General features: G+C 43.6%; 2 protein-coding genes and 2 pseudogenes across 6 annotated transcripts; 2 read left to right on the plus strand and 2 right to left on the minus strand.

The window, feature by feature from the left end:
- The first annotated feature begins 24,683 nt into the window (after nt 1–24,683).
- Nucleotides 24,684–97,043, plus strand: SCAF4 (SR-related CTD associated factor 4). 5 transcript variants are annotated; one of them, XM_066370359.1, is made up of 20 exons: nt 24,684–25,059; nt 48,302–48,385; nt 49,895–49,939; nt 51,924–52,085; nt 55,117–55,252; nt 55,566–55,705; nt 56,308–56,460; nt 62,214–62,368; nt 62,923–63,031; nt 66,384–66,548; nt 67,054–67,139; nt 67,939–68,129; nt 68,863–68,963; nt 69,795–69,908; nt 70,613–70,769; nt 71,689–71,846; nt 74,420–74,585; nt 74,671–74,757; nt 74,906–75,097; nt 93,768–97,043. In XM_066370359.1, exons 1-20 carry the CDS (start codon nt 25,030–25,032, stop codon nt 94,673–94,675), a joined length of 3,339 nt encoding a protein of 1,112 aa, XP_066226456.1. In that variant the 5' UTR covers nt 24,684–25,029; the 3' UTR covers nt 94,676–97,043. The 5 variants fall into 5 exon arrangements, with proteins under 5 accessions (XP_066226456.1, XP_066226459.1, XP_066226458.1 ...); XM_066370362.1 differs by having other exon boundaries at nt 74,972–75,097; XM_066370361.1 differs by having other exon boundaries at nt 67,054–67,127.
- A 142-nt stretch (nt 97,044–97,185) lies between these two features.
- On the minus strand, nt 97,186–104,013 carry SOD1 (superoxide dismutase 1). The gene is made up of 5 exons (XM_066370364.1): nt 103,856–104,013; nt 100,948–101,041; nt 99,177–99,246; nt 98,408–98,525; nt 97,186–97,387 (listed from the first exon to the last, which is right to left on the minus strand). Exons 1-5 carry the CDS (start codon nt 103,925–103,927, stop codon nt 97,280–97,282), a joined length of 462 nt encoding a protein of 153 aa, XP_066226461.1. The 5' UTR covers nt 103,928–104,013; the 3' UTR covers nt 97,186–97,279.
- Nucleotides 104,014–115,929: 11,916 nt separating this feature from the next.
- LOC136393323 (large ribosomal subunit protein uL22 pseudogene) lies at nt 115,930–116,462 on the plus strand (annotated as a pseudogene).
- Nucleotides 116,463–118,565: 2,103 nt separating this feature from the next.
- Nucleotides 118,566–121,221, minus strand: LOC136391850 (homeodomain-interacting protein kinase 2 pseudogene; annotated as a pseudogene).
- Between the last annotated feature and the right edge of the window lie 22,958 nt (nt 121,222–144,179).

The raw sequence follows: 144,179 nt of genomic DNA on the forward strand, positions 1-144,179 counted from the left end.
TGTATTTTACGGGGACACAACCATTCAGACCATAGCATTGACTGAGACACTTCTGGTCCCCTAGCTCTTGAAGATTCAAATTAATAAACAGACATTCCCTTCTGCTTCCTCTGTACACCTGCAAAGTCATCTCCAAGTAAGTGAGTATCCAATGTAAGCAGAGAAAATAATTTAAGCCCTTAGTGATTCCAGTCACTGCTGCTCACATTCCATTGCTGAGAACTAATCACATGACAGTATTTGTATGTGGGAAAGTTTGACTGGACAGTCACTTTTCACACCGGGGGTGTGGTACGAATAATTATAACCCTTAATGATAACAGCACAGAAAAGTCAAATATAAAGATGTGGAAAGATAGAAAAAAGCAAGCCAGGTACATGTTAACTTTTTTTTTTTTTTTTAGTGGGAGAGACAGAGACAGAGGGAGAGACAGGGAGAGGGACAGACAGGAACAGACAGACAGGAAGGGAGAGAGATGAGAGGCATCAATTCTTCACCGTGGCACCTTAGTTGTTCATTGATTGCTTTCTCATATGTGCCTTGACTGGGGGGCTTCAGCCGAGCCAGTGACCCCTTGCTCAAGCCCGTGACTTTGAGCTTCAAGCCAGCAACCTCTGAGCTCAAGCCAGGACCATGGGGTCATGTCTATGATCCCACACTCAAGCTGGTGAGCCTGTGCTAAAACCTGTGAGTCCACACTCAAGCCTGCGACCTCTGGGTTTCGAACCTGGGTCCTCTGCATCCCAGGTTGATACTCTATGCACTGTGCCACCACCTGCTCAGGCTCAATATTCATTTTGCACAAAATAAAATTCTAAAGGAACAGTAACTGCTCTCTCACTGTCTCTCTGTCTCTCTTTTGTCTCTCTCTGTCTCTCTGTCTGAGTCTCTCTCTGGAGCATGATCCCACACCTTTCCCCTTCTTCCCTCAAGGGATGTACCTTTGCACTCTTTCTCCCTCTCCTAGTTCCAGGGGCTCTTCTGCCTCTGTGACCTGTTTCCTGAGCCCATGTAGCCCAGCTGGCTCACTTCTGCTAATTCTTTCTAAATAAACTTTCACTTATATTTGAGGGAAAAATGAACAGCACTAGAAGGAATATATCATAATTATAAAATTACCACCTATCTAATATGTCCTAAGTCTTACGTACCTAAAAACTTAACCTCAAAACATATAAAGCAAACCCTGACAAAAATGCAAGGAGACGCTGACACATTCTTATAATGAATGACTTTACACACATCTCTTAGAAAATGGCTGATGAAATGCCACAAAAACAAATGAGGCTCAAGATGTCCTGGCTAGTAATATTAACAATTCTAATCCAATAGATACATGGAGAGAAATAATAACTTTTAGCCAACAAAGATTACACATTCTTTTCAAACTCTCTTTAGCTATTCTTCAAATGTAGCAGGTCACAAAGGAAACTCCAACACCCCCCCCCCCCCCCAACAGAGACTCTGACACTACATACTTGTGAGCCAGAACAGAATAAAATTAAAAAACAATAACAGGAATATAACCAACCAAAATCTATCTTCTTGGATATTTTGTAGCACATTGCTAAGAAATGTCCTAGGTTTGAAAGGAAATAAAACTGGAAATTCCAAGGTATTTGGAACCATAAAAGCGCTACATACATAGCTAAGCTCACAGGCTACGGGCTATCCCGAGGCAGCCTTAACTGCACATGGTAGGAATCCAGAAAGGTTGGAAATAATAAATCAACCAAGCTTTCTTTCTTTATTTTTATTTATTATTATTATTATTTTTTTAAGTGAGAAGCGGGGAGGCAGAGTGACAAGCTGCTGTATACACCCCAACCGGGATCCACCCAGCAAGCCCTCTATGGGCAATGCTCTGTTCATCTGTGGCCGTTGTTCCATTGCTATTTAGCACCTGAGGCAGAGGCCATGAAGCCATCCTTAGCACCCATGGCCAACTTGCTCCAATGGGGCCATGGCTGTGGGAGGAGGAGAGAACAAGGGAGAAAGAAGAGGGGGAGGGGTGGGAAAGTAGATGGTTGCTTCTCCTGTGTGCCCTGACTGGGAATTGAACCTGGAACATACACCAGGCCAACACTCTACCACTGAGCCAACTGGCCAGGCCTACTAAGCTTTCAACTCAAGAAGCTGAGTGGGGGGCAGAGACAAAGTTGAGGGGGAGACAAGGTTGGAGGGGAGATTAGGGAGGAGAAAATCAATCCAAAGAAAGTTGAATGAAAGAATTAAAGAAAATAAAGGTAGAAAACAAAGACAATGGAATTGATGAATTAAACTGAATCTTTGAAAGAACTAACGGGAAGACAAACCTGTGGTGTACTGGTCAAAAGAAAGAAAAAAAGACAGAATTATAAGTCAAAAATTGTGAGAATGTATACCTTTATGGCAAGCATTTTTTAAAATTTATTTATTGATTTTATTTTATTATTATTTTTTTTAGAGAGAGAGAGACGAAACATCAATCTGTTCCTATAGATTGCCCAGGGATCAAACCAGCAACCTCTGCACACCAGGAGGATGCACTAACCAACTGAGTCATCTGGCCAGGACTATGGTAAGCATTTTAAAAATTACTAGAGGAAGTGACTAATTTCCTAAAAAAATATTCATTTTAAACATCCATTCGAGGAAAAGTAAGAAAATTGAATAGACTCTTAGACATAAAAGAAATTGAAGAGATACTCAAAGATCTACCCCTAAAACAGGCACCAAGTTCAGAGGGCTTTTCAGGTAGATTCTACCAAAGCTTTAGAGAAGAGATCATTCTCTATAAACTGTCTCAGAGCCTAGGAAAAATGCAGGAAGCCTCCCCAACCCATTTTATAGGCACCTGTAGTGCTGCAATGAATAAAGCCTCGACCTGGAATGCTGAGGTCGCTGGTTCAAGGTCTTGGGCTTGCCCGGTCAAGACACATACAAGAGCTCTGGCTGGTTGGCTTAGTGTTAGAGCGTTGGCCCAGCATGTGGAAGTCCCAGGTTCGATTCCCAGCCAGGGCACACAGGAGAAGTGTCCATCTGCTTCTCCACCCTTCCCCCTCTTCTTTCTCTCGATTTCTCTCTTCCCCTCCTGCAGCCAAGGCTCCATTGGAACAAAGTTGGCCCAAGTGCTGAGGACGGCTCCATGTCCTCCACCTCAAGTGCTAGAATGGCCCCAGTTGCAATGAAGCAATGCTCTGGATGGGCAGAGCATTACACGCTGGTGGGCATGCTGGGTGGATCCTGGTCAGGCGCATGTGGGAGTCTGTCTCTCTGCCTCCCTGCTTCTCACTTCAGAAAAACAAACAAAAGGACACAGATAAGAAGCAACTACAAGTTGCTTCCTGCTTCTTCCCCCCTTTTCTCTCTCTCTCTCCCTCCCTCTTCTCTCTCTAGAAATCAATAAATAAAATCTTTTAAAAATATCCTTATCTATCTCATATATGTATAGTTATCATTTAAAAACAAAGACATAATATTCCATATCCAGTACATATTTAAAGGAATAACACAAAATGGTCATTCTAGAAATGTAAAAATGCTTCATTATTAAGAATCTATTAAAGAGATGAAGACAAACCATATGATTGTATTAACATATTTTAGAAGCATTTGCTAAAAATTCAACACTCGCTCATGACAGCAAACAGGAAAAGAATGATCAAGAGTATTAGTAACCTAAGGAAGCACCATTTTCTGGGTCAAATACCATAAATCCTTCCCATAAAAGTCATTGCTAAGATGAGATTCCAATTCAACATTATATGTCAGGGATAGATAATACATTCAGACCAGGGAAAACGAACACTTTTCATACTATTCATCAAGTCTTTTTTGGGGGGAGGGGGCGTTGATGGAAACAATCTTATACATCTTCTTGCATGTTGCATGTTTCAGTTTACAAATTCCACAAACACTATCTCCTATGTCCCTCACAATGACCAGGTAAGATAAAGACAAGCATTGTCACCCCAACTCTGAGGATGAGGAACCCAAAGGTCATAGAATTTTTAGATTTCCCTAAAGACCCCTTGCTGGTAAGCAATGATGGAGGCATAAACCCCAGGTTTTCTTATTCATAACCAAATTTTCTTTCTATGCCAGAGCCTTGCTTAAAACACAGTCCACCACATTGCTACCAGCAACTGACACTGTGGCCAGGCCACTGTCCCTTGCAACAAGTTAAGTCAGAGCCCCAGGAGCTCGCTGGGGTGATAGATGGCATGGACACAGTGACTAAGACAGAAGCAAGAAAGAGCACAGAAGACAATGTTCTTGGGGCCACGGCATAGATTCAACAATCAGGCTGCACCTGCGATGGCCCAGGTATGCTCTGAAGCACCCATGTCAACTCATTTAATTCTCATAAAAACTCTTACGAGGTGGGCATTATTAATACTACCCCAGTGCCCAAAGAACAAAGCTGAGTAACACACCCCAATTCACTGATTGAGTGAGGGATGGCACCAGGATTTGAACCCAGGCAGTCTGGCTCCACAGTCTTTGTTCATGATCATTACACTATGGTGTCTTCAAACCAATACCCTAATTCTGGGTGAAGGAGCAGAAACCATCCTGCCACGTGTGTGCTTTAGATAGCAAAACAATATGACTGAAAGAAAAAAGCATCCTTTTTCATATATATATTACATGAAGCTAAGAGAAAGGAAACATTCACACACACACACACACACACACACACACACGATCTGTTTAGGAACATCCGTTTTTATCAAGTGTCTGTTTTGCTGCTTCCTAAAATTAGACCTTACCCACAGAAAGAAAGGAAGCAGTGCTCTTCTTGGCTTCATTTTTTCTGTTTGCAGACATGTATACAACAAGTCTCACTCAATAGAACCATAGAATATAATCAGAAAAAAAGTAATGAGTGTCCAGCCAGCCAGGAGCCTACATAGGCACTACAGTTGACCCTGAACAACACGAGTTTGAACTGCATGAGTCCACTTACAGATTTTTTTTTCAATAAATACTCTATATTTTCTCTCTACAAGTTATCTATAACTTGTAGATAACTCTTACAAGTTATCTAAGAACATTTTTTTTTCTCTAACTTACTTTGCTATAAGAATATGGTAGATAATATATGTAACATACAAAATACTTGTTAATCGACTGTGTTATCAGAAGGCTCCTGGTCAATGGAAGGCTCTTAGTAGTTAAGTGTTTGGGGAGTCAAAAGTTACACGTGGATTTTCGATTGCACAAGGGTTAGCACCCCTAACCTCCACGCTGCTCAAGGGTCAACTGTATATGAGTCATTTTAAACAGTTACTAACATAATTATAATTCACTATGCCAAACTTCTTAGCAATCTGCTCCTTATACTCATGTCTTGCATCAGAGGTCCTTGATTTCTTTCCCATACTCCCAACCTGCTTCTAGACCTTATTCCATCTCCCAGAGAAAGCCCATTAGCACTTTGGTTTAATCTGGTTTTTCCCTAAGCACAGACATTCATGAGTATGTTCACATGGACCTGATGGAGATTACCCAAACAATTACTTTACTGTGCACATGTTCCTTCATCCTGGAATACCTTTCTCAAATAGGCAACATCCTATGCTTCTTTTAAGACCTAGTTCGCCTCTTCCAGGAAGCCTGCCCCCCATACCATCAGGAGTGTTCCAGTAAAACTCGTAGAACTGACCCAGAACAGAAGCTCCTCAGCACTTCCCACACTGCTTTTTTTTTTTTTTTAACTTATCAGACTTTCATCTGAAATTGGAAACTCCATGAGGTCAGGGACTCTACCCTATTCATAGCTGTACTTCAGATTAAGAAATAAATTAGTATTTCAAGTTTAAGAATTTGTCATGAAAATTGAAGATCGATGTTTTCAAAGGCATTAAAAATATATTATCGCCTGACCTGTGGTGGTGCAGTGGATAAAGTGTTGACTTGGAATGCTGAGGTTGCCGGTTCGAAACCCTGGGCTTGTCTGGTCAAGGCACATATAGGAGCTGATGCTTCCTGGTTCTCCTACCTTCTCTCTGTCCCTCTCTCTCTTTTCTCTCTCTGAAAAATGAATAAAAAAATATATATATAAAGAAAAATATATATATTATTGTCATTTCTTTTTAGATTTTATTTATTGATTCTAGAGAGAGGAGAGAGAGAGAATGGGCGGAAGGAGTGAGTAGTATCAACACACAGTTGCCTCTCATATGTGCCTTGACTGGGCAAGCCCGGGATTTCAAACCACTGACCTCAACACTTCAGGTTGAGGCTTTATCCACTGCATCACCACGGTTCAGGCTAATATAGCTTTTTTATAAATAGGCTTTGAAGTTTTATTTCCATAAATATTAAACTTGAGATAGAGGCACTTTAGAAATAATTTATAATGTTTCTAATAGAGACATAATAAATAATGTTTACAAGGATATATAAAACAACAGATCTTTACCATTAGCAATATATTTGGACACTTTCTTAGGAATTTGGTATAACAACAAGCCCAGAAACTACAGTATTTCAGTAAATCAGAATGCAGACAGAGATTGACCCACTACTATCCTTTAGGTAATGATATTTCATTTTTTCCATATATTTATTTATCTATCTATTTATTGACTTTGAGAAAGAGAGAGAGAGAAACATTGATTTGTTGTTCCACTTATTTCTGCATTCATTGGTTGATTCTTGTATGTGCCCTGACTCAGGATGGAACCTGCAACCTTGGTGTATCAGGACAACGCTGTAACCAAATGAACTCTCTGGCCAGGGCCATACATGATGATATTTCATTGCCAAAGTTATGATTAGAGAAAAGTAACCAAGAAAAGATGGTTAAAAAGGAAAAGTCTTTGAATTTATGTTTTGAATAGGGGGTGGGGGAAAAAAGGGAGTTATGAATGATTATGATAAATGGATGGAGGAAAGATTAGGAATTAAATCTTGCCCAGGCTGAGATGGCAGTAATATCACTTTGCAAAGAAGTCAATGAAAATGTCACAGGTAATAAGTACAAAATCTGTCAATGTGAATAGTAATATACATTAAAGATTTAGAAGCTGTGATGTTGCATTACAGAATGACAAGAACTGTGTTTAGGGGAGACAGATCCATAGAGTGGCAGACATTGTAACAGAATGCTAGGATAGTTTTAAGAAGCTTAAAAGACAGATTGCCAAAAACTATCTATCTGTGACAAGCAGTTTTACTGAAAAAACTAGATGTGTGGTAACCTTCACACAACTCCTAATAGACCATGACAAAACATCAAACGTTGAAACATTAAAACTATGTAATGTTAGGGTCACACGCTATTTATTGAAACTGAGTCTGTTTACACGAGTCACAAGTGTCCTGTACCCTGAACTATTTTCCCAGGGAGGGAATCAGAATAGACTTGCCCTGATCCATCCCATTCCGTCTCCTTGCATCTTGTATCATCAGCACAGATTTAGAAAATGAATATCCAAGATTAAGGGAGTGACTCGCAATCAGGAAAAAGTGGGATGTTGACTGGTATAACCCAGGATCAAACTTGGAAACCACTCTGATCCAGGAAGTATCTGTGGGGTTGGGGGTGGGGACGGCACAAGACCCAGGCCCCCACTCGGACTTTGATCTGATCTGAGGGGAAATGAATCATTCCTTTGATCTTAAGGGAGCGTCTCTGATCATGAGACATGTCTGAGGTGGGAAATGAGAGGAGCTGAATCCACAGCGTTTCGGCAAGCATGGGCTAGGCAGTGACGATCCGCACCTGATGTAATATACTGATAATAACGGACTAGTAATAATAATGACAATAACCCCTTATCTGTGATGTAGGAAAGGTGGGTGAACAGTTTGGAAGAAATCGTTTATCTTTTTAATCCAATAAAAACAAGAAGAAAATATTTATCTTTTTAATATAAAAAGTGTGAGATTTTCTCCCTCTTTAAGACCCTAAAGCTCCAAATATGTCTCTAAAGTCATGTAACTAGAACAGGAATCAGCCACGTTTTGTGTAAAAGGGCAGATAAATAATTTCAGGCCCTGGCTGGGTAGGTCAGTTGGTTAGAGCATTGTCCTAATACACCAAGGTTGTGGGTTCAATCCCTGGTCAGGGCACATGCAAGAGTCAACCAATGAATGCATAAATAAATGGAACAAATCAATGTTTCTCTCTTTCTCTCTCTCCCTTCCTCTTTCTCTCTAAAATCAATTTTTAAAAGTATTAAATAAATAATTTCAAGCATTGTCTGCCCTGACACCACAACTCTGCTATGGTAGCATGAGAGCAGCCATAAGAGTATGCAAATGAGTGGGCGTGGCTATGTTCCACTAAAACTTTATTTATGGAAACAGGCAGTGGGCCAGAATTGGCCCATAGTTTGCCAACACCTGATCTAAAACACTGTACGGAAAAGTAACAAATAATGCAATTTCATGTAAAACATTTTTTCATGAATAGTGAGTAAAAAAAGAAAAACTTGAAATTGAGAATTAACTACGGTGGTGGTAGTAACAGAGGAAGAAAAGATGAATATACTTATTTATTATTTAACAAACAATTATATAGTGCTTACTAAGTTCCAGGCTCTAATCCAAACACTTTGTGAATACTAGCTCATTCAATTCCCAAAACAACCCATCATAAAAAACTATTATTATCCCATCTTACAGATAAGGAAAGTTAAGACATGAAGAGACTAAGTCACAAGGCCACAAAGCTAGTAGTCAGGGAGGACAAGGATGTCAAATTAGGAGAGACTCTCAGAGAAATATTATTAGGAGACAGGATTAAAATTCTCCTTCCATCACTAACTAGCCAGACAAACTTCTCTAAGTACCAATTTTCTCCTTGGAAAGCTGCAGTTGTAATGTTGCCCTCCCTCCCACTGCACAGAGTTCCTGAGTCTCAAATGTAATTACGTGAATAAAAGTAACAATGTGCTTTGTTACTTCTATTCGCTTTGACAAAAGATTAGTTATATTCAATACTGAGTTATTGAACAAAAGTATATGTATATAGAATACCAATTATGAAGTACTGGGATGCAAAGATACACACCAATAGATATATCATTTTCAAATACAAAAGTCAGCAATCAAAAAGGCAAAGGATATGATGAGGCATAAGGTAGTTTATTATTTCACATGTACAAGTATTTTCTAAAGGCTTACTAGTGCTTCATTTATTCATATTACCTGGACTTGATCTGTCAATACATTTAAAATATTTGGTAACTAAAGTGCATCTCTTTCTTCATAACAACTACATGTTTCAATCTGTTTAGTTCCATCAATATTTATTTCCTTTCATCACACTAGCCACATTTGCCACATTGCCATCTTTGTTCAGACTCCAGCCACCCCCATCTCCCAGACAGCAGAGATTATCATAGAGGGACACCAATTCTGAAAGATGCCATTAGGAGTTGTACATCAAGAAGGTTCCAGATTGAATTAATTAGGATATTTTCAGTCACCAACAGCAGAAAACCCAACTCAAACACCCTCCACCATTAAGAAAATGTATTGGCTTTCATAACCCCAGGAGGGAGAACAGGCTTCTGGGTGGTTTCATCCAGCAGCTCAAAAATTCCCTTGGCTCTGCTCACAGTCATGTGGTTGGTATCATGATAGTTGCAGGCAGCCCCTGTGGAAGATATTACTGTCTTTCTTTCTGTAGCTCTCTGGAACATGAATAACTTTCCCCTAGAATGCCCCAGAACATGTCACTTTGCATCTCATTAGACCAGAATGTTTCAGGTGCCTATTCCTAAACCAGCCTTTGAGGTCAGAGGGATGCCCTATGCTAAGTGGCTTAGGTCTGAGTCTCTGAAGGGATCACTAGCAAGGGATGGAAGGGGGATGGGAAGGATTACATTATTAAACTTGGCTAGGATAAAGCACAGGCTATCTTGGGAGGTGGGACTCATCTGCTAAACCTCATAGTTGTTAGACTAAAGAGGGCTGCAATGGATCAGGGAAAGGGTTTGTTATTGTTTTGCTAAAAAACATCTGAATCTTCTTTTATATTTGGGATAAAATTTTGGATTTATTTCCCCCAAATATCAATCTTGGTAGAAAGTAGACTGTACTTCCTACGATTGAAACTGAAAAAAATATGCATGACTCCCCAGCTAGGGTGTAGGCAAGTGACCTAGACCTCACCAAATGCAAACCCTCACCCCAAAACCCTTACATCTTTTTTCTTTTTAAATTTATTTCTTTTAGAAAGAAACAGAAACATTGTTCCTGTATGTGTCCTGACCAGGGATTGAACCCTTAACTTCCACGTTTTGGGATAACATTCTAACCCAGTGGTTCTCAAAGTGTGTGCCAGAGTGCTCTGGTGCACCCTAGAAGATTTCCAGGTGCGCCCTATGGTATTCCAGAGAAATATGTGCCTGTTGGGGACCAAAAAACCAACAAGATATTTGGAGTTTAGATTTTTTGGGGACAAAGGTGTGGGGATTTGGCTGTAAACTGACAGTCTGCCCAACCCCCCACCTCACTTGCCTGATTAGGTTGCAAAAGGCTGTTAAACTGTGGTGCTGGATTGTTTACACTACCCCCATGTTCCCAGAAAGGCTGGAGGCAAGTTTCTTCTATCCTTTGTTTGGTATAAAGTTAAGATTATATGTATGGTAGGGGTTTTCTGCACTTGGTAAAATTCTTGGGTTGCCTTAGAAACATAATCAAAGATCTCATTGATTTGCTAATGGCCCACTTTGCCCTATAAATAAAGCAATATGTGGTTTTTGGGCTAGCTTTGTTCTTGCCAGCAGCAATTACAGGGCTCTCTCGATCCCGTATTTTCTTAATTCCACACCATTCCCACTTGGGACCTGGAATTACTAGCTGAGCTGGTTCGTGGCATGTGCCCAGATATAAAAATAAATATAGTTACTCTATTATACCATTTCATTATGGAAATACCACTCTTTTTGTTAATATATCGTTATTCTATTTATTATTAACACATTATTATATTATTTTTAGATAAATACACCCAAATAAAATGGATAGATATCTCAAAAAGAAGCATGATATTGCCTGACCAGGCGGTGGTGCAATGGATAGAGTGTCGAACTGGGATGCAGAGGACCCAGGTTCGAGACCCTGAGGTCGCCAGCTTGAGCGCGGGCTCATCTGGTCTGAGCAAAAGCCCACCAGCTTGAACCCAAGGTTGCTGGCTCCAGCAAGGGGTTACTCAGTCTGCTGAAGGCCCACAGTCAAGGCATATATGAGAAAGCAATCAATGAACAACTAAGGTGTTGCAACGCGCAATGAAAAACTAATGATTGATGCTTCTCATCTCTCTCCGTTCCTGTCTGTCCTTGTCTATCCCTCTCTCTGACTCACTCTCTGTCTCTGTAAAAAAATAAATAAATAAAAATAAATAAATAAAATTAAAAAAAAAGCATGATAGTGAATCCGATCTGGAAGTGAGCAAAAGTTAAGTGTAAATAAAATAGGACTTGAAGGCTGATGGGCAGAATTTATAGCATTTTCCATCATTTAACACTGAACAATACCGTTGGATTAGAAATCCATTCATGGGAGCTTTAAGTGATTTTGATTTAACATTAACAGAAGAAGAACTGGCAGCTATATCCACTGATCGTGGATTGATGATTAAACACAAGGAATTGTCTCTTGAAGCCTTTTGGATTTCTATAAAAGAAGAATATGTGGCAATATCTTTAAAAAGCTTTGAACATTTTACTACAATTTTCAACTTCCTATTTATGTGAATTAGGATTTTCTATCCTCAACACAATCAAGAGTAAAAAGAGAGGAATTCTTCAATATATTGACGAGGAAATGAGAGTTTCTCTTTCAAATATATGCCCAAACATTGAAGAAATCGCTAAGACATATCAGGCTCATGTTTCTCATAAACACAAGAATGAATAAACTCAACACAGTTGCGCCGGGACCTGCTGAATTTACTAAATCTTACTAAGAATGTATCTATATACCGTATATAAAAAGATAATGTTTTTGTCATTTTAAAATTTTTTAACACCTCTTTTTTACAAATTCTAAAAAGCATAACTCAAAAAATGTAACATAAAAATGTTTTTTAATGTCAGAATAAATTTAATTTTGTCGTATTTATTTCGTTTAGTTACCATAAAAGCACGCTTGGGCTTTATTTTTTTTTCTTTAATATTTTACTTAATTATTATAACATATTTCTCAGAAGTTTGTATATAGTGTGCCTACAATTATTTGTAGGATTTTAAATGTGCCCCAACTTCAAAAAGTTTGAGAACCACTGCTCTAACCAATTGAGCTATCTGGCCAGGGCTACGCCGCTTTCTTTCTTTTTTTCTTTTTTTTAAGATATATTTTTTTGGTTTTACAGGGGTGTGGGGGGCTCGTGAGAAGTATCACCTCATAGCTGCTTCATGTTAGTTGTTCATTGCTTGCTTGTTGTATGTGCCTTGACCAGGGAAGTCCAGGGTTTCGAACCAGCAACCTTGGCATTCCAGGCCGAAGGTTTATCCACTGCGCCACCACAGGCCAGGCTACACCATTTTTTTTTTTAATAAGAAAAGTTTATTTAGAAAGTCACAGAGGTAGAGAAGCCACAGAAGAAATGGATTCAGGGCAAAAATTACAGAGGCTAAAGAAGGGCCCTTGGAGCTTAGGAGAAAAGAGAAAGGTAAAGATAACACACCTGGGGGGAAGGATAAGAGGAGAGGAAAAGCATGGGGTGCTCCCGGGAGGGAGAGCACAACACTTAGACCATTTAAATAAAATAGAAAACTGGAAAATATATAGAAAAAGATTTTCAGACATTGGACAAAAGGCAAATTACTGACAGAGGAACAAACACAGAATCATGAGGATTTCTCATGAGAAACTACACAAGCCAAGAAACAACAACACATTTAGTGCTGGGGAAGCCTGTGAATTTAGTATTCTATACCCACTGAAAATATCTGTCAAGAATAAAGCTGAAATATAGACTTCTTCAGATAAACAAAAACAGGGGTTTTACTGACAGTGGACTTGCACTATAAGAATATTAAAGGGGCACTGGCCAGTTAGCTCAGTGGATAGTGTTGGCCCAGCATGTGGACATCCTAGATTCAACCCCAGTCAGAGCACACAGGAGAAATGACCATCTGCTTCTCTTCCTCTCCCCCTTTTCTCCTTATTCTCCTTTCGTAGACAGTGGCTCAACTGTTTTAAGTGTCAACCCGAGCACTGAGGAGAGCTTGGCTGGTCCAAGTATTGGCCTCCAGGGTTGCCAGGTGGATCCCAGTCAGGGTGCATGCAGGATTCTGTCATCTACTCCCCTCCTCTCACTTAAAAAAAAAAGAATATTAAAGAAACATCCTCAAGGAAAAGGAAATTGACACCACATGGAAAATTGGATCTATACAAAGGAATCAAGAGCTCTGGAAATGTGAACTATGTAGGAAAATATAAAAAGCATCATCTTGGTGTTTTGGGGTTTTTAAAATTCATTTTAGAGAGAAGAGAGAGACAGACAGAGAGGGAAGTGGGGGAGGAGCAGGAAGCATCAACTCCCATCATGTGGCCTTTACCGGGCAAGCCCAGGGTTTCAAACCTGCGACCTCAGCATTTCAGGTTGACACTTTATCCACTGTGCTACTGCAGGCCAGACTATCTTGTTTTATAAAATGTCTTTTTGAAAAAAAATGATTATATAAAGCCAAAACAGTCCTAGCCAGGTAGCTCAGTTCGTTAGAGCATTGTCTGGATATGCAAAGGTTGCAGGTTCAATCCCTGGTCAGGACACATACAAGAATCAATCAATGTATGTATAAATAAATGGAACAACAAATCAATGTTTTGTGTTCTCTCTCTCTCTCTCTCTAAGTCAATAAATAAAAATTTAAAAATAAAATAAAGCAAAAATGATACTAATGAAGTATGGACTTATAAAACATGTAGAAATGAAATACAGGACAACAATAAGCACAAGAATTGGAGAGGACACAGACAGGTTAAAAGTGAAAGGATGGAAAACTAGATCATGCAAAAACTAAACATAAGAATATCAGACTAGCCTGAGCAGGCGATGGCACAGTGGATAGAGCATTGGACTGGGACATGGAGGACCCAGGTTCGAGACCCCGAGGTCACCAGCCGGAGTGCGGGCTCATTGGGTTTGAGCAAGGCTCACTAGCTTGAGCCCAAGGTTCCTGGCTCGAGCAAGGGGTTACTCAGTCTGCTGTAGCTCCCCGGTCAAGGCACATATGAGAAATCAATCAATGGACAACTAAGGAACTGCAATGAAGAATTGATGTTTCGCCTGACCAGGTGGTGGCGCAGTGGATAGAGCGTCTGACTGGGATGTGGAAGGACCCAGGTTCGAGACCCCAGGGTTGCCAGCTTGAGCGCGGGCTCATCTGGCTTGAGCAAAAAGCTCACTGGCATGGACCCAAAGGTCACTGGCTCGAGTGGGGGGTTACTCAGTCTGCTGAAGGCCCGCGTTCATGGCACATATGAGAAAGCAATAAATGAACAACTACGATGTTGCAATGAAAAACTGATGATTGATGCTTCTCATCTCTCTCCGTTCCTGTCTGTCTGTCTATATCTATCCCTCTATCTGACTCTCTGTCTGTCCCTATCTGTCCCTCTCTCTGACTCTCTCTGTCTCTGCCATAAAAAAAATATATATCAGACTAAACCGATTTCAGGACAAGGGATAGTAACAGAGGTGAAAAGAAAATTTTCCTCATGGTAATGGTATCAATTCATCAAAGAGAAATAATAATCCTAATTTTTTTTTTAATAATCCTAATTTTTATGCATCCAATAACAATTCAGAATACAAGAAGCAACTATAGGCCCTTGCCAGGTAGTTCAGTTGGTTAAAGCATCGCCCCTAGTACACTAAGGTTGCAGGTTCCATCCCTGGTCAGGGCACATACAAGAATCATCCAATGGTCTGGCCAATAGTGGCACAGTGGCTAGAACTTCAACCCAGAATGCTAAGGTCACAGGTTTGAAACCCAAGGTCTCTGGCTTGAGTGTGGGTCATGGGATCAACATGATCCTGAGGTCTCTGACTTGAGCCCAAGGTCACCAGCTTGAGCAAGCTGGCTCAGCTTAAGCCCAAGGTCACTGGTCACCCTGGTCAAGGCACATAGGAAAAGCAATCAATGCATAACTAAGAGGAACAATGAGTTGATGCTTCTCTCTCCCTCCCTATCTCTCTCTTCCTGTCTCTCTCTCTCTTAAAAAAAAAATCAGCCAATGAATGCATAAATAAATGGAACAACAAATTGATGTTTCTGTTTCTCTCTCTCCCTCCCTCCCTGACTTGAATAAATAGATAAATGATCAAAATATATGAAGTAACTACTGAAGGAACTGAAAGGATAAACAGATGAGTCCACAATCACAGCAGAAGAAGTCTAATCTCTCTGAGTAATTGACAGAATAAGTAGACAGAAAATGAGGAAAGCACGGGAAGGCTTCATACGATCAACCGACCTGACATAGCTGATGTTTACAGAACTTTCCATCGAACAACAGCAAAATAAACAAACATTATCTTCCAGTGCATATGGAGCAATCATCCAGAAAGACGACAGGCTGAGCCATAAAACAAGTCTCAATAAACTTAAAATAACTGAAACCGTACAAAATATAATATCTGACCATGGTGAAATTAAGTTGTGAATTGTAAGGTCGGTGGATAATGGGGGATGGTCACGAGGAGAACCCAGACCCGCTAACTTTGGCTAGAACCGCCCACAACCAAGTGCGCCAAAAGAGGCTTCACAGGAACCCTTTGGAAAAAAGCAACCGTCTGCCAGCCAGTGAGATTTCACCACGTCATATTAGCTCAACTTCCCTAGAGGGACCCTTTAAATAACTCCCACGCGGTTTAATCCTTGCGATTTCCCTGGCCTCCATCTCCTCCATCTTTCTTTCTCCCTTTCTTTCTCCCTTTCTTTCCTCCTTCCTTCCTTCCTTCCTTCCTTCCTTCCTTCCTTCCTTCCTTCCTTCCTTCCTTCGGGGCCAGGGAACCTTGCCGGGCGGGATGCGCTGTACTCAATAAAGCCTTTTATTATTCCACACTTGGTGGCTCTGGCCCCTTCCTTCCCTCTCGGCTAGGAAAAATACCTTACATGAATCAACAGAAAGACATCTGAGAAATTTCCAAGCAGTTGAAATTTAGTAATGCATTTCTATGTAACTTACGAGGAACTGTAGAGATCACAGGAAAGTGATGAAATATCTTAAACTAAATGGAAATGGAAACACAACATATCAACATTTCAAGGGGGAAACAACGTTTGAAATGTTTATATTACAAAAGGAAAAATAAGTCTCAGATCAATGCAATGATAAGCTTCCATTTCTAAAAAAACTAGAAATTGAATAGCAAATTAAATACAAAGCAAGCAGAAGAAAGGAAATAATAAAGATAAGAGTGAAAATCAATGAGCCAGAAAGTACACAAACAATAGAGTTCATCAATGAAACCAAAAACTGTTTCTTTGGAAAGATCAGCAGAGTAGATGAACCTCTAACCATGCTGCCGTACAAGAAAATTGTAAAAAGGAATACCAATTACCAACATCAGGAGCAAAATAGGAGATATCACTAACAGGCATTAAAAGAATAATAAGAGAATATTATGAAAAACTTTGTCAATAACTCATTAACCTTTACATACACAAACTTCTCAAAAATAAAGATGACCAAAGTGGGCTCAGTGAGAAGATGTGATGACTGCAAAAGCAAGAAGTTGGAGTGGTGGGCAAAAGGACAGGCACCCAGGAATGCAGGTGGGCTCCTGAAGCTAGAAATGCCAGGGGGCGGACTCCCCCGGAAGACTCCGAGAGTGACGCCGCCCTGCCAACCCCTTGGTTTTGGACATCTGACTGCCAGACCTATGAGAGAATAAATTTATGTTGTTGGAAAAAAAAAAAAACTGACTCAGGAAATAAAATACCAGAAGAGCCTACTATACTTTTTTTGTTTGTTTTTTTTTGTGACAGAGACAGAGAGAGAGTCAGAGAGAGGGACAGATAGGGACAGACAGACAAGAAGGGAGAGAGATGATAAGCATCAATTCTTCATTGCGGCACCTTAGTTGTTCATTGATTGCTTTCTCACATGTGCCTTGACGGGGGGGGGGGGGCTCAAGCTGGTAAGCCTTGCTCAAACCAGGTGAGCCCACGCTCAAGCTGGCAACCTTGGGGTTTTGAACCTGGGTCCTCTGTGTCCCAGTCCAACATTCCATCCACTGCGCCACCACCTGGTCAGGCCCTCTATACATTTTTAAAATTGAATTATTAAAACCTTCCTATAAAGCAAACTTTAGGCCCATGTGGCTCCCCTGGTGAATTCTAACATCTAAAAAAGACATATCAATGCTACATAAACACCTTCAGAAAATGGAGAAGGAAATGTTTCTCAACCCAGTCGATGAGGACAGACGACTTGACTAGGTCATCAAAACCATTTCAAGAAAAGGAAGCAACAACCAATATCACTCGTGAGCAGAGGAGGAAATTGTCTTAACAAAATCTTTTTGCAAATGAATCCAGCAGTCTGTAAAAAGGGTAATAGTCTGTGACCAGCTGGATTTGTTTAGGAAGGCTGGGTTGGTTTAACATTCGAAAAGCAATCAATGTAATTTACCATATTAACAGAACAGAAAGGGAGAATCAGATGAGCAGCTCAATAGACATGGAAACAGAGCTGACCAAGTTCAACACCTGTCCATGATTTACAGAAATAAAAACAAACTCTCAAGAAATGAATGGAAGGAGACTTTTTGACCTGTTATGGGGCATCCATGAAAAACCTGTAGCTAACAACCTGAGCAATGGTGGAAGAATGTCTGCCCCTGTGATAACACACAAGATAAAGATATCCACTCTCACTACTTTCATTTAACATTGTACTGGAGCACTTGTCCGTGCAGATAAGAAAGGCATACACAGTGACTAGCAAAAAGTAAAACTGTCTTTCTTCAAATAAGACATGATCAGCCCTGGCCGGATAGGTCGGTTGGTTAAGAGCATCATCCCGAAGCACAGAGGTTGCCGGTTCAATCCCATTAGGGCACAAACAAGTACAAATCAACATTCCTCTTTCTCTCTCTCCCTTCATCTCTCTTTAAAAATCAATAAAATAAACATAAAAAATAAGACATAATCATGTACCAATGTATGTGAAAAAATGCTCAATGTCAGGGCAGATGTTGGCCTCTGAAGGAGTTCCATGAGGAAGTAAGTGTTTTTGCTTACCATGATCTCCTAAATACCTAGCACAGTGTCAGTCCTTAGTAGACACCCATATTTATTTTGTGATCGAACGGATGTTAGATTGGGTTGGTTCAGTCTTGGAAAGTGGCACGTCACTTCAGTCAAGACTTGATTTTCATACTTCCAGTTCTGGGAAAAGAATCTTGGATTCCCTAAGATGGGGAAAGGCTGAGAGAAACTATTTTCCTTTATTAGCAACCTGCAATAATTAATTTTACAGCCAGCTTGAATGGGCCATAGAATGCACAGAGTAAACATTCCTTCTAGGTGTGTCTGTGAGGGTGTTTCTGGATGAGCTCAGTATTTGAATTGGCAGACTCAGTAGACGGCCATCTCCAGTGCCATGGGCTTCACCTAGTCCACTGAGGGCTTGAATAGGACAGGTGGAAAAGCAGGCGATTAACTCCCTTTTTCCTGCCTCACTGGTTGTGGGACATTGCATCTCATCTTCTGCTGTCCTATGATGGGCTTTCCACCATCAGCTTCCCTGGTCCTCAGGCCTTCTGCTTGGGACTGGCCACCAGAATTCCTGATTCTCCAACTTGCAGGTGGCAGGTCTTAGGTATATACAGGGGGTCCTTGAGTTATGACAGTCTTGATATACAACATTTCAAGTTTACAACATTCACTCCCATTAAAACTTAAAAAAAATTGAGACGTGTGTTTCGGCTTACGCAGTTAACGTTGTACATACGGACTACATGGGTGAACTAGTTTGGTTGTGCATGGCAGAGAATATGCAATAACATGGAATAAGAGTGAGGGAGTTGGCATCCCCCAGTACGTTTACCTGGCGCCATTTTGGACTGTTAAAAGCACAAGTGTTCCCTTTATGTTAGGCTAGGGTGTGTTTTGACTTAACAAAATTTGGGTTATGTCACTGCCACGGAAACGGAACTGTGTCATAACCTGAGGACCCCCTTTATAAATTTCCATACATATAACTATGTACGAGGATAATATATATATGTATGTATATATTCTAATGGTTCTGTTTCTCTGGAGAGCCCTAAGACAGTTTTCACATGCGTGCTCATATACATACTGTTTTCGTAGCTAAGATATCTATCCAAAGCATCTGAAGTTTGCCCCCCATTTATCTGTATGATTTCTTTCTTTCTTTTTTCAGGAGCTTACTCTTTCTGATTACAAGAGTAACACATACCTTCTTTAGGGAGTCTAGAAAATGCTGAAAAATTAAAAAGAAAATGAAAACTCCCTAAAATCCCATCACTGCCATTACCACGTTGCTCCATCCAGTTCCTGTTTCCCTCAGAGTCTGTGCCACTATTTCGACCCCAGCAGCATAAAGGGCAGAAAGATAGAGGCTGCACAAGAAGGAACCAGGGGGGTCCTACAGGGACAGAGGGAGACATCCACGTGGGATTTTCCACAGGGCAGTTGAAAATGCACTTGTACCCCAGGAGAGATTTCAGAGGCCTAAGTGGGCAGGCAGAGGATCACACAGGTGTCAGGTGACCTCTCAGAGAAGGTGGAGCCTAGACAGGAAAGGAAAGCAGACCAAGAAGAAAAGAGGAATTTTGTACAATATAATGAGTTTATACTTGCCCCAGGAAGTATACAGGATAAAGCAAAAGAAGGCACCTATCTTTGCCCTGGCCAGATAGGTCTGTTAAGAGTGTCATCCCTATATGCCTAGCTCATAGCTAAGATAATGCTGAATCCCGGGTCAAGGCACATAGAAGAATCAACCAATGAATGCATAAATAAGTGGAACATCAGATTGAGGTTTCTCTCTCTCTCCCCCTTCCTCTCTCTCTAAAATCAATAAATAAAAATTTTTTTTAAAAACAACTATCTTCTCTTTACTTCTCTATAATGTTTTTTTGGGCTCTTCAGGGCTGAAATGTCGTCTCTCTGTAATTCTCTACATCTGTTGATTGTAGCCAGCATTCCTTTCAAGAGAATGAGTTGACGTGTGAAAAGAACAGAATTAACAAGAATATTACTTCCTGAATGCTATATTTTCTTCCATCTGAAAATTGATTTCATCTACTCTTTTTAAAAACCTGAGTTTGTTTGGAATGGCTTTTCAAAACTATTTTCACACCCATATTATGAACGCACGAGTCGGTTTAAATCTATGCTCTTTGAGAGAAGGCAAGTTTGCAACTGGTGAGAATGCCTTGCCGATTTTTATCAGTCATATGCATTTATGACCCTCTAGCCATCTTTTTTAATAGGGTGCATTCCTACAGCTCCCAGGTCTGCTCACAAAGCACAGCCCTCATGAGTTTTTGTCATTTGTCCCAAATTTCCTATTGGGGGATGTGACTTGTCTGCCTGCAGAGACAGACGTAGTCCAGCAGTAACTATGCAGGTGACCACCAGATGTCCCAAAGCAGATAGAGGTGCTGCCATTTCCTGAATGGAAAAATGGTAGAAAACATTGCCAAGGTACCCAAAGTCCAGCTCCTAGCACGTATTCCCCAATTTGTTTTTTAATTTTATTTATTTATTTTTACAGGGACAGAGAGAGAGAGTCAGAGAGAGGGATAGATAGGGACAGACAGACAGGAATGGAGAGAGATAAGAAGCATCAATCATCAGTTTTTCGTTGCGACACCTCAGTTGTTCATTGATTGCTTTCTCTTATGTGCCTTGACCGCGGGCCTTCAGCAAACCGAGTAACCCCTTGCTCTAGCCAGCGACCTTGGGTCCAAGCTGGTGAGCCTTGCTCAAGCCAGGTGAGCCCACGCTCAAGCTGGCGACCTTGGAGTCTCGAACCTGGGTCCTTGGCATCCCAGTACGGCACTCTATCCACTGCGCTGCCTGGTCAGGCTCCCCAATTTGTTTTAAAAACCCCCAAAGCACTATCAATATAAAAACAAAACAACCCTATCCAGAAAAGGACCTCTAAAATGACTGCAAACAAGGATCTTAGAAGTTAAATCTTGTTCCTTGTATGTTCAAATCTCAATAGGATGGTACACAATGTTTTCCTTCTGGCCACCATTCACTAAATGGCTGATACAGAGCCCAACAGCTATAAAGCATTGAGTCCCAAATGCAAACTGTCTGAAGGTGAACTCACCACCTTCCCCACAAGCCTCCCTCCCTCCCTGGGCTCAAGATTTCAACCTTCCTAGCCAAATCCATTTCCCTGGCTGAAGGGATGGACGGAAGAAGACTGCTTATGACTTAAAGGAGAAGAATCCCCTTAGACTTTGAACACCCATTTTTAAATTTTACTACTGCTCACAGAAATAAGTAGGTCAGGGGGCAGAGCATGTTAGAGTCAGGCAGAATTTATTTCAGATAACTGCAACACAAGATAAGGTGTACTAGGGTAGGGCTGAGGAAGCACATAGCAGATGTTGAGTCTGGCTGGGAGCAGAGTGGGCAGCTTTGCAGCACTGTGCCTGACACAGAGCAAGTGCTGGACAAGTGACAAATTATTGAAAGGTGATATCTGAACATCAAAATGGGCTTGCCTATACGGAAGAGCAGAAAGGGACTGTCCATGAAAGTAAAGCCAGATCTCTGCCAGTTCCCAGACACGTCTAGGGAATGACAAGACTTGGATGGTGTCCTAGCAAGAGGCTGGAAACATGGTGTGGAATCTCGGACTGTATTTGGTAGACAATAAATAATCCAGAAAGCCAAGGCCCACTAACTATTGCATTTTCAAATGCAATGTGGGTGGTCCAATAGATGACAACTTTTTTTTAATGAAAGTTGTTTTTAATTTTTATTGATTTTTTTTAAGATAAAGGGGAGAGAGAATGGGGGGACAAGCGGGAAGTATCAACTTGTAGTAAGTAGTTGCTTCCTTTAAGTGCCTTGACCGTGCAAGCCTAGGTTTTCAAACTTGCAACCTCAGCATTCCAGGTCGACACTTGATCCACTGTGCCACCACAGGTCAGGCAGATGACAACTCTTAACAGAAGCAAAATGGGTTTTAGGAACATGAGCCTTGGTTGGGTAGTTCAGTTGGTTAGAGGCTAGTTCGGATACACTAAAGTTGCAGGTTTGATCCCCGGTCAGGGCATATACAAGAATGAATATATAAATAAGTAAAACAACAAACTGATGTATCTCTGTGTCTCTCTCTTCCTCTTTAAAATCAATAATTAAAAAAAATTAAAACAATGATGGCTGAGAGATAAAAAGGTAGTGATATGAAATAGATGATGAGTGGGTCTGGAAAGAGTATCTGGGATCTACTTTGCTTCTTCAACAAGTAGGTTTGGGGCCCTCGGTTGGTAATATTGACACACCAAGGTTGCAGGTTCAATCCCTTCTCAGGGCGCATACAAGGAGCAACCAATGAATGCATAAATAAGTGGAACAACATATCGGTTTCTTTCTCTCTCTCCTTTCCTCTCTCTAAAATCAATCAGTAACAAAAATTTAATGAAAGAGTGTTTGTGTCTAAGACACAAACACGCCCTTTATCCTGTTTACTGTGCCTTTACACGTTGCCTTCACAGCCAAGTTTCTGTAACATACCTCCTGCTGCCTCTCCCTTTTTTTTCTTTTTAAAGATTTTACATAGAGAGGAGGTGGGGGAGTAACAGGAAGTATCAACTTATAGTTACTTCATTTTAGTTGTTCATTGATTGCTTTGACCAGGCAAGGCCAGGGTTTCCAACCTGTGACCTCAGCGTTCAGGTCCACATGCCACCACAGGTCAGGCTTGCCTTTCTCTCTTGAGAGCACATCAGTTTGGCTTCTGCCCTCATCACTCCAGACAGCTGAGGTCCTAGATGCTATCAGGTACCTTCCTTCCAGTCCTTACCTTGCTAACTTCTACCTTGAGCCTGGGAGGCGCTGACTGCTTCTTGTTTTTCTGCCTCCTTACTTCAACTTTTTACCCCTCACATAGTTCAGTTCCCGGTCTATTTCCGCTCCCAAACCAGCTGTGCATTAATCACTCCCAGATCTCTACCTCCTGTCAGCCTTTTCTCCGCCTCCACCTGTGTTTATCCAACTGCCTCCTAGACATCTTCTCTTATTTGCCCCAGGGGCACCTCAAACTCCACAGGTCCCAGAAGGAAGTAATTTAATTCACTTTAGTTAACCGAATGGGGCCTCACTTCCTCAAATGTAACTCAGGGGTATTACTATTAGCCACTTCATACAGAAGCCTGTTATGGAGATTAAATAACACAGAATAGCATGTCAGACAGACCTGGCACTTGTGAATAATCTACAAGTGTTAACTATTATCCTGCCTTCACTCAAACCCATTCCTTCCTCCCCATATATTCCCTACACTGACTTATAAACCCAGCCACTCACATGGTTCAAGCCAGAATCTTGACTATCTCTCTTGACACCTCCCTCTCCCATAACCACACAGCCTCTCAATTCCACTTCTTAAATATGACTGTCTCTCCTTCTTGCTCCAGAAGCTTAAGCCCTCAGTGTCCCCTGGGAGTAGGGCTAATCTTTCCCTCGCTACTCCAGGCTTCTTCTAAAAGAGCACATTGCATAGCACCACCCCGTTATCATCTTTGTGGCTCCCCACTACTTTGGAGACAAACTCCAAACTGCTTGGAATGGCACACTCCTCAGGACCTGGTTTCAACCACTTCTCCTGGGTCCACCTCACTGCCCCAGCTCCAGCTCTGGGTCCTCCTTGGGGGTAAGTTGATGCCACATTACTCAACAAACTCAGGCTGGAATGTCTCTTCCAAACGCTGCTGCTTCTTCCAGATGCAGCTCAGGTGCCACTTCCTCCGAGAAGCCTTACTGGACTTCCAGTCGGGTATCTTTCTTCTTTGTTGCCCAGGATCTCTGCCCTAACACCTATCATACTTTAGTTATTATCTGCTCATTTGCCTGTCCGCCCCACTAACCTGAGTGGTCTGAAGGCAGAAAAATGTTTTCTTCCCATATGCCCAGAACCCAGCCCGGTGCCTGTAAGACAATAGGTACTCAGGGAAAGTGAATCAGGGCAGAGTCTTTCCCCCAAAACAGAAACGAGGTGGCCTGGGGAGTCGATGTCAAGATTTGGCGAGTCCACCACTCCCGCGGGGCCAAGGCTGTCGCCGGGACTCCTTTAGGCAAGCGTATCCTCCTCGGCGACTCCTCTCGCACAGACCGGCCCGCGCCATTGCAGCAGACACGGGGCCGCACGACAGAGGCCGCAAGGGAGCCCCCAAGTGTCCGCCCGGCGGCCTGGGGTTAAGTCTCGAGCCCTTTGTTCCGGGCTGCGCGCCCGCACAACCGGCCGGCAAAGGGCCTCCTCCGGCCCCACGGCTCTCAGCACCACCCCGGGGGCGCCGCGGCCAGGAGCCGCTCGCCTCCGGCGCTGCGAACTCGCTCTCACCAGCCCTGCCCCAAAGCAGTCCACCCCTGCCCGCGGCCGCCGCGGGCGGGAAAGTGCCCTGCGTCCTAGCGTCACGCGCAGCAGCCGGCGCGCGAGGGGCGGGACCGGCGCGGGGGAGGGGCCAGCGCGGCGCCGGAAGCGCCGGGAGACCCGAGCCGTCCCAGGGTGCCTCGCGCGGCGTGGACTCGGGCCGCTGCCGCCATCCCGCTGGCGAGAGGCTGAGGGAGGCCGCCCGCTTGCCGGCCGGGCCCGTGTGGGCCTGAGCGTGAGGGCGCGAGGCCGTGTCAGCGAGACGCAGAGCGCAGCCGCCGCCGCGAACGGACATGTTGGGGCCCGGCGCCGCCGCCGCTGCCCGCTCCTCAGCCTCCGCACGGCGCTGAGAGGGGCCCGCCGCCCGCCCGCCGCCCCGCTTCCTGCCCGGCCCCCGGCCCCGCCGCCGCCCGCTCCGCCTCCGCCCAGCGCGAGGTCTATGTGACCGGCGGGCTCGGAGCAGCCGCCGCAGCGCGAACATGGACGCCGTCAACGCCTTCAACCAGGAGGTGAGGGGGCGCGGGCCGGGCGCCGGCTCTCCCGCCGCGGCGGATTCGGAGCTGCGCTCGGGCGGGGACGCTTCCTGCTCCTGCGGTGGGCCGCGCGCACGGCCCGCGGCCCCGACCTGCCCCCGGCCCGGCGCGACCTCGCTCGGCCCCGGCGCGCGGCGCTCGCTGCCCGCGGCGGCCCGGTCGCTTGCGCGTGGGGGCGGGGCGGGGCACGCCGGTGCCGGCTCCCGGGCTCGGGAGCTGGACTCTGATCCCGGGCGGGAGGAGCTGCGGCGGCGCTCAGCCTTCCCCGGGGCGCACGCACGTGGGGGACGGGCGCTCCTTGTGCCCGCACTCTCGGGGGCTTGTGGCGACACCTGAGAACCGTGCGGCCACACGAGCCCGGAGACAGCCGCCCGCGGCGGCTGAACCTTGGCTCTTTTTCGTTCTCCGGTGGCATTCACGTGCGGAAATCTCCCAAAGCGGCCACCTTGGCGCTGCGCTCGTGGCTCGGGTCTCCCGGGGCGGCAGGGCCGCTCAGCCCAGTGCCGCGCAGGAGCGCAGACTGGCCGTGCGTCTCCTCAGATCGGCGTCCTTTCGCAGCCGAGAGCAGACCCGGTGTAGCGGTTATTTAAGGGTGCCCCGCGACTCAGTTAAGTACTCGCCGCTTTCCGCGGAACGCTGCAGGGTCCCCAGGTTTACACGCACGTTATGCTAACTTTCCGCGTGCGGTGGCCTGCGTCGCCCACGCCGCGGGGAGGTCGTCCATTGGCCTGCAGGGGCGTCCCAGCAATGGTTGGTCTTCAGCTCACAGGTGCATGGGATGCAACTGGTGTGGGACGTGTCTTGCAAAGTTCAGTGGTGATGGTTTTCAAAATGACGAAATAGTTCCCCCTTTAAGACTTTATTATTATTATTTTTTTTAACAAAAGTTGACATCGAGTATTACCCTAGTTGTGGGTATGTAGCACAGTGACTAGACCCGTGTCTGACTTGGGAGTCCGGTGCAGCGTTGTTGGCCGGGACGGTTTTCTGATACCGTTGCTGGCGGTCCGGTCCGTAGCGGGTGCTCGTCGATGGCTCGGACTCTCACCCTGGCGGGAGTTTGTCCTTCCCGCCGCGCACTGTGGCAGGTGTGGGCGAGTGTTTGCTGTTGAGTGATCAGAATTTATACCCTTGGCACAGCAGTTCCTTAAAGTTTGTGGCTACATACATTTCTTTCCCGAGATAACTTACTGAATATTTTTAATCGCAATTTTTATTGTATTTCGATCAGAAACATTTAATTGTGATTTAGGCATTATGGTAGTTGTTATAAAGCACATTATTAAGTAAAGGATTTCACGTTAATTCTGGAGAAGTTGTGATGAGTAGTTTTTACTTTGAAAAATCAAAATTAGGAATGGTGGTAACTACTTGAAAAGGGGGAATGATATTGTAACCTTTATAATTGTACAAAATGATAATTTGATTTATTGCTCATTTTCCTCAATAACTTTCATTCCTCCCTAATCTTACTTTATGAACTTCAAACTGCTCTGAAGTTCCATTCCAACTCTGCTCTGAAGGGAACTGTGTCTGATTGTGAATTCCACCTCGTGCGTGCTTCTCACTTCTCCCCCTAACGAAGTGATCCTGGTTAGTTCTCTGTAACCTCAGCTCTCCCAAATCTCACCTTCACTTGGCAAACATTTAGCCTGCGAAGGTAGCTGCAGGGCTGCCCTGACCACAGCGGCACCAAGGGGCATCCGAGGAGTGCAGTCTGATAGAAGACCTGTGGTAGCGCTTCCATTGGGGCCTTTGGAAAGCACTGACTACTTGGGAAGGAAGAAGCTGTAGGAAATAGTGATTAAAGGGTTGTGTGCTGAGAAATAAGCCATGCACGTTTGACTAGAGCCTCCCGGACAGTAGGATATTAGGTAGTGTCTAATGTGTGTGAATTCCATTTGTAGGCTGTGGATAAAGTGGAGACTATAAGTTGAGGAGTGATATAATCGAGGTGCTTGATTTGTAGTGTGTATTGCGGAAGGCAGAGAGATTTGGGGATTGAGGTAAGAGAAGCAAATAGTCTCAACTTAGCACGTCCGTAGGGGCAATGGAGAGAAAGGGAAAGACATTGGCCAGAGGAACCCATGCACCTTGGCATATGACAGGCTTATTAAGCACCTTTTGCCCCCACATTCATAGCAGGGAGATTGGTGATGCTGTAAACATAGTCAAGCAGTCATCAAAAGCATGTTAAGTGGAGGGGGATTTGTTTGGTTTTTGAGCAGTTTGAGTTTGAGTGAAAGCCATGTGGAAATTTTCAGCATCCAGTTGGATGGGTAGGACTCAAACTTGAAAGCAACCAAAATACAGTGTGTCCATAAAGTCATGGTGCACTTTTGACCGGTCACAGGAAAGCAACAAAAGATGATAGAAATGTGAAATCTGCACCAAATAAAAGGAAGATCCTCCCAGTTTCTGTAGGATGATGTGGCAGCATGTGTGCATGCGCAGATGATGACATGACACCATGTATACAGCGGAGCAGCCCATGGCCATGCCAGTTGAGATGTGGACGGTACAGAGGAAAGTTCAGCGTGTTCTTTGGCTTGCTAAATTCGAATCCGTGACCAAAGTGCAACGTGAATATTGGCGCGTTTATAACGAAGCACCACCACATAGGAATAACATTACTCGGTGGGATAAGCAGTTGAAAGAAACCGGCAGTTTGGTGGAGAACCCCCGTTCTGGTTGGCCATCAGTCAGTGACGAGTCTGTAGAGCAGGGGTCCCCAAACTTTTTACACAGGGGGCCAGTTCACTGTCCCTCAGACCATTGGAGGGCCGGACTATAAAAAAAACTATGAACAAATCCCTATGCACACGGCACATAATCTTATTTTAAAGTAAAAAAACAAAACGGAAACAAATACAATATTTAAAATAAAGAACAAGTAAATTTAAATCAACAAACTGACCAGTATTTCAATGGGAACTATGCTCCTCTCACTGACCACCAGTGAAAGAGGTGCCCCTTCTGGAAGTGTGGCGGGGGCGGATAAATGGCCTCAGGGGGCCAGCCGCATGCGGCCGCGGGCCGACCGCTGCTGTAGAGGCTATACGGGATAGCTACCTAAGGAGCCCTAAAAAATCTGTGCATGAGCCCACATCGAACTACACTGAATAGGTATGAAACTGGGAGAGTTTTCCTTTTATTTGGTGCAGATTTCACATTTCTATTGTCTTTTGTTGCTTTACTGTGACTGGTCAAAAGTGCACCATGACTTTACAGACACACTGTATATAGAGGGACACATCTAGGAGTCACTCTCACATGTGATTGGGGTGGGGTAGGGTTAAAAAAGGAATTATTATTTAATAAATGTCCATGGCATGTCAGGCACTTTATGTGTACATATCTAATTTAACATTTCTACTACAGTACCTAGACATCCATTTACAGATGAGGAAACAGGTTTTTAAAGAGGTAGTGGCCTGACCTGTGGTGGCGCAGTGGATAAAGCATCGACCTGGAAATGCTGAGGTCGCCGGTTGGAAACCCTGGGCTTGCCTGGTCAAAGCACATACGGGGTTTGATGCTTCCAGCTCCTCCCCCACCTCTGTCTCTCCTCCCTCTCTCTCTCTCTCTCTCTCTCTCTCTCTCTTCTGTCTCCCCCCTCCTCTCTAAAATGAATAAATTAAAAAAAAAAAGTAGTGATTTGCCCAACTGCTTACTGCTAATAATACTAATGGCAAAATGGGATTTGAATGCAGATCTTCCTCCTTAATTGTTGCCTGAAGATATTTTGTGTAGTATCATAATGGTCAAAGGTTAAGACTTAAAAAGCTGTCTAGAAGTTTTGAGGGTGATGGGATTTTTTCAACCAATGAATGCATAAATAAGTGGAACAGCAAATCGATGTTTCTGTTTCTCTCTCTCTCTCTCTCTCTCTCTCTCTCTCTCTCTCTCTCAATCCAATTTTAAAAAGGGAAAAGTTGCTTCAAGGGAAGGAAGAGCAATTAAGCATTGCTAGGCACTGGTATGTGGTATAAATCAGGTTTGTGTTTAGTGACTGGTGTTCCAGCCCTGGTCTGTATTACATGGGTGCAGAAGCTTGAGCATGTCAGAGGAGGGGAAGTATAGAAAAGCATAGTTTAAAGCAGGCGTGCCCAAACTAAGGCCCGCGGGCTGCATGCAACCCCCTGAGGCCATTTATTCAGCGCCACTCCCCTGCACTTCTTGAAGGGGCACCTCTTTCATTGGTGGTCAGTGAGAGGAGCATTGTATGTGGTGGCCCTCCAACGGTCTGAGGGACAGTGAACTGGCCCCCTGTGTAAAAAGTTTGGGGACCCCTGGACTTTAAAGCAACAAAAGGGGGTGGGTAACTTAGAGCAAAGTTATGCCTAAGGAAGGAGATGGGAAGCACATGTAAAACAGGTCAGTTTCTCTGATTCAGAAAGGAAGAAGAAAAAGACATTATAGACACCCATTTAATAGCACTTTTTGGCAGACACTGTGTTGAGTGTTGTAAAAGATGAAATGATGAGTGGGGAAAAAAATCAGTGATGAATTGTGGCCAATTCCTAGTTGCTATATTTATACACTCCTTATATGAAGAGTGACATTTGGTAACTTTGTTGAATAAAGTTGAGCCTGACCAGGTGGTAGCGGTAGCACAGTGGATAGATCTCTAGACTGGGACACAGAGGACTCAGGGTCAAAACCCTGAGGTTGAGAGCTTGAGCACAGGCTCACCAGTGGGATCGCTGGCTTGAGCCCAAGGTCACTGGCTGGCTTGAGCAAGGGGTCACTTGCTCTGTTTAACACCCCCCCACCCCCCACCCCACCCCCCGTCAAGGCACATATGATAAAGCAATCAGTGAACAACTAAGGTGCCACAATGAAGAATTGATGCTTCTCATCTCCCTTCCTGTGTGTCTGTCCCTATCTGTCCCTCTCTGACACACACACTCTCTTTCTCTCTCTCTCTCTCTCTCTCTCTCTGTCAAAAAAAAAAAAAAAAAAAAAGCTAAACCCATTACATGGTAACATAAATTAGATTTGAATTTTAAAAATTTTTAATTAAAAATATAGTTTGCCTCCTTCACTTATGTTTTAACTTTTTTTAATTGATATTTTAGAGAGAAGGGGGGGCAGAGAGAGAAACATTGATTTGTTACTCCACTTATTTATGCATTCATTGGTTGATTGCTGTGTGTACCCTGACGGGATTGAACCTGTAACCTTGGTGTATCAGGACGATGTTCTAAACCAACTCAGCTATCCAGTCAGGGCCGATAACATTTTTAATGAAAAATGTTTTCAAAACAAAAAATTAGAGTGGGTGACATTGTTTTACATTTTGCAAACCTCATTTAAACTTTGGTTTAATAAAAGCTGGATTCTTATCTGCATCTTCATTTTCTTGCATTACACACCTCACATAGCTTCTGGAAAACTGCTGTGCACTTGTGCAAAAATGAATGAAAAGGGCAAGGTCTTAGTATTAATGTGAAAAGAGTTTTTACTTCACAAATCAATGAAAGGAACTCAGACCTCAGTTTTTCAAACCTGCAGCACTGAGGAGGTATGTGCATCATGCTGCTGCTTTGAAGTGCAGGAGGAAAACAGGCACTTTCATTCCATCCATTATATCTTTGAAGTCAGAGAGAGGAAGCTTTATGAATACTTAATGTATGAATTGATGTTGGTGCATTTACCTACACAGGCCGTCTTTCTTGAGCCGCCGTGTTGTCCTGAAGGAAGACTTGAGTCCCAGTTTATTCCCACTGGAAATTTTTCTGTGTGGCCTATTGTACCGACTGATTTACTGGGCGTGATTGTTTTTCTACAATTTAGATTATGTGATGAGGACACCTTATTAAGTTTTCTTTTAACCTGTACTGTTACTCTTTGGTTGTTTTGAATGTCTTTTCTCTGAGGTCTATTTAAAGAAACGTGAAGATGTGTAACAGGTTTACTGTGCACAGGAAGAGAGGGAGAAGATCAGGGCAAGTGTAGGGACACGGAGTGTTCCTCTTGCCTCACTTGGTCATGTTATGCTGTCATCACAAGGAATTTGGGTTACTAACAGTTGTGTTTTAGTCCTCTGCTCTGACTACAGTAGAGGTCTGGCTTTGTGTAGAGTGGAATAGAGCTGGCGCTTTACAGATTTCAGGAGCAGGATTTATTCTCACCTATCATTTCATAAAGTACTTTGTTTCAGAAAAAATTACCTGGGCATGTGATAAGGAACTGATTCAGAGAAAAAATGGGATGCTAGGAAAAGTTGGCTTATAAAATGTTGTGAAACAGTTCAGGAGATAAAACTACCTGATAGTTGACGGAATGGTAGTTGGTTTTGTGTGCGCGTGCGCGTGTGTGTATGTGTGTGTTTACCAGATATACCATATTTCCCCATGTATAGATGCTCCCATGTATAAAACACACCTTAATTTTGGGGCCTGAAATTTGGGGGGAAAATGTATTACATAAAGTTATTGAACTCAAGTTTTATCATGAAATTCATACAATTCAAGTGGAAAATGCACATAAAAATTCTACAACCACTGCTAAGACACACCCAATTTTAGACGCCAAATTTTTCAAAATAGGGTGCGTCTTATACATGGGGAAATACGGCGCTTTGTAGGTTGTTCTCTGCCATGCAGCACAGGTGAATACAATTTACTTTAGAATTCCAGGTAACTGCCCTGGCCGGTTGGGTCAGTGGTAGAGCGTCGGCCTGGTGTGCAGAAGTCCTGGGTTCGATTCCTGGCCAGGGCACACAGGAGAAGCGCCCATCTGCTTCTCCACCCCTCCCCCTCTCCTTCCTCTCTGTCTCTCTCTTCCCCTCCCGCAGCTGAGGCTCCACTGGAGCAAAGATGGCCCGGGCTCTGGGGATGGCTCCTCGGCCTCTGCCCCAGGCGCTAGAGTGGTTCTGGTCGCAACAGAGCGACGCCCCAGAGAGGCAGAGCATCGCCCCCTGGTGGGTAGAGCGTCACCCCCTGGTGGGCGTGCCAGGTGGATCCCGGTCGGGCGCATGCGGGAGTCTGTCTCCCCGTTTCCCGCTTCAGAAAAATACAGGAAAAAAAAAAAAAAAGAATTCCAGGTAACTTTTCTATAAGTAACTGCATACATTCAAGTCTCATTTTAAATACACCCTAATAATGTGGTACAAAGAGAACATTGTTACATAAAAGGTGAAGCTTTAGTGTTATAACATTTGTTGAGATGGTATGCTGAATTGTTTTTTTTTATATACACTTCAAAGTAGTAGCATACAACTTTAGTGATGAGCTACAAACAAGCTATGTTATTAGGTATATAGAATAAGCAGCTTGCTTGTTAACAGTTCAAATTTTGGTAACATTGGTTGGTTAATAATATTCTGTTCCTATGGAACCACAGAAAAGGTAGAGAATGAATAATTATTAAATTTGCATTGAGATTTGACCTGACCAAGATCTGTTGAGAGCTTAGACTAAAAGAGACAGCTCTACATTTGTTATTATTAAGTGTAATTAAGTGTACTGTTAATGGTTTTTTGTTTTTTTGAGAACTAGAGGATTTCACAAACAGTATTATAATTTATTATACCCTGTTCACATTCGTGTTCAATATTTGCATGGCTTACTGACTACATTTCATTGCATTCTATAGGTGCAGGTCTTTATTGATGTGTGAAAGCAAAAATATATAGAAGCCTTGATATTTCAGGAAAGTGTTGGACAGAAATCATGGAGAATTCAGCAAGATATCCCAGTATAACTCTGGAGTAAGGTTAAGAATTAGAAGCCACGGGTTGTTTTTTGTTGTTTTTAGTGAAAGGAGGGGAGGCAGAGACAGACATCTGCATGCGCCCCAACCAGGATCCACCCGGCAAAGCCCACTAGGGTGCAGTGCTCTGCCCATCCGCCCTTGCTCCGTTGCAACCAGAACCATTTTAGCGCCTGACGTGGAGGCCGTGGTGCCATCCTCAGAACCCGGGGCCAACTTGGTCTAATTGAGCCTTGTAGAAGCCATAGTTATGATGGGGGAAAAAATAAAACAGGGCCACTAGGGCTCCCCCCGCTGACCTTGAGGAGGACCATCCAAGTACGTTTTGAAAGTTATAATTTGGCCCTGGGTTGTTGGCTCAGTGGATAGAGCGTCAGCCCATGTGCAGATGTTCGGGTTCAATATCCGGTCAGGGCACACAGAAGAAGTGACCATCTGCTTACTTTCCCTCACTCTCTCCCTTCTCTCCCTCTTCCATTCTCGTAGCCAGTGGCTAGGTTGATTCCAGCATCAGCCCCAGATGGGGGTGGCCAGGTGGATTCCAGATGGGGCGCCTGTGGGAGACTGTCTCAGTATCTCCCCTCCTCTCGTTTAAAAAAAGTTATAGTTTGTGTTTGAATGATTGGTGATATTTGATATAAATCCATGTGGGTCAGTAAAGCCGAGTAGGAAGAGACCGTGTAAAGCAGTGATGTACCTACCATGTTTGACATCTGGAGCAGAACTTTTTTTCTTTTTTAAAAAACCTCTTTTACAGCAAACTTATTTTCAGACATGGTCATGGACTCAGCGAGCAATTAACTTAAGCGTCACACTAATTACAAATAACTCACAGTGAAAAAGAGCTGATTAATATTTAATTAAATTGCATTAGTACTTTTTTGGAAAAAGTAGAACTTATCTACATATTGGTCTGTCACAATAATTAATAATATTCCAGTTTCTTTTCAAGCCTTAACTTCTGCATATTTTCCAATGACCAAGTTGGGGTTCACATGTTTGTGTTCAGTAGATAGTTACAGCTAGATTTATCTATCTTCACCCATAATTGAAGAACACTCATTGTTAATTTTAATTACAAAAAGTTGCAGCAGATACACAAATAGTTGGGAAGTCAGCCCTGGTGCAGTAGCTCAGTTGGTTAGACTAGAGCGTTGTCCCTATACGCCAAGGTTGTGGGTTCAGTTGGTACGCATAACAGAATCAACCAATGAATGCATACATGAGTGAGTGAAACAACAAATTGAGGCTTCTCTCCCTTTCTCTCTCTCTCTCTCTCTCAAAAACAAACACCATTACCAGAAATAAATGCAATAATGCAGTAAATATGTATTTTTAAATTGTTGGGAAGTCTTAAACATAAGGTTTCTTTGGCAGAAATTTTTGTAAATCCTAGAAATCACAATACTATCCACGCATTTTTTTTTGGCATTGATGCTGGTGACTTTCAAATGTCTCAAAAATTTCACTGAGCCCTGGCTATTTGGCTCAGTGGTAGAATGTCAGCCCAGCATGTAGATGTCCCAGGTTCAATTCCCAGTCAGAGCACATAGGAGAAGCAACCACCTGCTTCTCCACCCCCCACCCCGTTTCGCAGCCATGGCTCAATTGGTTCGAGGGCATCTGGACTCAGACCCTAAGGATGGCTCCATGGAGGGCCCCCCTCCCCCGTAAGCGCTAAAAATAGCTCATTTGCAAGCATGGCCCCAGATGAGCAGAGCATGAGCTCTGGGGTTGCCAGGTCAATCTGGATCCCAGTCAGGTTGCATGTGGGAGTCTGTCTATTTCCCTTCCTCTCACTTGGGAAAGAAGAAAAAAATTTCACTGAAATATTTTCACCCCAAAAAATCAGTATAAATTACTGTTACATTTGGTAAGCATTTTTGAAATTATGTGTACATGTTCACTTCCTTACATTTTTTTGCATAGTAATGCATTCTCTATAATTTTGTGTTCATGGATCTTCATGCTTTGTGTTCCCTTACCTTTGTTCCAAGCTGATTCTGCCAATTTGTGAACATTTATACCAGAAGAAAAGATATTTCCAGAATGAATCACATGCAGTTATATTTTGGATGTACTGTTTAAACACAGGAATGTATGTATGTATGTCCATCCGTCCACAGAATTGGAGACACAAACTGAGCTTGAGAACACTGCGGACTGTCCTGAACCTCTTTGTAGTGACTCCAAATGAACAGGTGTAGTGATAGTGAATCTGCATGTTTTGGGCACTGACCATGTGATGAGAGGATTTCCTAATTGAACTTGCACTGAGAATAGACTGTTTCTTAAAGTATATGTAATAAAAATGTACATATTTGGTGCTTATGTATTGTTAAAACTTAACATTAACTACAGCAATGTAGTTTAAAACTACAGTCAGCAATATTTCAGAGGAAGGAATATTTTATCCTTGGTATTACTTAGAATTGCTGTGCTTGGCATTAATAAAACGATTTTCAGTCCGTCTTATTGTTTTTAGAGTCTTTATAGAGACAGTTCACCCACTTACTACCTGACCCTCTGTGGACTTCTCCCATTGCCTCACTCTAGATGTGCTATTACCTATGAGAGCAATAGTTGACCAGACCTCTAGTCTGAATCTCCCTTTGCAGTATCCCCAATATATCTATGCACTGTATCCTGAGTATTTCACTTTATTCCTCCTTTTAAGTTCATCAGAGCTGAATTTTAGCAGAAGTAGAATTATAATATCCTGCTTAAAGGAAACCTCTAATATGGAAATTTACGGTAATATACCTTTTAAGCCTTTAGGAAACAGATAAGAATATTCTTTAAACTTTAATAGTCATGTATCATCTAGTTCACCTTAAGATCCTGAATGATAAATCACTTTAAAAAGGATAGCCAAATTTGGGGTTCAGTTGGAGGTATGTTCAAATCTTTATAAAGGTCTTTACCATTGTTTAATAAATGGAAATAAATACATATTTACAAAGTTAGGTTTTAAAATTGTATGAAATATCCAAATTAGACAAATACATAGAGTCAGAAAGTATGTAGATTATTGGTTGGGGGCAAGGAAAAATGAGTGACTGCAGTTGGGTATTAAATATCTTTCGGGGATGATAATAATATTCTAAAATTAAGTAGTGTTGATGGTTGCAGAACTCTTAACATAGTAAAAACCACTGAATTGTACTTCTTTTGAGAGAGAGAGAGACAGGAAGGGAAAGAGATGAGAAGCATCAACTCCTTGTAGTTGCATTATTTTAGTTGTTTATTGATTGCTCCTCATATGTACCTTGATGGTGGGTGGGGAGTTGCTCAAGCCGAGCCAGTGACCCCTACTCAAGCCAGCAACTTTGGGACTCAAACCAGTGTCTTCTGAACTCAAGCTGCTGAGCCTGCACTCAAGGCAGATAAGCCAGCACTCAAGCTGGAGACCCTAGGGGCTTTGAACCTGGAACTCAGCATCCAGGTCAGTGCTCTATCCATTGCATCAGCACCAGTCAGGCTGAATTGTACATTTTAAAGGGGTGAGTTTTACAGCATATGAAGCATATCTCAAAGGTATTTAAAGAGAAGTACAGTACAAAACAATTACTATATTTCCCCAAGTATGATATAAGACAATCCCATTAGTAAGACGATCCCATGAATAAGACGCACCTTAATTTTGGGGCCCGAAATTTGAAAAAAAAACACTATTACATAAAGTTATTGAACTCAAGTTTTATTCATCATAAAATTCATACAACTCCTCATCTCTGTCAAAACTCCCATCCATCAGCTTGTCTTTGTCTGTGTCTGATGACAAATCACTGTCTTCAACAATGAGTGCAAAAACAAACGTGAAAAAGCTGGGAATGCAAGTAAAAAAATCTACAGCTACTGTATAAGATACACCCAGTTTTTAGACCCCAAATTTTTTGAAAAAAGTATGTCTTACACTGTATATGGGAAAATACGGTAGGTTTTAACACACTTTAATTGTTTTGTTGCTTCATCCAATTTTGTATCAGGTTAAAACAATACGTACTAGCTACTACTGCTTGGCTCTGTAAATTATTTTGTTGATCATGAATTGTAAGTTTGTTCAAAGGATATTGTTAGATTTTTAAAATTTAATTTAATTATATTTTTTATTGATTGATTTGAGGAAGAGAGAGAAAGGAAGGAAAGGAGAGAGAGTGAGAGAAACACCGGGCATAGTTTTTATTTTCTTCTAATCAAATGAGTATATATCCTGGAACCAATTTTCATTTCTTCTGTTGAGGTCTTAGTGGGGGAAATAATTCACAAAAATGTTTTGTAGTCAACTTTGGGGGTATACAAAATTCACTGGTGAAGCACAGCAAAAGTGATTTTGAAATCTGGCGTTTGTGCTAGTAAAATAGAGTGATCATATGAATGAAACATTTGACATTTTCTAAAATCATCTCCTGGCATTTTTCTTGAGTGAGTGAAATGGAAGGATTTGACAGTTGACTGCAGTTCAGTGAACCAGTGGGGAGGTCGGTACTGGAAAACCACCTATTCCCGGAACTGAACAGGTTTAAGGCAGGGGTCGGGAACCTTTTTGGCTGAGAGAGCCATGAACGCCACATATTTTAAAATGTAGTTCCGTGAGAGCCATACAACGACCCATGTATGTTACACATTATCCAATAAATATTTGGTGTTGTCCCGGAGGACAGCTGTGATCAGCTCCAGCCACCTGCAACCATGAACATGAGCGGTAGGAAATGAATGAATTGTAACATGAAAATGTTTTATATTTTTAACACTATTTTTTTTATTAAAGATTTGTCTGCGAGCCAGATGCAGCCATCAAAAGAACCACATCTGGCTTGCGAGCCATAGGTTCCCAACCCCTGGGTTAAAGCCTTGCCAAGGGAGTGAGGGAGGGAGGTAAGAAGAGATGAAGGGAGGGAAGATGGCAGCTGGGATTCTCCAATGAAAGATTTGAGTGATGGACCCATGGAAACAATAGAGAAATTGTCTTACAGGAAAAATAAATTAGAGTATACTTTATAGAGTGAGTCATCAGAAATTAACTATTCAGAAAATTAGTTCTGCCTGACCAGGCATTGGCACAGTGGATTGAGCATCTGCCTAGGACACTGAGGACCCAGAATCAAAACACCAAGGTTGCCAGCTTGAGCCCAAAGGTCACTGGCTTGACTGGAGCCCCCCTGGTCAAGGCGTTTATGAGAAAGCAATCAGTGAACAGCTAAGGTGTCACAACTATGAGTTGATGCTTCTCATCTCTCTCCCTTCCTGTTTGATTGTCCCTGTGTGGCCCCCCCCCTAAAAAATGTGGTTCTAAAAAGAATTGTTTGAGGGATTTAAAAGTTTTTTAAAAATTACTTATACTAAGTATAATACATAGTCTTTTAATTCTTTTCATTCCTCTGCCAGTTCTAAGTTTCTTATGAATTTTTAGAAATTTCTAGTCACTAGAAACCAGAACAGGTTCACTCACTCACAATTTATAGTAGACCAAATTAAATGTCTTTGTTTATGCAATGTGTCTAATGAGGATTATAAACCAAATATTTCAGAATGATACTTGTTGGGATTTCATCATGAGTAATTTTTTTTTTATGTCAGTAGGAGAGTGTGTTAAGTGAATTTTAGCTAATGACAGTGTCCAAAGAATATCAGATAAGGTCATCCTTCAAGTAGGTCCTTATCCTTTAAATTTTTAAAAAACCACCCTGACCAGGTAGCTCAGTTGGTTAGAATGTCATCCTGATACACTAAGGTTGTAGGTTCGATTGTCAGCCAGGGCACATACAAGAGTCAACCAGTGAGTTCATAAATAAGTGGAACAAAACATGTTTCTCATTTTCTCTCTCAGTCCATTCCTTTCCCCCTTTCCTGCCTCTCCCCTCTTCCCCTTTCTTCCTCTTCTCCTTCCCTCCCTTTCTCTTTTCCTTCATCTCAAATCAATAAATGAAAAAACTAAAAATCATTGAGATGGAGGAAGGCCTATAAAGCAGGTTTGTAAAATATACAGGCGGATTGGAAGAGCTGCTACATCAAGTAGCAAAAATGACACAGGCGAATTGGAAGAGCTGCTACATCAAATAGCAAAAATGCCTTTTAAACTGTCAGAAATCAACGTAAAGCCATTATGAATATCTAGGTATGGTAGAGATTCTATTGAAAACAGTCTGAGGGTTTCAGCTGATTATAGATGTAAAAAACAGTGAATTAAGCACTGTTTTTAAAAATAGTAATAATAAATAATGCTTCACGCACCCCTAGATGTCCATATTCTGCCTGTGAATATGTTTGTTACCTGACATGGCAGAAGACAATTTGCAGATTTGATTAAGTTAATGATCCTACATTATCCGGATGAGCCCAGTGTAATCCCAAGGGTCCTTCTATGAGAGAGGCAGGAGAGTCAGAGTGATGTGACACTAGAAGCAGAGGTCAGGAAGCAGAGAAGACTACACTACTGGCTTTGAAGATGAATGAAGAAGCCATGAACCAAAGGAGTGTAGTTGCCCGTAGAAGCTGAAAAACACAAAAAATAGATTTTGTTCCCGAGTCTCCAGGAGTGCAGCCCTGCCAGCAACACCTTGTTTTTAGACTGGCCTCCAAAACTAACATCATACATTTCTGTTGTTTTCTGTTTGTTTTAAGCTGCAGAGTTTATTGTAACCTGTTACTGAAGAAATGGGAAACTCATACAAAGACAATTGATTACATGGTGTGTACATAGGAATGCATCTGGAGGGAAGGTGTCAGAGGGGAGATTTGGGGTCAGTAGTGAGAAGACTGCTGTAAGCATCGAAGCTGATGAAGTTATTAAACCCAGGTCACTAGCTGGAATCTGCCAGGGATATTGTAAAAGTGGTAACAAATTTGGCGAGTACTCGCGGTGCTGAACAGCTTTAAAAGTCTTTGATACTGCGATGTATTCACTATAGAGGATTTCTCTAAATGTGTCATTTGGATAGTAGGTGTAACACAGAAAAGATATGGTAAGCCATAACAAAGATCCCACCCAGGGCAGTATATATATAGCTCACTTTACTGGGCCAGTGATTTGTCAGATACACTGGGTTTGGATTTATATACGTTATCTCATTCAGTCCTAACAACATTCTGATGTGAAGTGAGTGCTGTTACCCTTTTCAGATTTAAAAAATCCTTGGCCCTGGCCGGTTGGCTCAGCGGTAGAGCGTCAGCCTGGCTTGCGGGGGACCCAGGTTCGATTCCCGGCCAGGGCACATAGGAGAAGCGCCCATTTGCTTCTCCACCCCCCCCCTTCCTCTCCATCTCTCTCTTCCCCTCCCGCAGCCAAGGCTCCATTGGAGCAAAGATGGCCCGGGCGCTGGGGTTGGCTCCTTGGCCTCTGCCCCAGGCGCTAGAGTGGCTCTGGTGGTGGCAGAGCTTCGCCCCTGGTGGGCTTGCCGGGTGGATCCTGGTCGGGCGCATGCAGGAGTCTGTCTGACTGTCTCTCCCCGTTTCCAGCTTTGGAAAAAAGAAAAAAAAAAATCCTTGAAGTTTAGAAAGGTTAACTAAACTTGTCAAAGTTCATACCATTAGTAAATAGAGTATCATGTTACTTTGACTGCAGGTGTCACAGGCCAAACATTCTCATTCCTTATCATCTCTTGAAACTAATGGTATAAGGGATTATGATGGATGATTCTTCATAATTTTTAGAATACTTTGCATATCAGGCTTCTGTGTGTTGTGCAGGACAGTAGATTTTCTTGTCATTCAGCTGGTGACAAAGCAAAAGTCAAACTTGTGTGCTGCTGGCAAGTATGTCTTTACTGCTATACTTAGGCTGTCTAAATGATTTTTGTACTTTTTGGGGTCTCCTATTATTATTCTGTATAAGAGAATTGCATGGCTTTCTCTGATTGCTTTGACACGTTTGTTTTTGTTGACAAGTGGCATTCATTGTGAGTGCAGGCTGTGGAGAGAGTGCTGCCCCAGTGACATTTATTGAGCACGCACCCTCTTGCAGGTGATATACTGGCCATTCCTTCCATATGCAAAAACTATTTTCTCATGATTCCTGTGAAGTAGAAAACAGCATGTCCTTTTGACATGTGAAGACACTGGGGCTTAAAGAGGTTAGGTAGTTTGCCAAGTTTCAAACGGGGTCTGTCTGACCTGCTCTTAATACCACAGTGTCTGTTTTGTTTGTTTACTTGTTTGTTTTTTTGTTTTTCATTAGTAGAGCTTGTTGGAATATTAAGTTTTATCGTTTTTAAGCTTTATATATAAAACTGATGGGTCTTTTTCTTAGTTTTTTGGCTGAGATTGGAGATTGATCAGAACATACTAGAGCCTGAATTATCTTGACCCGTTTGTATTTTGTATGTACTACTATGTGTAGTTTAAATGTCACTGAAAAATAGAAAAATTGTTTTCTAATTTGGCAATGCTGCTTTTCCTCTCAGTTTGTCTGTAGGAAATGGATTAATGGTTTAAGGCCTCTACACTTTATTGAAGGGTGACTTGTCATTTTGGGCTTTGTTTTTCCTCATTTCTGAAACAAAAGAATTTTTCTGAATAATTAATTGCCTTTGTACTTTTTACCATGACCACACAGTAAGAGCTCTGTTTTACTTTGAGACTTGGGTGCAGTGCTATTATAACTTTCTTTATTCTGCTGAAAGTTCTGTCACAACCACTAAAGTCATTTTTATAATTTAGTGTGTGTCTGTGCACTAATGCATGTTCATGCAGTTTGAAAACACTGCTCTGGGATTCTTCCCCTTTTTTTGAAAGATGCAGGGAGAGAGACAGGACAAGCAGTTCCTCTATGTGCCCTGAGCAGCCTCCACGCTCCCGGATGATGCTCCAGCCAACCAAGCTACCTGGCCAAGGTTCAATTTTTGGGTGGGTGGTAGGGGGAAGGGAAGCATTCATTTGTTTTTCCACTCAGTTGTGCATTTATTGGTTGTTTCCTCATGTGTGCTCTGACAGGGAATCAGGACAATGCTCTTAACCAACTGAGCTAATTTGCCAGGGCTGATTCTTCCTTTTTCAAAAAAAAAAAAAAAAAATGTGTGTTAATAGTAATAACAGCTGACATCTATTGTGTACTTACTCTGTGCCAGGTGCTACATTGAGTGCTTTTATATACATTGTTTGAATTCTTAAACTTCTCTAAATAAGTCAGGGATGTTATCCTCATTTTACAGATGAAGAAACAACTTTTCATCGCTAGCAAGTGGTAGAGCTAAGATTTGCCAGACAATTGATTATAGAGCCTGTATTCTGATTGTTACTCTTAACAGAAACTTATTTTCAGAAATTCAGTAACCATAATCTAAATCTTAGATCACCACAAGGTTGTATGCTTCTGAGAGATTTCTTAGCCTACATAGGTAGCCGTGACAATTAACACTTTTTATTAAAATTATTAAACTGCAGCTTTGCTCTAGATTCAAGTAAGGACTCAGTACATCTTCTCTAAATTGTTGCTGGATTGGACACATCATTTTATCTCTGTGCCACTTATTTTTTGTTATTAAAAAAAATCTTTGGATCCACCCCCTTATAAAATAATTATACAGTATTTTAGTACTTACTGCCTTTTCATTGGGTCTAAATGCATATATTTTTTCTTACTTTGCTTTATAATTTTTATCATCTTTAATATCGACTATTCACCTGTGCTATTGTATTAGAATATTAAATAATTTCCTTACCAGATATTTATTAGGAGGAATTTGAGCTTTGGGAAATGGTAGGCTGCAGTTTGAATTTACTGTTAATTTTAGCTTTATGGCTTTGAGCAGATTATAATACCTACCTCACCATAAAGGCTGTTAGTTTGTCTTTTTCTTTTTTAAATATTTTTTCTTTTGATTTTAGAGAAGGGAGAGAAACATCATTTTGTTGCTGCACCCATCCATGCACTCATTGGTTGATTCTTATGTTTGTCCTGACCAGGGGTAGAACCTACAACCTTGGCATTTTGGGAGGACACTAACCAACTGAGCTACCCAGCCAGGGCTATTAATTTTTCCAACCAAATAAGTAGTGTCACTAGGTATATAGTTACTGTATATATATATCAATTTCAGCATCACTGTATCTAATGAAGACATTGATTTAAATATGGGGGTATCCGTGTGATGAATTTGTGTCTCGAAGAAATCAATGAAAATATTAGTAACATTTACTGAGCTTTAAAAGGTAGTTTTTTAAATCTCCGATTCTGAAACCTCTGCTTGTTGGTGTTTTTCTTCATAAATTATATCAAATACAGGTTTAAGATTTAAGAAAGACATTGGTATAGGAAAGTAAATAGCACCTAAAAAGAAACTTAACTGTCATGGAAGCCTTATAATGCTAACAAGCAAGAGCAATTTTAAGGATGGTCATCTGTAAAGAATCAAAAGATGACTGTTCTGCGTTATTGGCCACACATTAAGCTTACAAATATCAAGCCACTTACTAAGCTCTCAAATACTTGTTGAATGAAAAATGATCCAATATTGCATTTCTGCTTTCTCACCTGCTGCTTACTCTTAAACCAATTGGACTTTGAATTCACTTTAAAAAGCTGGTATCACTTCAGCCACCTAATTGTCAAAGTGAATGAACGGGGTTTCCTTTGCATCCTAATTAATCTCAAGGTATTTGACCATGCAAATGCCTTTAATTTCTGACATTGCTCTTGGTGTTCATTCATGCAGTCCTTCTGCATACCACATTGGCATTTTTCAGGTGCGTCCTGGCTGGGCATATGTCCTGGCTCCCGTCTCAATATGTTTTCCCTTACCCTCCTTGCAGCTTTGATTCTGTGCCCTTTCAGTTTTTAGCCTGGATCTCTTCTCTGTGTTCAAGGCCCACATTCCAGTCCTGCCTGCAGTCTCTGCCTGGGTATTCAGTGGGCATCTCAAATTAAATTCAGTATGTTTTATTATGTTATCTCTGAATCAGTGCAACATATAGACAGGCATGGATGTCTGCCTAATTGTTTGTCTTTAATTCCCCATTATAGTTTAAGTCTCAGTATGCATTTAGTCAGTAAGCAACATTGTATAAGGTGTATGAGTGTGCTATTAGGGATTGTGAACCTTCAACAAATTTTAATTGAGACCATTTTCTGGGCATCACTCAAAAACAGATGTAACCCTTTTGAGTATCACCTCAAAACAGTTGTTAACAGCTATGTTAGTTGTAAATATTGTTAAATAAAATAATGTACCAACAAAATTAATTCTTCCTTATACATAGTAGGTACTCAAATACTGGCTCCCTCCTTTCTTCCCAAGTTGTCTTTTCTTTATGGAATGTAGTAACATCCTTCCTTTGTGTCCTAGATGACAGCACTTGAAGATTCTCTTGCTGATCTTTTGGCTGACTGATGGTTATACTACTACATGGTGTAGTCTGTATTTTAATTTTTTAAATAAATTACAATAGTTTGAATATGTGTAGTACCACATTTCCCCATGTATAAAACACACCTTAATTTTGGGGCCTGAAATTTGGGGGGGGTATTATATAAAGTTATTGAACTCAAGTTTTATTCATTGTAAAATTCATACAACTCCTCATCACTGTCAAAACTCCCATCCATTAGCTTGTCCTCATCTGTGTTTGATGACGAATCACTGTCTTCAACAATGAGAGGAAAATGCAAGTAAAAAAACTACAACCACTGTATAAGACGCACGCAGTATTTAGACCTCAAAATTTTCCGGGGGTGTGTCTCATACATGGGGAAATATGGTATTTCATTAGAAGATACACTAATCTGGTCTGTCTTGTAAGCTCAGTTAGCTCTTTTTTAAAGTTGCTGCTGAAATAATCAAGAGGTCCTGTTTGAGGCATTAAATGAATAGTAGCTTTGGCTTAGGCTTCATTAAAATGATTCTCTAAGCATTTATTTATTTATTTATTTATTTATTTATTTATTTATTTATTTATTTCAAGAGAGACAGGAACAGAGAGAGGGACAGACAGGCAGGAAGGAAGAGAGATGAGACCTTGCGACTCCTTAGATGTTCATTGATTGCTTTCTCATATGTGCCTTGATCCCGGGGACTACAGCAAGCAGAGCAAGTGACCCCGTGTTCAAGCCATCGACCTCTGGGATTAGAACCTGGGTCATCTGCATCCCAGTCCAGTGCTCTATCCACTGTGCCAATACTTGGTCAGGCTGATTCTCTAAGCTTTTATTGGCCAGAGAAGTAGTTCTCACTGTTGCTTATTCTTAAGATCCATCTGTTTTGCATCCTCTTTCTCTGCTTTTAGGTACTAAAGAAGGCAGTAGATCAGAAATAAACAACTGTCATAATAAATTTTATAACTTATAAATGGTCACAATAGACTCTTTAAAATATATGTTGTGTATTTCATGCAGTTTTTTTTTCTTATTTTCAGTTTTTCTCTCTTAGAACTGTGTTTAGCCTGACCAGGCAGAGGCGCAGTGGATAGAGCAGGGGTCCCCAAACTTCGGCCTGCGGGCCGCATGTGGCCCCATAAATCCATTTATCCGGCCCCTACCGCACTTTCGGAAGGGGCACCTCTTTCATTGGTGGTCAGTGAGAGGAGCATAGTTCCCATTGAAATACTGGTCAGTTTTTTAATTTAAATTTATTTGTTCTTTATTTTAAATATTGTATTTGTTGCCATTTTGTTTTTATACTTTAAAATAAGATATGTGCAGTGTGCATATGGATTTGTTCATATTTTTTTTTATAGTCCAGCCCTCCCAACTGTCTGAAGAACAGTGAACTGGCCCCCTATATAAAAAGTTTAGGGACTCCTGGGATAGAGCGTCAGACTGGGATGTGGAGGACCCAGGTTCGAGATCCCGAGGTCACCAGCTTGGACCCAAGGTTGCTGGCTCAGGCAAGGGGTCACTTGGTCTGCTGTCCCCCCCCCCCCCGTCAAGGCACATATGAGAAATCAATCAGTGAATAGCTAACTAAGGAGCCACAACAAAGAATGGATGTTTCTCATCTCTCTTTCCTTTCCTGTCTTTCTGTCCCTATCTGTCCCTCTCTCTGACTCTCTGTTTCTGACACACACACACACACACACACACACACACACACAAATTTGTGTTTAAATTGAAGTGTTTTAAATTTTTCTTGTTTTTTCATTGGTTTCTGTAATCTCAGATTACTGTCTCCTTTCTAATTTTCAGTTCTCATTCTCAAGAATTTTTATTACATTGCTAAATAAAATAATAAAGACTCATGACCTTATTTATTTAGATACTCCTTTTTAAAATATGAACTTCTGTGTTAGTATCTTTGTTTCTCCTATTTTCTATATCTTATTATTTATGAAAAAATTCTGTGTTTTAGGATGTTGCCAGGTAGGGCTATTCTGGCAAATGAGACTTGATTCTTTAGCCTAGCCTCTAGTAATGGTCTGGTAAAGGTTTGTGTCTTAGGTATTCCATATTTGAAATATTAACATTACTTGAGAAGAAAGAGAAATATGATTTATACAGATTGTTAGTAGTTATTTCAAAATATCCTTTTAGGAATCCGAGGTATTCAGTATGTCCCTATGATTAAACAAAATAGATATAACAATTTAAGAAGCTATTGAATAGATATAACCTGACTGGGCGGTGGCACAGTGGATAGAGCGTTGAATTGGGATGTGGAAGACCCAGGTTCGAGACCCCAGGTTGCCAGCTTGAGCCCAAGATCACTGACTCGAGCAAGGAGTCACTCAGTCTGCTGTTTTTTGGTCCCCCCTCAAGGCTCATGTGAGAAAGCAATCAGTGAACAACTAAGGTGCTGCAACGATGAATTGATGCTTCTCATCTCTCTCCCTTCCTGTCTGTCCCTCTATCGATGTCTCTGTTACAAAATAAATAAATAAATAAATAAATTAAAATGCTTTTAAAAAAAAGAAGCTAGATATAAACATCTTTTTTTCCCTGAAAATTATTTTATTTTCTTTACATTTATATATAAGCATCTTTATCTTGTTTACTTTTTTTTTTTTTTTAACAGAGACAGAGTCAGAGAGAGGGATAGATAGGGACAGACAAATAGGAATGGAGAGAGTTGAGAAGCATCAGTCATTAGTTTTTCGTTGCAACACCTTAGTTCATTGATTTCTTTTTCATATGTGCCTTGACCGTGGGGCTACAGCAGACCAAGTAACTCCTTGCTCGAGCCAGCAACCTTGGGTCCGAGCTGGTGAGCTTTGCTCAAACCAGATGAGCCCGCACTCAAGCTGGTGACCTCAGGGTCTCAAACCTGGGTCCTCCGCTAGGTCCTCCACATCCCAGTCCCAGTCCCGATGCTCTATCCACTGCGCCACCACCTGGTCAGGCTATATATAAGCATCTTAATGTCAAATTATAATTTGTGGACTCTCATTGTATCTCGGTTGGATTTAAACTCTCAGAAGCTTCTGATTGTTGGATTTACCGTTGTGTGATTTGTTAAATAGGGTTGTTTTTGCTCACTAAATCAGGAAATTGTGAAATCTAGCTTTATTATGGCATTTAAAATTTCTTGCTTGATTTTAATACATGTGTTTCTCTCCAAGTGAATCTTAGCATTATTTGAATTCTCCAAAATCTCAGTAAACTTTGGGTTGAAATTACATTAAATAATGACTTATGCTATTACCACTTTCAGCTCAGGGAGATGGTGTGTTTGTTTTCATGTAAATCACTTTTTAGTTTTTCAGTAAAGTTTTATAATGTTTCTATTATAGATTCATTAATTTTCTTAATGTTTTTACCTTTTTTCTTTTTTTTGCCCTTTTTATTTACTTATCTATTTTTAAAGATTTTATTTATTGATATTTGAGAGGAGAGAGAAAGGTGGTGGTGGTGTGGGGAGCAGAAAGCATCAACTCACGGTTGCTTCTTGTATGTGCCTTGACCGGGCAAGCCCAAAGCTTCGAACGAGTGACCTCAGCATTCTGGGTTGTTGCCTTATCCACTATGCCAGTGGTCCCCAAACTCTTTTGGGCCACGGACCGGTTTAATGTCAGAAAATATTTTCACAGACCAGCCTTTAGGGTGGGACGGATAAATGCATAAAATAAAATTATGCAACTGGCGTAAAAACTGTTGGTATTTTTAAATATAATTGTCGAACTTACGATACAAGCACCAAGAGTGAGTCTTAGACGGATGTAAAAGAGGGAATCTGGTCATTTTTAAAAAAATAAAACATCATTCACACTTAAATATAAATAAAACAGAAATAATGTAAGTTATTTATTCTTTCTCTGCGGACCGGTACCAAATGGCCCATGGACCCATACCGGTCCGCGGCCCGGGGGTTGGGGACCACTGCACTACGCCACCACAGGTCAGGCTTTTTTTTGCCATTTTTAATGTGGCCTTTTTCTCCTGTACTTTCTGAGTGGCAATACAGGTATAGAAGAAAGCTCTTGATTGTTTCTTACTAGCCATGCTGTTTAACTTAGTTCCAAGAGTCTGTTACTCTTTTAAGGAAACAGATTGCAAACGTCTTTCTTGAACTGGTGAATTGACCTCTAATTTACCTTCAATTAAAAATTTTTTTTTCCTGTTTGTATTTTTAAGCTCTTTTCACTTATGGATATGAAACCTCCCATCTCTCGAGCCAAGATGATTCTCATCACAAAAGCTGCTATTAAAGCCATTAAGGTAAGAGTAAAATAAGTATATTTAGCTTGAAGAATGTTTTTGAAATTTTTAAATTGTTACTAAATATGAGAATTCATCTTGTGGATTCGTTCAGCCCTGAAACGACACTAACCAGCTTTTGTTGAAGGTGCATGATACAGTGTGGTGTGATTGCACTGTAATGTTACTATTACTGTCATTTTTAGTACTATTATTTTTCAAAATGGTATTTCCCCCTTTTTGTTATTATATTTGTATATTTTTCCAGCTTTATTGAGGTATAAGTAACACATAAAAATTGTACATATTTAAAGCTATGTATTAAAAATGATCTGATTCATGTACATTATTTAATGATCATCACAGTCGAGCTCAGTAACATCCATTGCCTCACAGTTCGGGTGTGTGTGTGTGTGTGTGTGTGTGTGTGTATGTATGTGTATGTGTAACTAAAAATTTGGACTTCCAGAAGTAGTAGAGTAGCAGAGTTTTTTCTTTATTTCATTTAATTCTTGTCATTAATCAGCTGAGTATTAGTTTCATTTTTATTTACTTTTTTATTTTTAATTCAGTGAGAGGAGGGGAGGCAGAGAGACAGACTCTGGCATGCTCCTGGACGGGATCCACCGGCAAGCTCACTAGGGGCAATGCTCTGCCCATCTGGGGCCATGACTCACAACTGGGCTTTTCTTAGCCCCTGAGGAAGAGGCCATGGAGCCATCCTCAGCCCCAGAGGCAGCTGGCTCCAATCAAGCCGTGGATGCAGGAGGAGAAGAAAGAGAAAGAAAAGCAAGAGGGGGGGAGGGGTAGAGAAGCAGATGGGTGCTTCTCCTGTGTGCCCTGACTGGGAATTGAACCTGGACATCTATGTGCTGAGCCAGTGCTCTACCACTGAGCAAACCAGTCAGGGCCTTCATTTTTATTTTTTTTAAAAGAAAAAACTTGAGCACCATGAAATAAAATTTCTTATCCAAGGTCACACCTAAATGGCTCATTTTAGAAACTACATGATTTCATTCCTTTATCTTTCTCCTAAAGTTGCCTGGTATAGTACTTTATGAAGGTTTATTGATTAAAAATCTAAGATAAAGGCCTTTTGTTTAGGGGAAAGTTTTTGTAGTTTTGTGTTTTAGTTAATTTCTGCTTTTTTTCAATTGTTGACTAGATTATTTTTGATGGTTTATTTGGCATTATCTTGGGAATTATTTAAAGTATTCAAGTTTCAATGTTTTAAGTACACTTTTCATATAGATTAGGGGATATTTCTAAATTAACGTGAAGCAATAAAGCATTTGATTTTTTTTATTAAACATCAGAAAAGCAAACAAGTCAAAGAAAGTTGTTCAATTATGCAAATGAGATTCAAAACCAACCTTTATTTCATTGGTGAAAATGCACTAACACAAAAGTACTGGAATATGCACATTCCTTGATCCCCTAATTTTTATGAGCAGTGTATTTTCTAATTACATTGCAGGAAATGTAGAAATATGTAAAACTGGACAATAATTTTCTTTTAATTCTTTTCAGCTTTATAAGCATGTAGTTCAAATAGTAGAAAAGTTCATCAAAAAGGTAACTATCCCTTTATTACCTCGTTTTAGTTACGTTCAGTATTTATAATTTACTTTGTAAATTGTAATTGGGATTCTTGCTTAAAAAACCATTAACGATGTTGTTACTAGCGGTTCTTTTTCATTTCGAGTTATTTATTTATTTGCTGATGAGAGAGGGGGGGAGGGAGAAACATCGATTTGTTTCTCTACCCACCCTTGCACTCATTGGTTGATTTTTTTAATTAATTGATTTTAGAAAGGACGGGAGAGAGTATTATTAATTTGTTGTTCCACTTATTTACACACTCATTGGTTGGTTCTTGTATGTTCCCTGACTGGGGATTAAATGTACAACCTTGGTGTATTGGGATGATGCTCTATCCAACTGAGCTACCAGGCCAGGGCTCTGGAGGTCTTTTTTTTTTTTTAAGGAAACTAAAACAACTGCATAACAGTACTGTTGATTGGGTACTTACTATGAGGTAGGTACTGAACAGCAGTTTTCTGTGCACCAACTGGGCAGGACTCTCCAAGCCTGATTGTGCCTCCTGCCCTTTGCCCTGTTACTCTGTTGGCATTTAAGTCATCTTGGAGCATTTCAAATGAAAGCACTTTATGGAAGTTTTCCAACTTCTCCCTACTCCCATCATAATTAATTGTTTTCAGTCTACATTTGCATTATGTTTTATAACTCTGTGGTCAGCACATGTGTGTCTCAAAGGACTGGGCCCAGAGACTGGGGCGTTTGTCTTCTCCCTCAGCCTGGAGCTATGCTATGGAGTGCAGAGGAGTAACTGTGTGGAGTTGTCTCTGATCGGAGACATATAGTAGCCAATCAAAGTACAAATAAGTAAAATGGGAAAAAGTTACACTCCCTGCATGGAACCACCCTACCTTCCTACAGATATTTACATTCTGATCTAATCGTTTTATCATGCCCGTATACACTGATGAAAGGAAAAAGGGAGACATACTGTTTGATAACCTGTTTTTCTCACCACACTTATCCTAAATCTCTGCAGAGTGTTCTGTTGCATGATTGATCCAACCATTGACTTGGCCAGGTCCCTGTGTTGAACATTCACTCAGTGGTTGACCTGTGGAAATAGGTAGATGCATCGTAATTGTATTTCTTAGAAAAAAATTCTAGATGTAGACTTATTGAATTAGATGAGGCTTTTTTTTTTTTTACAAAACAGAGAGAGGGATAGGTAGGGACAGACAGGAACAAAGAGAGATGAGAAGCATCAATCATCAGTTTTTTGTTGCGACACCTTAGTTGTTCATTGATTGATTTCTCATATGTGCCTTGACCGTGGGCCTTCAGTAGACCGAGTGACCCCTTGCTCGAGCCAGAGATCTTGGATCCAAGATGAGCCCACGCTCAAGCTGGTGACCTCAGGGTCTTGAACCTGGGTCCTCTGCATCCCAGTCCGACACTCTATCCACTGTGCCACTGCCTGGTCAGGCGAGGCTTTGCTTTTATTACTAAACCATCTTCCATTAAGGTTATACCACTAGACTATATGTAGGTATCTGTTTCTCTTTATTCTTTTTATCTTACAATTTCATAGGTCAAAAATACCCTTTCCTTTTAGTTTCTCTTTCTCTGGTACTATATTTGAACAAACTTACAATTAACATGTTAAAATTTCCTTCATAATTTTAAAAGGAAAATATTTTTACTTATTTTTTGAGCTGGATAGATTGGATTTCTATGGAAGTGGCTTAGGGATTGGTAAAGTAATGTTGATTCTGGGAAGTTGTGGGAGGGAGAGGGATAGGAGCAATGTAAGATACTGGAGGGTCTGAAGTATCAAGAGAATGGTATTCCTGTGTACCTGTGAACATTTGACAGGCTAGCAAACGAGACAGCTAAACATACTAGTAGTCTCTAAATAGAAATAATCATTGGTATACAGAGTTTCATTAAAGTGAGATTAATGGGTGTCAGACTGTGATTGTGCTTTTCTTATATTGACTTTGCATCTTTATCTTTGTAGTGTAAACCAGAATATAAGGTTCCAGGATTATATGTGATCGACTCAATTGTACGCCAGTCTCGTCATCAGTTTGGAACTGATAAAGATGTTTTTGGGCCAAGATTCTCTAAAAACATAATTGCGACATTCCAATATTTATATCTTTGTCCATCTGAAGATAAGGTATAGTTAATAATTTTTAATTAAAACTTTTGTTTATATTTATTTGAGTCTATTTAAATACTTCTGTAAATATGACATCTTTTTTTGTTTTTTAAAGGTTTTATTTATTGATTTTACAGAGAGAGGAGAAAGGGGAGAAGGAGTGAGAAGTATCAACTCATAATTGCTTCACTTTAGTTGTTCTTTGTTTGCTTGTCATACGTGCCTTGACCAGGCAAGCCCCCGGTTTTGAACCGGCAACCTCAGCGTTCCAGGTTGACACTTTTTCCAGGTTGATGCTTTATCCGCCACCCCACCATAGGCCAGACTTTTTTTAAGAGAGAAAGAAACGTTTAGCTGTTTCTGTATGTGCCCCTGACCAGGGAATTGAACCAGCAATCTCCATGCTCTGGGATGACACTCCAACCAACCAAGCTATCCAGCCAGGGCTTAATTTTTATTGATGTTTAGAAAGATGGGGAGGCGGGGATTGGGGAAAACCTTCATTTATTGTTCCACTCAGTTGTACATTTTTTGGTTGCTTGCCATGTGTGCCCTGACTGGGGATTGAACCTGCAACCTTGTCATTTTGGGACAACGCTCTTAACTGACTGAGCTAACTGGCCAGGGCCAGACCAGGCATATTTAAATGTATTTTAGATATATGAAGCCTACTCTAGTATTAGAAAGATAATTATATGGTAATCTCTAAACTTGAAACAAAATCCAATGTTGTCTATAGTGGTCATCTCATATTTATCTTATTTTCTTTTGAAGTCCTTTAGGAATATCATACTCTTGAATTATGAAAGGAGCACCACCTGTCCTGTTTTAAGGAAGACATTGTTAAAAAGATGTAGTTGTATTTGAGCGATATATTCTGTACTAGATAAAGGCAGGGCTCATCTCAGATGGCTGCTCATTTCAGAAAAAAGGGACAGTCATGGATGGCTTTACCTAGCACGTAGAGGTGCATGAGCATAAGTGGTGATTATTAGTACTCATACTGCATGTCTGGTTCCTCGTTGTGTAGCTGGTTCACCATATATGGGCTCCTCCAGGAGGTGGGGAAATACACTGGTGAACCTGCTCAGGATAGTGGAGACTGGAGACATTTATAATAAATAGCATTTACATTCAAGTGTTGGGGTTTCTGTATTTGTAGTGGAGGAGTGCTCTTGTGGGAAAAGTACACAAGAAAAAAAGAAGAGCATCATTCCTTGAGTAGGAGAGAAGAATTATACCCTAAATAACATGTTTCTGCATCTCCTTCATTGACAAGAGCTTACCTGTCAATTACTGGCAAGCTTAAAAAAAAATTTTTTTTTTTTTTGTGACAGAGTGAGGACAGACTTGGAAGGGAGAGATGAGAAGCATCAATTCTTTGTTGTGGCAACTTAATTTCTCAGTGATTGCTTTCTCATGTGTGCCCTGACCAGGGGGCCACTGAGTGACCCTCTGCTCAAGCCAGTGACCTTGGGTTCAAGCTGGTGAGCCTTGCTTAAACCAGATGAGCCCATGCTCAAACTGGTGACCTCGGGGTTTCGAACCTGAGTCCTCCACGTCCCAGTCCGACGCTCTATTCACTGCGCCACCGCCTGGTCAGGCAAAAAATATTTTAATTGTTAAAATTATCCTAAAGAAATTGTTTTTGCCTGACCAGGCGGTGGCACAGTGGATAGAGCAGCAGACTGGGATGTAGAGGACTCAGGTTCGAAATCCCGAGGTCACCAGCTTAAGCGCAGGGTCTCTGGCTTGAAGCCCAAGATCTCTGGCTTGAGCAAGGGATCACTCACTCTGCTGTAGCCACCTAGTCAAAGCACATGTGAGAAAGCAATCAATGAACAGCTAAGGTGCTGCAATGAAGAATTGATGCTTCTCATCTCTCTCCCTTCCTGTCTGTTCCTGTCATTCTCTGTCTCTGTCTCTCACCGAAAAAAAGAAATTCTTTTTCAATAAAGTTTCTTTGTCAGTGATGTGATTTCTTTGTAACCATAAATAAAATATGAAAACTTCAAGTACATTTATTATTAAATAACCCATGTCTTTTGATTCTCTGGGTTATAATTTCTGTTCTCTTTTCCCCTTCTTTGTTTCTTACTGTATATTACACTATTGAAAAAAGGCTGATTAGAATAGTTTAAACAGGCTGTGATTCTTTTTCTCTTTTGGAGGCGACTCCATACTGTTTTTCACAGTGGCTGCACCAGTCTGCATTCTTACCAACAGTGCACAAGGGTTCACTTTTCTCCACACCCTCTTCAACCCTTGTTTATTAATTTGATGATAGCTATTCTGTTAGTTGTGAGGTGCCTCATTGTGGGTCTTTATTTCCTCTATTGATTTGAAAAAGCAAGAGGGGAAGAAGGAGGGAAGAGATAGAGAAGCATCACCTCATTGTTCCACTTAGTTGTGCACTCACTCATTGCTTCTCATACGTGCCCTGACCACAAATGGAACCTGCAATCTCTGCACCAAGACAATGCTCTATCCACTGAGCAACTCAGCCAGGGCACTAGGCTGTGAGTCTGATGATAGATTTTCTTTTTCTGTTTACAAAACAGGCTTAGTGGCCCTGGCCGGTTGGTTCAGTGGTAGAGCATTGGCCTGGCGTGCAGGAGTCCCGGGTTCAATTCCTGGCCAGGGCACACAGGAGAAGCGCCCATCTGCTTCTCCACCCTCCCCCTCTCCTTCCTCTCTGTCTCTCCCTTCCCCTCCCACAGCCAAGGCTCCATTGGAGCAAAGTTGGCCCGGGTGCTGAGGATGGCTCTGTGGCCTCTGCCTCAGGCGCTAGAATGGCTCTGGATGCAACAGAGCAATGCCCCAGATGGGCAGAGCATCGCCCCCTGGTGGGTGTGCTGGGTGGATCCCCGTCGGGCGCATGCGGGAGTCAGTCTGACTGCCTCCCCATTTCCAGCTTCAGAAAAACACACACACAGACACACACAAAAACAGGCTTAGTATAGAAAAATTGGCCTACATTTTTGGTAAGGTATAATAAATCACTTATGTAAATATTTATTCTGTTTTCCTGTTTTCTTACACATAACAGAGTAAAATAGTTCGTGTGCTGAACCTTTGGCAGAAAAATGGAGTATTCAAAATCGAGATTATCCAGCCTCTTCTGGATATGGCAGCAGGGAGCAGTGCCACTGCCCCGGGAATGGAGAGTGTCACCAACAATGAGGGTAAGGCTAGGCGTGTCTGTGAGCTGAGCTGATATGACTTTCTGTGTGTGAAACATTTGGGGTCTTTATATTGGTGGAATTTTTTCATAAGAAGGAGCTTGAGTTTCATCCTAGAAGGTATGGTTTTCTTTTCATAATTATTTATAATGAAAATACTGCTCTTGTAGTATAGACTCTAGTATCACAGTCTGTATTTTTACTATATGTTAAACTGAATGGAGTGTTATTTTAGTAAAGAAGCTTAATGGAATGTGAAAAGGAAACTTAGTAGGTTAAAGTTTTCTCAGACCTTAATGACCTTTTTCTTTTTTAGGTTCACCTCCACCTCCAGCTAAAGTGTCTTCTGAACCCCCACTAGCCACCACAAACTCGGTACCATCAGTACCGCAGCTGCCCAGCTCTGATGCTTTTGCTGCTGTAGCCCAGCTCTTTCAGACAACTCAAGGTCAACAGGTAAACTGCCCATCCAAAGAGTAAGGTATTTGCAGTTTGGTACTGTTATCGATTCTTACTTTTTCTTCCTAATGATGAGTTCATGCAGTGGAGGATAGTTTTGCTTTCCAACCAGAAAAGCTGTGGCTGGAGTAATGGCACAGTAGTAACAGGGCAAGTGTGGAAAGGGGAGAAGGGGGTGGTGGCACCCAGCAAGGACAGGGCCCCTTGAGGAGAACTTCAGCACTGTTTGACCAGGCTGTTGCTCATAATTCTAGCTTTTCAGACTGGTGTTCAAAATTATTTGAATTGGAAATGATTTTTACATTTTACTAAAAAACATACTTTACCTTGCTTAAAATTCAGTGTATTTTCTCTTCTTTGAGACTGTTATTTTCTACCATTGGGTGTGTAAGCATACATTTTTAACTTCAAGGAGCACACATTTTATCCATGATCTGTTTATTCACAACAGACAGCCATTACTAAAATGTTGATTCTTTTTTCTCTTTTACTCTGTACCTGTGCTGTTTTAAGTCACCTTTAAATGTATTTAGTCAAATATCTTTTGATCCAGTGATTATACTTGGTTATGTGGTTTATCAGTTTCCCCATTCTCTAAGCTTCAGCAGATCCTTCAGACTTTTCAGCAGCCTTCAAAACCACAGTCTCCTGCTATTGACAATACTGTGATGGCACAGGTTCAGGCCATCACAGCCCAGCTGAAGACAGCTCCCACGCCACCGCCTGAGCAAAAGACAACTGCGTTTGACAAGGTGCGCTCCCCTCACCTGCTGCCTGTGCTTACCTCACTCACTGGGGATGTTGGGTTAGCCCTTCACTGATGTCTCTGGGGATTGTTCATTTTGTTTTTTGGTGGTTTCAAGGAATCCCCGTGACATAAAAAGATTATTTTTTTCTGGTTATAAGTTTAATATGCAGTATACTCATAGCAAATACTTTTCAGTAAAAAAATATAAGGGAAAAATAAACAGGAATCATTTACCATTAAACTCCATACTTAGCATGTTGTGCGTCTTTTCAGAATTCATTTTCTGTGGTGGATATATGCCTTTCTTAATTTAGCCATAATATATATACATGTATACCACTATTTCTGTCTTGCTTACTTTGATTTTAATTTACTTGTCTCATTTTCGTCGTCGTTAAGGTTAATAGATTTAGATCTACATTTTACTGTTAAGTGTGTTCCATTACATGGACACATCACTGTTTAGCCATCCCTCCCCTCCCTTTTTTTTAGTGAGAGATGAGAAGCATCAACTTGTCGTAGTTGTGGCACTTTAGTTGTTAATTGATTACTTTCTCATATGTGCCTTGATGGGAGGAGTGGGGGGGACTTTAGCTGAGCCAATGAGCCCTTGCTCAAGCCAGCAACCTTGGGTTCGTGTCAGTGATCCCGTGATCACCTGACCAGGCGGTGGCACAGTGGATAGAGCGTTAGACTGGGATTCAGAAGACCCAGGTTCGAAACCCCCAGGTCACTGGCTTGAGCACGGAGCTCATCTGCTTTAAGCACTGCTCACCATCTTGAACCCAGGGTCACTGGCTTGAGCAAGGGGTGACTCGCTTTGCCCCCAGTCAAGGCACATATGAGAAAGCAAATAATGAACAACTAAGGTGCTACAATGAAGAATTGATGCTTCACATCTCTCTCCCTTCCTGTCTGTCTGTTTCTCTTTCTGTCTCTGAGACACACACACACACACACACACACACACACACACACTCTCTCTCTCTCTCTCTCTCTCTCTCTCTCTCTCTCTCTCTGATCCCGTGATCAAGCTGGCAACCTCAGCGTTTCAAATCTGGGACCTTAGCATCCCAGGTCAACCCTTGATCCACTGCACCAGCACTGTTTAGGTGCCATTCCCCTTTTGCACTTTTTTGCTGTTAAATAGCTTAGTTCCCATGTCTGTATATGCGGGTTTGGGTTGTCTGATGTCTTCACTGGTCTGCTGAGCCTCAGCGAGTTAAAGAGGCAGCCCCTGAGGCAGTAGCTGTGCTAAAGAAGCACAGCTTGGAGCTTCTGGTTGAAATGTCAGTCCAAACTACTCCACTTATATCTGTTCTTTGTCTTTTCTCTTTATTGGACTTATGGATATGTAAAATTTTATTTCATTTTACAGGTTTTACTGCAGGAAAAGAACAAAAATGAAGGTTCTAGAACAAAATGATATCTTTTAGTTTAATCATCTCTGAGATTTCTGATATTTTCTTTTTTCTTTTTTTTCCCTGATTTCTTTCTAGCATTTTGATCATAAGATACATAATGCTGATAGTCCAAATTAAGACTCCATTAAACATTGGTTGTTATTATATCTTGGTGATTTATGAATGACTACTGATGAGAAGAAGGTTGGATAAAATTTTTGAGTGCAAAAGGCTTATACGCACAAGGGGAAAACATGAATAATACTAAACACTCTAGAAGGGGAGCAGTTTCACTCTGAACAAATTTCAGGGATATTCATGAACATGTGAACATAAATTCTTGTATACTTGTGGAGTTATTTTTGGGGGTTTTTTTTTCTTTCTGAAGTTGGAAACGGGGAGGCAGTCAGACAGACTCCCGCATGCGCCCAACCGGGATCCACCCGGCTCTGCCCATCTGGGGCCATTCTAGCACCTGAGGCAGAGGCCACAGAGCCATCCTCAGCGCCCGGGCCAACTTTGCTCCAATGGAGCCTCGGCTGCGGGAGGGGAAGAGAGAGACAGAGAGGAAGGAGAGGGGGAGGGGTGGAGAAGCAGATGGGCGCCTCTCCTGTGTGCCCTGGCTGGGAATCGAACCTGGGACTCCTGCACGCCAGGCCGACACTCTACCACTGAGCCAACCAGCCAGGGCTCATACTTGTGGTTTTATCAGATTTCTATTTTGTATGGGTTTTTTTGTTGTTTTAATAAGAGAAAGTTTATTCAGACAGTTACAGAAGTAGGAAAAGTGAGCCAGCTGTGCATGGGGTCAGTAAACAAGTTACAGAAGCAAAGGAGGGCTCTTGGAGCCTAGGGGAGAGAGAGAGAGAGAGAGAGAGAGAGAGAGGTGAAGGTGACACAACTGGGGGAAGAGGAGGAGCCAGGAAAGGTGGGCTGCTCTTGAGGGGAGAGCCACCTCTATTTCATGTTTGGATGAGGAAATGTCTTCCTACATTTTTTTAAAAATACATGAGTCTTTAGTTCCTCTGGAACCCACTTTGGAATGTGGTTCATGGCAGTTAAATCTTTATATTTTTAGAAATACTCAATTCTCCCTCACTATTTTTGTCATGCTGTAAATTCTCATTTGTCTCTATGCCTATCTCTAGACACTTTTCTGTCCCACTGATATGTTTGTTTGTTTCTGCATCATAACTTACATACTTGTGACTTGCATACCATGTTTCCTTACATACCGTGTCCTGCCCCTTCCCCTCCCAGAGTTCTCTGGCTATTTGTTTGTGTCAGTCAGGGTGCTCCAGAGGAGAAGCCAATCCCATACACACAGATATACACATAGAGCAGGGAAAAGAAAGAGGGACAGAGGGAGAGGTGAGTTGATGTTTAAGGCATTGGCTCATGGAGTCATAGAGGCTGCAAATAGAAAATCTGTGGGGCAGACTAGATCCTGAAAATCTGTGTAAGAGTTAATGGTACAGGTTTGAGGTTGAGTTTTGAAGGGCAGGGTTATGTTGCCGTCTTGAGGGTCTTTTTCAGGAAACTTCAGTTCTTGCTCTTAAAACCTTCAACTGATTTATTAGGAGCCATTTAGGTTACAGAGGGTATTTCTTTTCTCCACCCCCCCCTTTTTAAAAGATTTTATTTATTGATTTTAGAGAGAGGATGGGCAGGAAGCATCAACTCATAGTAGTTATCTCTCATATATGCCTTGACCTGGCCGGGGTTCCCAACTGGTGACCTCAGCATCCCAGGTTGACTCTTTATCCACTGCACCACCACAGGAGGGTATTTCTTAATTCAAAATGTACTACTATAAATGTTAATCTCATTTTTAAAAGCCTTTACAGCAGCATCGAAATTAATATTTGACCAACCAGTCTGGCACCATAACCTACTCAAATTGACACATAAAACTAACCATCACAGCACACTTTTCCAGATGAACTTGAGCATAAAAATTTAGAATTTATGAATTTGTAGGTTAATTTAAGAAGTATTGATAGTTTTTTATACAGTTTCCAGATGTTACAATGTCTTTCTTTTTGTCTTGTACATTTGTTTCATTTGTTTTTAGATATTTAATCATTCTTTATGTTTAATATTTTATAACACTTCATTTGGTTAATGATGACAAAATTTTCTGATCTTTTTGGTTTTTTTGGTCATGGTATCATACGCTTAATTTTCTAGTTAGTGTTCAGATTTTCTAAGTAGCTACTCTATTTGACTTTTCCTCTTCAACATCTATGCCCGTTTCTTTTTCCTGTACTATACTGGTTGGTGGCTAGGACTTTGGGGAAAATGCTGAATAATAACAATGCTAGTAGCATGCCTATCTTGTTCATTTGAATTGTAATTCCTCTTGTGTTATATACCAGTGGTCCCCAACCCCCAGGCCACAGACTGGTACTGGTCCACAGAGAAAGAATAAATAACTTATATTATTTCCATTTTATTTATATTTAAGTCTGAATGATGTTTTATTTTTAAAAAATGACCAGATTCCCTCTGTTACATTCGTCTAAAACTCACTCTTGACTTTTTTTTTTTTTAAACAAATCTTTTTTTTAATTTTTATTTTATTTATTCATTTTAGAGAGGAGAGAGAGAGACAGAGAGAGAGAGAGGAGAGAGAGAGACAGGGGGGAGGAGCTGGAAGCATCAACTCCCATATGTGCCCTGACCAGGCAAGCCCAGGGTTTCAAACCGGCAACCTCAGCATTTCCAGGTTGACGCTTTATCCACTGCGCCACCACAGGCCAGGCAACACTCTTGACTCTTGTCTCAATCACATGATACATTTATCCGTCCCACCCTAAAGGCCGGTCCATGAAAATAGTTTCTGACATAAACTGGTCCGTGGCCCAAAAAAGGTTGGGAACCACTGTTACATACCTTAAGTGGGTTGGTCAATGTTTGTTTTTATATCAAGTTTAGAAAAAGGAATTCTATGCTTTTCCTATTACTAAAAATGTCTATTTTAAGCTAGCCAAACAGGTTGACTGGGAACATACTGTTTACTTCACCTGAATATGTAGATCTTCAGTTTCCTAAAAAACAACAAAAATGTGTTTTGCATAGATTTCAGTTTATTTATTTAATTGCTCCAGATCTCCAAATCAGTAGCATAAATCTTGAAACTTAAAAGAGCCTATTTATATGTGGTCAGGTGCAGAGATCTTAGATTCTGTAACTCAGTCTTGACACTGAGTTACTCAGAGTCCGATGTGTACCACTGTACAATACTGGCGGCAGCGCCTGTGTTTTATTGATGTGAGAGCTAAACAAGCTCACATGGGTAACATAGCATGGTGCCTGAGCCATGTTGTATCGCTCAGATAAAATAACTTGTGATCAAATGGCCTAGAATTATATAGAAACGTGTTGTCTCTTCGTAATTTAGAAATCTGTTGTTCAGTAAAGTTCTAGCAGAACTATCACAGAACACCGCCTTCAGGAATTTGAGGGTAGAAATTCATGAGCAGAATAGACACAGCTTGAGAGAGAAGATTGCTTGTTGGATTCCAGGGATGGGGGCTTTGACGCTAGAAAGGCTGGTGTCCACATCCTGATTCTACCACTGACTGACAGCCCCATCTTGGTTGTATTTCTGAACAACCTGAGTTTTAGTTTTCTCGTTCGTGAAAAGAAGACAATCCCCCCAAGTTATAGCTGCAGGTGACGAAGGAATATGGTATGGTCTGCCAGCACAGGCATGGGTGTAGGACACTGCTTCCTTCCCTCCTTGCTCAGTAACTGGTTCCTCTACACATGTGATCTTCGGGAGGGCCCTGGTTCATTGCTTCTCATATGTGCCTTGACTGGGGAAGCCTGGGGTTTGAGCTGGCAACCTCAGCATTCCAGGTCAACAACACCTTATCCACTGCGCCATGTATTAGTATATTCTTGGGCGGGAAGTGGTTTATATTTTTCTTTGGGCACTTACAGTGATTGGACAAGACAGTCTTGCTTTTTGTACATTTTATAGCCAACTGAAAATGTACACCATTGTCATTTGTGCAGAGTTCCAAAAGTTTTTAGTGTGGTAACATGACAATGTTGGTAAAATATCTAGATTGCTAAATTAACAATAAAATAACAGAAAACGATCAGAAAGAAAACGGTGCACTTATAATTGGAGAAGAAAACCAGAACAAACACTGACTTTTTCAAATGGCATTTGTATAAAAATGGTTTGTTTGTGAACTAAAGTCCTAGGGGCATGTGGGAAAATGAGGTTGTACATGATAGTGTGGTGGGATTAGAGCTGGTAAGAACGTCTGTTGGTTTTATGAAGTTTTTGCGCGCTGAATACAACAAATTTTACACTGGAATACCGACATGCCTGTTGCAGAAGCTACTTGATCGATTTGATTATGATGACGAGCCCGAAGCTGTGGAAGAATCAAAGAAAGACGATGTTGCTGCTGCTGCCGCTGCTGCACCTGCTGCCGCCGCCCTGCCCACTGCTGCTGCTACGCCCACCGCGTCTCCGCCACAGGCACCCTTGTACGTGTGCGTTTTTCAGTGTGTGTGGTCAGTAGACTGCAGAAGGCACAGTGTAAGGAACATTGAGTAGCAAGATTGTCTTTCATATACAGTCATTGTCTTTTTAAATATTGATATTTTGGGTTTTCTCTGGGGAAGGGAACCTATAAGAAAATGGTTTTCAAACCTTTTACACTTGGGGACCAATGAAAACAATTATTTCAGGGACTGCTAAGGCAGAAATCACCCTGAGCATAAGCAAATACAGCTAAGATCATTGGGTCTATAATCTTCCTACAACATTCTGGGGGTTTACTCTTTTGTAGGCCAGCATGAAGTTTCTGGTGGACCCTGCCAAGGACTGGCAGTTGAAAAATACTGCTATAAGATTTACAATAAAAATTAGCTTTTATGTTGGCACTAATGCTGAGTGTATTAGTTAATGTATAGGCAAATAGATGATTCGGTAAACTGACTATTAGTGACTGCTGGACAACATTCTTTATGCTTCTGTGTACGTGTGATGAAGACTCTCGTGTGTTGAATGAGTGAAAGCATGACTTGTGTGTTTTTAGTGGGTTTCCTGGAGATGGCATGCAGCAGCCAGCGTATCCCCAGCATCAGAATATGGATCAGTTTCAGCCTCCGATGATGGCAATGCAGCAGGACCCAGTGCACCATCAGGTATAGGCTGCTTCGGTAACTGAAGATACTTGCTGAAGCACGTGGGCTGCACTTCATAGACCACAGTTACTCGGTGGTGGGGGTGGATAAGTAGTACTACAGCTGCAGCAACACTGCTGAGCACAGAACTGATTTGAGTTGCTTTTTTTTTAACATAAGGATGCTAAATATTACATGCTTATAATTTAATAACAGGTTTTTTTGTTAAGGCAGTTTAGAGAGAGACTATGGCTCTATTTCAGGGACTGGGCCTGTGTAGTTACAGAGCTCTTTCCCTCACCAGGAGCCTCTGGTGAACGTGTGATGAGATGCTTTAGAGCAGTGGTCCCCAACCTTTTTTGGGCCACAGACCATTTAATGTCAGAAAATATTTTCACGGACCGGCCTTTAGGGTGGGACGGATAAATTTATCACGTGACCAAGACAAGCGTCAAGAGTGAGTCTTAGATGGATGTAACAGAGGGAATCTGGTCATTTTTTAAAAATAAAACATCATTCAGACTTAAATATAAATAAAACAGAAATAATGTAAGTTATTTATTCTTTCTCTGCGGACCGGTATGGTCCGCGGCCCAGGGGTTGGGGACCACTGCTTTAGAGGGCTGTCTACTCAGCACGCAGGCATGTAGCTTCAGTTTGCAGGGAGAGGGGCCTAGCACACAGGAGGAGTGGAGGGAAGTACTGAGATTTATTCATTGAGTTTCAGTCCTTTCATTAGAGCTTCCTAATAAGCTTGACTAGGTGTCTTAAGTTAATGGGCGCAGGGAGGGCTTTTTAGAAAAAAATACAAATCATGACCCTTTGGGGTGCTACGCAGTGATTCTGTTCATCTAATCTTGGGAAATAATACTTGAATGCCTTAGTTTATTTAGATCGGGTTTTAAGAAATCTGTTTAGACTATACATTTTCTTAATATCATTTTCAGTCCATTTTATATTTTTGGTAATATGAAATTGATCTTGGTTTTTTTTTTTCCTTTTTCTTTAGTGAGAGACAGAGAGGGACAGACAGGAAGGGAGAGAGATGAGAAGCATCAGTTCTTCATAGCGGCACCTTAGTAGTTTATTGATTACTTTCTCATATATTCCTTGAACAGGGGGCTCCAGCCAAACCAGTGACACCTTGCTCAAGCTATTGACCTTGGGCTCAAGCCAGCAACCATGCAGTCATGTCTGTGATCCCACACTTAAGTCAGCAACCTCGCTCTCAGACTGGTGCCCTCGGGGTTTTAAACCTGGGTCCTCAGCATCCCAGGCCAGTGTTTTTCCTACTGCACCACTGCCTGGTCAGGCGGTCTTGTGATTTTAATGACTAGTTGATGAATGAAGTTTGAAAAGTATTTTATAAGCCTGTTTAAAATATGAAGAAAATTAATGAACTGTTTTCAAATATTTAACAATTACTGAGAGCTTATAAGTAACTTAGAAAGAATACTTCTTTTAGCCTGACCTGTGGTGGCACAGTGGATCAAGCTTTGACCTGAACACTGAAGTCTTCAGTTCGAAACCCTGGGCTTGGGCTTGCCTGGTCAAGGGCACATATGGGAGTTGATGCTTCCTGCTCCTCTCCCCCTTCTCTTTCCTGCCTCTCTCCCTCCCTCCCTCCTCTACTCTCCATCTTTCCCCAAAAAAAAGAATAAATAAAATCTTATAAAAAAGAAGACTACTTTTGTGACATTATAATTATATTTATTTATTTATTTATTTTTAAATTGAAAGGGAGGCAGTGAGACAGTTCTGCATGCACCCTGACCCGGATCCACCTGGCAAGCCCCTACCAGGCGATGCTCTGCCCATCTGGGGCGGCTGCTCCATTGCTCGGCAAGTGCGCTATTTTAGCGTCTGAGGCAAGGCCATGGAGCCATCCTCACTACCTGGGGCAACTCACTGGAACCATTCAAACCATGTCTGTGGGATGGGAAGAGAGAGAAGGGGGAGGGGTGGAGAAGTAGATGGTTACTTCTCCTGTGTGCCCCGACCGGAAATCAAACCTGGGACTTCCACACCCTGGGCCGACACTCTACTGCTGAGCCAACCGGCCAGGGCCATACTTATACTGTTTAAGCCATTTTTTATTTTCAGTTACTGTTGACATACAACATTATATTTGTTCAGGTGTATATACCCCAGTGATAGACATTATATAACTTACTAGGTGATCATCTTGATAAATCTTGCACCCATCTGACACCATACAAAGTTATTAGAACATTATTGATGACATTCTCTATGCTGTACTTACATCTCTAATCTGTAACAACCAATTTGTACTTCTTTATTTCTTCACTTTTTTTACCCATTCTCCTAATCCTGGTTCCATCTGGCAGCTGTCAAAATGTTTTCTGTATCTATGCATCTTTCTGTTCTGCTTGCTCATTTATTTTGTTGAGATCCAATTGTTCATGGAGATGTGTTTTTTGCCATTTTCTTGTTCATATTTTTACGCCCCCCCCCTTTTTTTCTTAAAGAAGATCCTTTAACATTTTACATAATACTGGTTTGGTGGTAATGAACTTCTTTAGCTCTTTCTTGTCTGGGAAGCTCTTTATATGTCCCTCGATTCTAAATGACAAGATTACTGGGTAGAGTAATCTTGGTTTCTTTTGATTGCACTGACATTAGAATGGCACATGCGGAAATAGGTTGTGTTTTACTCTTGTTATATTTGAAATCCTAAAAGTAAACGTGTTAGTTGAAACTCTCCTTAGAGTAAACTTTTTTCTAAAGAATGAACCTAAAGCCTGACCAGGTAGTGACTCAGTGGATAGAGCGTTGGCCTGGGATGCTGAGGACCCAGGTTTGAGACCCCAAGGTCGCCAGCTTGAGCAAGGGATCACTGGCTCGGTTAGAGCCCTCCGGTCAAGACACGTATGAGAAAGCAATTAATGAACAACTAAGGTGCCGCAACGAAGAATTGGTGCTTCTCCTCTCTCTCTCTCTTGTCTGTCTGTCCCTGTCTGTCTGTTTCTCTCTCCCCCCACCCCCCTAAAAAAAATAAAAAGAGTGAACCTAGAGGTCAGTCCTTCTAGCCACTTTCTCGCAGAAGTCAGAGTACTCTGAATTTAAGTTCAGTCTACTACATGGATTCCTCACACAAATTAAATTATGTGTTTACATATATGAAACCCAAACATGTGTTCATCATTTTAAAATGAGTCATAGGATTCTTAGGTAACAGGTTCTTGGGTAATGATCATCTGTGGAAAGTATTAATAACGGTTTCACGTCATTGCAGTTCTTCCATGATCAAAATATATTGAAGGTATGTTTGTTTTATATTAATGTAGGGCTTTTTTAAAATTATTTTTGTTAGCTATTACTTACTGCTCATACCCTTTCTTTAAAAACATAGGTTCCCCTTCCTCCTAATGGACAGATGCCAGGATTTGGCCTTCTTTCCACCCCAGCATTTTCACCCATGGCTCAGCCCGTGATTCCTCCGGCTGCCCCTGTGCAGCAGCCGTTCCAGGCCCCTTTCCAGGCCCCGAGTGAGCCAGTTACGCAGAAGGCACATCAGGTAAGACTTGTTCTCGGTTGTTGATCAGCTTTACCTGTCTGGACTTACATGCAGGTCCCCGTCTATTAGCTTGTCATCTGCATTTTTTAGTATGAAGAAAGCCTTACCTTGGGCACATATTAACCCTCTCTATGCCCAAGTTTTTCATCTGGAAAATGGATATAATACTACCAATTTTCATGAGGTTTTTGATCATTGAGATTGAGTATAGCATGTATAACCAGTGCCTACTGATATTTATAAAGCAGTATGTAACCTACACAGAGTAACTCCAAAAGTAGAGTATTTCTTCTCATCTTGTAAACTGTATAAATTTTTTTCTTCCCCCACTGAAAACCTGTGATTATTAAACTAGTAGTTTGGTCTCAAGTAAACAAAAGAAAACTGCTTCAGGACAAGAGGTGTATAATTTAGCATTTTTTAGATGTCCTCTTGCCTTATTTATAATTTCCACTTTTCTCATTTAATGATGGCTGCTTGTTTGTTTGTTTATATGTTTTTAAAGGAAATGAAAGTGGAACAGCCTTGTATTCAAGAGGTTAAGCGGCACATGTCTGATAACAGAAAGTCAAGATCTAGGTCAGCATCCAGGTAATTTATAGAAAATGTTTTCCCAATCCTATGTCTTAGAAGACATAGAGTTAAAATCCAGTTGGATTGGTTTCAAGTTGGATGAATAAAACAATACTTGGGGTATTTGTGTGTCTGTGTGGAGTGGGGGCAGTTCTTTAAAAATTCTAAGGTCAGGCCTGATCTGTGGTGGCGCAGTAGATAAAGCACTGACCTGGAACTCTGAGGTTGTTGGTTCAAAACCCTGGGCTTGCTTGGTCAAGGCACATATGGGAGTTGATGCTTCCTGTTCCTCCTCCTTATCTCTTTCTCTCTCTCTCTAAAAATGAATAAATACATAAAATAAATCTAAGGTCAATCATCTTAATTCAGTTTCTTCCCTCTGAGTTGCTGTAATGCTTGCATACAGTTAGTATACATGGAATTATCAGCATTACATAGTAATAATTCTTACAATAATAGTCATGATTCCTGTACAAGTTTATTCACCAGCAAAATGGAAATATAGTAGTACTATAATCAGATTACATTTTAATAGCTGAGGAGAAGACTTTCCTGAGAAGACAGGTAACAGCTGCAGCAGTGTGTCTTAGTGATGACAGTTCTCACATGGCAGGCTGTAATTTAGAGTAGGACCGCAAGTGTTGGAGACAAGAGGTATTTCCATAATCTCATTTAAAACAAAGTATTGCCCTGCTGCAGATTTCTTACATATTAATTAAATTACCCACTTGTGTTTTTTCTTTTTCAAAATAATACTTGCTTACATTTTAAAAAGTTTTCTTCATGTGCTAATCATTCTCCCTCATGAAAATACTAGGTCACCAAAAAGGAGGCGATCTCGATCTGGTTCTAGATCTCGAAGGTCTCGTCACCGACGTTCTAGATCTCGGTCCAGAGATAGACGCCGACATTCTCCTAGGTCTCGATCCCAAGAAAGACGGGATAGAGAAAAAGAAAGAGAACGCCGACAAAAAGGCCTTCCTTCCATCAAATCAGAAACTGCAAGTGGTAAATTAACCTTTATATTCAAACTTCCTGAATTATTTTTTTATGTTATGGGTCACAATGTTTTCTAACCATTAGCAGAGTACTGGGCTCTTGTGTCTTGTTTAGTGTGTACCCTTGGGCTTGCTTCTGTATGTTAGGTCAGCTGTAAAGCAAGCAAGCAGTACAGAGTGAGTGTGGGGAATATAGTCTAGTTAGCTCCTATACACAATGGAAATGTTTTTTTTCCCAGAATAACATTCTTTTATAAAGATTTATAATTTACAGACTGTATTACCTTGCATTGTTTTCTGAATCTCATTATATGTTGAATAAGATTTGCTCTATGTTCATAGCTGTTATTGAAATCTTAATTTGCATGACTAGGCATATGCAAATCTGATGCTGTAAAGCTCATTACCTAGAACACAGTGTAAGAGACACAGCATGTGCACTCACAGGTAGGGAGGGACAAGTGTGGCAGAAGTTCCGAATTATTGCTAATCAGGGTCAGGGTCGAGGCTTAGATCTCTCCACAAGGCCAGTTCTTTCCCACTCGTGTGCTTGCTATGCTGGTTTCAGTTCTGGAAGTAGATCCACAGTTTTCCACAGTTGTCAGGTGTATATGGGATTTACCACTCAGACTTGAGGTATTGGTGATGTAACTTACCCATATTTCTGCAACGACTTGTTCATGCAAGGTACAGTGCTGTTCATTATCAAGTGTTCATGTTTATGATGATGATTTTTTTCTCAGTTTGTAGCACCACACTCTGGGTGGGACAGCTGGACAAAAGGACTACTCAGCAGGATGTTGCCAGTCTCTTAGAAGAGTTTGGGCCAATTGAATCAATTAATGTGAGTTTATTAAATTATTTAATGACTGACAGATATGATCATAATTTTATAAAATTAAGGATTGGGACCTAGGTTAAAATTAGCCCAGGTTTGTAGACAGTGTTCTGATTCTGTGTTTAGCATTCTCTGCATTAACAACATGTCTTTGGTAATTAAGTTTAATATAAAACCTTTTTCTAGGCCCTGGCCGGTTGGCTCAGTGGTAGAGCGTCGGCCTGGCGTGCAGAAGTCCCGGGTTCGATTCGCGGCCAGGGCACACAGGAGAAGCGCCCATCTGCTTCTCTGCCCCTCCCCCTCTCCTTCCTCTCTGTCTCTCTCTTCCCCTCCCGCAGCCGAGGCTCCATTGGAGCAAAGATGGCCCGGGCGCTGGGGATGGCTCCTTGGCCTCTGCCCCAGGCACTAGAGTGGCTCTGGTTACAACAGAGTGATGCCCCGGAGGGGCAGAGCATCGCCCCCTGGTGGGCAGAGCGTCGCCCCCTGGTGGGCATGCCGGGTGGATCCCCGTCGGGCGCATGCAGGAGTCTGTCTGACTGTCTCTCCCCGTTTCTAGCTTCAGAAAAATACCAAAAACAAACAAACAAAAAAAAACACCTCTTTTTCTAGAAAATCTTTATGTAATAAACTTTAGAGGACTGTAGACTCTTTAATAATTGGCCTTTGAGAAGAGACTTAAATTGCCAGTTTACAAGTGATTTAAACTCATGATAGAACACTGGCTTAATTGGGCAGTAGGTTGTGGTGGGGGTTATTAGAACTGATTATTTAGTATTATATCTTGTTGCTCTTTAATTTTGTTAACATATTTTATACTGTTGGAATGTTTTGGAGCAGATGATTCCTCCCAGAGGTTGTGCCTATATTGTTATGGTTCATAGGCAAGATGCTTACCGTGCTCTGCAGAAACTGAGCCGAGGAAACTATAAAGTGAACCAGAAATCCATAAAGGTACAGTTGTACAGCTTGTTCATTTTTTTAAACTAATTTTGGCACAGGCATTTTATATGTATCTTTTTAAAAAGAGATTATCTGCTAAAAGCTAACAACACTTAGAAATTTTTCTAATGTAAATGCAGTCATCAAAGTATTAATTGATGCTTTAAATGTAATGTCATTTAGTAAAATATTTTATCTTGTCACTTAAAAAATTTTGGATTTAAAGTCTGTCATCTTATTTTAGAATTAACTATGAGAATTTTCAACAAAGAATAGAGAAGGAGATACAGATACATACATGGGTATTCTTCTCCCTTGGATTATGCCACAAAAAGATTGTGTCTAATGCTGAATAATTTGAGGTTCCTCAGACTTTCGAAAGTGGTCCTTTGTATGCTGGGAATCAAAGGAAGCCTGCACTTCCCCTGTTAAACCTTTTCTTTTCCTCTAAACCTTATGCTGGCTGGGTTGGGATGGATGGTTGGAGGAATGGGTAAGGACGTGACGACAGTTCCATTCTAGGACAAAGTGAAATGAGTGGGTAACCAAGTTCCTGGTGCCAAATAATGTCCAGGGATAGCTAGGCCAGACTGCTCCCTTGCTGCCCACTTACTTGGTGCCTGAGTGGTTAGAATGGTAGGGGGGCAGTGAACTCTGAACATTTATGACACTCTCTTCCTTTCTTTTCTCTTACATTTTGATGAATGGTGAGATAGATTGCCTGGGCCTTAAACAAAGGAATAAAGGCAGATTATAAGCAGTATTGGGATGTAGAACTCGGTGTTACTTATATTCCATGGGACAAAGTCAAGCCTGAAGAACTGGAGAGTTTCTGTGAAGGAGGAATGTTGGACAGTGATACACTTAATCCAGGTAAAACTGTACTTCAGTGGGGAGATACGGATCTAATCAAGTAATTACTGAGCATGCAACTAAACAGACCAAATGAGTTTTACACTGATTATCATTGATCCTCTGTTTTAATCAGTGCTTCATAATAGTTTCTTTGAAGAATGTTTAAATGTCCAGCAAAAGCAGTGGAAAGTAGATATGTAAGGTGAGCAGGTATAGTTATTTTTGGTCAGGAATATGGACAGTGGGGTAGCAGAGCTGAAGTGGCAGCATGTGTGGGTGTGACCTGGAGGTGGGCAGGTAGCCTGGCACGGGAGGAACATAGGAGAGCATGGCACACAGAGGGAGCTTCCAGCAGGAGCAGTGTCTGTTTAAAATGCTGGACGGACTGCTCCCATAGCCCTCCTTCCTCCACGGTGCACGATGTCTTCACTCACACTGAGAGCTAGGGGTCTGTGCAGGCAGGCAGGCAGGGATCAGGGTCTGCTCTGTGCTGGGCGTTCTGGGAGCTCTCTCCAGGGGAGTTCCTGCTCCTCCCTCTGTGGATCCTTTGTTCAACAAGAACATAGACTAGAGCCAGGTGTGTCTGGGTTGAATCACATCTCTGCCACTCATGAAGAATGTGATCTTGGACAAATCTTCTTTGTTTTCCTCAGTTATAACATATAAATGCTGATGATAATAATAATAGGAACTACTTAGAGATGGTTAGAGTTAAATAGTATATATAAAATACAGCTGTGGCTGGCACACAGTAAGCCCTTTATTATAATTTTTTTGCATGTCTGCTAATTTAAATAATATAAGATTAGCATAGGCATTTCTTTCATAATCAGACTGCTATTCTTTAATGTAATCAACATTTAAAAGATTATTTCTGGGCCTAAAATTTTAAGTTCAACACGGCAAGCTTGTATTATTAAATTTCTTTAACTCATAGAGTGGAAAGGAATTCCCAAGAAGCATGAAAATGAAGTTGCTCAAAATGGAGGGGCAGAAAGTTCACACACAGAACCAGTGTCACCCATACCTAAACCTTTACCTGTGCCCGTCCCACCTATTCCTGTGCCCGCACCTATCACCGTACCTCCTCCACAGGTGAGACCATTTGGGGCATTATTTCAACTTTCAAGTGTCTGAAAGATACCTTTCTAAATCTTACTGTAACTGTATGTCTAGATTCACAAAGACGTGTACAAAAATGTGCGTTACTACTTTGTCATGTTTTGGTATGTCCAACCTATTCTTTATAAGCTCTTTAACAAACATCTTTAAATGTTAATAAAACCAGAACGTACTCATACTGCCTTACATCTGTCCAGATGACTATCTTACAGTATGGTGGTTCAGGCTTGAGGTGCAAACCTGTTAGAATTTCTTCTACCCTTTATACTCTTACCTTGTTTTCTTACCAGGTCTTTATGCTTCATGTTCTGAGGGAGCTTGGATTTATACCCAACAAGCAGCTGTTTGCAGAGAAAGATTGCTATCATGGATTTTTTTAGTAAACTGAGTGCCATTTAACATGAAGTTATATATGTTTTTTCTTTTCCAAGTGAGAGAAGGAGAGACTGAGAGACAGACTCCCATATATGACACAACTAGGATCCACCCAGCAGCCCCCGTTGGGGCCGATGCTCTGCCCATCTTGGGCCATGCTTGCAACTGAGCTATTTTCAGTGCCTAGGGCGGAGGCTCCAGGGAGCCATCCTCAGTGCCCAGGGCTGATGCACTCAAACCAATTGAGCCATGGCCGTGGGAGGAGAAGAGATAGTGAGAGAGAGAAGGGAGAGGGAGAAGCAGATGGTTGCTTCTCCTTTGTGCCATGACTGGGAATCAAACTGGGGAGACCTGCACACTGGGCTGATGCTCTGCCAGTGAGCCAACTGGCCAGGGCCTGAAGGGATAGTCTTAGGGAGTCTTGGCTCTCCTGTTACTTCAGAAGGAAGGATCTGGGTTCTGCCAGAAAGGGTTTGAATCCCAACTCCGTTGTTCATTCAGCAGTGTGACCTTGGGCACATCAATGTCTAAGCTTTGTTTTTTTGTCTGTTAATATGTAAATTTCCTTTTCTTGCTTTAGTTTCAGTGTTCTTATGTCAGAGTTGTTTGAGATTGAATGAGGTAACTGATGTTACATACTCAGCAGGTTTCCTGTTACAGAATGAGCTAACAACCTTTTGTTAAAACTTTAAGTAGTTGACCCATAGTTTACATATGATCTAGATTTTTCTTGTCTTTTCATTATTTAGATTTTTTTTTTTTGTCTTTCAATACCTCCTTTTCGCACTTGCTCACATTAAATCTGACCAGGTAAATCTGTGCTAACACAAAAGTGGGTTGCCTAGTCTCTTAATTTAGCTGACTGGTGGTGGTGCCGTGGATAGATCATTGACTTGGGATGCTGAGGACCCTCGTTTGGAGCCCCAAGTTGCAGGTTTGAGTGCAGGATCATCAAAATGATCCCAAGGTTGCTGGCTTTTGAGCAAAGGGGTCAGTGGCTCAGCTTGAGACCCCTAATCAAGGCATGTGTGAAAATCAGTGAACAACTCAAGTGGCAACTACAAATTGATACTTCTCATCTTCTCCCTTCCTGTCTCTTCCTCTCTCAAATAAACTGAAATATAATACAATAATAAAAATAAAAGGACTTCTCTTAATTTGTCAGTCCTTAATAGTTGACCTTTTGAATTTGCCCTTCAGCGTAGACTTTAAATAAGATCCAAGTGCCTGACCAGGCGGTGGCGCAGTGGATAGAGCGTCGGACTGGGATGCAGAGGACCCAGGTTCGAGACCTCAAAGTTGCCAGCTTGGGTGCCAGCTCATCTGGTTTGAGCAGGGGTTCACCAGCTTGGACCCAAGGTCGCTGGCTCTAGCAAGGGGTTACTCAATTTGCTGAAGGCCCGCGGTCAAGGCACATATGAGAAAGCAATCAATGAACAACTAAGACGTTGCAACGCACAATGAAAAACTAATGATTGGTGCTTCTCATCTCTCCGTTCCTGTCTGTCTGTCCCTGTCTATCTCTCTCTGACTCTCTCTGTCTCTGAAAAAAAAAGATACAAGTATGTCAGCACTCAAGAGAAACCTGACTAATCTGTTTAAATTGATTATGCTTTTTTAAAACAATAGCTAATATTTATTTGTAGGGTGTTAAGTGCTAGGCATAGGCACTTAACTCTCTAATCCCCATAATTATGTGAGGGTGGCACTTTTCCATTTTACAGATGAAGGAACTGAGGTCTGGAGAGAGTATAACTTTGTTCAAGGTCACACAGAGCTAGGCAAAAGAGTTGCCTGGTTGGGCAGTTTGACCCTAGGGCCTGTGATCTTAATCATTGTGAAGTTTGTCAAGTAGCTTTTCTTAGCGTTCTATTTCTCAAACTTATACCTGATTATGGAACATTTTGTTAGCGTGTCATGTTGTATCAGGTCACCAACAGATGCTGGTGAGATACAGTATGGACTTGCTGTCATAAAGTAGAGAGCAAAGCTCTGATTTCTGTCATTTGGTGTGGGTGCGGATTACCACCTGTTTTCTCATTTATTTACATACTGAGAACAAATTTAGAAATACTTATGTTTTCTTTCAACAAGATACTTTCTGTGTCTCTACTCACTGTTGGTGGGAGGGGTCTGGGTGTGTGGTTTCATTTTTGTTCCTTTCTTCCTAGGTCCCACCACATCAGCCAGGCCCCCCTGTTGTTGGTGCTCTCCAGCCACCTGCTTTCACACCTCCTCTGGGAATTCCTCCCCCGGGCTTCGGTCCTGGTGTTCCTCCCCCTCCTCCTCCTCCACCATTTCTACGCCCAGGATTCAACCCCATGCATTTACCACCAGGTATACCAACTTGTTGGAGAGGACGTTGCTTTCAGGTCTGAGATAAAGGGATGCCGCGCAAGTGACATCATTTCTCTCGTTCTAGGTTTTCTTCCTCCTGGACCCCCACCTCCTATCACTCCACCAGTGTCCATTCCTCCTCCTCACACTCCACCAATAAGCATCCCAAACTGTAAGCACAGCTTCCTTATGTTTATTCTCCTGGTGGAGTTGGGAGTGGAGGGAGAGAGGGTTAGTAATAGGGTCTAGAATGTCGCGGAGTGTTGGCCGGGGGCTAGTTAATTATTCAGCTTCACATGTTGATGTGATTATATTCCTAGCCACTATCGCTGGTATAAATGAAGACACCACAAAAGACTTATCTATTGGAAATCCCATTCCAACAGTGGTGTCTGGGGCTAGAGGAAGCGCCGAGTCTGGTGACAGTGTGAAAATGTATGGCTCCGCCGTGCCGCCTGCCGCGCCCACAAGTCTGCCTACCCCTCCTGTCACCCAGCCGGTTTCACTTCTGGGTAAGTGCATTTTCTGTCATCAGTTTTCTTTCCTTTGCCCAGGTTAGGTTTTTTGTTTTCTTATTTTTTTTAAACTGGTCATTTTGGTAAAATGTTTTCTGAGGCTTATGTTTTTCTTTAAGGAAGATCTTTCTCTTAATTTAAATATGTGCTCTTGGTCATTACTAAAAGTTGCTCTAGAGACTGCTTCCATGATGAAATTGTCTTAAATAAAAGTTTGGGTTTGCACATCTTAATCTGATACAGAAAAGTGTTTAAACTCTGTGAAAAGGAATTGGTACAAAGTTCAAGATTGACATAATCCCAAATGGCCCAGCTTTAAAAGTGATAACATTTGACAACATAGTTTTCTGTTGTTGTTTTTGTTTTTGTCTGGACCAGATTTTATGTATCTGAAACCCCCAGACTTTGGTAGCATTCTCTGTGGGCTAGCAAAGAAAATGACCTCTGATACGTACGTAGCTTTGTTACCTGAGTGATAGACCCTCAGTTTCCCTGCTAGAGGTTGTTTGTACTCGACCTAAAGTTCGACCACCATGATTAAGGGAAGTGTGATTTACAGTGTTTACAACTTGAGAGGCCTTACCTTGCTTGCTTGAGTTATAAACCATTATATCAAATCCTTTTAATTAATAAATTAATTAACAAATTGCCATACTGGAGGTAGAATTGCCAAGTATAATTAACACTTGATTTTTCTAGTGGGTTCCTAATTCATACTTCCTGTCACGGTGCTGTGGCCATGTACTTTCAGAGGTGTACATGTGTGCACATGTTTGCTTTCATGACTGTAGTTTGTTTGTTTTTTTAAAGATCACATTGGTTACCTCTGAGATGTAGGACTGTGGGACATAGGTTTGTGACACAGGACTTTTACTTTGCACCTAAACCTTTCAGGACTGTTGTAATTTTTACTTTGTGCCTGTACTACATTTGTAATAATAAATGAATTTGTTTTTAAATGGTATGCTGTCTTCTGGCCTCGCCAAGATTGAGTTTAGGCTGATAATAAACATTTTTATTTCCCTTAATACACAGACAATAGTAAAAGAGGATTTGGGATTAAAAGTTATCACAAATAATATAGTAGTAGCCATTCATAATGATGGCAAATGATTTCTTTAATGAGGAGGTTGCTTAAGATGCCTACACCCTGGAAATCATATAGTAAAGAGGAACGTTGGACTAGCACCTGGGACACTTTAACATCTTTGTGTATCAGTTTTGTTGTGTTTTATTAACTTACTTATTTTTGTAATAAGATGGTTTCACAAGAATCACACAACCTGAGTTGGATAGAATTTTCTTCCACCTCATCCCCCGATCATGAATTCTGTTGGAGATGAAATTTTTCTGGTCTAGTGTCCCTGGATGTTGGGTCACCTGATGAGATCATTCACAAAATTGTGTGCATTTGTGCTTTTTCTGGGCTTAATAAATCCATTGAATAAGTGAGAAGCTTTCATTTTCTCCAAGAGTTTAATACTCAACACTTTCAAACAACCTTGAAGAATAGCCTGCCTCTGATTTAATATTCAGGTCTTGAAGATTCTGCCCTTTATATCTGGTCACTGCTGAAATGTACAATTTAAACTGCTTCCAACATGTGAAACAAAATAAAACAGATCAAAAGTTGGTGAGCTTGAAAAATAAACTTGGTAAGCTATGCACTGCTAGGAAAATTAATTTCTTAGCATTTAATGTAACCTGATACACCTGTTTGGATGTTCATCCATTCGTCCTCCCCTCCCCCCACCCCCCAAGCAGCATTTCCCACAAGAACATCAGCTCGGTGAGCAAGGGACGCTTGCTACGTTGAATAAATGAATGGATGGCTGGTTTTCAGTGCTGGGCCATTGTACTTCACTTCTTCCTAACTTTTAAAACACAACTTAGAAATTGAAGGCTGTTACAAATATGGAAAGGTTAAAACTTGACATAACATAAAAAATGAAAGCTTGTTAGCCTGATCTCTGGTGGTAAAGTGGATAGAGCATTGACCTGGAACGCTGAAATCACCAGTTGGAAACCCCAGGCTTGCCTGGTCAAGGCACATACGAATGCTTTTCGCTCCCCCCATCCCCAAATCAATCAATAAAATCTTTTTTAAAAAATGAAAATTTGTTAAAATAAGCAATTTTAACTAAAATGCAGCTTTAATCAGAAGGAAAACCTTCTATGTTTCTTCAATTAGAAATCTTAAGACCATCTCAGAAATTTTGACCTTTCATAGAAATGGGACTTTTTAATGTGTGTGCAGAGGAGGGATGATTTATTTAAAAAATGAACCCAGTTCCATTGTTTTGATAAAGGAACGTGGTGATCACTATGTGTTGAAGGACATTGGTCAGGTTGGGACTCTGTTGCTCTTGACCACGAAATGGAATGCTGTGCTGAGGTGCTTTCAGGTTTCCTCTTGGCATGCTAATGTTCTCTTTTCTGGTAATAAAAGAAACAGCATGCTATACCGTGGAACTTTAAGCCTAGAAGTAAGTAAAGTATGATGCTAAATTTTAGTTTCTTCACCTAAAAAGAAGGGGGGGGGGGAGAACAACATGCAGGGTGTGGTGATGATTCAGTGGGTGAACACGTGGAGTAGCTGACACGGGCCTGCACAGGAGGCCCTCAGCAAATGGTGCGGAGGGTCAAACAGCGTGTAGGCTACCTCAGCAAGAGTGCCTATACTCTGCAGTTCTACAAGGTATTTTTTAGCTATGATTTGTTTTCAAATGTTAGATTTTTTGGCAGACAAAGGAAGCAAACATTTTGGGGAAGGGCCAGGGGAATGTATCTTGACATAGTTAGCTCAGATGTTTTCATGAAAATTAGATGAGATCACAAGTTCACACATATTAAAGTTCTGTCAAGTGACTTACTAAGAAAATGGGTGTTGGTCATAGTGGTATTTTATTTAAATAGCACAACCTAATATCTACGTTCTTCTCATTGACGATGCTCAGATAGTTTACAGTGGAAGGTGAATGTATCTCTGAGAGATTTAACTAGTTTGTATCTTAATTTCTGAAAGATGGCAGTGATATTTTTAAGTAGCAGGGGCCAAACAGATGTTCAGCAGATCTCCCAAAAGTCTGTAGTGAGGCCTGATGGTACTGGCAGGAGGCAGTTGGGGTGCTTGAAGGATGGTTCAGTTTAAAGAATTTTCTAATCATCAGATTTAAATGTGGGTATTAGTTTGGGAATCATGACTACCTGTTTCTGGAATTGGGCTCAGGTAGCCCACGCTACCTAATTTGTAGTGAATGGAACCTCCATCTTTTAGAGAGTCTGATTTTAGTAATTGATAATTGAAAGTATAAAATTGTTTGCTACATAGTAATAATTATTACTGATTTTAAAGAAACTCATTCTTAATACTTCATACTCCATAATAGCTCATACAATAGCACTGGCTTAATAAAAGCTGATGGTTAGTCTGCCAGAGTTGGTTGTGTAGGAGAGAGGAGTGTTAAAGAGGATAGCAGTTCACTCTCTTCACTGTATACTGTAATGTTTACTTTTGTATGACATGTATCTATCATATTTTGTACAGCATATTTTTATTAAAAGTTCGTTGTAATGTGAAGTTTGGGTTACTTTGGTATTCTAAACAATAAAAAAATATGCAAAAAATGGTTTGGTTGTGTTACATGTCTCTACTCCGTTACCAGATTATCCAAAATGTATTTTCAAGGAAAAATTATTCTTAGTTGGACTCACTTCTTTTGTGGAAAATTAAAGCCTCTTTTCTTGCCAAATATATTTATCGTAATTATTAATATGCAGAAAATCTGTCCAGTTTTATTACACTGCTGTAGATGATGGTGGAATTTATAAATAAGAATCGAGTGTTTGTAAGACTGCTTCCTACTTATTATAATTTTTATTACCAAAGACTTAAAGCAAACTTTCCAGATAGACCCCCACCTGAATTGCTAGATGCACTTCAGGTTGGTTTTCGTATATCCTTGCCGGCCTCAGTCACCATGTGAATTGATGCTGCCTAATTTGGACATTTTAAGATATTATGTGGACAGACTTGGTTTGTGAATTATTGTGCTTAAATAACTGTGTTTGCTTTTATGTAATATTTTATAATCCTTAAAACTGCCTAGAAGATAATTTTACCATTGATTTTTATAATTACTTTAAAATTGGTTTTGATTTGTGGTGATTTTACTTAGATTTATGTGCCCAGAATTTTTTTTTTTAAGTGAGGGGAAGGAAGATAGACTCTCACATGCACTGCGACCGGGATCCAATTAGCAACCCCTGTCTAGGGCCGATGCTTGAATCATCCGGGCTACACTCAGTGCATGGGGCTGGTACTTGAACCAATTGAGCCACTGACTGCGGGAGGGAAAGAGAGAAGTGGGAGAGGGAGGGGAAGAGAAGCAGGTGGTTGCTTCTCCTGTGTGCCCTGACCTAGGCCATGCACATGCTAGGCTGACGCTCTTATCCACTGAGCCAACTGGCTAGGGCCAGAATTTCTTTTTATTGTTAGTAATTTTTAACAACATTTAAATTACAACATTAGAGCACCAGTGTACTAGTGTGAATAACATTCAAAGGAAACCTGAAGAAAATCCTAGAAAGTAGCTTTTAAAATGATGCCTAATTTTTTAAATATAATTTTTGTATTTTAATTCTTTGTCTTGTTAACTTTGCTATGATGTTTTGTCCTGTTAAATTATAAGCTAGAGGCTATACCAGGGGTTCAATTTGGTACAAAAATAAGTCCATTGACTATATTTATCCTGTAAAAGTATTTTCCTTTGGAAAGCTTTAACATATGCATTATGCCGTTCCGTTAGTGTTTCCAAATACCACAGTGCCTTCAACTAAGTATATAACATTGTTCAGTAGATAATGAATAGCAATTAATCCACACAGATGTTTGCCTTGGTTGTAAATTTATGCACGAATGCGCTATATTTTCTCAGAGGGTGAAGCACTTCAGACAAAGCACGAGGAAGATTTTGGGCAGAATCTTGAAAACTGCTCATCATGTTGTCTCCATTTCACTGTGCTTCCTAGGCTGCAGGGCTCCGGCCCAGAGTCTCTTAGTCTAAATCTCTGGAACAGATGCCTTTGGGGGTTTGAGGAAGGTAGGGGGCAGGAACTCTGGGCGATTCTGTAGACAGATATTGCGGTGAAGAATTTCAGGTAAGGTGTTTTTGCCCACTAAGAATGAAAACAAAATTCTCTATGGATAATCTCATTCCATGATAGGTTACCTGTGTATTTTAAACTTCTTGATTATAATAGCACAGCACTTGAACCTAAGTCATAGTTGTTATACTTTGCCATTTATAGTAGAATAGCTAATAGTGTACAAACTGGAATCCTAAAAAGCAGCTATAAGTGACTTGGGAAATGATCAAAGCCTATTGTATGTTATTTTGTTAAAAAAACAAGGAATTATTTCAAAGTAATAACTATCAGTCTATGATTTCTCTTTATCTGAAGTTCTGGTTCTCATGTATTAGATTTTATCAAAAGTATGCCTTATGCTAAAAACAGATCTCAGTATACCTGCATTAATAATTATTGAAACTCAGATTCCTCTTAAAAATCTGTTGTTTCTAACCATGATTTAAAAAATAATCTTAATGTATAATGTAATCTAGAATGTACTACAATTCTTTGAAAATCAGCTCATTATTTCATTCTCTCCAGCTTCCAACTCCTGTAAGAATCACCTGAGAGTCAAAATAATTATACCTTAAATGCCATTCAGTGGTGAATCTAGGCAAAAGAAAAAGTACATATGTGGGTGGTACTGTTTCAACTTTCTGAAGGTCTGGAGTAACAAAGAGCACTTGATGAATACATCGACACACCTAGGGATGTTGGGATCTTGGTGAGAAGGAGAGTGGTTTTTTTTCTTGGGAGGGATATTTTGTGTTAGGTTTATGCAAAATGCTACAGTGACATTCTGTCGGGGTCGAACTAGAACTGCAGCTCGCACAGCAGATGGTCTTCCAAGGTTACAGTGGAAAAGCCCTCGCCGCCCACTCAGAGGTCTGGGTCTTCTAGCCTCTGTTCCTGCCACCAAGAGGTGTCTTCTCCTGATGCGTCTGGTCATCGCCTGTACCACAGTTCACTTACACACCTGACATGTATTTGTTCAGTACCTGTTGGGTACCAGGCACTCATTTTGCTGGGAACTAGAGATAACCTGGATACACAAGACAAGGCCTGTCTTCTTGGAACGCATGTTCTGGTAGGGACTTGGGTAATAAGTGAGTTAATAATTTCATATAGAGATACTTTTATAAAGAATATAAAACAGAAAACAGTTTGGGGTTGGAGTGTCATGTGGGGTGGCCAAGCGGAGTGAGAGGGAAATGTGCAGAGAAATGATCAAGAGCCCCCATGAACACAGCAAAGCCCCCATGAACACAAAAATTGTAGGTAGAGGGGCCTGGATGGAGAATGAACTTGGTTTGTTTGAGGGACCACAGAGGGCTGGGTGGCTGGACAGGGGACATGAAGGGGGAAGAGTGGGAGGCGATAGTTTAAAGAAGTTGCCAAAGACCCAGTGGAGGGTGTGGCAGAACTGTGGGGTTTGAACAGAGGGTTAAAATCTGATATACATGCTGTGGCTGTTCCATAGAGGACAGACTAAGGAAGTGGTTCGAATGGGAAGAGCAGACTAATTTGAATGCTGCAGTAATAGATGAGATGAAGCATACATTGGGCCAGTACCATGCAGGTGGTGAGTGTTGGGTTCTGAATTTATTTTGAAGACAGAGTCTTCAGAATTGCCTTATAATTTAAATATGGGGTGTGAGAGAAAGGGGTCAAGGTGACTTTTTTACCTGAGCAGTTGGTAGAATGTAATTGCCATTCTTGAGATGGGCAGATACCAAGGATTGGGTTTATGAGGAGGAAATACAGCATTGGGTGTTTCAGCCTTATTAAGTAAGTACCTGGTAAATAAAGTCTGGTAGTATAAATTCTGATGTCCTTAAGTATAGCCCCTGGGACCAGTGAGGTGACCTAAGGAGGGACTGTGAGTGAGGACATAGGGGGATGAGCGCCAGAGTTCTTCAACATTGAGAGTTGTGAACACTGAACTAATGTGTGCGTGGTTTTATGTCCTGGGAGTCCCATGTCCAAACCTTACAGTCCTGTGCGTTAGAACAGTTATTCCCATTTTATATATGGGGAAGCGAAATCATAGAGTAACCTGTCTGAGGTCACAGCTGCAAGTGGCAGAGCTAGAATTTGAGGTAGCATTTACTCCAATACCTGTGCATTTGAACTACCCTGTAATGTTCTGTCCAGCAGAGAATACTGAGAAGACTCAGAAGTGGGCTAGTAGACCAAGTATGGGTATTTTGGAACCAGTTTCTAGGTTGGAGGGAGAAATCAGCTATCAGATGCCATTCATCAGTCAAGGAAGGGATTTGACAATGCATTTAGTAAAATGAAGCCTTCTAGATGACCTTAAGGAGTGTGGTTTCATCTGACCAGGTGAGGGCACAGTGGATAGAGCATTAGACTGGGATGTGGAAGACCCACGTTCAAAACTCCAAGGTTGCCAGCTTGAGGCAGGCTCATCTGATTTGAACACAGGCTTACCAGCTTGAGTGTGGGGTAATGTCTATGATGGCTTGGTCGCTGGCTTGAGCAAGGGGTCACTAGCTCTGCTGTAGCCCCCCATTCAAGGCACATATGAGAAAGCAATCAAAGAACAACTAAGGTGCCACAACAAAGGATTTGATGTTTCTCATCCTTCTCCCTGTCCCTATCTGTTTCTCTCTCTGGCTCAGTCTCTGTCTGTCACAAAAATAAAAAGAGTAGTTTCACTGAAATGGTGGGTCCAAAAGCCCAATTATGTGGGCTCAGGAGAGGATGAGAGATAAATGCATACAATTTTGAACATCTCAGATTTTCTCTGCAGGGGAATAGTAAATGGGGCGATTGCTGAAAGGAGATGCAAAGTGAGGGAGTTTATTGTCTTTATTTCTAAAAGATGGGTGAAATATCCCCGGTATAGGGGATATTTTTAGTGCAAGAAAGAAATTTTTGCCAGGTTGATGGCCTTACATAGGTGAAAGGGCTTGGATTCAGGGTTTGAATAAAGATTAAAACATGTTCTCAGAAGGCATAATAACAGACTGTGCAGGTGAATTGGTAGATTTGGGGGTCAGTGGGTGGGTGAAAGTGTTTTTCTACAGGCATTTATTTATTTGTTATAAACCAACTAGGGTTAATAAAATGTTATACATCCATAGATTGGAATATTATTAGGTAATGAAAAGTGCTGGAATACCTCAGATATTATGGGTTTGGTTTCACATCACTGCAATAAAGTCAATACCACTGTAAAGTGAGTCACAAATTGTTTGGATATCCATTGCATATAAAAATTATTACAGTATATACTGCAGTCTATTAAATGTGCAGTGTCGTTAACATCTAAAAAATGTACATTCCTTAAGATTCACTTCGTTACTGAGAAAATGCTAACCTTTGAGGCTTCAGGGAGTCGTAATCCTTTTTGTTGGTGGATGGTCTTGCCCTCAGTGTTGATGGCTACTGGCAGGTCAGGGTGGCGATTTCTGTAGGTAAGACAGCATTGAAGTTTGTCTCATCAGCTGAAACGCTTTTCAAAGTTGGAATCAGTTCTTTCAAGCACTGCCACTGCTTTGTCAACTGAATTGATATTCTAAATCCTTTGTTGTCATTCTAACAGTCTTAATAGCATCTCCACCAGAGCCAATTCCATCTCAGGAAAGCACTTCCCTTGCTCCTATATACAATAGAAGAGCACCTTGTCCTCCATGCTACCATGAGACTGCAGCAATTCAGTCACACCTTCAGGCTCCACTTCTAATCCTGCGTCTTTGCTGTTTCCACATTTGCAGTTTCTTCCTTACTGAGGTCTTAGGTTATCCATGAGGGATAGAATCAACTTCCAGGCACCCCTAATGTTGGTATTTTGAACTCTGCATGGATTATGAATGTTCTTAATGGCATCTAGAATGATGGATTGTTTTCAGGTTTTCAGTTGACTTTGTGCAGATCCCATCAGAGAAGTCACTAGCTGTGGCAGCTTTAGCTTTATGAAATGTATTTTTTAAATAAGAGTCCTAGGCCCTGGCCGGTTGGCTCAGTGGTAGAACGTTGGCCTGGTATGTGGATGTCCCCTTGTGCTTGTCTCTCTCTCTCTCTCTCTTTCTTTCTTTCTTTCTCTCTCTCCTCCTCTTCTGCAGCCATGGCTCGATTGGAGTGAGTTGGCCTCAGATGCTGAGGATGACTCCATGGCCTCTGCTTCAGGCGCTAAAAAGTGGCTCCGGCTACAATGGAGCAAGGGCCCCAGATGGTAAGAGCATTGCCTCCCTACTGGCCTTGCCAGGTGGTGGATCCCAGTCGGGGCACATGTAGGAGTCTGTCTCTGCCTCCCTTCCTCTCACTAAATAAAAAAAATAAGAGTCCTGAAATTACTCCTTGATCCATGGCTCACAGAATGGGTGTTGTGCTGGCAGAGTGAAAACAACATTGATCTCATCGTACATCCCCGTCAGAGCTCGTGGGTGGTGAGGTGCACTGTCAATGAACAGCAATATTTTGAAAGGAATCTCTTTTTTTGAGCAGTTGTCTCAACAGTGGGCTTAAAATACTCAGTAAACCATCTAGTAAACAGACATGCTGTCACTAGCTTTGTTCCATTTATAGAGCACAGGCAGAGGGTATTGAGCATGATGATTCTTAAGGGCCTTAGGATTTTCAGGATGGTACAGGAGCACTGGCTTAAGTCACAGCTGCCTTAGCCCCTAACAGGAGAGTCAGCTGTCCTTTGAAACTTTGAAGCCAGGCATTGCCTTCTCTCCAGCTATGAAAGTCCTAGGTGGCGTCTTCCAATAGAAGGCCGTTTTGTCTACAGTGAAAATGTGTCGTGTAGTGTAGCCACCGTCATTGTCTTAGCCTGATCTTCTGGGTAACCTGCTGCAGCTCCTCCATAAGCACTTGCACTTATGTTATAGGGTTGGCTTTTTTTTTTTTTAATATTTTATTTATTGATTTTTTAGAGAGAGAGAGAGAGAGAGAGAAGGGGGAGGAGCAGGAAGCATCAACTCCCATATGTGCCTTGACCAGGCAAGCCCAAGGTTTCGAACCGGCGACCTCAGTGTTCCAGGTCGACGCTTTATCCCACTGCGCCACCACAGGTCAGGCCGGCTTTTTTCCTCAAACGTCATGAACCTGTCTCAGCCAGAGTCAGACTTCTCTTCTGCGGTGTCCTCACCTCTGTCAGCCTTCATAGTACCAAAGGGAGTTAGGGCCTTGCTTTGGCTTGAGGAAACATAGCTGCTTTTATCTTCTATCCAGACCACTCAAGCTCTCTTTGTAGCAGCAATGAGGCTATTTTTGCTTCCTCATCACTTGTGTTCACTGGAGGAGCACTTTTAATTTCCTTAAAAAATGTTTCCTTTGAATTCACAGCTCTGCTGTTTGGTGTAAGAGGCCTAGCTTTTGGCCTGCCTAAGCTTTCAACATGCTTTTCTCTCTGTGTAACCACTTCTAGCTTTCGATGTATATTGAGATGTGTGACTTCCCTTTCATTTGACCACCTAGAGGCCATTGTAGGGTTATGTGTTGGCGTTCTTCCAATATTGCGTCTCAGGGAATAGGGAAACCTGAAGGCACGGAGAACAGCTGGTCAATGGGGCAGTCAGAACACTCAACGTTTAGGTTTATGTTCATCATCTGAATAGGCACAGTTTTGGACAATAGCAACATCAAAGGTCACAGAAGGTTTGAGCCTTACCAGTGGTGGCACAGTGAATAGAGCATTGACCTGGAACGCAGAGTGAGGTTCCCAGGTTTGAAACCCCCAAGGTCGCTGCTTGAGCAAGGGAGCACTGGCTTGGCTGGAGCCCCCCGGTCTAGGCACATATGAGAAGCAATCAATGAACAACTAAAGTGAAACAACTATAAGTTGATGCTTCGCTCTCTCACCCCCTTCCTGTCTCTCTCTTTCTAAATCAATAAAATAATAAAAATGTTTGAAGTATTGCAAGAATTGCCAAAATGTGACAGACACAAAGCAAATGCTGTTAAGAAAATGGTGCCAATAGACTTGATCAACGCAGGTTAGCCATAAACCTTCAATTTGTGAGAAAAACAATGCAGTCTCTGTGAAGTGTGGTAAAGCAAGGTGGGCTGTCCTGACAGGCACTACAGCAACATGGATGAACCCAGGGAAGCTGTGCTGGGTGAAGAAGCCAGTCACAAGGATGACGTTCTGTGTGATTGCATTCATGCCAAGTGCCCAGAACAGGCAAGTCCGTTGAGACGGGAAAAGAAGCTGGTTGCCTCAGGGTGGGGGAGTGTCTGTGAATGGGACGTGATGGTTCATGGATACAGGGTTTCTGTGGAGGTGAGGAAAATGTTCTGAAGTTGATGGTTGCCCAACCTGGGGGGGCTAGAAACCATTGAACTATATATACACTACATGGTGAGTTGGCTCTGACTTGCATCTCACTGAGGTTGTAAAACAATACATACCAGTTGAGAATAGATAGAATTAAGGAGAAATATGCACATATGAAGTAGATTTATGGGGACATGAGAATGGGAATGAGTAGGACAATTAGGATTGCTGGCCAGAATTAAGGGGACACTTGTGGCTGTGGTTATAAATTTACAACCAAACCAGTCAGCACACTGGGGTTGGGACAGCCCCAGTCACGTTCAAGTGCAGCTTGGACAAGAGTTGCACATGAAACCAACATGGAGGCATCTGTGCTGAGGTAGACTAGGGACTCCGGCAGGTAAGAGACAGTAAAGGCATAAAGGCATTGGGGTGACTCTTGTGGCACTGGAGATTGCTTGGGTAAGGGGTAAGAGAGTGGGGTACTTGAGGGTGAGGATTTGGAAATGATCAATTCATTTGTAATGAAAGAGCTAGAACTGCTAGAGGCCGCCAAGCAGTACTGCCTTGCACTTTGAACTTCCCAGTTTAGATAGATGTTCCCTCTGCCCTTTTTTCTACTCCCCTCCCCCTTTCCACGCAGGCAAGCCTTGTTTATCTTTTTTTTTTTTTTTTTTAAACAGGGTCAGAGAGTCAGACAGAGGGATGCATAGGATCAGACAAACAGGAATGGAGAGAGATGACAAGCATCAATCATCAGTTTTTTGTTGCGACACCTTAGTAGTTCATTGATTGCCCTCTCATATGTGCCTTGACCATGGGGCTACAGCAGACCGAGTAACCCCTTGCTCGAGCCAGCAACCTTGGGTCCAAGCTGGTGAGCTTTGCTCAAACCAGATGAACCTGCGCTCAAGCTGGGAAACTCGGGGGTCTTGAACCTGGGTCCTCACATCCCAGTCCAACTCTCGATCCACTGTGCCACCGCCTGGGCAGGCAAGCCTTGTTTATCTTTAAAGACCCCTTACATTTACATCCTCCCTGAAAGTGGCTCACTGGTGCCATTGGTCACTCCCATGGTGTTGAGTGAAGTCAAGCCTGGAGCACCTGTACCTGCTTCCCCAGCACACACTCTGGCTCAGTCATGTATCCCTTATTTACATGTTCCTGAGATTTCAAGATCTACACTGGCTGCCAACTATGACACCCACCTTCCTTTCCCTCAGCACCTTTTTAGCCCTTTAACATACTTGTTACTTATTTCATGTTGTTCTGAACATCTTTGCCATAGATGATAACCTCCCCTTTAATCTTGACTTTCATTTTTAGTTTTGAAACAGGTGTTTTCTGACTCATCAGTATATATCCAGTTAAGTCTTGGTAAATTTGAGTTAAACTCCCATGTATTTTTTAAACTTCTTGAATTTGAATACAGACATTTTGGGCTGTTGCATTCTTACTCTGCCTTAATATCTTGCTATATTAGAAGTTTTAGTCTTCTACTGAATGTATCTCCCTCAGGTCTGAACTTCCTTTTTTTGTTTTATCTGTATTCTGGGTAACAGTGACTTCTCTTCTGAGCTCTAGGTGTACATATAGTAATCAGTTTCTCCAGCACGTTACCCCCAGATGTAACCCATGCCCTCCATCTCTCATTATCTTCATATGAAATTTGTCATCTGTCTCCAAAGAGCATGGCTTCTCTTCCTAAATTCCTGCATTGCATCAATGCCTCCTTATACTCAGCCATTCGAAGCAGAGCTCTGTTCCTCCATCTCTTGTGTGTGTGTGTGTGTGTGTGTGTGTGTGTGTGTGTGTGTGTGTGTGTGAGAGAGAGATGGACAGAGAGACAGAGAGAGGGACGGATAGGGACAGACAGGAAGGGAGAGAGATGAGAAGCATCAATTTTTCGTTGCGGCACCTTAGTTGCTCATCAATTTCCCTCCCATATGTGCCTTGACCTGAGGGCTACAGCAGACAGAGTGACCCCTTGCTCAAACCAGATGAGCCTGCACTCAAGCCGGCGATCTCAGGGTTTCAAACCTGGGTGTTCTACATTCCAGTCTGATGCTTGATCCACTGGGCCATCGCCTGGTCAAGCTGTTCCTCCATCTCTTAAATCCTATCTGTTCCCTGTATTCCTAGCCCACCTGTTCAGCTTCATCAACCTCATCGTTTTTAAAATATAGTAATTTGTATTCACACACTCTTTCTTGCTGTCTCAGCAATCTCATCTTCTGTAGGTTCTGCTCTTGGTTCTCATCAAGACCCTGTATTGTAGTTCTCAGAACAACACTTAGCTGCCTCACCTCCCTGAACCTCTTCAGAGGCTGCTGCTGCTCCTGACCAGTCATGTTTGTCCTTATCTTATCTGCCTCATATGTGTCTGTCCTTTGAGACCCGGTCAGACATTCCCTGGGGCTCCCATGTAGATGCGTGGAACTATACCTGTTCTGTTTTGCTACCATGCTAGCTGTGCATCTCCTGCAGCTGTCGACATTTGTTTCTGCTAGGCTGTGTCATTTGACGAGAAAGTACCATGTTTTATATCCCCAGCACATTAAACAAGTTAATGATGTAAGCTCAGATATTGGATGTATGTGTGAATGAATGAATTTGTAACTCTAGAAAACTTGGCACTGGTATTACACATGCTTCCAGATAAAATGAATAATTGCTTTAATGCCTTTAAGAAGTGGGTAACTCATGCCTGACCAGGCAGTGGCGCAGTGGATAGAGCATCGGACTGGGATGCAGAAGGCCCAGGTTCGAGACCCCGAGGTTGCCAGCTTGAGCGTGGGCTCATCTGGTTTGAGCAAAAGCTCACCAGCTTGAGCAACCAAGGTCACTGGCTCGAGCAAGGGGTTACTAAGTGGGTAACTCAGTATATATTCCATTGGTATATACATACTGTTGGCTTTCCTAATAAAAATAAAAGTGAAATTCAGATAGAATCCCTACCAAAGGCTTATGCCACCTGAGGGAGGGAGGGAGGGACGGAGATAGATACATAGATATTTTAGTGAGAGAGCAACAGTGAGAGCATGGTTGTGGCACTTAAGTTGTTCACTTTTTTCATCTCATATGTGCCTTGATCGGGGGACTCCAGCTGAGCCTGTGCTCAAGCCAGCAACCTCGAGGTTTCAAACCTCAATCCCAGCATCCCAGGTCAACTCTGAATCCACTGCACCACCACCGGTCAGGCCCACCTGATACATTTTAAATTAAATACAACTTTATTATGAAAGCAATACATGTTCACTACAAAATAATAATAATAATTTTACAGATAAGCCAAAAAAATTATCCACAGTTTCTCCATGTCTGTGGTCTGAAGACTAGTATTTGGGATCATGGGAGTATTCTGTTGGTAATCTAAATTTTGTTGGTCCAGGAAGGGTTAAAGGAAAATCCACTTATTTACAAATACCTACATGTATAGAATAAATGAATTAGGCATTTGTTTTGTAAATATATTGTGCTTTCTGGTGGTTTTAAGTATATGATGAATATGTTAACCCTCTTAAATGCATCTGTGCATCCTAAAGCCATGTTAAAGAGGACTGAAGAGATGGGTTTATATTTTACCAAAAAAATCACTGCTCAAATCTCTCTTCTGTACCAGGGGGAGGTGGCATCCCTTTGCCATTGTCAGACTGGTGGTTGAGGACACCAGTCATGGGGAAATCAGAAATCGGGCCTTCCCATTTCCCTACAGGAGTCTTCATTTCCTCTTAAAAACTCATCTGAACTAACTTACTTCCCCCCTACCCTACCCTACCTCTCCCCTCCCTTCCCAAAGGGAAAGAGAGAGGGAGGAGAGAGATAAGTATCAACTCTTTAGTTGCATCACTAGTTCATTGATTGCTTCTTATACGGGCATTGACCAGGGGGCACGGGGTGCTCAATAATGGACCAGTGATCCCTTGCTCAAGCCAGCGTCTTGGGCTTCAAGCCAGCAATGATGGGATCATGTTGATGAGCCACACTCTAGCCAGGTGACCTCAGAGTTTCAGACTGGGGCCCTCATTGTCCCAGGCTGACTCTCAATTCACTGCACCACTACCATTCAGGCTGAACTTATTTTATTATAAATGCTTTGACCTCCTCAATTTTTCTATTATTATTTTAAAATTTGCCATTGGACCCAACCAGATGTTGGTACAGTGATAGAGTGTCGATCCTGGACACTGAGGTCCAGGTTCAAGTGCTGAGGTCACCAGCTTGAGGGTGGGATCATAGACATGATCTCATGGTCGCTGGTTGGAGTCCCCCAGTCAAGGCATGTATGAGAAGCAGTCAGTGAACTGAAGTGCCACAATGAGCTGATGCTTCTCATCTCTCTCCCTTCTGTTTCTCTGTCTCTCCTCTCTCTCTCACTAAAAAAAAATAAATAATTTGCCATTGGCCCCTGAGCCTATATACTTGATTGCGCCACACTGGCCTTCCTAACAGTAAAAAATGGGAAATAAAGTTCAATTTAAGTGATTTTTTTAAAAGAGTTTATTTATTGATGTTTAGAAAGAGGAGAAAAAGAGGGAAAGGCAGGGTGGAGGAGTGTAGGAGTGGGAAATAATCAACTTAGTTGCTTCTCACATGTGCCCTGTCAGGGCATACTGGGGGCTTCAAACCAGGGACCTCAGCACTTCTGGTTGACACTTTATCCACTGCGCCACCACAGGTTAGGCTCATTTCTTTTTTGTTTTTGGGGGGTTTTGTTTTGTTTCGTTGTTGTTTTTTGTACTTTTCTGAAGCTGGAAACGGGGAGAGACAGACAGACTCCCACATGCGCCCGACCGGGATCCACCCGGCACGCCCACCAGGGGGCGACGCTCTGCCCACCAGGGGGCGATGCTCTGCCCCTCCGGGGCGTCGCTCTGTCGCGACCAGAGCCATTCTAGCGCCTGGGGCAGAGGCCAAGGAGCCATCCCCAGCGCCCGGGCCATTTTTGCTCCAATGGAGCCTTGGCTGCGGAAGGGGAAGAGAGACAGAGAGGAAGGAGAGGGGGAGGGGTGGAGAAGCAGATGGGTGCTTCTCCTGTGTGCCCTGGCCGGGAATCGAACCCGGGACTTCTGCACGCCAGGCCGACGCTCTACCACTGAGCCAAACGGCCAGGGCTTGGTTTTGTTTTTTAACGGAGAGAGATAGAACCTTCAGTTTGTTGTTTTACCTATCTATGCATTCATTCATTGGTTGATTCTTGTGTCTGCCCTGTCCAGGGATCAAACCCACAACCTTAGCATATCAGGACAACGATCTAACCAAATGAGCTATCCAGCTAGGACTTAAGTGATCTTAATCATCAGAAATTAAAACTTTTTTTTTGCATCAAATATTTAGCGTTAGGTTATCACTGTCAGAATAGATGTGTGGAATAGCGAGTTTAGCACTTAACTCTGGGCCAGCACTTAACTGCATTCTATGTCAGTTGAGGCCAGTATAATTGTCCCCATTTCCAAGGCACATATCCACGGTCACTCCAGTGTAAGCTTATATTTCACCAAATGTATTTCTCTTTAATCATTTAAAAGAAGGTATTTTGTTTAAGTAACCACCAGAGTTTGTGAGTGTGAGTTATAGACTGGTATCTATGTATTTTCAGGTTCACTCTATGAGTGCTTAAGTCCCACAGAACAGTGCTGAACTACTTGTGGGGGCAAAAACTGAAGCAGAAATTACTGTTTGTTTATTGGTATTAATCACTTATTTATACAGAAAACCTGGGAGGAGGCAGAACTTGTTCAATGATTGAATGTTTGTTAAAGCTAGTGGGAGGAAGTGATTCGAGACATAAACAAAAGAACATGATGTTGGGCGGTGTGCAGAGACTGAGTGTGAAAGTACTGGGTTTGCTTTCAGGTTGTTGGCCATCAGTGTCACACAGGAAGAGTCACCACCCGTATTTGTTCATAGACCTTTCTGCAGCACACGGGTAAATAGCACTTTCTGACAGTCACTAGAACGTTGTCCATGAGAGGAACTATTGGGCATAGTATTTTCCTCTGATGTTTATGTTTGTGGAGAAATAAATTGAAAGAGTGACAACAGTGCCTTTATGTTACTCAAGTGGTGAACCACAACATTTTTTTGGTGTCATAAATGATGGGTTGTTACATTGGTACAATAATTTTTTTTCTCTCCAAAGTTAGAAGTGGGGAGGCAGTCAGACAGACTCCCACATGCACTCGACCGGGATCCACCCGGCATTCCCACCAGGGGGCAATGCTCTGCCCATCTGGAGCGTTGCTCCATTGTGGCTAGAGCCGTCCTCAGCACGCGGGCCAACTTTGCTTCAATGGAGCCTTGGCTGTGGGAGGGGAAGAGAGAGACAGAGAGAAAGGAGAGGGGGAAGGGTGGAGAAGCAGATGGGCGCTTCACCTGTGTTCCCTGACAGGGAATCAAACCTGGGACTTCCACACACTGGGCCAATGTTCTACCGCTGATTCAACTGGCCAGGGCTGCATTGGTACAGTTTTTTATGCTAAGACACAGTCAGTTCTCGTGCAAGTGGAAAGTTAACCAGCCAGGCTTTGTCATTTTCAACACACCAACATGATCAGTCTCACCACCTTTGAAGGACAGACAGAAGGTGAAAAGCTGAACGTCAGCATTGCTCAGCGGTCATCTCAGCCCAGCAAGTCACACGTATGCTTTGCTTTGGAGGGGGGTCCGTAAAAATGAGCTCTGAGTTTGTGTATGCATCTTTATTTCTTGAGCGCTAGTGTTTGAGTGATGCTCACTGCACCCATAACTGCATGAGGCAGTATGGTGACACACAGTCGGAGACCTCTCCACTGGGTTTTCTGGTCCGTGGCACCTTTTTTTTATAGTAGCAAGTCAAATGAAGACTTGGAGTATAAACTGTTCTAAGGGTGCACCTGATAAAACCTCCACTTGGCTTTGGTCTGCTGTCTCTTTCGGCTTTGCACATTATATTCCTTACATGTGTTTTGTATCCTGAGGCTCCAAGAGATTCTTATGTCCTCTTTCCAGAAATGGGTATATTAGTTTCCTTCTCCAGCTTGTTCTGACCTCTACTCAGATGCTGGCTGATACAGTGGTCTGATGATCTCTATCCTAGTATAACATGTTGAGTATCTTGAATACCACTCTTGCATGGTGGTTATTGGGCCTGCACATTGAGTTCATGACGGGTAGACCAGCAAAAAGTACAGAATTTGAAAATTGGGCATTAAATTTCATTTTACTTGAAGCTCCACAGGAGATGATTGAAAATACCATATCATCATCTGTTATTTTATTCACATTTTTGCTTTTATTGCCTTTTAGGTACTCAAGGCGTTGCACCTGGCCCTGTGATTGGGCTCCAGGCACCGTCCACCGGTCTCCTCGGGGCCCGACCAGGCCTGATCCCATTGCAGCGGCCTCCGGGGATGCCTCCGCCCCACCTGCAGCGCTTCCCTTTGATGCCACCCAGGCCCATGCCACCGCACATGATGCACAGGGGCCCGCCACCGGGGCCTGGGGGCTTCGCCATGCCGCCGCCTCATGGAATGAAAGGTCCCTTCCCACCACATGGCCCTTTTGTGAGGCCTGGTGGGATGCCAGGGCTTGGGGGCCCGGGACCAGGCCCAGGGGGTCCTGAAGACAGAGACACGAGGCAGCAGCAGCAGCAGCAGCCACCACCACAGGCACAGCCGCAGCCACAGCAGCCTCCACCAACGCAGCAGCAGCCTCCACCAACACAGCAGCAGCCACAGCCGTTTAGAAATGATAACAGGCAGCAGTTCAATTCAGGTAGAGACCAAGAAAGGTTTGGAAGAAGATCTTTTGGAAATAGGGTGGAAAACGACCGGGACCGGTATGGGAGCCGGAATGATGAGAGAGAGAATAGTGGCCGTGAAAGGAGAGAGTGGGGAAGGAGGAGCCCTGACCGGGACAGACACAGAGACTTGGAGGAGAGAAGCCGACGGTCTGGTGGGCACCGAGACAGAGAGAGAGATTCTAGGGATAGAGAGTCTCGCAGAGAGAAGGAGGAAAACCGAGGGAAGGAGAAGCCTGAGGTCACAGACAGGGCCGTCGACCCTCCCCTTAGCCAAGCGGGGAACGCAGACACAGTCTCAGAACTTGCCAAGGGGGAGCCCGAGTCTGTGAAGCCTGCTGACGAGCGGCCTGCTGAGGCTACCTCATCCGTGGAACCCGACCAGGACTCTGGCTCAGCGGCAGAGGCTCGCTAGGGACGGGGCGTGTCGGGACTGACAGTGACCTTGGCGCGGGGAGAGCTTGAGGTGTACAGATGCTGTATTATATTTGCTCCCGCTCTGTCCCCCATGGTAGTTGTGGGGCGTTGTAAGCAATTTGATTGCTTCCCTTCTATTTAAAAATAGCCACAAAATAACAAAAAATACTGAACATATGAATAAATATTACCCTTTTTGCTGTAACTTTTTAAAAGTTTTGACTTTAAAAAGTTTACAAATCGTAATTAGAAGTGCTCTCTATTTTTTTTTTTTTAATTTAAGACAAGGTAACAGTGAAAGCTCCTCAAACAATAGGGATGTTTTTAATAAACTCTATTTTCGTAACAAACTTTAATGTGTGCTATTCTTCGTACACTGCAATAAGGTGGAAAAGGATTGTTCACCATCAAAGTTTGAGCTGTTAAAGACTGTACTGGAGTCTAAATTAGACTTCTTTAATGGAAATAGACATCTTTATGTAGTTCACGTAAAACTTGGTTTGTAATACTTTTGATTTTTAGCATTTTAATTGTAAAAGTTAGTGATTTTAATGTTTGTTTTGCAGTTCATTCAGGGTTTTTGGTTTTTTCTTTTGCCATTGGCTTTGTGGTAAATGTTGCCCTAATTAATTTGTAAAGAGAAATTTTGCTGGGAGGAAAATTATCTTGATTGCCTGGATATTACTTATTTATAGAGTTGGGTGTTTTGCTTATGCTCCCATTAAGTTTTTCACAAGGGTAGGAGAAATCAAGATTCACATTTGCATCCTAAACATTTTTGTCTTTAAGGACTTCAGTGCAACCTGTTGGTTCCTATAAGCCTTGCCTGTAGCCTCTTCTGGTTTTGTAAACTCCCCTGCTGGGCAGAGGTAGACTGAACTTTTTGCCACCTATAGAGTATTTTGTCTTTGTTTAAAATTGTTAACTAGGGGAAATAGTTGTAAGGTATCCAAGAACTAGTACATGAAGACATCCAAAGCCAAATCAAACTGTACCTTAAGTGGTTCAGAAAAGCATCCATGTACCGCTGATTGCCCAGAGCCGAGGCTAGGACCTGCCGTGACAAACTCAAGTACCTGTGGCCTCGTTGAAGTTTACTGTCACATCTGTCCTGGTTCAGTGTGCTGAGTGCTTTTTCTTTGCCCTCATCCCCAGGCACCACTGTGGTCCTGGGTTTTGACAGGGAGAAACAGGTACCAAGGGCAGAGCTCTTGTGTTCCTGCCTTTAGAAAACCCCGTTTCCTAGGTTCAGGCTCGAATTATAAAACTTCCTTAGTTTTATGTTGGCCCACTTTGACATTTACAAGTGCTAACAAACTGCTTCTGGAAAGAACCATGGTTTAGTATTCAGATTCAGGACTTACAGCCAGGTGAAAAGTATTGAGACCACCTTATTCACACCTGACAAAACCGCCCAAAGCAATGAAAGTGGTAGTGAGTACACCACAAAGGTAGCAAAGAGGGTTTACCTACTTAAGTAAAATTGTGTTAGTGAAATCTTGTCAACTGCTGTTTCTTTTTAATTCTGTACCTGACAGTGATTTTAACCGCTTATGAACCTACTGTGCTTTATCACCTTTTAACTTTGAAAATACTACAGTGTCTTTTTCTAAATTAGCTTTTCCTCCTAAATGAACTACATTTGATAAAGTACTTCATATATTTATGGTCAGTCAGAATTGTAACTTATTTCTGATTTTGCTACCAGAAATATTTTAAAAATTTTCCATTAGTAGACAACTAATTCACGTAGTCAAACCCAAGTTGGATTAACATTTCATTTAAAAGCATCCTCTTATAGGCACATATTCACGTGAAGAGAAAGACTTGAATTCACTGACACTCAGACATTGCCTTGGCCCCTTCTCTGAAAGCAGATCATGGCGAACTGTACTTTTATGATGAACCAGATATCCACAGGTGTGCAATGTTCCCCTTTCTGGCAGGTAGGTGAACTCATCTTACTAGCCTTACTTAACCTTCAGTGTCACTAAGTTATCCAGGGTTCTCAAACCATCACATCCCCCTTTAAAGTAAACATGCTTTTTGAATCAAATGGTAAGTGTTAACTAGGGACACCTCCATAACTTCCCTAACGCTGACCCAGGACAGCCTATCTGTCTAAAGTTCATCAGTCTTAAGAGACCAGCTGTGGTGAATGTAAACATGGTGATCATCTCACTGAAAACTCAACATACTACTAAGTCTGTTCCATTCTAGCTCTAAGTATGGTCCTTGGAGCTAATTTAGAATTTCAGTTTGGTTGTGTGAAACAGGCTCAAGATACAGTGTCACACTGTGTGTCTGTTTATCAAAGGCTTGAGTGAGAACTGAGGAAGTTTGAAGAGTTTAGTTTAATGCCCCTATGTGAATAAGTCTGGCAAAACACAGAGACCATTGAAACACATTTTAATTGAATGAGATGATACAATTACACAAATCTTCCAAGTGATCTAAATCAGCTCTTGATACAGGTACTTAAAGCAAATTTTAAAAAAAAGACACATATTACACTTTTAAGATGACAGTATTTAATGTTTACCAAGTTAAATTCCTACAACTAGCAAAACGAGTACTAGGATGCAGGCGGTCCTGGGGAATGTCACTGGGCGATCCCAATCACCCCGCAGGCCAGGCGGCCCCCAGCGTTGCCCGTCTTCTTGCTTTCATCATTCCCACCTCTGCCCAGGTCATCACGTTTCTCATGGACCTTGAAAAAATGTCAAGAACATGTAAGTTAGGGCTGCCAAGTAATTACCACCTCTTCCTAATACCCAAAAGACTTCTAAAAGAACCACTTAATGTTAGGAAATCATGTTAATTTTAGTAGAAAAATAGACTAATAGTTAACCTAGTAACTAAAGGTAGAAACCACTACTCAGCTTTTTGATGCAAAGACATCAACTACCTTTCAACACTGGGTAAGTGCTGCTACCTCAAAGTGAAATACTAAACCTGAACATCCTGTCAGAGCACCACGTGCTGGTCTGGATCCCCCATGAGAATTCTAGGAACCTGTTAGAGTGGCCTTTCTTTTAGAGCATCAACTGCTTCAAAAAAGGGAACATGAAGCCCCTCCGAAACAAATTACCAAATATGTGCCGGATGGCCCTAGTCTATAAATAAGAGTAATCCTTAAACTATCTTGAACGATTTAAAATAATAGTTTAAATTTTTCTTATCAACCACGAATAAATTTCTCTGCTTCTCAACTGTGGCTGAAGATAACCCTCAGGATAAGCATCCACTGACAGAAGGGACTCCTGCAGGTCTTCTGCCCTCACTGCTTGTACTTGGTGTTTTGTGTGAACCAGACGCAGCTCCAGGCAAAGGGCTAACCACTTCCCACTGTTACACAGGCTAACTGATAGCCTGCAAACATGAATGAATGAATGAATGTTCTTCCTGAGGCCATCCAAGACTTCAGACTTAACAAAACATTCTGTTTAAGTATAAAGGGATAACCCAGTTGTGGCAAGAAAATCTATCCATCTTAAAACTAGACAAGGACTCCTGTTTCTGCCACACAGACCTAATATAGTCCAATGTATTTATGGCTGCGTCTTAGCAGAACAGTGTTCTTAATTGACCTAGATAATTAATTCATCTTCACTGCATCACCCAATAAAATAATCTAAGGTACAGCTTACCGGGATCCTTAGAAACCAGGACTAACCATCATGAAAAGACACATGACTGTGCTAGAAGAAATTTTATGCACATCACTTACCACCATGGTGCGCCCAATGATGGAATGGTCTCCTGAGAGCGAGATCATAGAATCCTCAATAGCCACTTTGGCCACACCATCTTCGCCCGCAGTCACATTGCCCAGGTCTCCAACATGCCTGACATTGGGAAAGCAGCAGAATGGTTCACGAACTAAATAAACTCACCGAGTCAGGCATAGGGCTGGCTGAGATGTAGGCACAGCCTATATCAAACAGGAACCACTTGTCCAGACTGCGAAGTAAGTAGACAGTCTGGACACAGCTCTTTAAGGCTTCTGGTCTACAAAGCGATGCCCTGGGAGGAGTCACGGCATGGGCACAGCTCTCGGTTACTGGGTTCTGCCTGTCACTCTTGGCACGGCTAAGAAAGCTATGCCTTCGGCCTCTGTTACAAAATAAACTTAATATTTTCCTGAAAGGCTCTCAGGAAACACACAAAGGTGGTCTCATTGAATTTTCAATATCAGGTTTTTGTCTGCAAAGTTTCCAATGTTTCACAATGATGGTTTACTTTGTTCGTGGCTGACAGCACTGTTATTCATTTTCTGTATTAGTTCCTGTTGACGCTTGTATTAGTTGTGTTCAATAAATGCTACAAAACTAAATCGCTCTCCGTATCCCCAGTTGTCAATTCCTTAGCGCAGGCAAAGGGCCGGCAGGGGAGACCATGCCTTCAGCACGCACTCTGTGAGCAGCACACCCACACGGACCCCAGAAAGCCACTGCCATTGGGCCACCCCAGTAAGAGTTGAGCATTTCATCACTTACCTCTCTTGATCCTGTGGCCCACCGTGGGTTTTGTTCAGAGGATTAAAATGAGGGCCTGCACTGGTACAGCCTATTTACCAAAAAAGAAAGTAACTAAATTATAAATCAAATTTCCAAAACAATTCTAAGAAACTGGTCACTACTAAAACCTCAAAGAGAAAGTGCTGACCTATGCCATGACTCCTAGGCCACTAAGAACAGGACACAAGGCCCGAGTACACAGAATGGGCAGGAAGTACAGACAAGATCTAAGGACTCTGTGATGCTGGTTAAGTTCATACCTTCTCTGGGATTAGGTTTCTCCACTGCCCTGTAAAATACGAGAGCTAGGAATTGATCTTCAACGCTGCTTCTACTATTAAGATCCCATAACAATCCTGGTTTGCATGAAGGTAGAAAACCCTAACTACAGAAAACTTAGTTCCCCAGCAACACACCACACACAGCTCTCCTGTCCATGGCTCGACCTGTGCATGCAGAATACAAAGCAGCATCTTAGGTCCAAGGGCAAGGCTGTGGCCTCACAACTCCGGTGGCAGCATTCGGGCTGCATTTGAAAACGGCTCCTGTGCTACAAGGACTGCCATTCATAGAACACAACCACAACAATGCAGCTCTATCATGACCAGGCCCCCTCCATTCAGCTGCCCAAGGGAAGTTTCCACTGTTTACAAACTCTTCCCACCCCCCACCCCACCAGGGAGAGGACCAGATTACAGGAAGCAGTTGGGCCAAAGACACAGCACAGTGGCCCCTGAGAGCAGATGCAGTGAACCCAAGAAGCAACTTGAGAAAAAATTTTCTAACTGTGGAAATAGATCAGATCTGGCCATTAATTTACTATTTATAGGAATCAAATTATGGAACATTAAAACAAGTTCCAGCAAAAGGAATCAAGTTCTCACAGTCTAAACACCAAAGGTCAGATAACTCAAAAATGGGGAAAGATTGCTAAATGCATTCATTTCCCACCTGTAAACTTCTGTTAACTTGCTTCTAATCCCAATAGTTCACATACTGTCTTCAGTCTGTACCTTACTCCTGTCTCACTGTGCATCTTGTGCTGGGGGTGTGGACCTGTTCTTACAGGTGATGCAAATGAATGCCGACCCAGTGCTTAAAGCACCCACTCTCAACCACACCCCCCTACAGACACCTGGGATCATGAGGATGGTAAGAAAGTCACTGACTTGTTTTTTTCCTTAAAAATACCCTAGGCTCTTACATAATCAAGCCATAGTCACGATTTAAAAAAATAAACTCTGCCCTGGCCGGTTGGCTCAGTGGTAGAGCGTCGGCCTGGCATGCAGGAGTCCTGGGTTCGATTTCCAACCAGGGCACACAGGAGAGGCGCCCATCTGCTTCTCCACCCCTCCCCCTCTCCTTCCTCTCTGTCTCTCTCTTCCCCTCCCACAGCCAAGGCTCCATTGGAACAAAGATGGCCCGGGCGCTGAGGATGGCTCTGTGGCCTCTGCCTCAGGAGCTAGAATGGCTCTGGTTGCAACAGAGCGATGCCCCAGATGGGCAGAGCATCGCCCCCTGGTGGGCGTGCCAGGTGGATCCCGGTCAGGCGCATGCGGGAGTCTGTCTGCCTCCCCGTTTCCAACTTCAGAAAAATGCAAAAAAAAACCTCCTTTCCCTTCCTTTCCACACACTTCAGAGTCAAAAACTAGTTTTGTGGCTAACCTCCTAAGGTTGACCTTAGTGGTCACATTATTTTGTTGAAGGTAACTGCTTGGTACTGTCTTGCTAGGGTAAACAGGTCACCCACCTTGCGTATTGTCTCCAAACTGATGCACATGGAATCCATGCTCGCCTTTGGTCAGTCCTGAGATGGAGCCCGAGACCATGACAGACCCACTTCCCTTTATTCAGAGAAAAGCACAATAAGTATGAGAAGTGTTCTGGATGAAGGAAACTGCTGAGTCACCTCTACCTCTCACAGGAAGTGGAAAGAACATGGACTTGGGAGTCAAACAACTCATGCCCAGCGCCTGCTAGCAGGGAACGCCCAATCAGAAGGAGGTGCTGCCCTGGGTCTGATACCCGGCCAGGAGCCCGTGGGCAGCTGGCCATCAGTATGAAACAACACAGCAGGAAAAGCACACTGCAGAGCGGCAGGATGGGCGTGCAAGTGTGGACTGTAGACTCTGTGGAATTTGAACCCCTCATGAAGAATATGTGTAAGTTCTTGTTTATTTTGTAAATACTTCTGAATCGGTTATATATACACAAGGTGGAAACATGTGTACATGTCAAATGTTGTAGCCCAGATGGGAGCACATCACCCTTCTACCACCTTGCTTTCTTCGTGTATTTTTTCATATAGCAAACACACAGGTTTGCTTTTTTTTTAAAAAAAGAGAAAGGCGCCCAGCAAATGTCCAGCTGGTTACCCTGGGAGCCCTGTTCCCCACTGTCCACTGCGGGGTCCAACATGGACTCATGTGGTAATACGGCTACACAAGATTAGGTACATTTGAGGAACACATTATGATTCCAGCACAGTTAGTTTTGATTCGTTCCAGAAAACATCCTATCCTCCAGTGCCTGGGGGACTGATTCCACTCTAACCAGACGCACTGTTTAATGAGTCTTTTGGTACTGAAGCCTCAATAACCACTGAGGCCAAAAAGAAAGCACAATAAGAACAGAGGGCAGGTGAAGACGACACAGTAGCCTTGCTCAGGCAGTGGTGAAAGGACATGGTCGGAGTACAGGCAGAAACCAAGGGCCTCACCAGTACAGCCAGGAAGAAATCTTAACTAAAAATGCACACAGGCTTCCACACCACAGAGGAACACATGCGGGTCTTTGCTCTGTGGAGCCAGCCTTCGGATCTGACTTCCTACTGGATGGTATGAAGCTCAAATCAAGGGGCGTGGTAACTGCTGCCCTTCTCTGCTTTTTCTTTTTTAAATAGATATAATAGGATTCTTCTAAGGACAACCTTTAATTTTGGAAAATTTCAAATGTGAATGTTTTTCCCAAAAACACCCTTTATCAAAAACACAGAAAGACAAACAGGGCAGGTTCTCCCAAGCCCGAATCTGCTGGGTAGTGAAGGAGGGGCACAGTAGCCCAGCAGGGGCCACAGTCTTGTTGGGAAGCAGAGGGGGTGCCAGCAGGCGCCGCCCCGTGTTGCCCACCCTGAGCTAATGAAGACTTACTGTGTGCTGATATCCAAATGTCTCCAGAGAAGCTAGGAATTTGGACTTACAGGTGAAATTTTCTGATTTAAAAAACAAAAGGAAAATAATCCAAAGTTTCAAGCACTCAACAGGCCAAACAAATACAGTGTATGGCCAATTTAACACCCTCGCCTATTTGTAGCACTGTACCGTTGAAGTGTCCAAGGGTTTTTATCGGGTACAAACAGCAGCACCCAAATGGAAGTTTGGGCCTTGAAACACGTGGCTGGTCAAGCCTATCAGGAGGGCGGAGCCTAGGGAGTGTGCGCACTCACAGCCTGGCTTATGGAGGGAGGACAGCAGTGAGTTCTGTGCCAGGAGGGAGGAGGGACAAAACAAAGTCTGGCAAGTGAAAACAGCCAAATGTAGTCAAATGCCAATGAACCTTTTCCAGAAACTTTTGGAAACCACCGCAAGGAACAAAATTCAGCTCCCCGTGTAAATGTCATAGATGGGCCACTTACCTAGTACACTTCTGCCCACTCCCGTTTCTGTAAACCTCTTTAAAGACTGACTCTTGCTTACACATTAATTATTCTCTCTCATGAGTAATAAGCCAAGTACCAGGTGAACAACTCACACCAGCTGGAAACTTCACTAAGTCTCAGGGACACTCTTATCACAAGCACCTTTCTTACAAAGCGAGCTGTGCAATATTATCTATAATGAGTATTTCTGTATACTTCACGTTACAAGATTTGTTCAAAAGTTTGTTTTCTACCATGACAGTAACAGGCCTGTTGGTAGAGCAATTTAAAGTCACAGCACGGAGGACAGAGTGACAATTGCATGCACGGACACCACGGCCTCCAACACCAACTGTCCACTTGTGCGCACCTAGCCGCCACGGGGACCTTGGACACATACCCGACAGCACCGGTCTGCAGCTGGGCCAGTGTATGGGCGACCGGGGGCCTGTGCCCCGGAGGCAGAACGGCCGCCCTGCAAAGCCCCGGGGTTCCGGGCTTCGGGGGAAAGCTCGTGCAGGGTGCTTTCTTGCCCTTGCACCTGGCCGTGACCTGGGGTAGTGTGAACAAGCTTTCCTGTGAGGCCACGCGGACCGTCGTAGGTTTCTGCTTTTCACGACCCTTTGAATATAAATGCGTCCTCGCCCCGAGGGCTGTGCCAACAGCGGTCCAGGGTGGACCAGCCGGCCCGCGGTCTGCACACGCCGACCCAGACAGCCCAGGTCGAAAACGAGCCCCAAGGGGATAACGGAGGCGACGAGTTCCTGCGGCTGGAACTGCTGCGCCACTGCGTGTCCTGGCCCCGCAGGACGCAGAGGCGACCCCGCAGGGAGCGTCGGAACCGTTCCGAGCGGCCAGGCTCCGGCCCGCCGGCGCCCGCGGGCAGCCGCCCTGCCCTCCCGCGCACGCTCGCTTGCTCCCAGGCCTGCGGTCCCGCCCAGGCCCAGCCCGCGGTCCCGCCACGCTCGTCCGTGACTCAGCACTGACGCCGGGTGGGCGGACAGCGGCGCCACGGCCTTGCCTTCTCCTCGAAGTGGATGATGCCGTGCACCGGGCCGTCGCCCTTCATCACGCACACAGCCTTGGTCGCCATGATCGCGGGCCGCGCTCGGTATAATTCCGAATACCTACGAGACGCCGCGAAATACGCCTACGCAGAAGCGACCGCACCGGCGCTCCCTTATAGGCCGGACTTTCTAGCCCCGCCCCCCCGGCCCGGGACCAATCGCTGTTCTCACTCCAGAGGAGCCCTATAGACGCAAATGACCAGGACGGACGGGGGTGGGGCCAGCGGGGAGAAACGCGTGAGAGCCCCGCCCCCTGCGCTCATTCCCGCGCCTGCGGGCCCGGCAACCTGCGCGTGCCGCAGGAACCAGTTTTTCTCTAGCAAAAGGTGTGGCCAGCGGGTCGCAGCGCTTGGAGTGGCTTTCCTTCGGGATCCGAAGTCACCTGGTCTGGAAGTATCATCAGTGATAACTGACTTGAGTCATAAATTTGTTGTTTAGAAATGAAGCCACGTGGAGCTGGGCGGTTTTGGAATCTCTGTCTTTTCATGGCCTCGTTCTTGGGTTTCCCACCCCGGGCCTCACCTGTATTCTTGCTGTGTCCGTTCTGAGCACACGGAATGACTGACTTGGGTGTCAGGATTATGTATTCTCACATCCTTTTTTCTATCCGAGAAGGAAGGCCACAACCATAAAAATTCCCAAACGTGGAATGATTGAGCTCTGCACATCTGCCCTGTGTGGTCTGATTTTCCCGCCAGCGCAGGACAGAGCAGGGTGACCTAGCTTAGGACAACCCCGAGGAACAGAGCGAAGAAATAAAATGGGGCCACTGTAGTCAAGTAAAGAGCAAGTAGGTGGAGGCATGAGAAGTGGGTTCTGCTCTTCTGTTAACCATCACCGGCACTTAAACTGCTAGACTTCCCGGTCCTGCTCAGTGCCTAGACCTACTTTAGACCTCCAGGTAACCCTCGGTTACCCGGAAGGACTAAGGAAAGGTGCTCATGCATCCAGACCACTGGTCATCTGCAGCAGCAGTTTTCAACCTTGTTCATCTTGTGGCACACATAAACTGATTACTAAAATTCTACAGCACACCAAAAAATATATTTTTTGACGATCTAACAACAACAAAAAGTAAAATCTTGATTCATTCACACAGAACCGCTTTTGTGTTGACTGTTGTCATTTTTTAAAATCATTTTTTGTTCAATTACAAATGATGTACAATATTATGTCAGTTCCAGGTATACACCCCAGTTATTAGACAAGTGATCATCCCAATACATCCCATACCCACCTGACACCATACATAGTTATTAGAATATTATTATTGGCTATATTCCTTAAACTATACTTCACATCCCCATAACTATTCTGTAACAATCAATTTGTACTTTTTTTTTTTTTTTTTTTGCAAGAGTGACAGGAAGGGAGAGAGATGAGAAGCAGCAACTTGTAGTTGCAACATTTTTAGTTGTTCATTGATTGAATTCTCATACTGCCTTGATGGGGGGGTGGGGGGGCCTCCAGATGAGCCAGTGGCCCCTTGCTCAAGCTAGTGACCTTGGGCTCAAGCCAGCAATCATGGGGGTATGTCTATGATCCCACACTGAAGCCGGAGACCCCATGCTTAAGCTGGTGAGCCCACACTCAAGCCAGATGAGCCCATGCTCAAGTCAGCGACCTTGGGGTTTCGAACTTGGGTCCTCAGTGTCCAGGTCAATGCTCTATCCACTGAGCAACCAACTAGTCAGGCTCAATTTGTACTTCTTAATCCCTTCACCTTTTTCACCTGTTCCACCAACCCTGCTCCTACCTGGTAACTGTCAAAATGTTCTCTGTGTCTGTCTGTTTCTGCTTGTTCGTTTGTTTTGTTTTTTAGACTCAATTGTTGATAGTTATGTATTTATTGCCATTTTTAATTGATTTTTAGAGAGAGGAAGGGAGAGAGACACAGAAAGAAAGAAAGAGAAACATCAATTCCTTGTTCCACTCATTTATGCATCATTGGTTGATTCTTATGTGTGCCCTGACTGGGGATCAAACCTGCAACCCTGGCATGTCAGGACAATGCTCTCTATCCAACTAAGCTATCCAGCAGGGCCTATTGTTCATATTTCTCATTTTCTTTCTTTTTTTTTTTTTAATTTTAGTGAGAGGAGGGGAGGCAGAGACAGACTCCCACAGGTGCCCAGCAAGCCCACAGGGGGAAGTGCTGTGCCCATCGGGGCCTTTGCTCCATTGCAACCAGAGCCATTTTTTAGCGCCTGAGGCAAGGCCATGGAGCCATCCTCAGTGCCCAGGGCTAACTTGCTCCATTGAGCCATGGCTGTGGGAGGAGAGAAGAGAGACATAGAGAGAGGGAGAGAGAGAAAGAGAAGTGAGGAGGAGGAGGGGTGGAGAAGCAGATGGGCGCTTCTCCTGTGTGCCCTGGCTGGGAATCAAACCCAGGACATCCACATGCCAGTCCGATGCTCTACTGCCGCAGACCAGCGTGGCTCCTAATAACGGTGCGGAATTAAAGAAACACACTTATCAAAACAAAAACGATGGGACCGGGAGGACTCTTCAAAATGCCTGGCAGTATCCGAGCGCCCCATAGCCCCAGTTCGCTTTATTATATAGCCATATGCAAATCAAGGACCTTGATACAAAGTTGCACATCCAAGGCTAAGACAGGAACTCTTCCAAGGCAAAAACAGGATACATTAGTGAAATCTACCAACATCTGAAACAAACAAAGAGTCAGAGGAAGTTGATATATTGCTTCCAGCAATCCAAGGAAGCAAGTGGAGTGGGTGCAAATACTCAGCATCATAGCCAATATGGAGGTGAAGGGGGGAGAACTTAGCCTTTTGCTAAGCCTTGAATCTAACAATGGCTTTTTGCCATTTACGGTCCACAACACTCTATCACTGAGCCAACCGGCCAGAGCCTCTTTCTTCTTTTTAAGGAAGATCCTTTAACATTTCATGTAATATTGTTTTGATGGTGATTAATTCTTTTAGCTTTTTCTTGTCTGGGAAGCTCTTTCTATGTCCTTTGATTCTAGATGATAGCTTTGCTGGGTAGAGTAATCTTGGTTGCAGGTCCTTGCTTTTCATCACTTTGAGTATTTCTTGCTATTCCCTTCTGGCCTGCAGAGTTTCTATTGAGAAATCAGCTGACAGTCTTATGGGGGCTCCCTTGTAAGTAACTAACAGCTTTGAAGATTCTCCTTGTCTTTAACCTTTTGTATTTTAATTATGACATATCTTGGTATGGGCCTCTTTGAGTTCATCTTGTTTGGGGCTCTCTGTGCTTCCTGGACTTGTATGTCTATTTTCTTCATCAGGTTAGGGAACTTTATTGTCATTATTTTTTCAAATAGGCTTTCAATTTCTTGCTCTCTCTTTTCTCCTTTGGGCACCCCAGGATACGAATGGTGGTGTGCTTGAAGTTGTCCCAGAGGCTCCTTACACTATCTTCATTTTTTGGATTCTATTTCTTTTTGTTGTTCTGATTGAATGTTTTTTGCTTTCTTATCTTCCAAATCGCTGATTTGTTTATCAGCTTTATCTCTTCTGTTGTTAATTCCCTGTAAGTTAGACTTCGTTTCAGTTAGTGTATCCTTCATATCTGACTGGTCCTTTTTAATGGTTTTTGTGTGAAGTTCTCACTAAGTTCCTTGAGCATCCTTATAACCATTGTTTTTGGACTCTGTATCTGGTAGCTTGCTAGCTTCCATTTCATTAGTACTTTTTCTGGAGATTTCTCCTGTTCACTCATATGGGACCTGTTTCTTTGTCTCTGTGTTTTGGCTGCTCCCCTGTGTTTGTTTCTGTGTGTTAGGTAGAGTTGCTGTGTCTCCTGGACTTGGTAGAGTGCCCTATTGTCATTTTTTTTTATTTGACAATCTAAGAGAAAAGAGGTTTGTGTCCCTGGCTAAATAGTCAGATATTTCATGTTCTTAAAATTATTGATTGCATCATACATGTGAAAAATCACTGATCTAGACAATTACCATCTCAGACCAGTCCAGAGGCTGAGAAAGCAGGACTGAGGCTTCTCAAGAATGTACTTTTATCCTGCGAGAACCCCTTGCTTCTCTCTCTTCTTTGGAGCACTCTGCCTATCGCCTAGTTGTGTTTTTCCATCTGAAAACCCTAAGACCCCTCCCCCCAAAAAATCTTTATCATGTATTTCTAGCCAAAGCCTCCCAATTCATTTACACTCAATTGACACCTCCATACACAGAACATTACTTCTCTTCCAAGGAAGATTGTCCAAAAACATACTATGAAACAAGCAAACGGTATAAATTACTTTTGTAGAATTTGTTTTTTTAAGTATAGACATATATTGTGTGCTCAGAAAGCTCTAGAAAGATTTAAAGGAGACAGTGGATACCTTTGAGGAGTGGGAATCAAACTTTAATGTCCTTCTTTTAGAACTTTTCACAATGATAAGCATTTGTAAAATATGACTTAGAATGAGAATCTTTCCACCACCACCCCCCCACACACACACACACACACACTCACTTTTATTGGGAGAATAGTTGATAAATTATGGAGAGAGGGGAAGGAGAGAAGAATCTTCACCTGCTGTCCCCACAGGGTATGCCTGAACAAGGGTGGCTGCACTGTTTTCAGAGGTGAGGCTACAGCCACCTGGAAGCTACATTGGACACACAGTGAAGGATCGTTAGCCACAGGAGGCTGTTTCTGACTCAGTGGGTCTGGGATGGGACCCAGAGTTTGCAGTCCCAACTTATTTCCAGGCTGCCCTGATGCCACTGCTCTGGGATCTCACACTGAGTACCTTTGACCTGCAGGTGTTTCTCATGCTCAGGGACACATGCAGGTCGGGGACCAGAGCTGTGGCCACTTGACTTGAAAGAGGAAAAGGGGAAAGTGGAGACAGGAGACTGAGATGGAGACGGACCTGAGGGAGACGAGCTCTGCTGTGTGGGATTTAAATCCCTCCCATCTCCCTGAGCCCCGCAACACAACCCACACTCCACCCCCACCCAGGGCTCAGTAGAGAGGGTTGAGTCGTGAGGCTGGCGAAATACTGAGGCCTAACTCCAGGCCAGAAGCTGTCTCAGCCACGTCTGGGCTACAGTTTATTTGTTGTTGATTTGTTTAGGCCCTTGGACTGTAAGCCACTCTCTGTGGGAGATACACAGCCCACACTTTTTATCTCCCTCCTGAAAAGGCACCTATCTGTGGCATGGCCTTTGTCCTCACTGGCATTCGCCAGTCTGGCCTCTCCTGGACTGTTGCATAAATGGGCTAGTGCCAGCCAGAGGGCCTTTGCCCAAGGCCAGGCTTTCTTTGGGTTTCAGGAAGTTGGAGTCAGATTTCGGTTCACTGTGAGAACTTGCCAAGGAAGCAGCCCACACGGAAAGAGTGTCCCTGGCTGGGGGTCACCCTTCTTTAGGGCATTCAGACAAAACCTGGAGAGACCGTGGTTTGAGTCCAAGGAAGGGCTTGTATCCTGCTGGATTAGAAGACCCCTGAGGTTCCTTCCTGGAGCTGCCCTCACACCTGGGCAAGGGCATCCCTGGCCTGGGCCCCACACTTCAGAGGACCCTGTTCCGACCCTCCTTGAGCCACCTCTCCCATGGGGGAAAGAATGTGTGGAGCCAAGAAGGTGCTTTTACCGAGGACCCTTCCTGTCCTAGAGAATGGTTCATGACTTGTTAATGAAAAAGGGGCCACATACTGAACCTGACAAGCTCGGGGGTGGGGGGCATGCATGGCACGTCTTACAAACTCAGAGACCTAAAGTCACCACAGAGGATGGACTGACATAAATATTTCTAACTTAAATAAGTCATGGCAGGTAGTCATGTCCTAACCCAGTATTTTCCTTGACAGAGGTCAATGTTTTCCTTAACTGAGCCTGTCTGTTGTCTTTTTGCAACTAAGATAACATACCTTCGGAGCCAAGCCTGTTGGAGTGTCATCCCAATATGCCAAGGTTGTAGGTTCTATCCCGGGTCCAGAGGCGGATTTAACGGCGGGCATACTGGGCGTGCGCCCTGGGCCCCAACTTCTGAAGGGCCCCGCAAAACCCCAACTTTACACTTTTTTCTAATGACACCAAGTTTGGTTTCATATGTGCAATTTTAACAGTAATAGTACATAATATTTTTTATTTATTTAAAAATATAGTTAACATGTGTTTTTATTTTCCCCGTCTCTCTTTTTTTTAAGGGGCCCAATATTGTTTTTCTGCACCCAGGGCCTCAACTGACCTTAATTCGCTTCTGCTCAGGTCAGAGCATGTACAAGAGTCAACCAATGAATGCATAAATAAGTGGAGCTGTAGATCATGTTTCTCTCTCTTTCTCTATCCCTTCTTATTCTCTCTCTAAAATTAATTTTAAAAATAAAATAAAGCCCTGGCTGGGTAGCACAGTTGGTTGGAGCATCCTCCCAACATGCTGAGATTGTGGTTCCAGTCCTTGCTCAGGGCACAAGCAAGAATCAACCAGTGAGCCTGACCAGGCGGTGGTGCAGTGGATAGAGCATCGGACTGGAATGTGGAAGGACCTAGGTTCGAGACCCCGAGGTTGCCAGCTTGAGTGCGGGCTCATGGGGTTTGAGCAAGGCTCACCAGCTTGGACCCAAAGTCCCTGGCTCCAGCAAGGGGTTGCTCGGTCTGCTGAAGGCCCACGGTCAAGGCACATGTGAGAAAGCTATCAATGAACAACTACGGTGTTGCAACGCGCAATGAAAAACTAATGTTTGATGCTTCTCATCTCTCTCCGTTCCTGTCTGTCTGTCCCTGTCTATCCCTCTCTCTGACTCACTCTCTGTCTCTGTAAAAATAAATAAATAAATAAATAAATAAATAAATAAAATGAAAAAGAATCAACCAGTGACAGCATGAATGAGTGGAACAGATAGATGTTGCTCTCTTTCTTTCCCCATTTTCTCTCTAAATAGCTAAATAAGTAAATAAATAAATAATAAAAGATAACATACCTTGAAATGTCAGAGAAATCCCCTTTTTTTGACTCCTGAGGGCACAGCTTCCCCAGAGCAGAGACCATAGAGCCTCCTTTGTCACCTGTGCCCTGCACACCATCTCCATGTGGGTAAATGTTAACTGGCTTGTGCCCGCCGCTGCGGAAGAAGTATGTGGCTCCATTTTACCTCTTGTCCAATCCAGAGATTTCTCCCCACTTTGCTTTTTCCCTCCCCCTTAATCTACCACCCATGGATTTTATGTAAACCTCCTCCTTACATCTCCTCCTTTGAGTTTAATGTATAAAATAAGCTGCAAAATTGCCTGACCAGGTGGTGGCACAGTAGATAAAACATCAACCCGGGACACTGAGGACCCAGGTTCGAAACCCCAAGTCACCAGCTTGAGTGCGGGCTCATCTGGCTTGAGTGTGGGCTCACTAACTTGAGCGCGGGGTCACCAACTTGAGTGTGGGATTATAGACATGGCCTCTTGGTCTCTGGCTTGAGCCCAAAGGTTGCTGGCTTGAAGCCCAAGGTCACTAACTTGAGCAAGAGGTCACAAGCTTCCTGGTCAAGACACGTATAAGAAAGCAATCAATGAGCAACTAAAGTGCTACAAAGATGAGTTAAAGCTTCTCTTCTCTTCCTTCCTGTCTGTCCCCCCCCCCCCTAAGTAAATAAAAAAGGGTAAGCTGTAAAACTGCATCCTTTACAAATATTTTCTCAGTTTGTTGACATTTTGCTTACAGGCATGTCCTCAAAATTTGGCTCATACTCTTACAAGACTTTTTCTATTGTCTCATAACACCAACCTGTTCTCTTTCTTTAAATCCTTTTTCCTTTTTAGATTCCATATGTAAGCGATATCATATAGTATTTGTCTGGCTTATTTCCCTTAGTATGATGCCCTCTCGGCCCTTCCATGTTGTCATAGCTGGCAAGATTTCCTTCTTTTTTATGGCTGAGTCATATCCCATAATATATATCTATATATATCTATATAGATATACAGTAATGCGTCAGTTTTCGTTGACTTTGGTTATCATCAGTTTCAGTTTTCGTCGATTTTTTCTGTGACAAATTTGTCTCAATTTTCGTCCTTTGCCACAGATTTCATTGGTGTGCCCACGTGACCTCGCTGCTAATTTTGCAAAAACAAAGGGTGACCCATGCGTTCTCCTGCTCAGTGTGGTGTTGTTTCTCATTGTGTGAGTATCACCCATTGGCGTCTAGCCAAACAATTTTATTCTTTCCAGTTTCTGTGCTTTTTTTTACTGATTGAGAGTGCTAATACTACAATTACATGTAAGTGATTACTGCATATACAGCATCTGCACCTGACTCTCCCCTCCTCGCTATCTTCCATATGCCCGGAAGAGTCTTCAGAAAGGTAAATCCCATGTTAAATGTTCATTTATTCTTTTATATTCATTTTATATTAATTTCTTATTGTTTTTAGTATTAAACACTGCATTATTTTCTATAAAATGTGTTTTTGGTATGTATTTTGGAGTGTCTAGAATGAATTAATTGGATTTCATTGATTCATATGGAAATAATTGCCTCGGTTTTCATTGGTTTTGGATTTCGCCGATTTGTTTTCAGACGGATTATCGAAAAAAACCGAGGCATCACTGTATATAGATATACATACAGATATACATATAGATAGATATATACCACATGTTTTTACCCATTTATCTGTGGCTTTAAGTTGCTTCCATGTCTTGTAAATAATACTGTTATGAACATGGGGATACATATATCTTTTCAGGTTATTGTATTTGTTTCCTTAAATAAATATCAAGAAGTGGAAATGCTGGATCATATGGTAGTTCTATTTCTAATTTTTTTGAGAAAATAAAAATTAAAGTTTAAGGATTTACATATGTGATCTTTAACAGTTTTGTGTCCTCTAAAGCAGGGTGTCTCAGCCTTGCCACTCTTTTTTTTTTTTTTTTTTACAGAGACAAAGAGAGAGAGTCAGAGTGAGGGATAGATAGGGACAGACAGACAGGAACAGAGAGATGAGAAGCATCAATTATTAGTTTTTTGTTGCGACACCTTAGTTGTTCATTGATTGCTTTCTCATATGTGCCTTGACCGTGGGCCTTCAGCAGATTGAGTAACCCCTTGCTTGAGCCAGTGACCTTGGGTCCAAGCTGGTGAATTTTTGCTCAAACCAGATGAGCCCATGCTCAAGCTGGCAACCTCGGGGTCTCGAACCTGGGTCTTCTGCATCCCAGTCTGACGCTCTATCCACTGCGCCACCGCCTGGTCAGGCAGCCTTGCCACTCTTGACATTCTGGGCCACGTGGATTTCTGGGGCGGTGAGGGGCTCTGTGTTGTGCATTGTGGGATATTAGCAGCGTCACTGGCCTCTACCCACTCCATGCCCATAGCATCTTCTCCTCCAAGCTGAGACAACCAAAATGTCTACAGACTTTGCCAAATGTTTCCGAGGTAGGGGCAAAATCACTCCCAGTTGATAACTGCTATTGTAAAACATGCACTGAGTGCCAGCAACCCTGGAATTTCCTGCCATGCACATCCCTCAGTTTGACCATACTCCCCTCTCAGGGTCAGCGGGCCAGGGGTGCAGAAGGGGAAAGGACCAGGGACAGAGGATGGCTCTCAATCTCCTGCTACAGAACTCAGAGATGCCCAGGCAGGAGGACTGGGTGTGTGTGTGTGTGTGTGTGTGTGTGTGTGTGTGTGTGTGTGTTGTTTGTTTCTCTACATGGGAGGCGGAGAGGCAGAGAGACAGACTCTGGCATGTGCCCCGACCAGGATCCACCTGGCAAGCCCTCTATGGGGTGATGCTTTGCCCATCTGGGGTTGCTGCTCAATTGCTTAGCAATCAAGCTATTTTAGCACCTGAGGCAGAGGCCATGGAGCCATTCTCAGTGCCTGGGGCCAACTGCTTGAGCCATTTGAGCCATGACTGCAGGAGGAGAAGAGACAGAGAAAGAAAGGAGAAGGGGAGGGGTGGAGAAGCATATGGTCGCTTCTCCTATGTGCCCTGGCCAGGAATCAAACTCGGGACTTCTACATGCGGGGCCAACTCTCTACCACTGAACCAACTGGCCAGGGCCCCAGTTGTGTTTTATGTAGCTATGTTATCTTGGTTTACATGTAAATAGCACATGGTATGAGAGCCCCCCTGGTGCTCTGGCCCTGGTCCTGTAAAGGGGAGCACAGGCCTGTGTATGTTGACCCTGAAATTCCATGATGGAAAGGCTCTGGGTGTGCGCACCCCACAATCTAGTTCCAGGGTTCATGTGTTTCAGGCTGGGGTGTGACCAGTGGGTATCAAAAAAGAGTTCACTGTTGTGCCAGGCCAACCCCACAGAGAGTGTTTTTCCAAGGGATTGGGAGGGTCTGAGGGTAGCATGGGTCATCTTGAGCCCTGGCTCAGGGCTGGGATCTGAGGGAATATGGCTACCCAGAAAGCACTAAGATGCTTTTTATCTCTCTTTCTTCCTGTCTGTCTGTCTCTCTCGCTTTTTAAAAAAAAGAGAGAGAGAGAGAAGTTTATACCACAGAATCATGAAATATCTGAGGCTTTTTTTTTTTTTTTACAGAGACAGAGAGAGAGTCAGAGAGAGGGATAGATAGGGACAGACAGACAGGAACAGAGAGAGATGAGAAGCTTTAATCATCAGTTTGTTTGTTTTTTTTTTTTGTTTTTTTTCATTTTTCTGAAGCTGGAAACAGGGAGAGACAGTCAGACAGACTCCCGCATGCGCCCGACCGGGATCCACCCGGCACGCCCACCAGGGGCGATGCTCTGCCCACCAGGGGGCGATGCTCTGCCTATCCTGGGCGTCGCCATATTGCGACCAGAGCCACTCCAGCACCTGAGGCAGAGGCCACAGAGCCATCCCCAGCGCCCGGGCCATCTCTGCTCCAATGGAGCCTCGGCTGCGGGAGGGGAAGAGAGAGACAGAGAGGAAAGCGCGGCGGAGGGGTGGAGAAGCAAATGGGCGCTTCTCCTGTGTGCCCTGGCCGGGAATCGAACCCGGGTCCTCCGCACGCTAGGCCGACGCTCTACCGCTGAGCCAACCGGCCAGGGCTTAATCATCAGTTTTTAACAACACAGAATAAGTGCTGGCGAGGATATGGAGAAAAGGGAACCCTCCTGCACTGCTGGTGGGAATGCAGACTGGTGCAGCCTCTGTGGAAAACAGTATGGAGATTCCTCAAAAAATTAAAAATCAAACTGCCTTTTGACCCAGCTATACACTTTTAGGAATATACCCCAAGAATACCATAGCACTGTTTGAAAAGGAGAAATGCACCCCCATGTTTATGGCAGCATTGTTCACAATAGCAAAGATCTGGAAACAGCCCAAGTGTCCATCAGTGGACGAGTGGATTAAAAAGCTTTGGTACATATATACTATGGAATACTACTCAGCCATAAGAAATGATGACATCGGATCATTTACAACAACATGGATGGACCTTGATAACATTATACTGAGCGAAATAAGTAAATCAGAAAAAACTAAGAACTATATGATTCCATACATAGGTGGGACATAAAAAAGAGACTCAGAGACATGGACAAAAGTGTGGGGTTACGGGGTGGGGGGAAGGAGAGGGAGGGGGGTTGGGGGAGGTGAGGGGCACAAAGAAAACCAGTTAGAAGGTAACGGAAGACAATTGGACTTTGGGTGATTGGAATGCAGCATAATCAAATGTCAAAATCACCTACAGATGTTTTCTCTGAACATATGTACCCTGATTTATCAATGTCACCCCATTAAAATTAAATAAATAAAATTTATAAAAAAAAATCAGTTTTTCGTTGCAACACCTTAGTTGTTCATTGATTGCTTTCTCTTATGTGCCTTGACCGCGGCCTTCAGCAGACCGAGTAACCCCTTGCTCAAACCAGATGAGCCCACGCTCAAGCTGGCGACCTCGGGGTCTTGAACCTGGGTCCTCCACATCCCAGTCCAACACTCTATCCACTGCGCCACCACCTGGTCAGGCTGAGGCATTTTTGGACGTTGGAAAGGGAAACGTGTAAAAATTAAGTTGTTAGTAAGCAGGAGTGAAGGGCCTGAGATTAGAAGTTCACAGCTCTTCTGGTAAGCAGCCTGAGGTAACCTCTGAAAATGGTCCGCTAGTCACTTGACCAAGGAAAGCCCACAGAATCATGCAAATCAAGATACTCAAATCTTCATGTTTGCTTTGAGAACACTTATGAAACCACGCAGGCCATCGAGGATACGCCTATCTGAAAAGCCATAGATTATCTAAAAGATGTCACTTTACAGAAGCAATGGTGGCATTGATAGGTGTGCCTGGACCAAACAGTGGGGCTGGACGCAGGGTCAGTAGCCCCCAAGAAGAGAACTGAATTTTTGCTGCATGTGCTTAAACATGCAGAGAATAATGCTGAATCTGAGGATTTAGAAGCAGGTTCTCTGGTCACCAAGCACATCCAGGTGAGCAGAGCTCCCAAGATGCATCACAGAACTTACAGAGCTCATGGGTGGATCGACCGTACATGTGCTCTCCCCGCTGCCTTCAGAAGATCCTTACTGAAAAAGAGAAGGTTGTTCCTCAGGTAGGAGAAAGGGCTCCATGGAAGGAAAAGATGTCCCAGGAGAAACTGAAGAAATATGAACTAATGGCCCAGGAGTAAATTCAGCATCATAAAAATGCTAATAAAAGGTTTTCTTTTTCTTTTTTTAAGTTTGAAAACTGTAATTGGGAGTTAGCTGTGTCTTGAATAATCCTGGCCATAGCAGATACCATGTGCTATCTGTCCAGGAACTCCAGCCTGGGCTGTGGCCCACGGTGCCATCTTGGACCGCAGGAGGACGGGTGACTGATGTCGACTGGGACCAAGTTGTCATCCCACTGGCCCGGGTGCTCAGGGCTGGCACGTGGTTCAGGGCTGCCAGTGCAGTGATTGTCCAGACTCGGCCGGGTTTCGAGGCTTTCCACTCACGGGTTGATGGACATTTGGATTTGCTATACATTGAATTGTGTCCCCTCCAAAATGTATACGTTGAAATCCTAGACCCTAGTATCCCAGAATGTGACCTCGTTTGGAAATAAGATTTTGTAAATGTTGATGCGTTAGAGTTCTGGAAAACTCCCTAATTCTTATGCTCCATAATTTAAAACCTATTGGATTTTCATATCACATATCCCCTTAGGCAAATGCTTTTATTTATTTATTTATTTTATTTATTTATTTTTTCATTTTTCTGAAGCTGGAAACAGGGAGAGACAGTCAGACAGACTCCCGCATGCGCCCGACCGGGATCCACCCGGCACGCCCACCAGGGGCGACGCTCTGCCCACCAGGGGGCGATGCTCTGCCCATCCTGGGTGTCGCCATGTTGCGACCAGAGCCACTCTAGTGCCTGAGGCAGAGGCCACAGAGCCATCCCCAGCGCCCGGGCCATCTTTGCTCCAATGGAGCCTTGGCTGCGGGAGGGGAAGAGAGAGACAGAGAGGAAAGCGCGGCGGAGGGGTGGAGAAGCAAATGGGTGCTTCTCCTGTGTGCCCTGGCCGGGAATCGAACCCGGGTCCTCCACACGCTAGGCCGACGCTCTACCGCTGAGCCAACCGGCCAGGGCGGCAAATGCTTTTAGATTTATTTATTTATTTATTTAAACCAGAGAAGAAGAGGGGAGAGAGAAAGACTGACACACAGGAATATCAATTCATTTCTGTATGTGCCCTAACTGGGGATCAAACTGGCAATGTCTGCTCTTTGGGCCGATGCGCTAACCAACTGAGCTATCAGGCTAGGGCATAAATTCTTAAATGTCACGTGCTGTCATATGAAAATAATCTTTGAAAAGTTCATAAAATTCTTTAATCTTCCCCCACCCACTTCTGGAATCTTTCCTTGCTCTCTCCTCCTTTTCTTTTTCAAAATAAAAAGCATAGATTCCACCCTCAATCCCTTCCTTTTGGAAATGTTCTCTCTGCTCTAAGCCCTCCCACTCCCTAGTTCTTTATTCGTGTCCTGTCCCTGTCCCCGAGCCCCTCCCTGTCCCACCCCATCTGCATGGTGTCTGCGGTGCCTTCAGCGCCTGCTCCACCCAATGTGTCTGTGTGAGGGCGGAAGCTGACCTTGGCGGGCTCAGTGGGTACACAGTGCAGACGGCGGGGGCTGGAGAGGCACTGAGGTCGGTCTGTTGGACAAACTGGGCTGGATATTGGCTTAGGTGGACCGTGGGCAAGGACAGGACCCTGGAGGCTATGATCACGGGTCCTGCAGAGTGTGTCATGCTGAGCCTTGTAAGGCCACCTGGGCCATGTGCCGTGGAGCCCAGGACAGGGCGCTATGTAGACACAGAGGTGGAGCTGGGTGGACAGTGGGCAGCAGCGGCGGCAGGGGCAGGGCACAGTGCTGTGGCCATCGTGGGAGTGGTGCTGCCCTCAGTGGCTCCCACGCTCCTGTGGGAACTGCTGCGCCTGGCTGAAGTTGAGAGGCTATGGCTCCAGATGAGCTCCCTGAAGAGTGACCCCTGGTGGAGGTCACCTTGCTGGTGGACTTGGACTGCAGGAGGAAGGGTGACCGGTGTCAACTGGGACCAAGTTGTCATCCCACTGGCCCAGGTGCTCAGGGCTGGCACACGTGGCTCAGGGCTCCCAGTGCAGTGATTGTCCAGACTCCACTGGGTATCAAGGCTGTTGGCCCCGTGCAGTGCTGCACGGAGTTGGGTCTGGGGTTGCTGCAGGAGCTAGAGGAGCAATGGTCGTGGGCTGACGTGGCTGGTGACATTTACCGCTGCTTGGAGACAGTACTGGTGGGCATGAGCTTCTCTGCACCTCGTCGTGTCGCTAGTGATGGTAACACTACTGACGTGGGGGCAGGGGTGTCAGGAGTGACAGTCATCTGCAGCTGCTGTGCCCCAGGGCATGGTGTGGCACCTGTCCTCTCCTGGCGATGGGACTGCACAGGGGTGCTGATGGCCTGAGAGCAGGCCACAGCCAGTGGGGCCATTTCTCCCAAGGACAGTGCTGCTCACTCTTCCTGCTGCTGGTTGGCTGCTGCTGCTCCACGTAGGCCATGCCCACCTTCAAGGGGTGAGAGGGTAACATGACTTGTCGGTAGCCTCTGGCTGTGAGTCGGGTTAGTGATAGCTGCTCCAGCCCACCACCTGCTGGGTGACTGCCGTGGTCTCAGGAGCCACAGGGGCACACACTGTAGCCTGGGTTCCACTCCAAGCAGGTCTGCTTGGTCCCTGTTGGCCAGGCCTGCTGGGCAACCCAGCCTGGATGGACCTGAAGAGGCTGAGCTCTTCCAGCTCGAGTGGCTTTGGGAACTGTATTTCCCACTCGGGCGACATGGCCAACAAGCTTAGACAGAGAGGCCCACCATTCCTGGAAGCCGGGCATGAGAGCTGGCAGGCCGGGCACAAGTCAGGGCTGCTCCTCTGCAGGGGCACCCTCCACACTGCAGCCCTGGGTGCTGCTGAGGCTGGCTGCGCAGAGGACAACTGGTTGTTGAAGGTCACGGTCAGGTTGCTGGCCGTGCTGGGGGCCACGTGAGTGATGGGAGGGGTTTTATCCTGGTTCATGGCATCGTACACATTCATGTTCACCTACGCTTGCAAGTCTTCACGTTCTGGAAGCAGGATTTGATGTGTGTCCTAAGGGGAAAACTGAGTGTGTCACGTGACAAAGGGTGGCTCAGGGTTTCATAGGAGTGACCTTTTACCTATGCCTACAGTCAGCGTGTTCCTTAACAGGTCCATGAGCTCCACAACATGTCACTTCCAAGTCCGTTGTCATATTCACCCGGGCTATATCATCTAAAAATAATGGAAAATGTATTGTATTTCCTTGCTTCTTTTGACTTAATTCTCATCTCCACTTCATGGTCATCTGGTGCTTTCAGCTCCGCAAAGGATCTGGTGAGTCTGTGTCCCTGTTGAAAAACCTAGCTGACTTTGTTCCCGCGCTTAATATTCTGCTATGTTTGTGAAATATACCGAATCCGATGTACCCTGAAGCTTCTGGCTAAAGCAGCCTGCCCAGGGACAGCTCTGCAGGGACACAGCCCAGGGACCCCTTACCCATTGCTTCCCCAACACAGTAAACCAAGGGTGACCACAGGGGCCCTGGAATATCTGAACTGCAAGTAGGTGGAACATGCAGCCCTGGACATGTGCCTGGATGAACCGCGGTGGCTGACCTTCACTCTGGGTGGTTGTCTAGATGAACTCACCAACACAATGCTTTCTGGTTTCATCAGGGGTGCAGCAGCTGTACCTGAGGGGCAAGGGCCCGGCCTTGTTCTGCTTCAGAAAGTCATAGAGACTCTGCCCCAGCACCGCAAAGACCAAGCACATGTGATCCTTGTCCTGGAGGCCCTTGTGGTCCTGTAGTCGGCAGCACTCTGTGCTCAAGCAGGACAGGATACTCACTTCAATCTGACCTTGTCGGCCATAGGACAGGAGGTTCTTAGGTGGTTCTTCAAGATTGTTTTTTTGTTTGTTTGTCTGTTTGTTTTGTGACAGAGACAGAGAGAAGGACAGGCATACAGGAAGGGAGAGAGACAAGAAGCATCAACTCTGTTGCAGCACCTAAGTTGTTCATTGATTGCTTTCTCATGTGCCTTGACCGGGGGCTATAGCAGACTGAGTGACCTTTTGCAATGACCTTGGGCTCAAGCTGGTGAGTCTTGCTCAAACCGGATGAGCCTGAGCTCAAGCTGGTGACCCTGGGGTTTCGAACCTGGGTCCTCCGCGTTCCAGTCCAATGCTCTATCCACTGTGCCACCGCCTGGTCAGGCAGTTCTTCAGGATCTTGATGGCCACTTTTCCAACACTTGACCACTTACAGAAACATTCTTCAGACCAAGAATTCTTAAAACTTTGTAAGCGTTGGTCATGGAGCACAGCTGGTCATCCTGGACAAGCTGACAATGCCCTACACTGTTGGAGCCACTGTTTTTGGAGGTGGCAGTCGATGTGGTGGCCCCACTTGCATTGTTCTCAATCGTGGGGGCATGCTCTTTGATGATATCACGCTGCTCGTGTTCCCAATCTCCTCACGCTTACACTTGAGCCATGTTTGGGGTAAGTATCAGGAAGGCTCACGGTGCTTTGATGCAACAGGTTACATGGCCCACCGAGGACTTGCCCAGACAGAAGTGCTGCTTGCCAACATGACCGCAATGTGCCTGGTGCTCCCTGGGAAGATGACAGCGGCTGGTAAGGCAGGCATGGGCAGGGTGCAGAAGTGCTGACGAATGTGGTGGCCGGCTGAGAAGGCAGTGTGCTTTTGCTCTGGCGTGCACTGCTGTGGGCACCACACCAGTCACGTCCCGCTGGGACTGGGCTCTGATCTGTGGCCCCACTACGGAAGGCACGTGATTGGAGGGTATGCGGGCAGAAAACGTGGGATGCTGCAGTTTCATACGTGGGGGCCATCGTGGCCAGGGTGTCCTAGATTCATGGCAACAGAGAAGGGACCGTCACCCATGAGCTCACTGCCCACAGTCTCAGTTGGAATCTGCCATTTGAGCCTCTCTGTCCCCTTTCTGTGTGGCCATGGCTCGCCCCCAGCGGCAGGGGACAGGTGGCCAGTCTACAGCCAGAGCTCCACTCAGCATGGCTGTGTGTCTTGTGTGTCTTCCTTCTATTCAAGCGTTTTCCCACTGTTTTGGCTTCAAACACTGACTGGAGTCTCCAGAATCGAAGTTGTAGAGGCTGACATCCTGCCATTGTGCTGAGTGGTCGGGAGAGGCATCCAGCCTTTTACCATTAACATGTTAGCTCTAGGTTCTTCATGGGTGGATGCCCTTCCTCCAGCTTGAGGAGGGTCCCGTCTAGTCCTAGTTTGTTCAGAGTTTTTGATGTGATACTCAGATGCTGTTCCTGCATCTGTTGAAATGATCATCTGGTTCTGCCCTTTGTTTATTTATATGGTTTATTACATTGATTGAGTCTCAGATGTTTAAACAACCTTGCATTCCTATAATAAACCCCACTTGAATAGAGTATATTGTTCTGTAGTTTTATTTTCTTGTGATGTCTCTATTCGGTGTCAGGATACTATTGGCCTCATTGGGTGAGTTGAGAAGCATCCCTGCTCCTCTACTTTCTGTAACGGTTTGGAGTGTGGGGCGGGGAAGCCTGCCAGGGGTGTGATTTAAGAAGGAAACAAAAGTACAGTGGTTTGATATTTTCAGAACATCATCCCCTTTATATATATTTGGAGTTGTCCACCTGTAACTCAAAAAGCCTGAGCAGCCCGTGGCCACAGTATAAAGGCAGTTTACTCCCCTCCCCATCCTCTGTGGCATGAGCCCCCACCAGCAATACTGGAAATAGGCTGCTTCCCCATCCCCAGGTGTCCTTAGTTATTTCTAGGCATACCCAAAGCAGCAGCTCACGGGTGCCCACAAACCAGTGAGCACTGCATGAGGCTTCCTTCCTCCTCTCCGGAGGACCTTCAATTCCATGCCCAGGCTGCTGCCTCCAACTGCCCACCGCCCCCGGCCCCTGCTGCTGGGGCATGGCAGCACGTACTGCTGAGGAGGGGATGTTTTCTTGGCTCCAGCTGGGTATATTTGGAAGGCGATGCCAATAGGATTAGCTGAAGTTTAGGGTGTTGGCTGCAAAAAGAGGGAGCTCCAGGATGATTCCAGGTTTTTTACTTAATGCATGAAGTTGTTATTAATTAAAATTGTCAGGAAGCCCTGGCCAGCTGTCTCAGTGGTAGAGTGTCGGCCCTGCATGTAGAAATCCCGAGTTCGATTCCCAGCCAGGGAACACAGGAGGGGCGCCCATCTGCTTCTCCACCCTTCTCTCTCTACTTTCTTTCTATCTCTCTTCTCCTCCCGCAGCCAAGGCTCCATTGGAGCAAAGTTGGCCAGGGTGCTGAGGATGGCTCCATGGCCTCCGCCTAGGTGCTAGAATGGCTCCTGTTGCAATGGAGCAACGCCCCAGATGGGCAGAGCATTGCCCCCTAGTGGGCTTGCTGGGCGAATCCCGGTCGGGTGCATGCGGGAGTCTGTCTCTGCCTCTCACTTCAGACAGACTTTTTTTTCTCACTTCAGAGAAAAAAAGAAAAGATTGTCAGGAAGACTGTGGGTGGAGCAGGTTTGGGGGGAAAGAGCAATAGTTTGGTTGTGATGTCTCATAAATATCTAAGATGAGAACGGGAATAATGGACCCTCTTTTTCAACATCATTGCCATAGAGAATGGAACTTTAGAGATTATTTTCCAATCCCAGCCCATGCAGTTGAGTACCTGCCTGAAGCCCTATTTCCTTTCCTCCCCACTAGCAGGACCCTAACTTTGTTCCCAGTGACTGCAGGAAACCCTGGTTCTCTAAACCAGCCAGGGTCACCCTGTCCATCACCTGTCAGTGATAAGGTTAGGGGTCAACCTGACACCCAGCCCTTTCTGATCAGTGAGATATGAAGGCTTCTAAGAAACATCCCCTTTCTTAAAATAGATATGCGAGAAGAATGGGTCTGGCCTCCTCTCCCGGGTGTCCTGGGCAAGCTTGACTAAGTCACACTGAAGAAATCCAGCCTCGGGGGTCAGGCTGATAGATGTCACCTTCCAGCCCATGGTGTAGCTAACTGGAGTCACCCTCTCTCCCTCTGGAGGCCTTCCTCTGCGGTCATACACCTCTTCATTTCAGGGGTTTCTTCACTTATTCACACATCCTAAAGCATCCTGAGGGGGCCACAGGAGGTTCAGGGCAGAAGCTTGAGGTGTCCATCGTGTTACTGGACAGGTCGGGCTCACACCTTCCAGTGTGAGGAACTGACCGAGCAGTGAACGTGAACGAGAAACTGCTTGTTTTGTCACAGATCTGTCCTTTGCCTTTGCCAGGGAGGGCAGGAGTTTCACACTGGGGGGACCCTGCACCTAGGTCCTCCCTCCCACATGGACTTGTCTTTGACACCGAGTGTCAACTCGATGAATTGCTTTTATGCCCCTTATTTCACTTTGTACTCTTGTTAGGAAGGCAGCAGGCAGGTACCATGATCCCCGATTTATAAACCAGGAATGGAGACTCGGAGGAGATCACAGCCTAGAAACGGCAAAACGCAGACTGGACCCTGGACTCGCTGGACTCGAGGCGAGCGCTCCAGCCATGCTGTGGGATGGCTTCTGAAGTCAACAGTGACACCTTTCACTGTGCTTACTTGATGCTTCTAATTTTGTACATCAAGTATGATTAAGATAACTAAATAAAACTCCCAGATGTCGTGCTTTATTGAAATATAGTGACATGCAATATTAAGTTAGTTTCAAGTGTACAACATTGCAACTCTATATTGATGGACTTTACAATGTGATCACCACGTCCCATGTGTCTTGATTCTAATGGAACACACACTGAGTACCTGAGGTCTCCAGGATATGTTTGTTTGTTTTTTTATAAATCGGGGGAGATGTCTATTTATTTATTTATTTATTTATTTTACAGCGACAGAGCGAGAGTCAGAGAGAGGGATAGATAGGACAGACAGACAGGAACGGAGAGAGATGAGAAGCATCAATCATCAGTTTTTCGTTGTGGCACCTTAGTTGTTCATTGATTGCTTTCTCATATGTGCCTTGACTGTGGGGCCACAGCAGACCGAGTAACCCCTTGCTGGAGCCAGCGACCTTGGGTCCAACCTGGTGAGCTTTGCTCAAAGCAGATGAGCCTGTGCTCAAGCTGGCGACCTCGGGGTCTTGAACCTGGGTCCTCCACATCGCAGTCCGACGCTCTATCCACTGCGCCACCGCCCAGTCAGGCTGTTTGGTTTTTGTTATAAACGTAACAATAGTTTTTCTTCCTGTGCGTTTCATTCCCGCTCAGAGTGTTCTTCCAACATGTGCCTTATAGAACAGACTTCAGAATCACAATAATTCTAGAAGTAATCTTTTTATTACTATGGGCAGTGGGTGTTTAAATTTATAGCAATCTCATTAGCTATGCGTTGTCTATGGAATGGGCAAGATGAGAAATCTAATCTAGCTTTACAAAGGAAGACAAATCAAACTAGTTCAACTAGGTGAAAAAAGTGGGTTTCCTTAAAAGTTGGCTTGGAAAAAAAAGTGAATGTCTTTAAAAATTGGCTTGGAATGTCCTTACTGTTTACTTTTATCTTTAAGATGAAAAATGTTCCAGAAATGTTAATAAGCTGAATGTTTTTAAAGAGCAAATTATTTTTTAAGTGTCCCAGGGAGATTTGGTTATGACAAAAGGTGTTTCAGTAAAAGTATGTTTGTTTGTCCTCCAGTGAAAACGCCCGATTAACCAGGACATCTGGGTTCGAGTGTTGATTCTTTTCTTTGGTGTTCTTGGACCTCAGTTCCTTCCTCTGCAGAATGCGGGGTCAACGAGATGTCTGAGTTTCTTGTTGCTGCTGTCACAAGTGACCACAAATGTAGTGGTTTAAAAACAGCACACATGTGTTACATTTTTGGAGATCAGAAGTCTGATGGGGCCTGACCAGGCGGTGGCGCAGTGGATGGAGCGTCAGACTGGGACTCAGAGGACCCAGGTTCAAGACCCCGAGGTCACCTGCTTGAGCGTGGGCCCATCTGGTTTGAGTAAAGCTCACCAGCTTGGACACAAGGTCACTGGCTTGAGCAAGGGGTTACTCTGTCTGCTGAAGGCCCGTGGTGAAGGCACATATAAGAAAGCAGTCAATGAACAACTAAGGAACTGCAACAAAGAAGTGATGTTTCTCATCTCTCTCCCTTCCTGTCTGTCTGTCCCTCTCTCTGACTCCCTGTCTTTGCCAAAAAAGAAAAAAGAAAAAAAGAAGTCTGATGGGAGGGTCTCCCTGGGCTAAAATAAAGGTGTCTGCAGGTTCATATTTCTTTTTTCTCGTGGTGAATCTACTGCTTTGCCTTTTCCAGTAGTTAGAGTCTGCCTACATTCCTTGGCTCATGGCCACTTCCTCTATCTTCAAAGCCAGAACTGGGAGCAATGAGCTGAGTCATTCTCACATTGCGTCCCTCTGACGCTGACTTCCCTGCCTCCCTCTCCCGCTCTTGAGGTCCCTTGTGATTACATTAATATAGCTCATCCAGAATCACTTCTCTGCTTTAAGGTCAATTGATGAGCAGCCTAAATTCTACCAGCAACCTTAACTCCCCTTTGCCCCCCATATTCACAGATCCTGCTCAGGTGGACCTCTATGGGAGCCGTTACGCTACCTACCACACCAGGCAATCTGTTAGATCTCTCCAATTCATCTCAAAACTTTTGTGAGAAAGAATAATTGTCCTCTGTTATTTTGCCTTTAATGTGCAACAAATAAAGCCCAAACAACTAGGTAACAGGGAAAAAAATAGAATGTTTACTTATTGTCTAAATTTTATTTTACTTTATGTAAGGAACTGCAAGTACATCGTTCAAAAACCAAAACACCCATCCCTAGTCATGTGAAGGTACCTTTATTTATCAAACCAACCCTGACTGTGTTAATTTCCTAGGGTTGCCATAACAAATTATAACAAACTGAGTTTGGGAAAACAATGGAAACTTGTTCCCTCGTGGTTGTGGGGGACAGATGTCCAGAATCAAGGTGTCACCAGAGTTGTGATCCTTACAAAGGCTCTCAGGAAGGGCCCTTCCCTGTCTCTCCCAGCTTCTGGTGTCTCCGGGCATTCTCTGGTCAATGGCTGCGTCACTCCAATCTCTGCCTCCATCGTCAGGGGGCTTTCTTCCCTGTGTGTCTCTGGGTGTCCTCTCCTCTTCTTAGGGGGACACCAGTCATTGGGTTTAGGGTATGACCAGTATGACCTCATCTTGACTAATCACATCTACGAAGAGCCTAATGCCCAGTAAGGTCACATTCACAGGTACTAAGCGTTAAGACTTGAACTTATCCTTTTTTGGAGGACATAATTCAACCCATTACAGCTGTGGATGGACATATGGGTGTTTTCAATTATTTGCCACTAGACCAGATGCTGTGTGTTTTCTTGTGAATTTGTGAATGCGTCTGAAGTACAAATCCCTAAGAGTAGACACACTCACAGTCTTGCCAAATTGTGCTTCACTCCTACCCTCAGTGCTTGTCTCCCTACAGCCTCGCCAGTGCTTCACGTAACTGGTCTCTCCACCCAGCAGCCTGAGAGGTGGAAATAAGATCTCGTTTTCAGTTTTTGCGTCCTCACCTATCCCTGAGAATGAGCCATTTTCCCGTGTTTGTTGACACGGTGTGGATCTGTAACTTCGGAGTTGTTTCCTATTCCCTTTTGAGCTACTGTGTTTATGTCTGCTTGTTTTTTTTGTTTGTTTGTTTTTATTGATATTTGAGAGAGAGAGTGAGAGGAAGGGAGAGAGAGGGAAACATTGATTTGTTGTTCCACTTACTTAAGCACTGGTTGGTTCTTGTATGTGCCCTGATAAGGGATCAAACCCACAACCTTGATGTTATCAGGATGACACACCAACCAACTGAGCTACCCGGCCAAGTCCTACTGTCAGTTTTTTATTTAACCCATTCCAGACACTTTAAGTGGTTATTTTTTTAGTTCACTGTCATGTTTGTGTTTTCCCACACGAGTGGAACTTGATCTTTTACATAAACCTAAGGCTAGAGATTGTGTGAAAGTATTTATCCACCATGAAGGGGTGTCAGCTGCTCAGTGTTGAATTCTATAATGCAGAGGTGAGGTGAGGGTGGGAAGTGCCTAAGGAGATTATGGCACCGTGGTGGGTGCAGCTCTGGAGGCACACACGCACGCACATGTGCCACACCACACTGAGAGAAAACAGCTACGCCAGGGGGAGGTACATGTGAAAGCACAACAGGAAGTGGGACTTTGTGTGAATCTGCGAGCAGGGAAGAATCCCTGTCCCTCTTTGTAGATGAGAGGGCTTCAGCTGGTTCTCAAACTGGCAGTCAACATTCAGCGGAGTGCTTGTCCCTCCTGACTCTCTCTTCCCAACAGAGACTTGTTGAGTTTGTAACTAAGAAAAGTGAGGTGGGCACTCCACTGCTGGGTGCACACCCAGAAGAATAGAAAGCAGGCTGAGAGCGGATGTTCGTACGCCTGTGTTCACGGCAGTGTCGTTCACTGTAGCCAAAAGGTGGACGCAACCCAGGCATCCACAGGCAGATGAGTTGATGAACATATGCTATACATACAATCAAATGCTATTCAGCCTTAAAAAGGAAAGAAATTCTGATACATGGTACAGCATGTGAACTTTGAGGAAATTATGCCAAATGAAATGAGCCAGCCACAAAAGGACCCATGCTGGATGGCTCCACTTATATTAGGGACCTAGAGCAACCTGAGCCAGAGAGACAGAGCGTAGAAGGTGTTTGCCAGGGACTGGGGGTGGGGAAGGGAGAGTTAGTGTTCAGTGGGCAGAGTTTCAGTTTTGCAAGATAAAGAGTTCTGGGGATGGGGGGTGGTGATGGGTGCATAGTAATGTGACAGTATTTAATGTCACTGCACTGTACATTTAAAAATGGTTAAGACGGTCAATTTTATGTTATGTACATTTTACCACAATTAGGAAGAAATAAAGAAAGAAATGACAAGTGAAGGGTGAAGAAGGTTGTTTTTGCCGCGTGTCACACCTGTTCTTTCCCCACAAGGGCGTTTCCAGAGAGTGGGTTCCATCCCTGAATGGTACCGTTACTCCTTTCATCCTGGGCTCTATGGCTGGGCTACAGGAAGTCTGACTGGAAGCCAGGATGGGTCCTTGTCTAGAGCCAGCGGTGTCGAGGACTGCTCGGATGTGAAACTTGGCCGTTCACGGATTCCTGTGTTGTGAGGCCTGTTTTATGTTTTTGTTGAAGAAGTGTAGCATCACATCGGTTAGGGATCCTTTGTTCATGAAAGAGGCATCAATGGTGACCACAAGTCCCTTTATTGTGGATGACTGAGGAAAGAGCCCAACATGAAGCTGTTCAGTTTGCAGTAAGAATAGCGAGGGGAGCCTGACCAGGTGGTGGCAGAGTATATAGAGCTTTGGCCTGGGATGCTGAGGACCCAGGTTTGAAACCCCGAGTTTGCCAGCTTGAGCACAGGCTCACCAGCTTGCGCACAGGGTTGCCAGCTTGAGCATGGGATCATATACATGAACCTGTGGTCGCTGGCTTGAAGCCCAAGGACACAGGCTTGAGCAAGGGGTCACTGGCTCAGCTGAAGTCCCCCAGTCAAGGCACATATAAGAAAGCAATCAATGAACAACTAAGGTGTTGCAACTACAAGTTGATGCTTCTCATCTCTCTTCCTGTTTGTCCCTCTTTCTGTCTCTTTCTCTCTCACTTTAAAAAAAAAAAAAAAAAAAGAATAGTGGGAGTGGGGGGTTCTCGTGCCAGGCTCCCATCTGCCAGGCCCTCCATCTTCAAGAACGAAGAGTTGCTAATGCCTGTGACTTGTCTTCTTTATTTTTCACTCTGTGTCCCCGTGTTAGACTGTAAGCTCTCCTGAGGCCAGAGACTTCCATCCGTTTTCCTCGCTGATGTATCCCAAATGTCTAGATCAGTGTCTGGTGATCAAAAAGCGTTTGAGAGTGAATGACTTCCTTCTCTACCCCAAATGGAGGTGGGATACGTGGACCCAAGGCCTCCTGAGGCCAGCCAGATCAGCGTGGGTGTCGATATTTTTCTTTATGAATGTGTCGTGCTTTTATTTTTATTTATTTTTTAAACTAGTTATATTCCATTTATTTAAAAGCTGCTTTAGCCCCTCATTTGGGCGAGAAAGGCTTGGAAATTTCAATAAATGCTTCTCAAACTTTAACCTATAGAAACACCACTGGAGATGTGGTCACTCTGGTAACCAGAGGTGCGGCCAGAGAGTCTGCATTTCCAGCCAGCAACCCCGAAACAGGCTGGGCTGACTGTTGCCCCGCTGGTTCACCCTGACCACCAGAAGTCAGGCCCGCCCTCACAGACAGCAACGGCCACCTGTTTCACGGGGGTGTGGGAAATGATTTATTTTTAAACAATTACAGAGGATTCTGTTGAATCTCAGCCTTCAGTAGTAGAGTTCTGCTTCCCCTTAAGCAGTTATGTAAGCAGTTATGCAACAGCTGTGTAAGGTGGTTCCCGTTTGTCCTTGGCCAGGACGGAGTCTACTGGGAAAGAGCCTTCCACACAGTAAACTCCCCACTGAGGGTGGGGCCGCCTACTTGTCCCACTGCGCTGGCCCCTGGGACACCCCAAGAGCCTGCATATGTGTCTGTGCATGACCCTGTGGGGTTCTTGGTGCCGAGTCACTGCATCATACCCTTCTGACCTCCCTGAGTGGGAGGGCTCGTCACACCCCTTTTACCGATGATAAATGTGAGGCTCTACTGCTTAAGTATTTGTGTAAGGTCACACACCTAGAATTCAAAGCTTTGTCCCTCTGATGCCAGAGTCCCTGCTTGTCACTGGTCTACTGTTCCTCTGAGCTGAGCCCACATTTTCTCGGGCAAGTCAGAGCCTTTCTATCAAGTCAAGGTTCTCCTCCTTGTCTTCCATCAGAAGCTCTTAACATTTCTGATTTTTTTCTTACTTTTCAAACCTTATTTCCTGTCACCTTTTTTTTTTCTTCTGAGACAGACAGGAAGGGAGAGAGATGAGAAGCATCAACTCAGAGTTGCAGCACCTTAGTTGTTCATTGATTGCTTCACATATGTGCCTTGATGGAGGGAGGGGGGGTGGCGCTGAGCCAGTGATCCCTTGCTAAAGCCAGCAAGCGACCTTGGGCTTCAAGTCAGTGACCTTTGGGCTCAAGCCAGCAACCATGGGGTCATGTCAATTATCCTACACTCAAGCCAGCAACCCCGCAATCAAGCTGTTGACCTCAGGATTTTGAACCTGGGACCTCAGTGTCCCAGGTTGATGCTCTATCCACTGAGCCACCTCCTGGTCAGGCCTCATGCCACCTTTTTATTTATTTATTTATTTATTTATTTTATTTTTGTGTTTTTCTGAAGCTGGAAACGGGGAGAGACAGTCAGACAGACTCCCGCATGCGCCCGACTGGGATCCACCCGGCACACCCACCAGGGGCGAAGCTCTGCCCACCAGGGGGCGATGCTCTGCCCCTCCGGGGCGTCGCTCTGCCGCGACCAGAGCCACTCTAGCGCCTGGGGCAGAGGCCAAGGAGCCATCCCCAGCACCCGGGCCATTTTTGCTCCAATGGAGCCTTGGCTGCGGGAGGGGAAGAGAGAGACAGAGAGGAAGGAGGGGTTGGGGGTGGAGAAGCAAATGGGCGCTTCTCCTATGTGCCCTGGCCGGGAATCGAACCCGGGTCCCCCGCACACCAGACCGACGCTCTACCACTGAGCCAACCGGCCAGGGCCATGCCACCTTTTTAAAGAGACCATTGCTGACACAGGAATCCACCACTTCCCCCACCCCATCCTGCTCTGCATTCCTCCTCTATTAAGGTAACAAATTGTCCTCCTTTAGGGAGGACAGTCCTTCTTTTTTAAGTTCCATCCTCCCTCGAAAAGTGTCCTCCTACATGTCCTCCTTTTTGATATTGGAAGACACTGTAATATACATTACACCAGGGGTAGTCAACCTTTTTATACCTACCGCCCACTTTTGTATCTCTGTTAGTAGTAAAATTTTCTAACCGCCCATCAGTTCCACAGTAATGGTGATTTATAAAGTAGGGAAGTAACTTTACTTTATAAAATTTATAAAGCAGAGTTACAGCAAGTTAAAGCATATAATAATAATTGCTTACCAAGTACCTTATGTCAGATTTTCACTGTTTGGCAGAATAAATTTTTATAAAACAACTTACTATAGTTAAATCTTTTATTTATACTTTGGTTGCTCCACTACCACCCACCATAAAAGCTGAAACGCCCACTAGTGGGCGGTAAGGACCAGGTTGACTACCACTGCATTACACTCTGTAATATACAGTGATACGGACACTGTAAATGTCCATATTCGATCGATGCAGAGTTGATCCATTATGTAATCATGGACTTATATCTAAATGAGTACTTTTTTTTTTACAATTATTATTAAAAATGAATAGGCATGTAATCATAGTTATAAAATATTACAAATGTTTTTATAATGCATTTATCATATTATAGTGTATTGTTGCAATGAATAAAATGTTTCTTTTATTTACGATATTGTTTTTCAATTTATTTTTGTCTTCCTTTTCATTGTAAAAAAAAGCTGGTCACCTTACCTCTATAACTAATGGTCCCATCTGACATTTTTCTGGATTATTGTAATTGTCCATGTCTCCCCCTCATCCCTCCCACCAGTGCTTGGCCTTTATAGGTGGAAGTAAATCTTTTGAAGGAAGGAGTCATTAAAATGTCCCTGGGAGGAGCCTGACCTGTGGTGGCGCAGTGGATAAAGCGTTGACCTGGAAATGCTGAGGTCGCTGGTTCGAAACCCTGGGCTTGCCTGGTCAAGGCACATATGGGAGTTGATGCTTCCAGCTCCTCCCCCCGTCTCTCTCCTCTCTCTCTCCCTCTCTCTCTCTCCTCTCTAAAATGAATAAATATAGAGCGTCGGCCTAGCGTGCGGAGGACCCGGGTTCGATTCCCGGCCAGGGCACATAGGAGAAGCGCCCATTTGCTTCTCCACCCCTCCGCCGCACTTTCCTCTCTGTCTCTCTCTTCCCCTCCCGCAGCCAAGGCTCCATTGGAGCAAAGATGGCCCGGGCGCTGGGCATGGCTCTGTGGCCTCTGCCTCAGGCGCTAGAGTGGCTCTGGTCGCAATATGGCGATGCCCAGGATGGGCAGAGCATCGCCCCCTGGGGGGCAGAGCACCGCCCCTGGTGGGTGTGCCGGGCGGATGCGGGAGTCTGTCTGACTGTCTCTCCCTGTTTCCAGCTTCAGAAAAATGAAAAAAAAAAGAAAAGAAAAAAAAAATAAAATGAATAAATAAAATAAAATAAAAATTAAAAAAAAAAAAAAATGTCCCTGGGAGGAGCCTTTCAGGGCAGGAGCAAAATCGCCAGCTTTAATAAGGCCTCTCATGATTTCACTTCTGTGCACAGAATAAACACCCTCCAAGGTTTGGGTCGCCCAAATGATGGCTCTGGGGCTTGTTTAGCTTTTGTCCATGTCATGAAGAAATAAAACGGATGCCTGTGCCCCCCATGCCCCCACCCACCTACCAAAGGGAAGCTGGGGGACAATGGAAATCCGGAAGGGTCTTGGGAGGTGGTCTAGGGGGAGGGGAGAGAAGAGAGCCCTCTCCCTGTTGTAAAGTGCCAAAAGCTACAGAATATTAATATTTTAGGAAATTTAAAGAACATTTTATTAATTTGGGCTAGGCGTACAGAAAGAGTTTGTAGTGTGATGTCTATGCTTATGTGATTAGCATAAGACCAAGATGGCATTGTGTTGTAAATGCAGAAGAGGAAGGAGACTTGGATTCCCTGACTCCCCCCATACCTATGGGGGAAGGGTCAATGGCTAACCAGGGGTAGGGAGAAAAGAATTAAATCTTTTCTTGGGCTGATGGATTATTTGCAGGCATTTGTTCCCATGGAAACCTCCCCTGCCCTCCTGAAAGCATGTAATTAATGTATGTATCTCTAAACAAAAGGTATAAATTTATGCCGTGATGTCAAGTTTTCTCCCCTCCCATGTATAAGCAGGAGTATATAAACAACCCCTGAACTGTTTTTGGGGGCTGCACAATTTGGGTCTGTTGGGCGGATAAAATGTATTATGCTCACTTTGTTAAAGATAACACGAGGAGGCAGTCGCCCAGGTGATATTAATGTGTGTTGGAGATCGTTGTAACCTGGGGCTTGGTTTTGGGATTAAGCCTTTCCTACCCTTTTTGCTGTGGGGTGGTGCAATCCAATCATGCCTCAGAAGGTGACTTTGGGTTGGAGACTTCCCTACTTTGTATATTGGATTAAAGGTTGTGAAGCTACACTATAAAATGGGGGCAAAATGGGACTTGGCGCTTGGTTCCTGAGGTTAGCATGAGAGAGCAGAGAGAATAGAGCCAGCAGCGGGAGGAGGCCACGTGGAGAAGGCCAGGAAAAGCAGCCAAGATGGCGGAGTGCTGAGTGAGATGCCAGTTTGTACAGAGTTTGTATCTGGGATAAGGATGCAGATGGGGAACCGAGGAGAAGAAGGCTGGTGAGCTAGAAACCTTTGATTCTAGGAAACTCGGATAAATCAGTGGCTTTGTGAGCACTGAGTGTGACTGGGTTTTGGAGCCCAGTGTGTATTTTTACTTGCCCGCCGGGTGCAAGGTAGGATTAAAGGCTATGGCCCATCAGTTTTTGGCTCCGCTGTTTCTTTACCGACTGTCCGAATCCAATGTGAACCTGCATGGGCCGGGCTGCTGTGATAGTGGCCCCGTCCCTGCCTGCTGGCTTTACAGGGTCTGTTGCCCTGTGTCAGCCATATGCGGTCAGCATATTTAATAAATTTCCTCCTTTAATAAAACTTTTCAAAAACTTATTTGGACTACGTGCCTCTACAAACACCAAACACCACGGATTTGTGGATTTAGGTACTTTACAACATCCCCTCCTCCTTCAGGACAGCCGTGGGGGTGAGAGCTCTGTAGGAAAGTGGATAAGATTTTCCGAAGCCCTCCCAGACCGCCGACCACGCCTTCCCTTACTTCTCCTGCCCCTGCCCCCTCAGGCCCAAATCAGCCTGCTCCCCCGCTACCCCCCATAGGACGGCTGGCCTTCTTCCCATTGGACTTGGTCCTATTGGGGAGTGGAGTATTTTTCCAACTGTTAACCACAGTCCCACTGCTAAGATAAAAAAAAAAGCGAAGTAAGAGGTGAACTTACACCTTTGGCACATGGTTACAAGCCAGTTCTCACTGCGATATTGCCGCACCTGGAACTGTAACTTGATAGACGATGAGATCTGTTCCTCTTTCCAATTCCTTTCTTTTTTTTCCTGCCCAAACTGAAAACGGGCGCCACCTAGGGGCCCTGGATGCAGGCAGCGGGAGGTTGCTTGTTTGGCTCCACTGACCAGCAGGTGGGTTCCGACCGTCTTCCCAATCTGGTGAGGTGGGGGGAAATATCCCATGCCAATGCCAGTAATCAGAATCGATTGTCCCTTTCCCTGCACATTTGCTGTCATGGAGATCACGTTTGCCTCTCTCCCCCCTCCTGTGATGGTCGGTTGCCATTTCTGGCTGTCTGGCCATGTGGGGTGACTTGATGACAGGCACGTGGGGGCAGAGGCTGAGCTCTTCCTCTGTGACAATGAGCAGGTACCCCACAAGATAAGGGCACTGTGATATAAACAGTTTAACCTTGCCCAAAGAGAGACCTGGTCTTCACAAAGCCAAGAGGTCAGGGGCACTCACGTAACATGATGGTGAGAATACTCAACGGTACATCCCTGGTGAGGAGGATTGAATGAGACCTGACAAAATTTCATAGCATTCAACCTTTGACTTAGAAATGTCACCTCTGGGTAATACCCTGAATTGCCCTTAACAATACAAAAATATTAGATATGTGGTTACTTATTGCAACATAATTTATAATTTCAAATTATTAAAAACAATTTAAATGTCCATATGTAAGAAATCATTTTACTGCATTATAGGATGTCCATGCAATGGAATACTGTGTTGCTATAAAAACCAACAAAGGAATTCTATATTCTCACTGATATAGAGTGATATCCAGATATATTTTTACATGAAAACAACCATAACAACATTAAAATAATTAAAATGTAATAACTCATAGAGTAAAAAAAGAACCCATGAATTGGAATGATAGCAAGTAAGAGGAATAAGGAAAGCTCTCTTTTCATTACAAGAGAAAGTAGAACGCCAACTAATACATGATGAAAATCAAATCACCATTTTGTTTGTTTTTTAAATTTATTGATTGATTTTAGTGAGAGAGGAAGGGAAAGAGGAGCATCGATCTCTTCCTATATGTGCCCTGACCAGGGATTGAACCAGCAACCTTTGAGCTCTGGGATGATGCTCTAACCAACTGAGCCTCACTCCACAACTTCTTGAAGATTTCTGTGATGTTATGATTTAAAATAAGAAACATATTTGGCCTGACCATGAGGTGGCACAGTGGATAGAGCATTGGCCTGGACTGCTGAGGACTCAGGTTGAAACCCTGAGCTCGCCAGCTTGAACATGGGATCATAGACACATGACCCCATGGTCGCTGGCTTGAGCCCAAGGCCTCTGGCTTGAGCCCAAGGTCACTGGCTTGAGCAAGGGGTCACTGGCTTGGCTAGAGCCTCACCCCATCAAGGCACATATGAGAAAGCAATCAATGAACAACTAAGGTGCCACAATGAAGAATTGATGCTTCTCATCTCTCTCCCTTCCTGCCTGTCTGTCCCTCTCTTTGTTCCTGTCTCTCTCACTTAAAAAAAGTAATAATAATTATAAAAAGAAAGAAAGAAAGAAAGAAAGAAAGAAAGAAAGAAAGAAAGAAAGAAAGAAAGAAAGAGAAAGAAAGGAACAGGCCTGACCTGTGGTGGTGCAGTGGATAAAGCGTCCATCTGGAACTCTGAGGTCGTTGGTTCAAAATCCTGGGATTGCCTGGTCAAGGCACATATGGGAGTTGATGCTTCCTACTCCTCCCTCTTCTCTCTCAGTCTGTCTCTCTCTCTCCCACCCCTTCTCTAAAATGAATAAATAGGCCCTGGCCAAGGCTCCATTGGAGCAAAGTTGGCCCGGGCGCTGGGGATGGCTCTATGGCCTCTGCCTCAGGTGCTAGAATGGCTCTGTTTGCAACAGAGCGACGCCCCAGGTGGGCAGAGCATTGCCCCCTGGTGGGCATGCCGGGTGGATCCCAGTTGGGCACATGCGGGAGTCTGTCTGACTGCCTCCCCGTTTCCAACTTCAGAAAATACAAAAATAATAATAATAATAATAATAATAATAATAAAATGAATAAATAAAACATTTTTTTAAAAAGGAAAATAAACAGATATTTGGTCTTTGTTCCTAGGCCTGGCACAGAGCTCCTAAATCCCTTGAATTTCCTGAGTCATGAGAGCTAGGTGTCTGGACATTTATAACAAGCCCCTTGCACTGAGGTGACACTCTCCAGGTGGAGAGGATCAGAATTGAGGTGACTGGTCAGTGATGTGGGGAAAAGCACATTGGAATGTCACTCTGTGCTCTTTGCCTCTGGTGGAAGTGAGTGTCAGTTCATGTAACTTTTGTCCACTCACCTTCTGCTCATGGCTTTTTATATAATCCACCTGTTTCCATCTATTGTAGTCATTATTCTTTTTTTCCCCCTCACAGTGTATTTATTAGATTATGAAAACATTTTCCCTGATTATAATCATTTCATTTCCAGGGATTCTTTTTTCATTTTTTATTATATAGATATATATATATATTTTAGCAAAAGAGAGAGAAGGAAAAACAGACAGACAGGAAGGGAGAGCGATGAGAAGCATCAACTCATAGTTTTCAGCACCTTAATTGTTCAATGATTGCTTTCTCATATGTGCCTTAACCTGGGGGCTCCAGTAAAGCCAGTGACCCCTTTTATTTATTTACTTTTTTGACAGAAAGAGAGAGTAACAGATAGGGACAGGAAGACAGGACAGACAGGAAGGGAGAAAGATGACAAGCATCAATTTTTCACTGCGGCACCTTAGTTGTTCATTGAAATCTTTCTCATATGTGCCTTGACCAGAGGGCTCCAGGCGAGCCAGTGACCCCTTGCTCAAGCCAGCGACCTTGAGCTTCAAGTCAGCAACCTTTGGGTTCAAGCCAGAGAGACCTGGGACTTCAAGCCAGTGACCTCAGGCTTCAAGCCAAGTGACCTTTGGGATCAAGCCAGCAACCATGAGTTATGTTTGTGATTCTACACTCAAGCCAGCAACCTCTGGGTTTCAAGCCTGGGTCTTCAGTATCCCAGGTCAATGTTCTATCTACTTACCGCACCACCACTGGGTCAGGCGAGATTCTTTTTTTTAAATTGTGGTAAAATATACATAAATTTACCAGTTTAAATATCCAGTTCAGTGACATTAAGCACATTCACATTGTTTTGTAACCATCACGTCCAGAACTTTCTCAACTCAAACTGAAACTGTCCCCATTAAACCACTCCTCGTGCCCCTGCCCCACACCCTGGCAGTTCCCTGTCTCCTTTCTGTCTCTACAAATTGGACTACTCTGGGTAGCTCATACAAGCAGAATCAACTAGTATTTGTCCTTTTTGACTGGCTTTTTTCACTTAGCGTAAGTTTCACCCACATTGTAGCCTGTGTCAAAATCTCCTTCCTCTTTGAGGCCAAATAATATTTTTGTTTATCCAGTCATTCATCAATGGATACTTAGGTTGCTTTTTTTTTTTTTTTTAAAGAATTTATTTATTGATTTTAGAGAGAGAGAAAGGATGGGAAGGAGCGAGAAACATCAACTCGTAGTAGCTGCTTCCTGTATGCACATTGACCAGGCAAGCCCAGGGTTTCAAACCAGCGACCTCAGCGTTCCAGGTCAACCTTCTAGCCACTGCGCCACCACAGGTCAGGCTGTTCATTGTTGTTGTTGTTTTTTTTTAAAGATTTCTTTTTTTTAATTTTTTTTTAAATTCTATTTATTCATTTTAGAGAGAAGAGAGAAAGGGAGAGAGAGAGACAGAGAGGGAGAGAGAGAGGAGAGAGAGACAGAGAGAGAAGGTGGGGAGGAGCTGGAAGCATCAACTCCCATATGTGCCTTGACCAGGCAAATCCAGGGTTTCGAACCGGCGACCTCAGCATTTCCAGGTCGACGCTTTATCCACTGCACCACCACAGGTCAGGCCATTGTTGTTTTTAATGCTCAAATTTTCTTAGTGTGGACCAGGGAGGACCCCTTCAAGTTGGTCCTGAGTTTCCACAACAGGACATTGCTGCTCCTCCATCTCATTTTCTGTGGCAGAAATGTCACTCACTTCACACATTCCTCTGCCAGAGACCTGCAGTTTGGTCTTTCTCCAAGAAGCCTGGGTTTCTCTAAGTTTGAAATAGTATTCAGACACCAAATTGTGGGTCTGTGTACTGTACTTGTGTCTTAACTTTTCTACTAGATTCTATTCCCTGCAGAGAGCAACCACACCATATTCACATTTGTTAAATAGCACGGCACCTGACCACAGAGTGTGTGGGATCCATTTGTACTTCTTTAGGGTTTGTTTTTTTTTTGTATTTTTCTGAAGTTGGAAACGGGGAGGCAGTCAGACTCCCGCATGTGCCTGACCGGGATCCAGCCGGCATGCCCACCAGGGGGCAATGCTCTGACCATCTGGGGCATTGCTCTGTTGCAACCACAGCCATTCTAGCACCTGAGGCAGAGGTCATAGAGCCATCCCCAGCGCCCGGGCCAACTTTGCTCCAATGGAGCCTTGGCTGCGGGAGGGGAAGAGAGAGGCAGAGAGGAAGGAGAGAGGGAGGGGTGGAGAAGCAGATGGGCGCTTCTCCTGTGTGCCCTGGCCGGGACTTGAACCCGGGACTCCTGCATGCCAGGCCGACGCTCTATCACTGAGCCAACTGGCCAGGGCCTGTACTTCTTTAGGTTTTAAAAAAGTTCTTCTTTCTTGATCACAGACTGAACACTTCAAGCCTGCAAATGTTTATGTGAAAATTCAAATCTTGGACTGAAAAAATATTCTCATGATTATGTTCTATTTTCAAAACCTGGAAATGTGTCTGAGCACTAAGACGGCTGGAGTAAAAAATGAGAGAACTGTGTCAGTTATAAACCCCGGAAACGGGCACCATGCATGTTTGTGTTGTCATTTTGCCGCTGTATCACTGATTTTTTTTATTTATTTATTTTTTATTTTTTTATTTTTCTGAAGCTGGAAACGGGGAGAGACAGTCAGACAGACTCCCGCATGCGCCTGACCGGGATCCACCCGGCACGCCCACCAGGGGCGACGCTCTGCCCACCAGGGGGTGATGCTCTGCCCCTCTAGGGTGTTGCTCTGCCACAACCAGAGCCACTCTAGCGCCTGGGGCAGAGGCCAAGGAGCCATCCCCAGCGCCCGGGCCATCCTTGCTCCAATGGAGCCTTGGCTGCGGGAGGGGAAGAAAGAGACAGAGAGGAAGGGGGGGGGGTGGAGAAGCAAATGAGAGCCTCTCCTATGTGCCCTGGCCGGGAATCGAACTGGGTCCCCCACACACCAGGCCGACGCTCTACCGCTGAGCCAACCGGCCAGGGCCGTATCACTGATTTTTAAGGTAAAACCATGATCAATAGTGTTTCTGTATTAATTATTTATTGCTGCAAACCCATCCCGCTGTATGTAGGGGCTTAAAAAAATGTCATTTATTACCATGCTGGCTGGGCAGTTCTGCACCGGAGGTCCCTGTGAGATCCACCTGAAAGCAGTCTCCAGCAAAACCCACACCTTCAGTTAACGCCCCTTCCCCTAAGAGCCGCCTCTCAGCAAACCCCGGAACAGAAGCCCCTCCCTCCCAGGTCCTCCTTCCAGGGTCCCTGCCCTGAGACCGAGCTCACAGGCACTTGCTTTGAACTAGATACGAGTCTAAGCACCTCTTCTGTGTTGATTCATTCAAAACGCACACATTAACAATGAACAAGGTGCACGACCTAGATGTCTTTCTAACCTCTGCAACTCAATGAATTCTTGCTGACTGACAGAGGAGAGGGAAGCTTGCGCTCTCTTGGGCTCATCCCTTACCCATTCTCTCTTCTGATAGGAAGGACTCTGGATCTTTCTCTAATGCAGTGGTTCTCAAACTTTTTGAAGTTAGGGTGCATTTAAAATCCTACAAATAATTGTAGGAGCACTGTATACAAATTTCTGAGAAATATGTTATAATAATTAAGTCAAATATTAAAGAAAAAAATATATAGTTAATAATATATATAGTTAATAATTAGCCTGACCAGGTGGTGGTGCAGTGGATAGAGCGTCGAACTGGGATGCGGAGGACCCAGGTTTGAGACCCCGAGGTTGCCAGCTTGAGCGTGGGCTCATCTGATTTGAGCAAGGCTCACCAGCTTGGATGCAAGGTCACTGGCTCCAGCAAAGGGTTACTCAGTCTGCTGTAGCCCCACGGTCAAGGCACATATGAGAAAGCAATCAATGAACAACTAAGGTGTCACAACAAAAAACATGATTGATGCTTCTCATCTCTCTCCGTTCCTGTCTGTCTATCCCTATCAATCCCTCCCTCTGACTTTCTAAAAAACAAACAAACAAATAATTAAGGCAAATATTAAAGAAAAATATATAAAGTCCATGCTTTTATGGTAATTAAATGAAATAAATACAACAAAATTAAGTTTATTCTGACATTAAAAAACATTTTGCCTGACCTGTGGTGGCGCAGTGGATAAAGCGTTGACTTGGAATGCTGAGGTCGCCGGTTCGAAACCCTGCACGTATCTGGTCAAGGCACATATGGGAGTTGATGCTTCCAGCTCCGCCCCCCACCTCTCTCTCTCTCCTCTCTAAAAAAAAAATTAAATTAAATTTTAAAAAAATTTTAAAAAATTAAAAAAAACAAAAAACATTTTTATGGCCTGACCAGGCGGTGGCACAGTGGATAGAGCATCAGACTGGGATGCAGAGAACCCAGGTTCGAGACCCCAAGGTCGCCAGCTTGAGCACGGGCTCATCTGGTTTGAGCAAAAAACCCACCAGCTTGAACCCAAGGTCGCTGGCTCGAGCAAGGGGTTACTCGGTCTGCTGAAGGCCCGCAGTCAGGGCACATATGAGAAAGCAATCAATGAACAACTAAGGTGTTGCAATGCACAATGAAAAACTAATGATTGATGCTTCTCATCTCTCTCCGTTCCTGTCTGTCTGTCCCTGTCTATCCCTTTCTCTGACTCACTCTCTGTGTAAAAAACAAACAACAAAAAAAAAACATTTTTATGTTATATTTTTTGAGTTATGCTTTTTAGAATTTGTAAAAAAGAGGGGTTAAAAAAAGTTATCTTTATATATAGATAGATAGATACATTCTTAGTAAGATTTAGTAAATTCGGCAGGTCCTGGCACGAATGTGTTTTTTCATTCTTTTTTTATTTTTATTTTTATTTTATTTATTCATTTTAGAGAGGAGAGAGAGGGAGAGAGAGAGACAGAGAGAGAGAGAGAGGAGAGAGAGAGACGGGGGGAGGAGCTGGAAGCATCAACTCCCATATGTGCCTTGACCAGGTAAGCCCAGGGTTTTGAACCGGTGACCTCAGCATTTCCAGGTCGACGCTTTATCCACTGCGCCACCACAGGTCAGGCCTGTTTTTTCATTCTTGTGTTTGTGAGAAACATGAGAAATTGCTGATGTGTTCTAGCAATTTCTTCAATGTTTGAGCATATATTTGAAAGGCAAACTCTCATTTCCTCATCAATACATTGAAGAATTCCTCTCTTTTTACTCTTAATTGTGTTGAGGGAAGAAAATCCTAATTCACATAAATAGGATGATGAAAATTGTTGTAAAATGTTCAAAGCTTTTTTAGATATTGCCATATATTCTTCTTTTATAGAAATTCAAAAGGCTTCAAGAGACAATTCCTTATGTTTAATCATCAATCCAAAACCTCCACCATACATATATCATCCTAACTTTACACCAAACAAAGGGTAGAAGAAACTTGCCTCCAGTTTTTCCAGGGAACATGGGGGGGGGGTAGTGTAAACAATCCAGCAACACAGCTTAACAGCCTTTTGCAACTTAATCAGGCAAGTGAGGTGGGAAGTTGGGCAGACTGTCAGCTTACAGCCAATTCCTCACACCTCTGTTCCCCAAAAATTTAAACTCCAAAAACCCTGTTGGTTTTTTGGTCCTCAACAGGCACATATTTCTCTGGAATACCATAAGGCACATCTAGAAATCTTCTAGGGCGCACCAGTGCACCCTGGTGCACACTTCACTCTCAGCTCCTTTAGTTGGAGTGAGGCTGACTCATCCCAGGGTCAGGGGCAGGCACAGGCCCCAGACCTAGCCAATCAGTGCATTGCATTTCTATGGCCGCCATCTTTGCCTCAGGGATGGGCACATGATCCAAGCCAGTCCAATAAACCACGCCCTGTAAAAATCACTGAGCCTGTTGGGAAAGCAAGGTTTTCCTCTCAGGAGGGTTGCTGAATTGGGAGAGGGGGAGGGAGCCCAGGGCTATGCCAGCTGCCATCTTGCTGCCACAAGGGGGAAGCCTGCCCCGGAGTGAACCGTCAGTCTGAGGGGAAGCCAGAGCCAGGACAGCTGCACAGATCCTGACGTTACCAGCTCAGCACCCCCATGGGTCCAGCCACCCCGGCCTTTTAGTCTTTAGGCCAGTTAGTTGTCTTTTCTGCTTAATCCAGTGTGAGTCAGATTTTGGTTACTCACAGTGAAACGATCCTGACTAACAGAGACTGATTTCCCAACAGGATGTCAGTGAACATGTACGGGAATACTAGTATAGAACAGGGCCACCCTTTCCTGTTACATTTGCCACCTTGTAGATTTCCAAAACCACTTCACCAAACCCACTTGATTATGCTGGTGAATGAGTGTTTTTGTTCATCTACATCCTTGAAGGATTTTGAAAAAACTGTGTTCTCCCATTTGCCTTTTATTTTATTTATTTTTATTTGTCTTTTAAAACAAATTTTATTCATTTTAAAGAGTGGAAAGAGAGAGAGAGAGAGAGAAGAAGAAGGAGGAGGAGGAAGAGGAGGAGCAGGAAGCATCAATGCCCATACGTGCCTTGACCAGGCAAGCCCAGGGAAGTTTTAACATTTTATTTTATTTTATTTTTTTTATTTTTTGTATTTTTCTGAAGCTGGAAACAGGGAGAGACAGTCAGACAGACTCCCGCATGCGCCCGACCAGGATCCACCCGGCACGCCCACCAGGGGGCGACGCTCTGCCCACCAGGGGGCAACGCTCTGCCGCGACCAGAGCCACTCTAGCACCTGGGGCAGAGGCCAAGGAGCCATCCCCAGCGCCCGGGCCATCTTTGCGCCAATGGAGCCTTGGCTGCGGGAGGGGAAGAGAGAGACAGAGAGGAAGGGGGGGGGGTGGAGAAGCAAATGGGCGCTTCTCCTATGTGCCCTGGCCGGGAATCGAACCTGGGTCCCCCGCACGCCAGGCCGACGCTCTACTGCTGAGCCAACCGTCCAGGGCCAAGTTTTAACATTTTAAAAACCATTTTTCATACTAAGTTTCAGTTGTTACAAAGGATTTATTTCTCCCATGTTGTAAACAGTGACATTTTCAAATGAAAAACAATTTTGGTCTTTCTCGAAGAAGCCTGGGTTTCTTTCTCTTAGTTCAAAATAGTAGTTAGACACCAAAATGGGGGTCTGGGTACTCTACACGTGCCTTAACTTTTCTACTAGATTCTATTCCTTGAAGAGAGCATCCACATCTTATTCATGTTTGTTTACTAGCATGGCACATCAACATGTAAAGGTATAAAGGTCCAGGTAGCATGATATTTTAGAGATCTGCCCTGCTACATTTTACATATGGCTAACAGTC

Source organism: Saccopteryx leptura, chromosome 2 (assembly GCF_036850995.1).
Source record: "Saccopteryx leptura isolate mSacLep1 chromosome 2, mSacLep1_pri_phased_curated, whole genome shotgun sequence".
Lineage (NCBI taxonomy): Eukaryota > Metazoa > Chordata > Mammalia > Chiroptera > Emballonuridae > Saccopteryx > Saccopteryx leptura.

What these genes read in the sequence shown, in the direction of transcription:
- SOD1 (XM_066370364.1), bottom strand. Translation starts at nt 103,927, where the DNA reads ATGGCGACCAAGGCTGTGTGCGTGATGAAGGGCGACGGCCCGGTGCAC. An exon ending in TCATCCACTTCGAGGAGAAG is followed by an intron (nt 101,042 to 103,855) that starts GCAAGGCCGTGG and finishes CTCTGAATAAAG; the next exon opens with GGAAGTGGGTCTGTCATGGT. An exon ending in GTTTGGAGACAATACGCAAG is followed by an intron (nt 99,247 to 100,947) that starts GTGGGTGACCTG and finishes TTTGGTAAATAG; the next exon opens with GCTGTACCAGTGCAGGCCCT.
- SCAF4 (XM_066370359.1), top strand. Translation starts at nt 25,030, where the DNA reads ATGGACGCCGTCAACGCCTTCAACCAGGAG. An exon ending in TAGAAAAGTTCATCAAAAAG is followed by an intron (nt 49,940 to 51,923) that starts GTAACTATCCCT and finishes TTATCTTTGTAG; the next exon opens with TGTAAACCAGAATATAAGGT. An exon ending in AGGACCCAGTGCACCATCAG is followed by an intron (nt 63,032 to 66,383) that starts GTATAGGCTGCT and finishes TTAAAAACATAG; the next exon opens with GTTCCCCTTCCTCCTAATGG.